The following is a 144,179-nucleotide window of genomic DNA, read 5'->3' on the forward strand; positions in this document are numbered from 1 at the left end:
GTCACGTGGTTTCTGTTATGGAGCTGGGTGGACTTAACAGGTCCTCATAATGTCTTCTTCTGAAATTTACAGCTATTGACTTACAGCAGTGCTAGTGATTTACTTGAGAGATCGTAGAGCTTCAGAATGAATCCACCTATTAACTTTTCCCTGGGCAGGAATACTCTGAGGAAGCTACCTAAATTAACACAAGACTGAAACTTCTATGGAGTTTACATTTACATTTATTCATTTGGCAGATGCTTTTATTCAAAGTGACTTATAAGTGAAGCAGAGTACAACACAAGCAAATAGCCATAAGGAGTCAACAATATTAGAAGTGCTGCATAACCAGGCTTCAATGGTTGGCCAGACAAGGTGCAAGATAGCTGGTAGAGATAACAAGTGTGTTAAACCATTAGATAACATTTCTTTTTTTTTAATTTAGTAGGAAACGGTATCACCTTTAGGTGGTAGTGTTTCAGGCGCTCAGGTGAGAGCCTAAGAGCAGATGTTTCTTGAAGACAGAGAGGGACTCGGCAGAAAGGATGAAGTGTGGAAGTTCATTCCACCATCGGGGAACAATGGTGGAGAAAGTTGTGGATATGATTTGATGATTTTGCACTGCAATCTGATGGGACCACCAGACGCCAGAATGTAGCAGTCAGGAGGGAACATAGGTTTGCAGTAGTGAGTTCAAGTGGGTAAGTGCAGTTTTGTTGGTCATCCTGTACACAAGCATCCAGGCCTTGAACATGATGCAGGCAGCTACATTGACTTGTTCCATTCTTTTTATGCTCAGTAGTAGTTTACGTTGATGTTTTGTAACTACCATACTCACCCTCTTTCAGCTTGTATAAAATTAACACTTACAGACACCATTTTACAGTAGACAAGAAATATCATTTGAATGCCATGATTTAAAAGATTGTATCTATCTTAAAATTTACATTTATAATAATAATTGAAATGTCTCCCTTATATACTGAAAGAGTGAAACTGGTCTGGTTTCATAAGGAAATAAATAATGTTTGAGTTTTCATAATCTTGTGTTTATTTTTAATTCCATCCCAAAACATTCCAATACTAGGAAATATGAAGTGTATGAAAGATTAAAAATTATGTTTTTCTGATTGTGCGAAGAGGAAGGGTGGATGGGAATTCTTGCAGTGTTCAGTTAAAATCCTCAAACAGGTACAGAACAAATGCATCTAATTTGTTTTTTTAAATCAGGCAGTAAGAAAATAATACTTTGAATGATACATCGAATAATACTTTATGAAGTTAATTATACCAATAGAGAGTCTTCTGAGTGTCATTCAATCAATAATCAATACTGGCTGCAAAACTGCTTCATACACAGTCAGTTGTGAAACATTTGGTCTGTTATCTTGGGAGTGTACTGTTAGCTTTTCTGACTGAAAGAGACACATTTCCTCCATGTTGTACAGTGCTTAGCAGCACAAAGTCTTTTTCTTCTCACCACAGAGTTGATGTACATAAGAACCACAAAAACTGTGACCCTGCATGCCTTGATAGACAGATTTTTTACACAAAGTGAAAAAGAGGGTTGAGTTAGCTGACCCTGGATCAGTACTTGAGAATGAAGCGGGGGGGGGGGGGGGGGGGGGGTTCATGAACACTTGAACAAGGCCTTGTGCAACTACTAATTCATCATCATTCATTCATTCATTCAGAGGCTACAAGTAATCTGGAAGATGCAATGACTTTCTAAGGTAGGGACAAAATTGACAAAATGGCTCTGTCTTTCTAGATATTTCTGTAACAGTGCTGCTTCACTTGGCTCAAGATCACTGGAGCACTCTCACTCAGTACTCTTTAACAAGTCTGGTCATGGAAGGACTCACTTTCCTGGGGCCTCTGGGGGGAGGGGGGTCTTTCTCATAGAAATGAGAAGGTTTACTTTGATGAGCCATTTGATGTAATACCATAATACATGATAATGATGACAATAATAACTATATGGCAACTTCAATGAAGGCATCTCACTAATCCATTTTGATTCAAGACGTCACATAAAACAATGGTACCAGTCTTATGATAATCTTTGTTCCTCCTTTTTGCATTCTCTAATCCACAAATCTATGATTGAGGTTAGCTTGGTGTTAAAAAGGATTTGTACTCTGATCAATCAAATACTGATTCACTGTGTTCTCAGTTTATGTTGTGGTACTATTTCACAAAGTCCTTTGATGAACTTACCTGGACATTTCTGGATGGCCCTGTTGTTGTGTGGTAACAGAAGAATACACCCTTACTCCTGATTTTGTCAAAAGAGGTGAAGGTCTGAGAAGAAGGTGGTTATGCAAACCTTCTGTCTGGGAAAATTAAAAGGTTTTTAATCCCAGGAAGGTATTGACAGACACCTTATTAGGTATTAGAAATTTTGACATCTTTGGTGAATCTATTTTTTCCTGTTAGCTGTGTGATGGAGGTTTGTGAGGTTGTGATAACATTCCTGCAAATGAAGAAAGAGGTAGATAAGCACCAGCCTCTGGTGGAACAGATGTCTGTGTTGACCCACCCTCCTCACTCACTCTTTAATGGATATCAATACAGTAGATTATCCTGACACCACTGTCCATCAAAGCTGCATCTTAGTGCTAAGGGCTTTGATAAGAAGCAGTGCTCCCCATGACTCCCAACCTTTTCCTCTGTTACTGATTGCACATGCTGCAATATTTTTGTAAAACCAAAAGGTGACCAAAATCTTGATTATCCTCAATGAATGATAGTTCATGTGGCAATAGGGTATACTTCATGAAAATAAAATGGTTACAGTTAAACAGAAAATTAAAGAAAGCTGCCCCTGACAGACATTGAATTACCCTAAGAACACAACACATTCCTATTTGGTACTAAGACAGTCAGATTTTTTAAAATGCAATAAAAATGTTTGTGGGTTTCATTTTATGGTGATTACCCCCCCCCTTTATGTCAATGAGCAATATTCATTTTCTTTCAAAAAGATTTATTAAATATTTTTAATGGTCATTTTTCAGAGGGCAATGGAGACTGAGGGAGGACGAGAGTGAGATTTCTGTTTTCTTTTAAAGAACAATTATACTTTTGATCTGTTCCCAACAGATCAAAGCTTGTAAGTAGTTACCAGTTTAAAGTTGTTTATAAGGTTAAAACATACACACTTGGTTATTGACAAGTCATAGAATCACATCTCAAGAAAACATTGTTAATAGCTAGAATATATCTTTAGTTATTTGAAATGATAGAATGAAATAATGAATTTGCTTTTGATGAGAGTTTGTTTTATTTAACACATGCTATGGAATCATAGTTAATTTCCAATCAGGTGAAACATGCCTGCACTACCCTGGCAATACAAGCAATATTCTATTTTAAATAAGTAAATGTCATTTTGTGTAAATAAATGCTAATGGACTGACATAGATGGTTAGAAAAAGGTAGAGGAGAAGGTCTTATGATCATTAAATTAAGTTCAAAGAAAAGTGTGGTTTGAAGCATCTCCTGGTATTAGCTCTCCCAACCTACCTCACAGAATCTCACTTTAAAATAGTAAACACAAATTTTCTTCAGGTAGGGAGTCATGCAAGGAGGCCTGGTCTGAGGTATAGGCAGCCTGAGCCAATTAGAGAATGAACCGCATGTAAAAAGATTCACCCCTTGATTAAATTACTCCATTGGAGAATCATTAATCATACATTTAATTACAGTCTATTCTGTAACAAATCTGCATCTGCACCATCTGCACACTGAACAATGCCATTATTCAACTCAAGTCATTATTTTTTCTTGGTTAGCAAGGTATAGTATTTACATTGGCAGGACCTGACAACCTGGGAGGGAAAGATTAAAACCAAAGTGACTTTCTTCCATAATTTGGTCCTTTTTTTGTGTGGCACCATCCATTTTGGAGAATGTATTTGCATATGAGCTGTCTTTGGGTGTATGACTACATAGGGCAGCTGCATAGGGTGGGAAAAATATAGACCTTAGCTACACTATTCTTCACATGCATGCCTTCCATCAAAATGCAGCCAAATGCAAATATAAGAAATTCTGAAATAAATATCCTTTGGAGGAATCCATTTAGAATAAAAGAGGATATTCATGCTCTGTCTGAGCAATTGTAAATTGACTAAAGTAAATCACTGAAAAAGTGTTGAATAGTCTCAGTTGATATGTGGACCACAACCATAGCATATGACTTTATATTTTACATTGTACTGCACATTTTAAAACTAGGAGTAGGCATTATCAGTGAGATGTAATAAAGGAACTCGGATTCTGTACCTAATATTCAAAGTAGTGTAAGTCTGTTGCTCCATCTATGCTCCAATACTTTCTGATTCTTAAGGGGAAAATGAGTGCCACTCAATAAATTAATGATTTTCAATTGTCAATAAATACCTCATTCTAACATGCTAATTGTTGTCTATGACAGAGGACACTTGGAAAATAAAATTAAGAATTAAGAAGTTTTATTTTGCCTTAATCACTTCATGTCTTCCAAATGTTCCTCATGGATATAATTTATGCTACCCATATATTAATATATAAGAATACTCGGGGGTTGAGGGCTTACCAAACACAACGTATGTCCTGCACACAATATTTATCTCGGTGTATGGATTCATGAAGCATTCAGCCCGCAAACGTCATGATGCTAATAAACTGTTACGTATCTCTTTACAAAAACAAGCATTTTCAACATTACATACAATGGAGATATGTAAAAATCGGTTTCATGAAAAATTTGACACGTAATGCTTTACGCCGGAATGTTAAAACATGTATGTCCAAATCTGAATTGCGGCCGTCCACATTCATTCAATCACACTCAGTGCTCCCATTTGCACCATGAGCAAGGGGAGGGCAAGACGCATAAACAGTCACTCAAGCGTCAGCTTGCTTTTTGAGTCCCCCGAAAGTCCTCTTTAATCTTTTGACCACCAGCCTTTAAAAAGACATTGTAACTTTGGAAATGTCACAACGAACAGTCCAAGACACGATGAAGTTAGACACACCCCCCGGGGGACTGGAAACATGTTAAGTGTTGTCTACAAAAAACAAAACAAAAACATTGTGACGTTTCCTTATGATTAAGCATATTCTACATCGTTTTAAACGTATTGCGCTGCGAACACGAGACGTCGCTACCACCGGTTATTTCGAACCACGTTTGTAATACAAATCAGTGTCCCCTTTGAAGTATTTGGTACAGTCCAGTGCTTCTTTTGATCGCTCCAGCTTTGAAAAGAAAGGCATAACATGTTGGAGGCGGTTGTAGCTTCGGTGGAGTCGGGGATACCGGTGGTTCGGCGAAACTTCACAACCAACCTATATCGTAACTGAAGGAACGGGAAGAGCCCAGAGAGCTAGTCAAGCCATGTTATGAAAATAGTTATGAGACATATCTCTTCTATTTTAAAGGACCTTCTTTGAAAGCAGATAAGAGCATTTGCAAAATTAAAACTTGAAGAGGCGAGCTCCAAAATGCAGCTTGTTGCCGTGTTTTGTGGCACCCTCATAACTTTGTTATTTCGCTGTCAAGGTAAGTGCAACTTCTTAGAGATTGTGGTTATACGTACAGCTGTTTTATTCTTGTAACATTACCGCAAATTTTAATGCGGTCATCCTTGAAAGGTTCGGCGATAAATATGATTTGTGTACGCGCAGATTGGTTCAATTTAACAATATTTAACGATGCTTGTTGCCGAAGATCCATGATTCCCAGTTAACGTGCAAAATATCTAATAGTTTCTATTTTATGTTTGTGTATGATACTGAGAAGTCTTTTATTTTTAGCATCGTCAGTGCTATAAGGTGCAGACGGTTGAACCTTTAATTTGGCATAAATATTTTATGACTAGTAGTCATGTAGTTTTACGATGAGATTTTAAAAACACGGTTGTCATCCAGTTTAGTCTCTGTAGAAAGTTTTACGGATAGCACTCCAAAACATGCAGAGGAAGAATTGCAATCAAACTAAAGGTCAGGTCTTCCAGGTTTAAACTCTATAATTGGAGTTCATCACCACTTAAACACTTATAGGTAGACTCAACTCCTGAGTTTGCTTGTGTCACACAAAGTGTGTATCTTTTATGATCACCGTGGTTATTTTCATTGATAAAAGTAACAGCTATTTTATAACCTTGGATACATTTTGTGAAACCATCAGCTACGTGCAAATTTAACTGATGGACCGATTTTTCATTATCGAAACATTTACACCAGTTCGCATCTCACAGATCTCTAGTAATACATTTTAAGTCTACAGGTCTTTGTAACACCTTGTATTTACAACATGTTAGAACAACAATCCCGCGGACGCTGGAATGCCGGAACATTAGTGAAGCGCTGCGTACAACCTTTTAAAGAAACAGGGCATGTCAACTACATCTGGTTACATCCGACAAACATAAACATAAAATTTCGTCTATACAAAGGTTTGTAAAATAAACGTCTGAGAGAATCACTGTTTTCAATATATGTTGTGCGTAATTTGTACAGGTCTTAGATTAATAACATGAAACTCGGCAGTATTTGTCACTTGATTCAGATGTCACCAAACGGAGTTTAAATGCCAGTCAGATTTGCCTGACATCATACTTAAAACTGACAAAACTGATGTTGAATAATCAGTTTTGTACTCCTTGAAATCAATAAAATGTGTTGCATTGAAACGTTTGTTTTTAGGGCACTAACTTTCGGTTAGTTGTTGGCGATGTTGATTTATTGGAGTTGTCCTGTAATCGATAACTCTATAAAATTTCATCTGCGCCGTCTAAACTCTAGCTTGTGTGCTGACTGTTATACTGTGCTACCTCCTCTGCGGCAATGCTGTCCTGACATAGCGTGTATGCTCTTTCCACTTAAGACAGGAGCGTACTAAAAAGGACACTTTATGTTTGCATCAGCATATAGGCATACAGGCTACATAAAGTGTCTTTTTTAGTAAAAGAAAATAACATAACCCAACCCATTTAAAACGAGGATGATTATTAAATCAGTTAAAAAATTCATTATGTTTCCTGCGTAGTATGGTATTATTTAGCATGACAGCATGTAAGGAACAGCATTACTTATTTATGTTATTTCAAAACAAGTCAGTCATTCAGCTGGTTTCTGTACAGCTAATTCTGTAACCCATTTCAATGACAGCTTGAACAAATATAGTATTGATTTATGTGTACCTCTAGAGGCATAACATCAAATTTAAATGTTTATGCTTTGCTTACTTTAATCAAAGTAAGCAAAGCATAAAGGGGGGGGGGGCATTCACTTTGCCATATTGATGGTTTGTTTGAAAGACATGTGCAAGGCATGAAGGCCAGTAACAAGTGTGTGAATTTCTCATTGTAGAAGAGGTGAATGGCTGAAAACATGACTGTCAGTCACAAATTCGTTCTTCTCAAGGTTTATACTGTGTGTTTTTATGTGGATCTGTTTCAACTACAGTTCTGTGTCTTATATTTTTTAAGTGATTTCCCTCAATGTGTTGTAAATGTAATTCAGGTCTTTTTTCTGAAATACATTTTCAACATTATTGTTTTGTATATAGACTTTGATTTCTACATTTTCAAATAAACTTAAATAAGTTATTGCTGTGGGTATTTTTGTCCAGTAATAATATACATTTTGTATTTAAAGAGAAAAAAATCAGTTTAGAAAAAGCATGATTAATCTTGAAAGTTTGTCACAGCATCATCTTGGCAAATACTTCCTAGATGTGCAAAGAGAGATTGAGTGCTTTTGTTGATAATTACCCATCATAGTTCCATCACAGTTTAGATCATTTTGTTATTGATGTGTGAATAATGTGTTCAAGGTGTGCTCTGCTTCAATTTGTTCTTCATGCACTTTAGTCCAATTCACAAGGGAACTGTGAAGAAATGCGCTTGAATTATTCATCCCTTTTTAAGGATTTGTCAGTCACATCAGTCTGTTTCCCTGTTTGTCTGTTTGATTCACACTTGAGCTATTTGTTCATGATGTTTTATGTTTCTAATTATATTGTCTTGTTGAATGTATAGTGGTGTAATAGTGAGCTGATGACAAAATTTGTCTCATTTGCAGCTTTTGAAGGTTGCAATTCCCTTTTGTATTCCTTTTCTTGGTTTTATGTTTAATAGCACTAATCACTTAATGGAAAGAACATAATCCTATTGGCATGGTTATTAACTGTTATAAAATATATAAAGTGATTGTTAAGTGTGAGCAGCCATGGTGAGGAATTTTTACCTCATGAAAAACAGTACTGTTCCCTGAAAAAACTATTTACTGCCTGTTGATTCCTAGCTAACGCATGTATGTATTGAAATTTCTCTGTGAATGAAACAGTTTTTTGTGCTGTGAGTACCATGTACCCACTTTCTAACCACAAATCTACACGTTGAGCTGGTTGGTCTGGTAAACAGATATATAGTGAAAAATGAGATTTGTCTTTGCCTCGGGTATGGGATTTCTCCTCTAGGTAGCAAACCTTTGGGTGATGTGAATTTTTTGTGTGAAGAAATTCTTACTTTGGGTTGTGTATTATTGAATGAATGACCCTGAGTTATAGTAGATGTCCGTTTAGTAGATGTCCCCTTTATTCTCTATGGCCACCATTCTCCTGGAACCCAATACTCAGCTCCCTGCACATTTGGCGGTCCTGGATAGGTTATCATTTCAGAACACAGGATTACCTCTTCAGGGTGTATTTTGACCTGCATGCAGGCCTACAGGTTTCATTGTATACGTCACCTTTTTGACACTTAACCAAACTGACACCAGCAGCTATCGCTCTTTGTGATTTCTGCAAGGAGGGTGGGGGGGGGGGGACTGTAGGTTTGCTCAGTGAAGGAAGCTATTCCGGGCATCTGCCACAGTTGTTAATTGTTTGGGTGGTCTCCTGAAATAGGACTTACCATTTGCACAACTGTGCACCCCTCTGCCTGTGTGATGCCCCCCCCCCCCATGTTTTTGGAGGTTACAGTAATGAGGGCTGACAGCTGAGCAAGAGCCGTGTTTTGAAGACTGCATTTCAGATATAACTTTTATAGATTAGGCACAGACCACCTTGCTCTGCTTTGTGTTTGTGACATGGAGTCCTGTCTCTCTTTGGTAAGAGCAATAGTCAAGCATCTCCTGTACAGAAAATGCAAGAAGCATAGAATAAGAGTGGCACAGGGAATGATCTTTATGGGCAAGACTGAATTCTCTTCGCTCAGGTGTGAGGTCAGGGAGCATGAGGGCTGAGAGAGGATCATCGTGAAGAGAAGCATTTTTTCCTCCAAAGTATTTCTTCTTACTACCCATTCTATCCTGTGTCTCTAATTTATACTTATGGAATGAAGTTTGAGATGGATGATGCACATCTTAGTTTTTAAAAAAGATTTTTCTTTGTCTTGGCTGAATGGCAAAGAAAATTGAATTATGATGTATCCACTTTTTCTCTGTTTAGGGAGGGGTTATAATGAAGATATCAGTTAAAAATGTATGGACATTAGTGTATTGTTACAGTAGGTGTCTGAATCTCAATGGTGTGTACAGATGTATTGACATTAACCTAGTTACGCCTTTATATTGTCACAGCGAGCAGCATACAGATCACGGGACCTCTAATAAAGCCAGCCCCTGAGCAGTGTTTGATGCCAGCAGCTTTCTCTCAGAAGCTGGGAAAAAAAAATGTGAAATGGTGCGGCAGTGTGTCTAATGAAGCCAGTTAGCTGGTAGAGTAAGGCTTCACACACACTGCAAGACACGCATGCCAGTAAGATTGGCTCCGTGAAAGGGAAACAAAAACATTGGGGGCGTTTGTCAGCGGCAGACCCCGGGTGTCACCCAGAGGGCTCTGGAAGCGAGGGGCCCAGGGGCTGAATCCCACCGCTTGCCCCCACAGCACACACATTACAGTTTAGATCAGCTAAAAAAAGGCCGGCGTAAAAATAACTCTGGAGACAGCAGTGGCCCCTGCACTGGCTGGGGGAGGGGTTCTCTTAGTGTCTGCCTAAAAACATCTCTTCCATTATGGACCGCACCATGAAGACTATCAAGATTTTTCCCTCATAATTGGTGTTGGACCGGATGTGCTGTGTTCAGAACTCCCTTTGCCCCCAATGCACTTTTTCTGGTGAACCACTGTCTTGTGGCTAGTGCCGTTTATCCTGTGACTCTCGTAACTTGTGATTCAACCTTGACCATTTGTCCCAGTTTCATTCAGCCCTGATATGACCTGCTGCCTTGACACATCATTGTACTTTCAAGATGCTGTACGTGGGTCTTAACATTTTGTGTGTTCCCAGTGCCCTCCTTTTGAGTCAGGTACATAATGTTGGCATGTCCACAATATGAATGGTGGTGTGTGAATGAAGAAGACAAAAGACAACAAATTTCCTGCTAGGCTTGTCCACCAGGCACAGCCAGATGGATGGATAAAATTATTTCATGAGTCAGGCTTAAGAGGGTTAACTCAATGAAACACAGAGTCATAGTGCTGTGTACCCAGTGCCGTCCTGAGACTCGAGGGTTGCTTGTCATTCATGTTTGATACAGTAACATTTTTTTTGACAATGGATGTCCCTTTTTATGAAGGTAAATACAGTATGTTGCAAAATGCGAGAGCTTGTAGACTTGATTTTGAGAACTTGTAGAATATGATGTGAGAACTTGTAGAACAAAACTCTGAACTCGTATGTTTAAATTTTCACTTGCCCACCAAATTTCTCTTGGACATCTCTTGTCATAAACACTTCCACCTGTCAAAAAAATCAAAACCAAAATCCTATGAGTATGGACATTATCTTACATTAAGTGTTTTTCTCCCCATTGATGCCCATTATAAGGAAAAGGCTTAACATGGCTTAATGTTCAAAAATAGCATCCAGTGATCACCAGTAGTAGTAGCAAATACACCATTACTCTGTCAGATATACAACATCTGGCTTGATTTTTAATTTAGAGGGGCTCACTTACTAGATGCTAATTCTCAGGGTTGCACACTTACATTGCCATCAAATACTGGGCCCCTTGTCTTAGCCTGGAAATCAGCTCCAAAGCACAGCCATGTCACGTTTCTCTTCCGCCTCCATCCTCATTCATAGCCCTTTCTCTGTGGGTGCTTATCAATGAAGGGGCCTAAGCAACAAGCTCTATTAAACAAACAATATCAGAGCCCAAATAGGCCTTTCAGGCATGGGGCTTGAGTTGCAAAGCAGCTGAAAGAGCTGCCTCCTAATGAAGTCTGCTAACTCAAGTGCTCCATTGGCATGGGGCCTTTCACAGACGCCTCCATGGACAAAGTGTCAAAACAACCCAACCTCTGACTGTTCCTATGTGTGTAAATTGTAGTTTTTGACTTCACGCAGCAAGAGTTGAGAGGGGACATAGACCTACTGAATTATTTGTTCTCAGATGGAGTGATGTTTCATCTCTGTCACTTCCGCCTTATTAAATTTCATTAAAAGTTCTGTCAGAACTATTTTGTCCTTTATCTTGTTTTCTACTTGACAGAGACAGAAAAAATGGTCAGAGTTTATCCATAATATTTCACACCTTTGAAAGTGTTCAAAGGAGGTTGACATCTGGTCCTTTTAAAACCAAATTTTTGAACCAGTAGCCGGATGTGCCATAGTGTGTTGCACCTATGTTGCTCTACTCTACTACTTTTCACTCTTTGTGCACTCTTCCCTCCCTCTTTTCCATAATTCTTTCTTTTCTTTGTGACTCCATCTACACGTCTGTGCTCTAGTGGCCACAGATTTGGAGGTGGGAATGCTGGCTCCCAACCCTCAATTATTTCTATAGCACAGATTTAAGGAAAGACAAATATTTCCATGAACTATGTACATTTGAATGAAAGCACTAGATGATAAAAGCGCTCCCTGTTTTATGTTGAATACTCTGTCAATAAACATTTTGTTTTTTGGATTTCATAATCCATCCATAATGCCTGCAGTGGAGCATGTACCATGAAGCACTGCTTTGTAGGGTATAATTAGTTTGGTTGGTTTATTTAAACGTGTTTACCTCAATATCACATTCGTAATACACATGTTTTGTACTACTGGAAAACGTTCAGAAACTAACTTTGGATTTGGTGTTGAGGAAAGCATGTGCTTTGTTGTTCAGCTGTCTTATTGTTTGTGTTTCTGTCAACCTTGCTGTCTTGTTGAAATGGAAAGCTTGTTTGACTGGATGAGAGGTTGTCATGAGGTGAAGTGACTGACTTGTGCCTCCTGCAGATGTAGCCCATGGTCTCTACTCGACTCAGCACACACTGCAAGAAATGCCAAATGTGTTTCCTCTTGTGTCTAACACTGAACCACTTCACATCCCCAACAAATGCCCCTAATTCAAGACGTCAGCTCTGTTTAGTTGTTCTTAATAGCAACAAGTCCAAATTAGACAGTCCTGACCTACATCTTTAAACAGTTCTCAGAGCTGAATTCACAAGGCAAAGGAGCCTAGTCCTCACTGCTCTTGAAAACAGTACATGAAAACTTGTCAGGCATTGTTGACCCAAGCTGCCTAATGCCAGCATTACTCAAACAATACTTAACTCTAATCTTTTTCACCATAGTAAACTTTCAAACTGTCAATGAGTGTATCGTTCTGCTTAATGTGGAGTATGATTTCTGAGCAACAGAGTGTCACTCATCACAGTTTAAAAAAAGCTTATACTCAAAGGGCATCTAGGGTTATTTTATAGAAAATAAATAAATAAACCCAGGCAAATAGCTTGGGTGACATGAAGCTTTGCTTGTTGTCTATGTGTCTAGCAAAATATTTTCTGTTGAGTTCTTTGCCCATTTGTTTTTATTTTCATTCACAAATGTATGTGCAGGGCATACTAATTGCAAGCTTTCAGTGATACATATGCTAATAGCATTCACTCATGATAAATTTTCAGAAATATCAAACTCAGAAATATTGTGCACTATTATAAACTGGTGAATAATTTGAGTAATATTGTGCATATGTTTCTGTTCTGTTAATGCAACAAAATGCTTGGATATGGATCCAGCATAGAAATTTTTATTTTCTTTTTTTTCCCCACATGCAGTGGTGTATGTTGGTAATGCTGTGGTATCCTTGGGAAGTTTCCAGAGAGGGCCAAAATGAGTTCACCTGAATATAATGTATTCCAGTTTAAATAATTCCAATCATTTTCTGCAGGTTTTAGTACTGAGCTGGTGGATGGGCCTCCTGGTGCCTACTACAGTAAATGCTTCCCATGTAGAGATGAGCAAAAGAACTGGAGAAACGCAACAGCAGCTTTGCTTGAGGCGACTTGTAATGGCTTGTCTCTAGGGGGAAATGAGTGGCATGTAATTGATTTTGCCTGGGGTGGAGAGGAGGGGAGCAATCAGCCTGTTCTACCTCTAATGGTTGAAAGCACATCTTAAGTAAAATGAAGAGGACAATGGCACGAGCAAAAATGTAAATGTCCTGGTTTCAAATCTGGTTGTAATCGTATGGTTAGTTTCATTTTACGTGGAATCCTGGCTAATTTCTCTCATGTCTCACGGAGGTTTACTGTGTTGCACCCGCCCTCCCTCCCCACCACCTTGTCCTCCCCACCACCTTGTCCTCCCCGGCAGTGACGCCTGACTCTCCCTACTGGTGCTCCACCTGAGATTTCATCCTGCCCAATCACACACAGGTGCATGGCCCAGGGGATGGACATCACTGAAAAAATGATACCTGCACATTGTTAAGGACAACAAAACAAAACCATTATTTTGACAGTGTAATAAAAAAGGTACCTTGCTCTTTGCGGTGCACTAGTTGTCTCCTCTGTCATGCAGACTGAAGGGCTTTTCTGGGATTGTTTTACTTTTTGAAAAATGTCAGAGGGCTCCAAGCAAATAACTGGCACACCTGCACGTATCACATCACCTTCAGTGATGTGCCTGGTCACTAGGTTCTCCCATTTATAATGGATGTTTGTCCTATAAGTGAACCTTTAGATACACAAAGGGTCTCAGTGAATGGGGGTTCAGGTTGAGCTCTCTTCCGTTGCTTAAATATTTATTCCTTTTACTATGGAACATGAAGGCAGCAGCACTGATTGCCCACACCGTAATGTGCAGTGTGGCCACCATATGTTCATGTGTAGGTAATTGTTACTTTAAAGCCGGCAAAAGTGGAGGATACCCCTCTTTCAGCTGTGGTGTTAGTATTCTTAGCTCTTTCATATGTGACATATTTTATGCTGTGTAATGTATGTGTTATGTTACATGGTTCCTTATGTTTTCATTACTCTTATTAAGCTTCTCATAGTTTTCGCCACCGCATTTGCTATACTTTGTAACATTAAATCACTGTTTCCTCAAAGCTAACGTTAGCTAGATTTTTTTCAATCTAGTGTTCTAGTCACACCGGTGTGCCCGTACGCTCGAAAGAGTTAATAGGAGACTGGAGTTCTTTGAGGATTCTCTCTGGGAGATTTTGTCAGATGATTAACTAAGTCTCAACTCCAAAGCATTCAGGAAGGGGCCCAATTAACTTATTCCCGAACACATCTAGGGTCAGTGTCCTCCCTGAGAACTCACCCTCCCTCTGTAAGGTCCCAGTGGGCCCCTAACCAGGCCAGCCGGAGGTGCTCCAATGCCACTCCCCCCATTCCTCGAACACGGGTGGGTTGGGTCAATACTCTGCTGAAGATCAGTGACACATCAAGGACTTGAGGAAGGAATTGTCTCATTTGGGACTGACATTTAGAATGGTAATTCATAATGCCATTCTTTGTTTGGGGCTTATCTGGGAAAAGTCAGTTTGAAGAAGTTTAGTGTCTGCCTTGATGCTTTATCACCTTTGCCACATATCTGCTGTCTTTTTCGTGGTTCATGCAGAGAGCGAACTGTGCATTAGGTAATTATACAATTTTGCAGCCATTGAGTCCAAGATGCCGTCATTTGTGACAACTTTTTTTTTTTTTTTTTGGGGGGGGGGGGGGGGGGGGGGTTGGGGGGTTGGGGGGTTGATCTGGAAAAAACTTTACCAGTGTCCCCTCTTTCTACGTGGAAGTTTTGTCATCTTTTTGACCAGGGAAGGGGTTTTAAATAGACATCAATAAAGTTTTACATTTGTAAATCACCTCTCATGGGATAGTATGTGGACCAGTGTCTGAGCACAGAGCTCAAGATAATGGCTTATTTAGAATTTTTCATCCTAAAATTCAGTCCAGCAGTACATGGTATCCTTAATTAAATGTTGCCATGCTTTTAGATATAATCCAGCAGAGGCCTGCTCCTTATGAATTGGTGGTGTTTCATGGGTCACCTTGTGTGAAATGGGTCCTTTGCTGTGGTGCTCATTCTGCACACAGTAATTGTATTCATCTTCACATTTCACTCAAAATCCTAGAATACTATCAGCCCTCATTTATGAAGCTAAGAAGTTAATGCATGCAGAAGAATAGGACAAAGCTATTTCAAGAATTAATGCTCATAAAATGTAGTACTGGGAAAATATTTGTTCCTATGGCTCACTTGCAGTTTTTTTGCTTTGCTTGAGGCAGACTTTTTTAGGTACTGTTTGATGGCAAGATCAGCATCATAACTTGAGCTGTGACCCTTTCTGTCACCTTTGGTAGAGTAGACAAGGGATGTGCTCCACTCACAAGTGCTGACTGCCTCCAGGTTATTAACATGATGCCTGCGATTAGGAGACAAAGTTGAGGATTTGAGGAGAGCGCCTGCCCCCCTGCCTCATCAGCCAGCAGCAAGGCTCTGACTGATGCTGACGCTGGCTCTGACCAGTTGCTGGGTGGATGGGAATAAAAAACGGGCTTCCCTGCTGCTGATGGCATCCATTCATGTTTCATTACAATTCAATGCGAGCTAACATTTGTATTTTCTTTGTGCTGTTTTTCAGACCTGCAACTTGCAAAGTACTTAGTAGTGAGGAGCCATCTTAGCTTAATAACATAATATGATCACATTAGTAATAGCTTTCATTTTTTTGGTAGTCTGTAAATGCAACCCTTCCTTTGTTAGCCCTGCAGCTTTGGGTACGGTATCACCAGAATGTTTGTTCCCCTGTGGTGGATTATTTCTGATATAGGCCAGTATTTGTATTTCATCTATCTGTGCAGGTAAATTAAAGCCAGCATATGCTCCCTTTCCCTGACAGCAAAGATTAAAGGCTTTTTAATGCATCTTCTCTAACACATTGTTATTCATGTTTGGGGGGCTTAAATGTTCTTCTCAGGCTGGGGCTGAGTGAGGCAGAAAGATGGATAGCCTCACAGCAGCGGCATGTTTATGCACAGCAGCAATCAGGCGTGATAAAATCTCTTTGACAAACACTGATACACAGAATCTATGCAAAGTGTTGCAGTTTCATCTGCCAGGCTTTCCGAGGATGCAGGCATCCCATCCCTCCGTCAGAGCTGCAACCCGAGACGGATCCGGTTCTCCACTCAGAGGTTTTTGTGTCACTCTGTCTTCCTGTGGGTTAGGTAACAGCTATTCTTGGCACCCCATTCCACACTTTCTGTGCACTCTGCCACCCCTGCAAGAGGGGTGACCTTTATTCTGTGTGAGAATGGTGAAGGGGGGGTGGGGGGCTTGCAACATGGCAGCTGGTTAGGTGGGGTATGAGAAAGCCATAGCCAGTAGGTGGAGGGTTTGTCCTGCCCTTGACCTGGCATTGATCGCTGTTCTGAGAATCCAGCAGAGGCCTGATGTATGTTACAGACAGAGGGCAAGTGTGTGTGTACAGGCCTTGTGGTGTTTGCTCAGTGGGTGACAGACAGCTCAGTGTGGAAACTCTGAAAATGGGCCATAATGGTAGCTGTATGTGTGTATGTCGGGGGGAGTACTCTGACTTCCAATGCTATCTTCCTCATATTGTCTGATTCCACCAGTTAATCTACAGTAGGTACCCTTTTTAAAATTGATGTTTTGGAACTTTTTTTGAGCCTGTTCAATTCGAGAGATCTGTCAATACCTAGTCAGCATATTTTTCATTAACTTTGGTGTCAAAAGCTGAAATGATGTTAAAATACATTTTCACCCACTTTTTAAAACCTTAATAGTAGGGATGTAACGATACCAAAAACTCACGGTATGATAATACCACATTAGCCATGTTGACCTTGAATGTGACAAGATCGCTGGCTACCCCGGGGATCCCTACACCAGGTTCCGTATGACGAAAGGACATTAGTGCAAGCCCACCTGGAACCCATACAGATTGCATTGCAGTGCCTGCAGTTCAAAAAAATTGCCTTAACATGAGAGTCAATCAGAGCGATCTGGGCGATTTTCAACCAGACTGAAATCGCCCCAAAGGGGTGGTACTCCATGGAACATGACGTGACGCTGATTGGACTATGATATTCAGAGACAGGACAAACTGTCTAGAACAGTCACAGCTAGCGTAACACTATGGTAGAATGTGATAGAAAAATTCCCTCCCTTTCCCCCTTTGGTGGCGCGTCGCCCGACCGCCCTAAGGAACAAACCGCCCCTGGTACAATTGCAGAACAAAAACAATACAATTTTCGGCAAGGAGAGATAGTAGAACGCAGCTATACTAGCGAATTAACTATGTAATATCCTGGTAGATTTCATCACAGTCCCGCAACGGTATTGAGACTTTTTTATCGCAATATCACAAAATTTGATATGTCCTTAAATCCCTACTTAACAGGTATCTGAATAGCTGCAATGATGCAGTCACAGCTGCAGTGCTTCAGTAGAATTTTACTATGCCAGTCTGTAGAGTCACACAAAAAGAATGGGTCCAAGGGCTGAAAGATCCAAAGAATCGGACCACTGTTGAATAAACAAGAGGGTAATCACCGTCTGTATGACACCACTGCAACAGATGTAACCTTTCAGTTGCCCTCAAGAGGAAGTCTGTACACTCTGTCAATTCAGCCAGTGGAACATTTCCCTCACTGTAATCTGTTCACATAATTGTTGCACAATGTCTATTTGAGAAACATTTAGCTAGAGAGTCATCACGTCAGTACAAGGTTTTAAATCCTCTTCTTTTCAACAGCTGTGAATAAAGCCACAGCTTTGAACCCTTTGTCTCTGAAACAAGGCAAGCCACTTCTGTAGCATTGTAACTTGTGTCCTTGAGAAGTAAAGCTAGGATGCTATGAGTAGTGTGTAATTCACAGATCACCAGAACATATTTTCTTTTTTTGTCATATAAAGTATTGGCCTTTAATCCAGTTATCAGTAACAAATATGGGGCGGCAGTGTAGCATAGTGGTTAAGGAGCAGGACTTGTAACCGAAAGGTTGCCGGTTCGATCCCCTCTGGGGCACTGCTGCTGTACCCTTGGGCAAGGTACTTAACCCACAGTTGCCTCAGTAAATATCCAGCTGTATAAATGGATAACATTGTAAAGAACTGTAACCTATGTAAGTCGCTTTGGATAAAAGCGTCTGCTAAATGATTAAATGTAAATATATAGCACCTGCAGGGAAGGTATACAATGTCCAAATGAGAAATGTTGATTACCGTAATATAGACTTACACACTAGAAGTGTTCTATTTTGAAATACTGCCCTGGAATACTACTACCTTGTCAGCGGTACATTTAAGCATACCCTGGAAAGAATTTCATGTCTGTATTCAGCCCAGTGGTTTGGCAGGGTAGCAGTCTGGCATGTCCAATTCCCCATGGCCCTCCAAGTCTCCATATACTGAACTCCGTATCTCCCGCAGTAAGTCACTGAACACAAAACAGCAGTTTGCAAATGTTTTGTGTCTCTTGTCACATGTTGCTAAAGGAGGAGACAAATCAAAGTATCTCCCCTCTCTCTTTTATGAGCTTGAGCAATTTAAAAGCAGAGAGAATGTCCCTAGTGTGCAAAAATAGATGCTAGAACAGCAGCAGATTTTCTGTGTTCTGTGTTCTCTGTGTTCAACAGCATAATTGAATCTGGACGCTCCAGCCAAATTCAAATTAGAGACAAAGGCAAACTTGTGTTTGTTTCGGTGTTTAAATGCTGGGATTTGATCAGTTGAGCAGATCAGCAGGGAACAGCATCACCAGTGAGACGAACATTAAAGGAGTCAAACAGGAGTGGGGGACATATCTACCAGATCTCTGGTCTAAACACTCTATAAGGCATATCATCATAGATGACTCCCTTTATCACTGAAAAATTTAGCTGTCTTACTGTTGGGGGGGGGGGGAGACAATGCAATGTGTATCAATGATGCTGATGACATACATTTTCTTTGGCTGCTTATCCCACCTCTCAGTTCCCTAGAATAGAGTATTCCTCATAATAATAATAATGGCAAAAATAAAGTTGGATTATATTCATAGTTGTAGTGATGATGACAATAATGATTATGGTGATGACAATAATGATTATGGTGATAACAATAACTGTCATCATTAAACCCTATGGAAGTGGTCTGGTGTATACTGTGCTTGTGCCTGTAACAGTTCTAAGAAGGGAAATAATGAAGTAACCAAGGAGATACTGGAGCAGCAGCAAAAAAAAGATAAAGCATTAGTTACTATGAAACATAATAGTTTCATAGTTACTCTGGGTTAATTTTCTGTATTTAACCCTTTTCTGCAAGAATCTCTCTGAGGATTTTATAAAAACAATTTTCAGTTTCAGCACACATTCAAAATTTCTGCTCTGGTGCAGGAAGAGAGCACAGCTAGTGAACTGTGAATACTGTTTACAGTGGAATCAATCATGCAACAAACTCACCAAGCCTTTCTTTTATTACTCTGATAATCAAGTCTGTGTGTGGGTCAAAATGATCAACATATAAAATTTAAAGAAACATCACTTGAAAAATCTCAAAAAGTCTGTGGTAAAGTAGAAGAATCGGGGGGGGGTGGGGTGGGGGGGACTGTGCTATTTCTATATGACAGAATCCTCAAGCTGTTTCTGTGGTTTTTTATCATTGTGAAATCAACATGAGTTGGCTATTCAACCTTCATCTTGTCATGTACATCCAATCCTCAGAACACTTTCCCCATGGAAAGTATGTCATACACCTCTGTTTCAATCATAAACGACAGAAAGGATTATGAAGAGACTGAAGTTAGCTGTATCGAGGCAGATGCAAATGCATTGCAGAGGGTCGGCCTGTCGGATTTGCAATTTTGAGCATTTCCCATTGTCATTACTATCAGAAAAGCTCAGACGTTCTTCCGCAGTGAGCACATTGCGAAAGCAGTGAAGCACTGTCCTAACCACCATTTCAAAGCACCAGTAGTTGCCCTATATGTACAGATTGGGCTGTAATTGCCTTCATTGTATGGCGCTGCTGCCTCGTTAAAGTGTTATCTGTGCAGTGGGAGCACCAGCTTCTTGGACTTGAGAAGCAGGGCAGTGCTGATATTGAATGAATGAATATTATCTGTGTGTTGGTCTTTATATGGCTGGTGTGGGTTTTGCCACTGAATATTCTGCTCTGGAGGACTGCCAGTGCTATTCTGATTGTATTCAATGCAGTGTGTTGACCTTGATTTGATTGGAGCGGGGCCTTCATACACAGCCCAATGCCTGTGTTGTGTAATAAAGTGCAACCCTGCAAGGATTATACTTTCTAGTTATCAGGTTTTACTGATCTCATGGGCCTGTGGAGGAAGGAAGGGGGGGGGGGGGGAGAGAAATAATGGGGCCACTGAGAAGGAGAGAGTCCCTCATCAGGCTTTCACCCAAATTACTACTGAGGTTACAAATGGCCCATTCCTTTTCTGCTTCCATGGAACTGGTGAGTTGAGGAGCTTGCCTAGAGGGATACTATGGTTTTCACTAAGAAGATCTAAGTGCTCTTAGTAGCATTCTGTTGGATAGCTTTGTCTTGGATATGAAGTGTCCTGCCATCCACTCTGTCTGTTCAAAGCACGGACTGCTTGTCAACATAAGTTAGCTGTATGGAGTTTATTGATCCTGACCTCTGCTGATTTTAGACAGTCAGGATAATTGAACAGGAATAATGATCATGATTTTTCTCCCCAGTTCTGGTAAATGTTTTATAGAGAGTTGGGAAAGGTGTGCTATGAATGGAAATTGCTTCCAGGTCAATAAAGAATAGAATCATAGGTCACCCCAAGGTTAGCCCAGCCATAAACTGGACAGCTTCATGTTTTTGTTCTCCTAATGGACTCAAACCTTCCACTTATTAGTCCTCCCTTCCCTCTGTTTTTGCATGAGTATAGTGCTTTTCTGACTTTTCTGTCTCATAGTTGACTTTCTGACTTTGAACAGCAGCCCCCATTACAGAATCCATTGTCTGATTCAAAGCTGGAATTTTAGCCTTTTTCTCTGAGTAACTGTGACAAACATTCATCTGCCACCAGGCCAGACTGTGTTACGTTGGATGTTAAGAACCCACAGCTGACTTTGGTAGCAAATTTCCCCAATGGCCCAAACTCTGTCCCCATCTGTAGAGGTGCCAGGAGGGAAGTGTTCCCCAGTATTGATCTGTGGCTCTCTGGAGGGCTCAGCCTTCCCCTCCTGCCTTGAAGGTGCTGTATAATTCTCTGATTAAGCACCTTTCCCCCAGCCAGCTTTGAAAGGCGAGGCTGGGGCAGCACACTTTGACTGAGCGCAGTGACAGCTGTGAGGACCCCATCCGTGGAGAGCCCTTTTGAATTTTTAGAGCCCGGACACATTGTCTGCAACTCAAAGCCCTACTTCCCTTGGGATGGGCTAGGGAAGTTGCCCGATTTTCTTCCTTTTTTTAAGGCTGACCTGTCAGCCCTCTCGAGTGCATTGAGGCAGACCCTGACAAAGCCCCTCCAGACCAGCCTTCTGTTTGAGTGGGGCCTGCAGAAGACCCCCACGCGATCCTTTGTTCCACTGTAAATAAGAACAGAATTTTATTCCCTCTTCTCTTGTGTCCGGAGACAAGCCAGGCCTGTCAATTGGGAATTAATGGTGTTGGCAGGCCTATCGATCATGGGCCCCGCTTCCAGCCCCGTCAGTGGTGGATTGGTTGCACTCCAGTGGTGACCCCTCACTCTCTCTTGGCTGGACCCGGGCCTTTATGTAAAGCCTCAGCCTCTAGGCAGGAAGCATAGGCTCTTTGTTGTTTTATGGCCCTGTACACAAAGAGGGAACCCTGCCGTGAAGGACAACAATGCAAAGCCCAGCCACAGAACAGCCAGTGACTCCTCCATTATTTTTTCCCCAAGTTTGTGTATTCATATCATCTACCAAGCATGTGATGTGATTGTGCAAAAGAAATCGTGATTTTGGTTTTGTTTAAACTGAAATGATGGTAACGATTTTTATTATAATTGCACCACAAAGGTGAAGTAGATGATTTGGGTAAAGAAAACACAAAGGTCCTCTGTAGTATTACCTATCTGAGAGGCTTATCAAATTGTAAGCTCTTCTTGTAATTCAGCTGATGGGGCTGATTGCTTGCTGTATTGTTTGTGCACTTACAGCAGACAGTATTGGACACATGCAATTAATATGGGCTGCATGTGTTCAGTCTTCTTTGTTCTTTTTATTTATGCCATTGAAGTACAGTTTCAGTAGAAAGTGGTAATATTTAAAGGTTTTTCTTGCTAAAAGTCAGTTTTTACTGACATCTGCCCTTTGACTTGATGTCATTTGTATCAAGGTTGTTTCATAATGCAGATGGAAATGAAATTGGAAATGGAAAATCACCCACCTTAATAATCAATCATTCCTTTGTAAATATGAATCATGGAGGCCATTGACCAAAATATCCGTTTATCTGTGTGTAGTTCTTCATGACTGTTTAGTTTTTACATCCACTATGATCAATCCTTTTGTAATCAAAGTTCTTCAAATTATTTTCATGTGATGCCCTGGTAGACACACTTGTGGCAAGTGCTGTAAGATCCATTGTGCCACAGACGAAACTATAAAACCAAGTTTTCATTTTTAAGCCATAGGCTTCCCCCTCAAATGCTTCATTTGTTAGTGTTTGTGAAGGTTTGTCAGTTCTCATAGGGAATTAAAAGAAAAATGGGAATAGTCTCCAACAGAAATGCAGTGAGCGTCCAATGCACTGTGACTTTGAGCACAAAGAACACAAGGATGGAAACTACATGCCAAAAGAAGTTAATTTAGAGTTTGCTGTGTAGCTTTGAAAAAGGACCCAGCTCTGCTATAACGATCTAATGGCCTGTAACCTGAAGACCAAATAAAGGAGAATGGTGAATGTTAAAGTCTTTAAGATGAGACCAGACAGTAAGCAGTGGAGCCATAGCACGTCTAGACCAGTTAAAAGAAAAACATGTTCAATCTTATAAACCTGTGTTCTTTAGGAGGTTAGAGGGTTGATGGAAGAGGTTATCTTATGAAGCTATTATAAAAGGATTTAGAATGGAAAGTGTGTGGGTTTTAACTGCAGACATGATGATTTGTCTTTCTTACTCACTTTAGCTCCCTAAAGCAAGTGCTAATTTCTTAATCTGACATGACTGGAGGTCTAATGTGGGAATTTGATATTGTTTACACTAAATACAGTATACAGGTAGGCTTTGTAAAATTGCAGTCTGGTAACCTTATCATATAGATACATACCAATTTATAAAATTATTCCTGGCTAATTAGACTTTGAACAGCCTTTCCTGTATGGGGGAAGTGGAGAACAAATGCTTAACTCACAATAAGCTTTTTGCTGAATCAAGACATCCTCTTTTTGGATGTTGAAATTGAACAAAACCATTTACTTAAGCTCTCAGAGATAAATCACTTTTTGTGCCCTGCTTTGTTTCTTCAGGGAAGATGACTTCATTCCAAGGTTTCTCAGCCTTATCTTTCAAGAGCTTAGTCCAACTCCTTTTCAGCTCTAATGTGCCCTTGTGTTATAGCAGGGAAGGCATCAGATGTGAGGGAATTTTGATTAATGTGAGAAACACATTGACTGGAAGTTTTTTTTAAGGTTTTTCAGCCTCTAGACATAGTTGACTTACATTAAGTCCAATTAAAGGAGTACATGTGCGTGCAATCAAATTTGTTTTTCCTGTGCAGATATTTATAAGGTACCTAGGACATGTGTGTCCCACATCTTCATAGTGGGGCAACTCAAAGCCAGAAAGGAAACTGCAGACGAGGAGCACCGGTCCCTGTGTTTTCATGCAGTACCATGCTGGTTACATGTGGTGCCATTTCCCCAAAACTGTACAGCAGTATCAGGTTCTCCTCTTTGACTTCAGGATATTAGCACATGTAGACCCTTAATTTCTCCTCTGAGAGTCATGGTCAGTTCAGGTTGCCCCACCAGTTGGAAAGGACTAACATACATTCCATTGCAAATGCCTGTATATGAGTCACAGCCTATTGGGTGTCAGAGGGGGAAGATGTCAGAGCAATAAATAATCCACCAATCAGAACAATTACATGCAACCCTTTTGAGATGAAGCATGTTAGGGATCCTTTGTTCATCTGTCAGACTTCCTCAGACATCCAAATGGTGTGGTGGTCCATTGCCTTGATAGACATCTTTGAAGGTATCTAGGTATTTGGATTTTGCCTGCATGCAGCGATATTCTGAATACTGATCCAGTCAAATTATTGCAAATAGTGCTGAAAGAAGAATCCAAAATTCTGAAATACCTCAAACTTGCATTCATATCCATTGGAGAAGGCATAAGGTGTTACCTCAGCTGACAGAACCTCCTTCCTGTGAGGACATCTGAGACTTTTTTGAGCCTGCTCTCACAACATGGTGTAAGAGGCTCTTAGTGTGCTTTCTGAAAAAAGAATGGACTGTCCCTCTGCTTTGATGTCTAGCTGAGAAGGTAGAAATGGCTGAGAACCCCTTTTTCCCTCCTGCCTTGAATCAATCATGCTGTTTCTGTTTCCTGGGCTCAATTTTCTTTTCTGCCGGATAGGTCTTTTTAGGGGGTGGAAAAAAAGCTCTTCAACTTTACACATTTAACAGCAGCGCAGTTTCGTAAATGCCTTTTGTTCACCCACTCCCCTGCTGGGCATTGTGGGAGAATCTCTCCGCTGCAGGGGATTGTGGGAAAGGCTGTAGACCCACTCATCACTGCTGACAAATCAATGGGGGCCTTCAGAACGCAGACCCCAGGGATCTGCTTGGCCAAGGCGCACCAGCAGTGGGAAACAGCCTCCAGGGCACGAGAAACATTCTGTGGATGTTGCTGGCTTCCCTAGTTAATACCAAGAAATAAATTCAGTCTGTTTATCCTTTTATTTTGTATTTGTACTGACTCATCTCAGTCATTGAGTGAAACTCCTAATTTGCTAATCTCAACCCAAAAAAATTCAAGTGACTGTGAAAAAAAATATATATGTGGACAGATTCACTATATATGGGTTTATATATAAACATGTATAAGTACCTTTAAGTATATATTATACTTAAAATACCCATTTAGATTATTATATATGATATTTATATATTATGTAAAATAATTTAAAATAAAGTTTTAATGTTTTGGATGTTCAAATTAAGTAGAGAGTGAAAGATAAATGAATCTTTTCAAGATGTGCAGCTGTGCAGTTATTCATATATGAGGTGAACACAGAGTGCTTGCACTTAAGAAGGAAACTTCATTAGGTGGGACATTTGTTCAGAGGGCATTCAAGTGGCCCATTTACAGTATTGATCCTCTTTAGCTAAAACATGCACTTGAGAAGACAGTCCCTTCAGACATATATATTGGGGTTGTCTGTCAATGTAGTCCTACTGTGTCAAGTTGCACAGTCATAAGAATCAGAATATATGAAATCTCAGGGGTTCTATGAAAAATATTTGAATGCTATTGCCTTTGATCCAAGTGCGGTCTGATATCTCTGATTTTTACAGGTCTGATTTGGGAAAGGACTATTTTCATAAAAAATGGAAAAAAATAAATAGGAAATAGGAATAAAAAAAATAGGAAAAAAGGTCCAGCTTGTTTCACTTTCTATGATTTTAAGTGTCTTAGTATCTAAGAGGTGAAGTCTTGGAGACATCACTTAAGCATATCAATTATAACATTCTTTTGTGTATGCAGTCTGCTTCAAATGTGATTCTGCAGTTTATTTTCAGTTTGTTTGCTTAGAAGTCCCATTATATTTTGGCTCGATGCTGATTGCTTGTAATTCAAAGGATCATCCTCTCAAAATTGAAAACTACAGACTAATGGGAAAGGCCAAACAACAAAAAATCCAACTATGTTTGAAAATTATTATCTTTTTTGTAACATAATAAGTGATTTTCTGCTGCTTCGTTGTTTTGATGTAGTGCCAGGCTGAGGTAGGAAGACCTTTTGGAGAGTGGTATGCAGAGAGGACTCAGGTGGTGTCCCCACAGCTTGTTTATGCTCAAGTTCATTGTCATATGGCTCTGTTGGAGGAGGGAAGGCCATTAAAGAATTGAACGTCTGTTTCAGGCTCAGCTTGCTGTTATATGCATTTCACCACCCCCTGCCCCTGTCTCATAAGTACCCTGGAACAAACAAATTGGACCATTCAGGCTTCAAGCTGGGATGGGGCAAATGTAATGGGATAGAAATGAGCACCATTTGTACCACAATAAAGCGATGACTAGTTCATTAATCAAACCAGTAGCAGTATGTACAGGACAGGATAAGCTGACTGTAGGCAAAGGCTTCCTTTTTAATTTTTTGGAAATTGTTTTCTGAAAATTAAAAGGATAGTTCAAAAGGGACAGCAAGGAGCACTGTTCATATCTGCCTGAAGGCTGGACCCCAGTGTAGTGTTAATGCTTTGTGGGCTATGCTATTCTCTTTATAGATTGGGTAGATGTTGGCAACAGCCTTTGAAAGTTTTAGAATTATAAAATGCTTCATCTCCATATTTACTTTGTATAACTTGTATTCCCTGAACCCAGAAAGCATTGTGTGTCATTTTTGAATTTGATCCATTATTTATTTCTAAAGATTTTTTATGCTTTCATTTTCATTTCAAAGTTAACTTATCTGAACTTTGCTCTGTAATTACAGTAGTTTAATGTGGGTATATTTCATCATTACTACAGAATGTCTACATTAGTCTTTTAATTTATTATGTTTGAATCTTTTGAATGTCCTACTGTAGTATTAACTTTAAGCAGTGTATAAAGATAAATAATTCAAGTTTAGGAGACACGTTTGCCTCGGACTCGTAGCAGGTTTGAAAAGAAGACAAAAGGCCTCTGCTGAGAAGTAAATTAGTGACTTCAAGGTTTAATCCTACTTCAATCCTACTACCATGGTCCGTGGAAGATGCAGAAATTGGCAGGAAAATAAGTGGAATGTGTGTACACACACTGTTCAGGTACATGTCTGTGTGCATGCACAAATGAGTATTAGCATGCATGAACGTATTTTGTGTACGTGTGTCTCTAAATGTGTTTGTAAGGAGGATGATCACTGGATGTTCTCCCAACAGAGACCTGCTGATTTCAGTGCTAATGTGCATGGGTCCCAGAGGACTGACAGTGTGAGGTGTTTACATCACGAACTGTGACCAACTCCATGCTGTCACAGGTGGACCACACTGGAGAAAAATGAGGTAGAGGTCCTGTAATCCACACCCGGGGAGATCTGGTAGTCGTCCTGTCTAAGGTGGCATGTACTCTTTGTTTTAGGGAAACACTAATCCAGTTATGGAATTCCTTAGAAAGGCCATTTGGGAATATATTTCAGCAGCAGTAGACAGTGTCCAACAGGATCATAATCTCATAGACCTGTTGCAGAAGACGTCCCTGACCTCTTGCTGTTACACATACTGTAATGCTCATGCTTAGATGTGTGGATTCCAATTGTGTGAGTATGTGTATGTTTGTCTGATATTTATGCATTTGAATCTGCATGCATATTTTTATGGATTTTGACCCAGTTTTGGAAATCTTTGATCGTGGTTGGTATTTTTAGACAATTCACTTTATCCATTTTTTTTATTTTACACATAAAATAAAAATGTGTGGAGCAGTTGTCTGTGTGAAGCAGGACATTCACCATGGAAGAAGCACACCCACTTGTTAAGATTGATTCTTATTAACACATTATTATTGAGTATATTACACATTGTTCTCACTACACATAATTTGATAATGCAGCATTTGTATTGTTTTGACTTTTTTGGAAAATATGAAGTCTTAATTGTATATAAATGTGTTTCAGGGTTGCAACTCTACTGTAGTCACTTCTCACCTCTCATATGTCCAGTCATTTTTTGGGTAATTAGTTGTCCCAGTTGGCCACGACTGTAGTTAGGAAAGCAGCTGATTGTAAGTAAATGCAGAGAGGGGATATGTGGCAGTGGGTGAGTCACTAAACCTTTATGCCACACACAAGTCTGGGCCTGCTTCTCCATTCAAGCACAGCCTTATCAGCTGCTTTCTGAAGCAGATTATTTACAGTAAGGGACAGTTCTTGCTCTATGAGTTATACATTACCCTACGGGGAAAAAACTTATTTTTGCAGTTAATTTATTACCAATACATTCACTTTAGTTGGAATTATTTATTTAGAATTACTCCCTCCTTGTGCAGTGAGACTCATTTGTTTATAGCTGACGCCCAAAATTCTCCCTGTTTGGTTGAATGAGTATCAAAGACCATTAAGTATCACTTGGGTGAAGGAAGACATTTTTACCCAGAGTTCTCTTGGCATATCTCTCAGCAAAGTTACATTTATACCAGTGTTTAAAAAAATGCTACAGGGAGAGCCTGTAGAGCTATGTCATTAGGTAAATCCCTTTAACCCCTTGCAAGCACAGAGCTAACATTGCCAGTCATTTTCAGACAATAATGTCAAAGCACAACACATATCACCAAAAAAGGAGTGATAATGCACTTTTGTGGTAACAAAAGAAAAAAGCTGCATCCTACTTTCAAATGTCTTTTGTAGCCTAAAATCCCTGTGTGCTATTTATCTGTATTTTATAGCCAGCCTATTTCAAAATTGGTGCAGTGGCAGTTTTTATAATTGAATAAATAACAATCAACAATAACTATGCAGATATATTAGCATGCTATAAAGGAGTTATTTGAAGCCAAATTGTCTTCTACAGCTTAAGTTTCCAATTCATCATGCTGTGTATTTTTTCCCTGACATTATTTATATCAATTATTTATATCAATATCTTTTTTTGTGATCAGCAGATGCGTGCTGTAAGGAGTTTGCCACTAGCAATATGAGGGCCTTTTGAAGCTGGTGATGCACAGCAAAGCAGCTTCTGGATAAAGTTTGACTTGGGGAAGCTGGCATCCAACCAAGCAGAAGTAAATAAACCTTTTTACTAAATGAACTACAGCCACATTTGATTTCATTGGCTATTGCACTCAACCTTTAGAGTTAAACCTCTTTCTCCACTTAAGCTTGTAGAATAACATTTGCTGAACACGAAGCAGTGTGACTCAGCTTGCTTTATGGTTATAGAGTTAAAAGCATTTAACATGAAGGATTAGCTTCATGAGATAACGTTATTTTTATGTTGCATGTACACTGCAAGCTATAGCAACATTTAACCAGTATAATTAAGTTGTATTTTGAGAGATCTTTTTCTTTATTTCTTGTGATTTATAGTGGTCATATGGTATGCTGCAGGTGAGAAAGCTCTTGGTTGCTACAGTAATTTAATTTGAATCTCTAAGTCATTATTATTTGTGTAAAATTATTTAAAAAAACAAGCATTGTGCAGTGATCAGTGATCAGTTTTGATGGGTTTGATGACTTCATTATAATATGAGTAATCATGAAGCATTAATCATTTAGCTATTTTGGAAAATGTTTGAATTTACCAGTTAAAATGAAGTTGAATTAATTACTTTGAAGGTAATTAATGTGTCATTTTATTGTCAGCACAGTTTCTCTTGCAGATACCTACTGTAATGTGTGCCTAAGTCAAACCCTTCAACTGTGATGCTAGAAAAGACACATCAGTCTTAGTGTCACAGATTTCTCTAAACGTAGTGTCATGAAAATGGTTCCCTTTCATCTATAAAGGATTTATCCTCCCCCTCCTTCTGTTTGGTGCTCTGAGGGGAGTGTTCATTTCTGATCCCACTTTAATCAAAGCATGGAATATTCCATCAGTGGTGCTCTACATCTTGCCTGTGAGGCCCAGGAGCGAAAGGAGTGACAGGCTCTTGTTGTTTCATGTGGGTCGTTGCTAGTCTCTAGCAGGCCTTGTACTTTACTTTCTAAGCAAAAGGGTTTTGTTTGGTTTTTCAGCAGCAAGATCCATTTTCCCTTGAAAGCTGAATTCTTAAGATTGTGTTGAACAGAACTTTGTGATTCATGATGCATCAATCACAGCAGCAGAAGCAAAAGATTGATTCATTTGTGACTGCAGGAAATCCGTTATGTGTTGTTCAAATACAGTAATGATTTAAAAAATAGAACTCTTTCATTGTCATAAAATTATGAATGATTCTTAGGTATGGTAAAAGAACTGGAAATATTGAACTTTGAGACTGGATATAGATTTATTTTATTTTACCTATAGTTCTAATTCTAAATTATGAATGCATGGCATTGCAATGCCAGTATAGTTGTTGACTTCATTTGAAGGTTTCTTCACTGTATCACAACTGTGTCTCTACTGGGAAACTGGAGAGAATATATATATATATATATATATATATATATATATATATATATATATATATATATATATATATATATATATATATATATAAATAATAAAAAAATAATAAATTAAATTAGAAATAATAATAAAATAATAAAAATAAATTAGATCAAAATAAATAAGATCAACTATGTTGTAAAGTGCACTTCCACAACCTACTGAAAACTACTAAACATATATTCAGTATATAAAAATAATAAATACAAATAAATTAGATCAAATATATTGTAGTGCACTGCTACAACCTACTGAAAACTCCTAAACATATATTCAACATTTTGATTAACTATATTCAACATATTCCAGTCATTAATTCAGTTCAAGGAAAAGTAAAGGCTGGTCCACCGTCATGGTCCAGAAGTACGAAGAAGAACGGAAAATAAATGTTCAACTACAACTTAAGACTAAATAAAAATGATTTAGGCCAACATGGCAAATGCTGGTAGGGCTGCTCGATTTTGGTAATGTAATCTCTTAAAGGTTTTTAGCCAGAAACACCAGCCTGTTCACATGGTCTGGTTTCAGAGATGAGCGCAGGCAGGTGACAATATTTCTACCTGTGCTGAAGATCCTCTCTGAAGAGGAACTTGTGGCTGGGATGCACAGATACTTCCTTGCCAGGTTGGAGGGCCGTGAGTAGAGTTTCCGGGATTCCCTCCTCCACTCCAGTGGGTCCTCCTCTCCAGAGGGGGTGAGATGTCTGATCTTTCGGTCATTTGAAAGGACCTGGGCAATGGCCTTCTGCTGCTCGAGGACCCTGTCGATCATGGCCGTCTGGTTGGACATTCTGTCTTTAGCAAGTGTTCAGGCAGATTCAGCTTCTTCTGTGCTTCTGCGAGCTCCCTCTTTTTTTCTCCAACTGTGGGAGAAGCTGCTGACCATCTTCCTGCAGAGCCCCATTTCACGGTTGATCCTGGGATCCTTCATTGCTTTCTCTAAGATGACAACAAATATGTAAATATTTAGTATCATGATTATCATCATAACCTTCATCAAAGCATAATTTAGCATTTGGTGTGTGTGTGTGTGTGTGTGTGTGTGAGAGAGAGAGAGAGAGATCACAGAGTAGCTCACATGACATGTTAATTACGTATTATTCTTATTATTGTTGTTGCTGTTGTTGTTAAAATCACATATTACACACAATCAGGAGGAAGGAATCCTACTCAACTAAGTAGAGTCTATGCCCAAAGCACTGTGGCCTCATCCATCCATTGACGTCAGCCGCCAGCTTTATGTTTGAGGCTTTGTCCATAGTGATGTAGATGAGCTTGCAGAGCTTGCAGCCCCATGCAGCCATCACTTCCCTCAGTCCATGGGCGATGTTTTGCCCCGTGTGGTCTTCAGGAAAAACCGCCGTTTGGAGACACTACATCTTCAAGTTGAAATTGGCATTGATGTAATGAATTGTAAGACTGATGTAAGACTCCATGGTGCAGCTGGACCATATGTTTGTTGAGGTGGCAAAATATTTGGCTGTAGACACATAATTTGTAACTTCCTCACGGCATTTATTATAAAGGGCAGGCAGTGTAACTCTGGTGAAATGATGACGCGATGGCATTGCGTAACGCTTGTCTAAAGTGTTTACCAGTTTCTTGAATTCCTGGTTGCTAACAGTGCTAATTGGGCACATGTCTTTTGCTAGGAAGAATGTGATGGCATGTGTTATTTCTTTGTCTTTGGGATCTGGATGGGTAGGTGGAGTGTCCTTAATTGATGACTGTGTTGTGGTGGAAGAAGTTGAAGGGGTTTTACTTTCTTTGTTTTTTTGCTCCTTTATTGTTTGGTCATAGACCACTTTGTGATTGAATTTCAGATGTTTAAACAAATTGGTCATATTGCCTTGTGGTGCAGACACCACCGTGTAACAAATCTTGCACAGTATTTGTTGTTGTTCCTTGTCAGACTCCTTGAAACCAAAGTGTTTCCAAACAGCTGAATTGCTTTTACCTTTCTTGTTGACCAAAGGCTCTCTTTCCGTCATATTGGCTCGAGCTGAGCTAAACATGTCACAGCCTGGCTGAGAGTGAGTTTGGGCTTTTAGGGAGGGGTTAAAGCGCACCGCTGTAAAGGAAAGGGGTGTGCTGGATTTATAACACAAGACAAAACGGGAGCATCATTGCGAAATGGAATGCGGCACAATAAATGTTTTATCTCGATTATCTTGTTTTCATAATTGCTGGAAGCCAAAATCGTAATTGAAAATAAAATTCGACTAATCGCCCAGCCCTAGTATGAATTGACATGACTACACTGAAAGAAGGGTTTACTTCTCCTTGACCTGATTCTGAAAGATATTTCACACATTCAAGCAAGCCAGATGTTCAAGTTGTTGAGCTGAATCATTTAAACCTGCATTCTCAGCACAACCTCTATCATCATTCGACACTTAGCTGAGGGCTGCAACAGGAAAACAGAGACTCATATCTGTTTTCTCATGGGTCGATCAGGGCTTTCACAACATCATACAAATGGACATATGTAAATGTAAACCTGACCTTTGTAGGAGTACTACCCTGGTAGCACACAAAAATAAAGAGTAAGTAAGTAAAGTAAGAGATTTCCAATTTGCCTGGTTATTAGAGTGGGATATCAAGGAGCATGAAATAGAACAAAATCCCTTTTCATAAACAGTTTGAAATATGACACCTTGCAATGGCATTCAATTTGTTGGATGCAGAGTGTAGATATTCATCGTCATTGTTGAAATATTCCAGAGTGAATGATGTAACTATAATAAGATGCTTAAATCAGCGATGTGTTAATGATGCACTGTCAATGATAATATGTTGAAAAATGATTTTAATTTAGTCCTCTCAAAGCATAATCCTTTCCTGAGCTCTTGTAAATTATGAAATTGAGCCTTGTGGTAGCTGAAAATTGAGTTAGGAGAGGCTGATTATGTACCTCTTTTGCAATTTGTTTTGACAACCCTTGTCTTGTGGCTCTTGTAACAGTGTGAACTTTTTAAAAACTCATCTAAGACTGTCCTTGACATTGGCAGTCTCCTCTTGTGAGTGTAATGAATACTGGATGGGTTCAGCCTCTATGCTGAGCTGTATACCTCCTCTGAAATGAGGCTGGCTTGATTGATGATATCATTTTGAAAGTTATATCCAGCCAAATTAACTGTGTAAAGTTCCATTTTTTATCTGTTGATAGATGAGAGGTCTGGTTGTTATGGAAGTGCAAAATCAGTAAAACTTAACAAAAAACCCACCACTGTTTTGACACAGAAGTGCTAATAACATAGGATTTGATAGCATTTGCTAATTACAAGGAGGGAGATTTCAGGGAAATGGTGAAGCTGATAACCGTTTCAGTTCTGTTCCTCTGTATAGGCCAATATCCATCTCAGATTGCAGTTTAGTTCCCACAAACATTTGCAATTGATTATAAATTAGAATAAGTTAACTGAAGTTAACATGAGAAATGTTCATTCCAAAATGTCAATATAAAGAACCAAACTCAGCCCAAAATAACCATCATAAAACTGTTTTTCCGATAGGGAATAAGGGCATCAGGATCAGTTATCTATAAATTTGTCTTCTCCTTGTTAATAAATGTAGGATTGTACTGAATATAACACTGTTCTGTTTTTACACCTAATATCACCAATAAGTATCTTGGCAGCATGTGAAGCATGAATTTAAACTGAATTGCTTAAATGTATTAGTTTGATATAAGCTTTGAAATAGGATACCTGCATTTATTATGTACTTGAGCCTGCAGTTATGATAGTCTGTAATTAGTTTCAGTAAGGCCACACCACTCTTTCTCTTAATGAGTATCCTCTGAGAGCATAAATTCTTTGCTAATGTGAGTGTTGTTCATATCTGTACAGAGCAGCCAAATCCTGCAGGAAGCAATAAAATGTTGAAGCATCAAGTGTGGAAAAAGGCTTGGGGGAAATACAGTACTATACATAGTTACAAAATGATATTAATACTTTTACTCTGGAAAGTACTGAAGTTATCCAATAGGACCCACTTGGGGTGGTATCTCAGTCAGGGAATTGCCAAGACCAAATAATTACACTACAGGACCTCTGTCTGTATCCATCTACCTTTATCTGTGTATCTGTATAGTGGTTGTTCAGCACAGGGCGAGCTAGTGGCAGCATAATTATGGTGTTTTCAAACAAAAATGGTTTTCATACTAAAGTGCAATCATTTTGTTTCTTGTGATATGTACACAGCTTGCTTTCTGTGTTCTTGTTTGTTGTTATTGATTGCACAGTACATCTGAGAAGATTCGGCATGCCAAGAGTTCCATGTATCCTGCACCTTCCCTTCACAGAGATGCTGTAAAAGCCATGTCTGATTAAATAGAAATATACATTAAACTGTTGGCTTCAGAAGTTATATTGTTCTTTAGGAAATATTTTACTGTAAATGACTGTGTGCCTTCAATATCAATCTCACATTAAATTATTATTAGCAATTTTACAAATGATCTCAAATGCACTGTTTTATATCTGTGAATCTGTGCTCATGGTTACACAGTTAGTCTCTTCTCCCCCACGAGAACCGGTCTGTTCCACAAAACTCTGAATGTGTTCCTCATGGCATATTTAAGAATTGTTTGCTTGCTCAGGGTTCCCTATGTGGACTGAAATGAAAAAAAAAAAGATATACTGTGTCCTTATAAAGAGGGTAACAATGTCTCTATTGGTCCTGGCCTAGCAGGAGGTAAACCCAGTCAGCACCACTGAAGTTGGAGATTTTTTTGTAAGTGTTTGACAGGTGAAATACTGTGGGAACTGTGGGGAGTGTTTTTCTATGCTTTTTGTTGCGCCTGCTTCAGTGTGGAGGTGCGTTTAGAATGCTCAATGCCCCTGTAGGAAACAGCTGTCAAAGGGAGAACAGTTCCCTTTAAAGCATTGAGAGTAATGAATTCTGAAGGTTTTTAATCATTTATGTACAAAATCTACTAAAGAGCAATACTTCTGACATGTACTTCTGACAGTAATTCATACCCACAGTGATGATATGAAGTAGATACTTGGCTTCTGAGTAACGGTGGTTTGTAGTTTTTCGTAGCCTGTGTGTTATTATGATGGTTCGGCTGTGCTTGGAAGGCCACTGATTAGCTACACATTCAGCATTCCATCAGAATGGTTTATGTCCTGCATTTGAAGTGATCCATTGTAACTAACTGGCAAGCATGTTACAGCCACACTTAACACTAGTTACTTCACTGCAAGAATAATCATTTTGGAACAGCACATGATCATGAATGAAATATGATATCGTATGTCAGAGATTTTGCAGTCTTTTCTGAGCATCAGTTGCTTTCAGGTCTGTTCTCATCAACACTCCAGGTTGGTGGAGCTACAGCATGCAATTCAGAATGGGGAGAAAGAAAACCAGGGGATTCAATCACCTTTTGATGATTTGGGCAATGGGGAGGTCAGGCAGGGCCTGAGAACCTTCAAAAATGTGTGGCATTTCTTTTTCTGTTGTTTCCTTCACTTCATTTTATTTTGTTTGTTGTGTTGCTTTTGCCAAAGTGAGAGTGAGAGAGCAGGGATGTTGTGGTGCTGGTGGTGGTGGTGGTGGTGGTTGGGGGGAAAAAGAAAGTATGTGTATGGAACGATGAATTGTTTCGGGTACCCGCCTGGCAGGGACTATTGTTCATCTTTTCCATTGAGCTGGAGGAGACAGAAGTGTTCACACGCCATTTTCAGGCATCCTGCTGAGCAGCCAAGGAAGAGGGTCTTGCAGCTGGTCAATAAGATTCGGCCATACACATAAACTGGAGTGAATGGAGGGTCCTGTCTTTTAAAAAAAAAACTACAACTGAACGACAGTTTAACCATTGAGTTTTAAATGATTGCCTTGAGCTGTCAATTAACAGTGCTCAACTTTGTCACTTTCTTGCCCTGTGAGCTTGCTTTCATTCCCCTATTGATTTTGTTAATAGAAAGCCCCCATAATACATCTCCCAAAAGCATACTTAAAAGTCAAGTATTGGCTTTATGTCACTTTCAAGTGCTGAAAAGCTGTATATGTTGTCCTAAAGGTGTTTTCTTCAGCGTAATCACAGAAACCCCACAGAGTTTGGCAGATACTTCTCTGACATGCAAGCGTGAGATGTTAGTGGGTTTGAATAGAATGATATTAAAGAAACACTTTTTTTCTTTACCTGATCACCAGCGCAAGCTCATTTGGACCACTTAAGAGCTTTCGAGGGCAAATAAGACCTGTCAAAATGGGTCATGATTTTTCAATGTGCCAGCCTGCTACTGCTTCTCCCCCCAGTATCTTAGGCTTTCACTTCCTGAATGGTGCCTTCCTACTCACCAGCACAAGGAAAGAGAAGTTCAATAATAACAAACGTGTCTTTGTCAGGCTGACCACGTGGAAGGCGATTCCACTGACCTCTCTTCAACAAGACAAGCCTTTCAGACTGGGAGGCGGGAACAGAGGACTCCCTGTCAAGTCCTGTAATAAAGTGACTTATTAGTTCAGCAGTTTAAAAGACTGATAATTGATAGATATGCTGCATGCTTGTCAATTAGTAGATTAGACACAAGAATGGGAGATGTAAACCCTGTTTCACAACACCCCAGAGGTTTGGATTTTTTTCAGAAGACATCAGCCAATCTTCCAAGCATTAGTTTATGGTTGCTGCATGATTTTCAGATCATCATTGTTGCTGGTCCAACTGATTCCTTTCCCTGTCTCTACACACAGGGGATGCAAGGCATTGCAGGACTGTGTTGTTTCTCTTGGCTTCCCGCTAGCACTAACCCCACATCTAGAAGTAACTCAGCTTAACATCTTTGAGCTCTGCCTTAAAGCCTGCTCCATACAAATTATGGACCAGCAAAGATGATGACATCTAGCTCGGATTAAGTAATCCCTCCATTGTGATCCATGTAAACTCATGTTGCCTGTCATGGGTCAACTCTGCTGGTGTGTGCCCTGCTTAGGAGTTGGCATCATGTCTGCTGTATCAATAAACCTGTCCAGCACCATTTTTCTGTGTCATTGCGCTATTATAACTATGAAAATCTCCTGGGGCTGTCATGCCAACGATGCCAACAGACTATTAAACACAGATGAGTTGCAATTTATATTTGCAAAGTAATTTGACGGAAACGAACTTTTCCAAAATATATGTGAAAGTGGCCTAGCAGTGAGGCCTACAGATTTCTCTTTGGATGCTTAGTATAAGGAAGGTTAGTTTTCCTCTTACTATCTTTTTAAAAGAGCAATTTTTCTACTGTAATAGAGCCTGGAGATGGCATTTGAGTTTGTTAATTATTATTAAATATGCATTCATTCTCTCATACATGATCTGCTCCAAATGGTGTAAATGAAATCTGGGGATAAATGCACTGGGCTGCAAATGATCCTCATCTTGGCAATACCATTTTATTAGGTTCAGTGGACTTTATCAGACACTAAGCAGATGATGTGTTACTATTTTGTTGAGGAAGATGTTTAATGGGTGTGAACAGTTGAATACAGGGTGATTGCTATAATGTTAGATGTGACACCTTTAATGATAAATGAGCTTGTTTTTGTTTATCACAATGTATGTAGTTCAACACAATCTTAGTCACTCACTGTATGATAACTTCAGAGGAGTTACTGATTATATTTTTCTGTACTTTTTGCAGCCACCAGGATATGCCCTCTACTTGGTCACTTGGTGATGCTTCTGGTTAGCTCAGTCTCTGTTGGTATAACAGGTTATGGGTCACAGTGAACTTAATGTCCAGACAGAAAGTCTTGATAACAGAGATGTGATTCTACCATTCTTCATGAACCAGAAAGCTGCCAGGGCTGAAGGTTTCAGTGGAGTCTATTTAGTGCTGAAGAGGAAGAATACATTACTTTCATATTGATCCCTTGATGAATGTATCTTTCATTAGAATGCATCTGTCTCAGTTTTTACATCTGACGTTTGATGGGAAAACTGCAGTGTCAAGATTCCTAGCTCATCTACCAGCGAAAATTTTAAAAACTTGCACAGAAAACATTTGGCCTTTTTATACTTGTTATGTTTAAATGTTATTTTTTAAATGTGTTGGTCATTCATCCAACAAGCACGTTATGTCAAAAGGCAAAAATATCAGGTTGAGCATTATGTTCTGGGCTGACTTAGAATTGTTTCAGATGGAATGTTTTCAGATTTTTGATAGGAAAGTACTTTTCAAATGTATATTTTAAAGGGCAGTTTAGAAGATCCTTGAAAAGAAGAGCACATACAGTATCTTTATTTACTCCCTGTGCACAAGGCAGGTCATTAATTTTGCATGCTCCCATCATGCATTTTGTTGCTGGCTTAATAAAGGACTATGCTTGTTGAAGTACAACAGCTAAGGTTATTCTAGGCCACCGCTGTGTCAGAATGTTACGGCAGATTAATGGATATTGCTAGAGGAGTACTGCACTTTGTGCCTAAGCCCGTTAGTGGAAACTGCATGCCTACTTTCTGTTTGGCAGAAGGGCCAGCTATGTGTCTGTGTGTTGGCTTGTCTGTAGTAGAGGAATAGGGAGCCTTGCACTCTGGGCAGGGTGTCTGTTGGTGGTGTATGGAGTGCTGCTTTAATGTCCCTAACACATTTGGATTTCCAGCTCTGCATGCAAGCCAGCTACTGCATTCACTACAGCCACTCTTACACAGAAACCCAGCTTTAACCCAAGATTTGAATCCCTGTTTGTTCTGCACTATGGTCCATTTTCCTGGGTTCCCCCCATTTACAGAGGATCACCCCAATCCTGGGTTTGCATGTCAAAATTTGCAAAATGATCAGAAAAGATGCTGCTGATCAGCTGCATGCATCTCTTAAATGACAGTTTGCTAAAGGATAAACAATGTCTGAAGACATTTGAGGTAATGTTACCACACAGTTCCTGTAAGTCATTTTAGGGAGGACACATATATGCAGTTTTTCCCTTTTTGGGGCACAGTTGAAGGTCCCATCTGTTGATCCAACTCCCTTTTCCTCATCATACCTTTTCTTTCCTTGTTTAATGTTATGCATTTTAACAAATTATTCTCACACTTGCCAGCAAGCTTGCTTTTCTAGAATGATGGTTAGCTAGGTTGTATTAAATTCTTGTTCTCTCATGGCTTATCGAACACTTTTATTAGACAACTGCCTTCAAAATAAAATGCTGGAGTGACATACAAGACTCTGAAATGGGGACAGTTGATGTTGATATTTTTATTGCATAATTACACATCATAAAATGTTCACTTGTATGACTAAGAAAAACACTGTAGCCTGAATATTTTTCAAAACACCCTGTTCAGACATGTTTTTTATCTTATTTTCTGTGTCTCCGGTTTGAGAAGTCTTAGTTTAGACTACATGATTATTAGAGATCAAGAGAGATTCCGAGACTGGAATTTGTTGGGGAAGTAGGAGGGAATGCTTACACAGGGTAGCTTTTCTGATGTCCCTCATGACAGGAATTGTTAGTGCATTTACACCCAGCAAGGAGTGTGTTGTACATAAATAATGAATCTTGAGATCCCCATTTACACTGAAAAAGACTTGGAAATTCTTGGTTTCCAGGCCGGTGTAAAAGGTGTCTATATAATTCTGTCCTGGTAGTCCTTGTGAAACACAACACAGAAAGTTGAGGAATTACAAGAGCACCATAACCATTAACATAGCCTGGAACTTGGCCTGGTTTCAAGGTGCAGCAGGAGAAGATAGATGAAGTAAATAACTTTGAGACACTGCTGGAGTCTTCAGTTCCAATATTTAATGTCTGCTATAGATTGCAGGATTGATTGTGGCAAGATGTGATGCATGTAGCCACCGTTCCCATGTCAATTGATTACAATGGTCATGTGTGATAAGAAGGCATGAGCACTGCGTGTTGCTACCCTCCATGCTTCCCCCAGCCTAAGGCAATGCATGATGGGTGCCAGCATACTCTGGACTTAGATGGGGAAGTTACATGTAGTAGCAGTTAGCATGTTACCCCTGGTCACACTTTTCACTGGAAGGACATTTGTCTTGGTCTTCACAGGAGTACTTTTCCAGGCAGAGAATGCCCTTGTCTGCTGTGTATGTTGTTGCCTCCAAGGCACTCTTCCCAAGGTTTTTTGCAATGAAATAAATGCTTTTCTACCTGGATGTTTGGAGGAAATATGGAAATCTGTTCCAAGTTGGACTTCATTTGGTTGATGAACACATCCCCTCAAAATCTCCATTTTCAACCATGTTAATGAGTTTTTAATGTAGATCAGTTCAGGTACTGGGTGACTAACTGAAATGCCTCACTACAGAGATGGTGGGCCTTGACCATGTTTCAGGTAGTAGTTGGAGTAGGGTCTGCTGTCAGATGAGGTGGGGCCAGCACCACATTCCGCCTCTGAGCAGGTCACAAGTTCACCGGCTCCTGAACCTGACCCTTTCACACCGAATTGCGCTCTGCCGCACTGTTTCCCATACACGTGCTTCCTGTTTCACAGCCACTTAGATATTGGTGGAACTCCACATGTGCGTAGAGCTGAAGCATATGAAATCTTCACTTGAGGCATTTGTATCCTCTTGGTGTTTCATAGTGTTTATTTATGCACTGGACTATCAGGCTTCAAAAAAACTGTTCACCATGGTTCAATATGTGGTTAGTATAAAGCTTCATTTCAGCAGTGTGGTCAGAACAATAATCGTTCCTTGTATTCTGCTATACAGTAGTACAAAAGCCGTGGGAAAAAAAGTGGAAAAAGCCAAACATGTTGACTCCACAAATGACATTTTTACACCAACCAGCAGTGCTGTTGATTTTGATAATGAATGATTATGACAGGATTGTGTTTATATTTGGACTGTCAGTATAAATCTGGTGGGCAGTGATTTTTTTTCTGTGTGTGGAGGGTAGGGCTGGTCAGTATATCCGTCGCAATTTATCGAAAGCTATTTTTAGTGCAATAACAGCTATCCCCGGTATGTGGCGTTTTTTGCCATATTTTTTTCTCGTTAGTCATACCTGATGCATGAGCACACCTCCAAAGTTCAGTGAAATGCTTCCGGGGCAGAAACATATCACATGTATCTATATGTTGGTTAACTTAGATATTAGCTTTGAAAAACACATAGAAAAAATAACACGTCAAAAAAATTAACGCAGATTAACCACACTCTGTGATGCCCCTTGACCCCATACTTCAAATATTGACATATGCGATTAATTTAGATCAATTAATCACAAAGCATGTAATTAATTAGATTAATTTTTTAAATCACTTGTCAGCCCTAGTTTTCACTTTTTATCTTTGTAGCCATGTATTTCTATCCACCACATGGAAGCAGCATAGTGCTGCTGCTGTGATGTCAACATTGAATAGATACAAGTGGCGTTTTTTCCCCGGAAATATTTCACATGGCCTCGGAAAACTGGAGGTGTACTTCTGCATCAGGTATGACTAATGGGAAAAATACGGGAAAAACCTAAAGCCACATACTGGGGACAGCTGTTATTGAGCTAAAAATAGCTATTCAATATATTGCGATGGCTATATCACCCAGCCCTAGTGGAGGGGGTCAATTGCGGGGTTCCTTGGTTTAAGGGCGAACCCTCTATGGCAGGCTGGGTCATATTGTAGAGAGCTTCCTCATCTCGACATGTTTTCTTTAATTGCTTCATTAACACTGACTGAGCTCTTCTCTCTGTCTCCTCCCTCCTTGTCTTCCTGTACACAAGAACTTGGCAACCTCACTCTCAAAGAAATGAATGAGATTCACTTCATCCTGACCCACAACCAGTCACAATGTAAGCTTTGATATTAATGTTGAAAGCAGTCAGATGCTTTTTTGGAATGGAACATTTTTATGCTGAGCTCCCATTTCAACTGGGTTCAAGTGCAGTCCAGAAAAATCTTAAACAAAGACCCCAGTACAATCTCATCTGACCATTAGGGTCAGAACTCCACTTATTTTTTCTCTCTGCGACCACCAGTTTCCCCTCCCCCTCTTCCAAAATGACTTCAAAACCACAAAAGTACAGAGTAAAAGAGCCAATGTCATTTAAAATGGCTGACATTCATGGAAAATGTATTATGAATGACAGACATGGCCCCCCTCTCCCACACCACCACCCCCCTTTCCACATACATTGGCAATTAAACTTAGCTGCATGTCTTTCACTTTATGATTGTCATATTATCTGAAGGAGAGAGGGCACACAGGCCCTGCAGCTCTGATCTTGTGTGTGATTGTACCCACTCAGCTGCTGCCCATCTTTTGCCAGCCTGTCAATGATGTCAGAATGTGGTGAGGAGTTGCTTTGGCAGGGCTTGGCCTGGGCAGCATGTGTGTGGCTACACATTGCATAGATATACATCTTGATTGAGGTTTCTCAATCCAGCCCTTCAGGACAGAGCCCACATGTTATCTTTGAATGAGATTCAGGAGGGTACTGTATATTAATTACACAGTTGGGATTTCTGAAGTAAACTTATGAAGTAATGTCCTTTCACCTCATTGCCAATCAACCACCCCACCCCCCCATCCCCCAACGGTGAATGGCTGCAGTTATTGCAATTAAATTCTGAGTCTAATGTAATAAAGAACGGCAGTTGTACGTTTTTGCAGGTTTTTGTGTGTTGGATTCCCCCAAGAGACTGTCAGCTAATAAAGGCACCTTCAGACCTGGTCTGATCTAAACTCCTAATGGCAAGGTTGGCTAGCCTCCAAGGTGCGGTCAGAATTGTTGACAAGAATTACGTCTTGGATTTTCGTAACCTCTGTCCATAGCAGCACCGTTTAATTGCTGTGGCTAAATGAGTCAGCATGATGGATAGCTAGCCTTGCACTGATAAGGCTGTAATTCTGTGTGTGTCAGTCCACCATGACAACACTGTGCCATACCTGCTCTACTCACCTGTCACCCTCAGTTCTTAAGACCATGATTGAATGTGCTCCGCAATCAGATTACCTACTTTAATAAAGTCTGGAGATGAGGAGGTGAGAACAGCGGTACCATCAGAACTGTCATTACACCAAGCCCCAACTTGTCTGCTGACAGTACCTAGCAGGACTCATCAGGGGGTAAGAGGGGAACCATTGAGGCCCTAGGTTCTGTGTTACTTGAGATGACTGAGACCATCAGGAAAGAGAATGTGTTTATACTTTGTGACAAATGGCCATGACCACCAGGAACATGTGCATTGTAAATATGTGCTCATAAGTACACTATATGAAAATTTCCTTTGAAAAATAATTAAATGACAATAGAAGTTTGAAGCGCATGTCTACCTGCAGATTGTTGTGCAGGACCAGACTCGTAAAGAGATTCCACACCAACAGGTAATTTTCATCGGTTTAGAAGAAAAAACTTGTGTTACGTAAGAATCAGTTATGTTTTTTCCACACCATGCCTATTGTTGCTATATGACTTTCTCCCTCCCGGACAGTGCCCCAGTTTAGTTTGTCGTCTGTCACTTTGTTTGCTGATTTATTCCCTACTACCAAGTAATGACTTTGTGAATCCTTTTGCATCCTGACAGAGAAGTTCACGAAGATGAGTATTGGAGTTTGAAATATGTTCACTGAAATGATGGTGTAAATCGGCACTCTTATTGCAAAGGTCTTTCTAGGGCAGAATTGTGTGGAACAATGGAATTTTGTTAAAATGACTTTACATGGACCTCAAGCGGCACACTATTCCACATATTCTAACATTAGGAATGTGGGATATCAATGGATGTCCATGCATGTGTTTCTCTGATTCTGCTGCAGGACTTTCTATTTTTTCTTTTCAGTACTTGTATTTATATGACAGTGGACAAAGCAGTTAATATTACCTACCATTGCACCATTCATTTTAAAAAATATACACTATATAGACAAAAGTATTCTGACACCTGACCATTACATTCTAATGACATTGTATTCAAATACATATACTTTAATATGGAGTTGGTCCCCCATTTGCAGCTATAACAGCTTCCACTCTTCTTGGAAGGCTTTTCACAAGATTTTGGAGTGTTTCTGTGGGAATTTGTGCCCATTCATTCTGTAGAGCATTTATGAGGTCAGCCACTGATGTTGGACGAGAAGGCCTGGCTCGCAATCTCCGTTCCAGTTCATCCCAAAGGTGCTCGATGGGGTTGAGGTCAGGGCTCTGTGTGGGCCAGTCAAGTTCTTCCACACCAAACTCATCAAACCATGTCTTTATAGTCCTTGCCGTGTGCACTGGGGCACAGTCATGTTGGAATAGAAAAGGGCCTTCCCCAAACTGTTGCCACAAAGTTGGAAGCATACTATTGTCCAAAATGTCTTGGTATGCTGAAGCATTAAGATTGCCTTTCACTGGAGATAAGGGGCTTAGCCCAAATCCTGAAAAACAGGTGTGGCCAAATACTTTTGTCCATATAGTGTATATCAGTGCATACTGAAAAGGGCCCTTTTAAGAGACTCCCTCTCAGCTGTGCACAACATGTGCTCTATGGGTCAGAAGAGCTCCAGTCAGATCTTGGACAAACATGACTGGAAAACACAAATTGGTAATTAATAGGGGGAACAAGACTGTGAAGCCTGAAAATGATGAAGTATTGGCATTTTCATCAGAAACTGCTGTTGCCCATTCAGTTGAGGGGAGCAACTGAAACCACAGTGATCATGCTTCCCAAGTAGGTGGGGCTGACTAGTTCCATATGCTAGTGCTAGTGGTTTGTGGAGAATGAGGGTGCAGTGCTGGGAAATGTGTTGATGTTTCACTGGACGCAAAGCAGAGCAGGATTAAAGAAGCAACCCTAACACCAAGGCACTCGTCTGCTGTTTTCTGTTCTTTAAATCAATAACCATTATTCGGTTTTGAATGATTCCAAATGAACCTTTATTTAGATTTTGCGATCCACTCTGTCTGGTTTGAGCTCTTGATAAATTAGTGTTCTTATTGCTTCTGGAAGACAACAAGATGCGTGCCTTGCCAAAGAATCAGTGGATGATGTACACCAAATTATAGCATCAGAAATGACCCATAATTGTAATAGCTGTTGATATTATGTATTATTACTCTGTTCAAAGTTGTTCAGGTTTCTGGATTTTTTTAATACGGCAGACCAGTTATTTGGTTGTTTTCTATTTGAAACAACAGAATAATATCTAGATATATAAGCCTTCTCAGCTTACTAAATATGATTATTTAAACATATGCACCAAGCCTTGTTAATCAGCCCATTTACAGCCAGTGAACTGATTTGACTAACTTCTGTTGGGCTTCTTTGGAATGTAAGGCATTGAAATGGTAACGACTAGACATTTTTAGGATGCATAAGATTTGCTGGAATCTCATTAGTTCAGAAGGCAACAAAAATGAAATCAAGTTTTCCCTTCCAGCATGGAGAGATGATACAGAAATACAATGCTAGGCAGAGCCCATTGGGGGGCTGTTGTGTTTTGTTTCTGTACAGCGTTCCTAAATGTAGCATGTTTTTCTGAAAACAAAGTCAACAAAACAAAATTTTAATTCCTACCAGAAGTCTTTTGTTTATTAAGACAATGTTTACATGCCCAGTCAGAGCTGTCTAGCAATTAAAGAACACATTTATGGGGGAGATGGGGGGGGGGCATTCTTTTTATCAAACATCCTTTGCATCGCTCCTGAATGCTGTGCTCACAGCCTGAGCTGAGCAGTCATTGACATGAAGCCATTTTCCTTTGGCTCTCTGAAAGTGGTTTCCTCTACCATTCTAAACTCAGACAAGGTTTTGTTTTCTTAGTGAGTCAAAAAAGCACACAAGCACTAGACCTTCCAGGTTGTCTCTTGGGAGGTCTGCTCAAATCAATGGTCTGCCTTCCAGCGTTCCAAACATAGGTGCAGCCACGAGTCAGCAGGGAAGCACAGAGAAGCTGCGTGAATTAGGTCCTGGAGGTCCTCACAGCATACATAGCTGGAACCTTTAGTGTCATACAGGCTTTGTGCAGCACCGGCAGGCCCACCTCACCTCTCACATGATATAGGACTCTGTCTTGGTCATGGTTTCTTTCTTGGTTTACATTGATTTTTATACAAAAAAATTACTCACAAGCCATTTTGCTTCTTCCTCAAGGTTTTTTTTATGTGTAAATAATGTCTGTTTTTGAAATGTGACTACTGATTTCTCTTTTTTAGATGTAAGTGGCAGTGGTTCATCAGATGCTTTCATTAGTCATCTTTCAGACAAGAGGACCGCACTGTACCTCCGTTGGCTAATGGAGCCTTTTATAGCCACAGCTTCCCGAGCCCTGACCGTGGCAATGGGGGTGGTCTCTACCTTCCAAAAGTCCCAGTATGCATCTTTCCAAAAGGCAACACACTGGGCAGACATCCTGGCAGTTCACTCCAACATCATTACTGGGACTGGGTTTACTAGCTGTGCCATTTTCTTGGCTCATGGAGGTCTTTTTTTTAATTTGGGTGACCACTAAACAATGTGTGTAGCACTAATAAAATTCCCCCTACACATATATTGTACTGGAACAAAAGCAAACCAGTATTGTGTTTGGAGCATATCGATGGAGATTGATTTTAATCTTATTTTCAGGTTACTCAACCTAGGAAGTAAATTTAAAAGGTATTAACTCTGGTGCTGAAAACAAACTTTTGATTCCATGCTAGCCATTATTGATATCTCTTACATGTCCTTGCATGAACCAATCCTGTCAATTTGCTTAATCCCAAAATCCCACTAATCCCCTAGAAAATTCTTTCACCTCTGCCACAGGAGATGTTGCTGAATTCAGTTGTCTTTGTCTCATCAAATTGAGTTTGGCTCCCCAAGAGTCCCCTCCTCCAGCTTCTGAAATAAATCTGATTTGCTGTGTTTTGATATTCTCATGGGCTCTCTGCAGTTGTCTTGGCAATGAACAGGTGAGCGCTGGTGTCCCTGTTACTTTGCTGCCCATGTCTTCTCACTGGACCATTCAGCCCATCTTACTATTTAAAGACCACAGCTTCACCAACCATACACACAGCACCTGCAGTCTCAAGAGTGCTTGCTAGTGTTAGAGGAAGCTAATAAGACAGTGCTCCCATGGTGGTTATTTTCTTTTGTGATGTTTTGTTGTGTGAATATTTGTCAATGAAATGCCCGTGGAAAGTAGGAATTAAAGGTAGATGTGCATACCGAAGTCTACTGAAGTCTAAAGCTAAGATGAAATATTAGATAAGAAGCAAGAGAGAGAGGTTGTGCCTAATGGTATTGTAATAAGTAGGCATGGTGGTATCCGGGACAGGGTTATGTGGACCCAGGTGAGAAGTTATCTCTACTGGGCTGTCACTCAGGGTCCTTGTCATGGTGGATAGCTCTGAATAAGTGGCACTGCCACGCTTTGGTGACAAGGCATTGGGGGAAAGAGAATGTGGGTTCTGAAACTTAATCAGGATACCAGATGCCAACTTGTCCAATTTTCAGTTGTGCAATAGTATGAACTCTGCCTTGAAAGTGTTCCATTTTCACATTAAGACATGGATCATGTTGTCTCTCAGAGTTCAAAAGAAAAATCTAAAGTACTTCTTACTTTTATTTTGCAATTTGATATCATGAAGTGCAGTTTTGGGTGTGTCTTTAGTGTGTGTCATTATGAATTGACTTTCCTTTTCCATTTATCAACTCTACTCTTTAATGCCTGTATGACAAATACAGGACACTTTTATGTGGCTCAATATGACATAACTGCATGGTAATCTATGAAAAGGGCTCTAATTTTGTGTTGCAGAAACCCGCACATAGAACAGTTGTTTCAGCCAAACCTCGTATACTTAAAAAAGAAAGGCTGGCCCATAGTTTGATAGAGCGCTTCTGGCAACAGTTTTTAATGCATGCCCTTGGTTTCAAGAAGGAAACCAAATCTGGTCAGGTTTCTCAGTCCAGAGCAAGCAACAGATTCAGAAATACATGTAATAGAGTCTAGCTCTTTGAGTCAGGGCTTTCCCCCCTAAAAAAGTATTTTATTTATATTCCCACTACCTCCTAATCCGCAATGGACACCGCCAGGCAGGGCCATAGAGGGGATAAAATGTCCAGAAAGCCACCCTGAGGGAAAGGGATCGTGCTATGAAAGGAACTGGCCCAGTTCCTAAGAAGAACCAAGACATTTCTGGGTCCAGTCATAGAGAAGACCACAGCAGGGAGAGAGGAGAGAATGCTTTAGAGTAGAACATATCCTTTGTCATATTTGACGCAATTGGTAAGGGAGAAAAGTGGGGTGGTGGGGATGGGGGGTGCGCACAAATGAAGAAAAGTGCGAATGGGTGGAAAAAAGGGGCCATTAATTTTGTGAAGCTGGAGTGTTTTGGAGGTTTTCCTTTTTGAAGCCAGGCCCTCCTGGGTTGAGTGATGCCTTTGTGTGGAGTCCAGAAATCCAGGCCTTTTCACCACAGGCAGCCTCTACCCTGCGTGGATCTCTTCAGCTGCTCCCTCAAACCGAGCCACTGATTAATTGGCAAAAATTGGCCACTTTTTCACTTGCAGTAAAAGACACTATGTCCTCCACTAAATATCAAGATGTGGTCATTTTGTGTTGGTCCTAGTTGCAACTTACTCACACCCTTGTAGAATTGTGAATAATCATGAACACTCACTCACTCACGCGTACACACACAAACACATGCACACACAAATACACACACACTTACACTCATTCTGTCTTTCTCTGTCTCCTTCCTTTTTACACACACACATACACACACATGAACACACACACACTTTCTCCAATATAATCAAGAAATAACAGTGCTTGGCTTGATGGGGAAAAAAGAAGTAAAGGTATTGTGAAGTTGTGAAGACTAATGAGGAGCCATTCCTCTTAATGCCGGCAGGGCCGATCAGCATATGAAATGGGAGGACTAGGTAAATAAAGCACACAAAAGCCCCTCTTAAAACAGGCGTCACAAGGGCTCTTAATTAGCCATAACCTTTCAGAGCTATATATTTAGTTTGCAGTTATTTTAGTGGGTCTATAACTGTGTGCCAGCTCCATAATGTGATGAGAACAGTTCCTATATATGTGCAGAAACTTCCCTGCTATGGACATTCTCCATTATTGCTTACCATACCAAGACAAGCTGAGCTGTAAACAAGACTCTTAATGTTTTCAAATGGGATTGGGGGAGTAATGCACTGCTTTTTGTCTCAGGCTTAGCAGTGGTTATTTTTCAAGAACATGTTCCTTACGGTCCCAGAAATGACTAAGATCAGAATCTGTGAAGCTGTGAAGCTGTGGTTTCCATCTAACCTTGTACTCTGGTTTCCTGCAATTGGACTGATGGATTTTAAGTGCTTTTAATACAACAGGAGCTTTGATTCATTCAATCATGTGGCAGCTTGAGAAACGTTCCATCTTTCTCCCTTCTTATCCAGTGTTCTTTCATATGAGAAAAATGTTATTGGACAGTGTAATGTATTCATCTCATGCAAATAATGGGGACCAGAATTGGGTGAATGAAAAAAATGTATCACTTGCACTGTGTCACTGGCATATATGACTGTTGGCATGTTAAGGAGGACAGTAATTCTTGAAGCAGACTACAAAAAAATAAATGTAGAAATGACTGCTGCAATTGTCTCCTGTGCACCACTCTATCTGCTCTTAACTCTGCCTGTCATGGCCTATTCTTCCATTGGGAGTGGAGGGGCAAGGAGCCTCTAGCTGGGGAATTTTGAGTGTGCTGTTGCTGAACCCCATTTTTCACTTGAGCGGCCAATGCCCGACTGCTGTCATTGCCCCGGGGGGTCATCTGTAAATTAGAAAGCGGATCTTTAATAATCTTACCCCCTCCCGCATTCCCTGGATATGCAAGGACTTGTTTGTCTCTCCCCTGTAATTGTTTGATCCGACCCCTCCCTATTCAGCCCCTGCCAGGGATGCACCCCCCATGCCTGATAGTCTCTTATGACAGTCCTGGCACTGACTTCTCACTGCCAGCACAAGTAGCGACATAGTGGAGGGAAAGGAATGCACCACCTTTGAAAGGGGGTTGCCACGGGACACAGATTTTATTGCTGGTGAATGGGGGGGGGGTGCACTTGCATGCACCTTTCAGAAAAACAACATAAATCTTGGTACACGTGGGAACAGAGTGATGCCTATTTGAGCAGGGGTGGAGAGTAGGGGCATACTGCTCTGGCCCTCTTCCACTCGATGTGGGTAACGGTTTGTTCTTCTTCAGCAGGTGTAACAGGCAGCACAGAGTGTTCATGCGGGAGGAATCACTTCACGTGTGCGGTTAGCGCCTTTGGAGAGTGCACCTGCATCCCAGCGCAGTGGCAGTGTGATGGGGACAATGACTGCGGGGACCACAGTGATGAGGATGGCTGCAGTAAGTACAGAACCCCTTTAATGTGCTCTCCCTCCATCCCACCAATCCGGGATGGGCCTTGTTCTTCTAGTAGCCAGGAGTGTTTTCATGAGAGCTGGAAAACCCACTCGGCTGTTCTTATATGTGATCACAGCTGGGAACCTGTGCTAAAGCACTCCATAGTGTTGGCAATTTGTGTTTGTTTATAAGGTTTATAAATTTGTTTTCTCTAGAATTGTCCTGCAATACACGTATTTGAAATTTTCAGGTTTCAGGTGACTGTTTTAATGCAAGTAACTGTAGCAAAATCACAGCATTGCAAGAGTTACAGAACCTTAAACTGTGAAGTTGTAGAATCTGAATTTTGCAGATTGAATCATGAGTAGATTCACATGACCCTCACAAGGCGCTATCCTTTATCTCTTGAGTACTAAAGTAGCTATCCACCCTGAAAATAAATGGGTTTATATATGCTTAGGAAAGCATCACAAAAATACCTTTTGTGGTAGTTTCTGCAGGTTCCATGCTATGTGATAACTGAGATTTAAGTGTGATGGCATAGTCACAGAATGTTTCACAGAAGCCATTGTAGCAGTAACTGGAGCGCTTTGTCTGTGTGTCCCAGGTGTAGCTCAAGCTCAGACTCCATATAACGTTTACCCTTTGGCTACACTGTCTGCCTTCTACACCAGCTACGAATAGATTACACACAATTCTGGGCAAGACTGTCCAGCATTATTTGGGAGTATGTCAGCTGAAGTGGAAAACAGTCAATCTTAAAGAAGCAGCGTGCCTAGAAGTGGGTCCAAATACCAGATTGTATACTTCAGAAAAGATCTTACTTTTTATCTGTGGATTGGAAAAATGATGTGTAATAGTAAGTCTGAGAGGTAAAAGAGCAGGATCTCTTCAAACACCTAGAATCAGATCAAGGTCAGCACATTTTTCTGGTTTCTTTCTAATAGTGTAATTATGTCAAGATGGATTTGACATAATGAAGGCAGATTTCCTAAAGTAAATCTATAAAGCTGTAATCTAATCAATTTACATTGGATCTATTTGGCATTCTGAGAGGCCATTAGAGATGGGAATCCCTAACTCTGTCAAATAATTAAATCAGTTATTGTCAGTAACATAATTGAAGCTCATGTTCTTCATTAGTAATTCCTCAATGTCAAGTGAAAAAATTGAAAAGAAAAAAACTCCACTATCCACATTACTATGAAATAGTAGCCTTGATAATCTAGATGTTCCAGGTCAGTACACTGACTGTAGACACTCTTCCACCAATGCCATTTTTTGTGAAAAGGCAAAAAAAAAAGGTTTTAATGGTATGCTCAACACACAAGACCAGATCCTCATGGCAAAAATGAGAGAGCGGTTGTCCCGAATGTCTCTTTCATTAACCAAGATTCAATTTGATGTGTTGTCAAAGTGGTTGTAAATGCAGATATTAAGATCAAGGAAGAGGCAATGTCAGGGTTTTAATGTATTCACTAAATAATGTATGGATGGCCTTTCAGACTTGGTAAATGAGATGAACCTTCAATTGAAGTGCATGCTGCATCCTAACTGCTCTCCTGTCAGCCTGAAATTAAACTGTAGGTGCAGTGTAAATGGGCAGAAAACTGTGAAGTGCCCAGAAAATTATGGGATTTATTTTGATGTTGTTTGAATTTGAATGTCAATCCTATTTTCCCAGTAAAATCAGGACTGGTCACATTCATTGTGACAAATTGGTAATCATGAAGCTAGATTGTCATTTCATGGTGAACCATACATCATTTCAGGAAGTTGTAAAAACTACTTCCCCTTCATCTGTTATTTTCAAGTAACGTTTCCTTGTTTTGGAACACCATTTAAATGCAGATTATCAGTTTCCATTTCATGTAGCATTTCCATTTCAATAGCATTTCTGCATTGTCAATCTGGGTTTTTTATGAGTAGATTGTACCATTGGTTTACCTTTGATGCCATACTTTAATGAGCAGTGTTGTTTACTGCATGAGTATTTTCACCAGACCTGAGACATTAAGAGCCACTAAGTGTAATTTATACTCAGAAGTCACTGAACTTCTGTCAAGTTACTACAGCTGTTAAAGAAAACATGGTGCTCAGTGGTCAGCGTTGATGGGTGCTTTCAGAAAATTAGTTGTACATCCCTTAGGGTAACCCTCAGTTCTACCCTTCCCTTGTGACTTCTGTGTCGAAATGGCTTTTTGAAGGTGATCCAGTGACCTTCTACTGATGTCGAGACATTAACCGTTAAAATAACTGTCATTGGTTTTTATTCCTCTGCTGTTTCAGTGTTTTATGATATCTGTTATATATTTGAATTTGCATTTTGCATATTGTTTTTTGTCACTAAGCATCTACACTCATTCAGATCACATCCATATGTGCACAGTAGGGAGTGGCCCCTTGTTATAGGTAGCTGATATTAGCAAACTACAAGTGAGACACTGACATTCCCATGTGAAATAGAGAGCAATTTATATCAATTTCCCAATTTAAACAGAAAGCAATATTCTTTCTGCTAAGTACCATGCATGCCAGGAATGAAAGACAGAAACAAGTGTGGTTTGTGGCATTTATTTTTGAAGTAAACCCCTGATTTAATTAGGATTTGGAATCCCGTGAAAACAAAGCAGTCTACTGAGTGTGTTGTGACAGGATGGGGATCTAATTTCATTGGGAGAGAAGAGAGATGCTGTGCTTCCAGCCCTGATGCAAAGTGGGATAGTTTGCTCTCTTGAGAGTAGATCACCATTCTGGAACTGTAGAAGTTGCAGGAATCCAGATATTTTGTAAAAGAAGTCTTCTGGAGGGGACAAAGGGTGCAGGATACATGTTGTAAATGGAAGGACTAGACTCCTACTGCCTCTCTTCTTTGTCTACCCATGTAACTGTGTCCTGATAGTGCTCCCCTGCTTCCCAGTACTGTATTCAAGGAGAAAACATTCAGCAGGCTATTCACAAACTGTGTTTCTTATGATTTTGCATGCAGCACACCTCTTTCAGTTGCCATCATTATGAATAATTTGACAACAGGAAGGCCTTTGTGAGGCTCTTTCTCTCTGACAGTAGGCAAAGTTGATGTCTGTAATTTAGGAAAGCAACTCATCCAAACTGACTGCGCAGAATGAAATCACAGAGATTTGTGCTTAGTCTTGAGTCTTGTTTTGAGTAGCGCTTGAGATTCCATTAAGGCTTAAACTAAATCCTATTTTTTGTATAAAAATGGACACAGTCATTTTATTTTCAAGGATAGTCCCATAATCAATGGAAATAAAATGTAATAAAGTTATAAATCAAAGCCTCGTAAACATTAACAACCTTTTTTAATTAATTAACTCTCTACAGCTTTCTAATGTGTTTGTAAAGCTTGGTTAGCATCAGCTCATATTTGGGATGGTTTGGATCTCTGACTTACAGCAGCTTGCAAATTCATTTTGGATTTAATGAGACTTTTAACCTGTAAGACTTGTGTTGCAATACTGAAACTCAAATATTGTGCATTTAGGTTAAACCCAGTAAACTACTGCCTATAAGAAAGATGAATTTTCCAAGGCCTACCAATGTACTTGTTATTTTGATATCATTGAAACAATTTTAGTTTGCAGATGTACAGGTTTACATTTTGATTTAGTGTTTAGTTTGTTTACTCTTTCTATCCATCGTATGTAACCTTAAATACTGACTGCACTAAAGATATCCTTGTAATTTTTGTATACTGTTTGGACACATTTAAAGCAAGTATGTGTTGCTGAAATGTTTGTCTTGAATTTTTTGTTAAAACCTCTATCTTATTTTATTAATGTCTGCCTGCAGTCCCCAGAATGCACTGTGGATGTGGCTGTGTTCCTTCTGTGTTTTGGCATGAGTTTAGTGCCAAAATGATTACAGTCAAATTCCAAAAAATAATGCACAGACCACTGTAGTGTTCAGAGTAGCCTGTATCTATATTGTAGTCTACCATTTGTGTATTGCAGTATTTATGATTAAGAACAGTGATTTAACAATAAGTAGTAAAAACAGTTTAGTTTTCTAATGTTTTACAAGCCACTGAGAGGAGGAGCAGTGTATTGTGGGATTTGTGCAGTGGCTACATCGCCTGAAATGTCTTTGGCAACCTTACAAGTATTTAAAATGTGGCATAATTAGCTGTTCGGTATAGATACCTGCTGTGGTAAAAGTAAGGAATAATTTTAATATACTCTGAAGTTACCAAACCCCAAAACTGAGCAAACCCTGATGCAATAGGCAGGTAGATTTCTCTGTAGCAAAAGTCTTCTGGTTTTGACTCAAAACTGGGAATGTCCTGCAGATGCATGGGCTGTAGAAATAGATGTTGCAGAATTATAATGAAAGACCTGTCACCACATGGGATGCGGAGAAGGGTTTAAGTGAAATCTCCCCCATTTTCTTCGCTTCTTGTCCCTTCCTTTCCCCCCATCTCATCGTTGCACTCAGATTCCTCAGCAGAGGAGCCAGGATTGAGGCCATCGCCGTGGTGCCATTATCCAGCATGCAGCCCACATGCTGAGTTGAAAGGCTCCGACACTGCAACTGCTCCGCAGAGGGGGTAGGTTTGGGGGGTGGAGGAGGGTGGATTTGAAGATGAGATGAGCTAGATCCTTCAACTTGAAAGCGGGGGCGCCGCAAAGAGAGCCAATCTTCTGCTGTCTTCAAATGAAGCAGGGAGGTGCGCCATAGCCACAATCTCTGCTGGGCGGGGGATCCCGCTGCTTTTGGCTAGTGAAAAAAAGAGAATGCAGCACCCCATAATCCTCCAGTGTTGCTCTCTCCAGCCAATCATAGAGTACTCCTTCCCAGGGGGATGCCTGGTACCAGCGTGAGCCCAGACTGTCTCTTAAAAAGAAGATTATGAACAATATTTTTCTGTTTCACCTCAGGGGAGACCCATTTTCTGATAGTACCATTATCTAGGTAGTGAGAGGAAACCAACAGTGAGCAAATTCAGAATTTCTTTTTTTTTTGTCCTGGAGTTTAATTCTTATTTGCACTCAGAAATTTGCATAATCCCTCCACTGCTGCAAACTTTTTTTGGCAAAAGTCCACAGTAAACTTTGGATTTCGGCAATGAAATCCAAAAAACGCCTACCCCTTTCTAAATATTTACTTCAGTATCTGTGAGTGACTAGAGGAACACATGCACAAGAAGAAAGGCACCATTATCAAGTGAATAAAGATTGAGACAGATTAATTCATTTGGAGCTGGCCTGGCCTAGCTAACCCAGATCTTTTGCCTTAATAACATGCATGTCAGTTTGGATTGCTTTTTAATCTTTTACAAAATGGTTGTTTCATTCTCATGTAAATGTAATGTAGAATCATGTATTGAGTGTCTTAATCTCAGGCTGATGGTTTAATTTGAGGGCACGTTTGTCACTGCAGCTTGCATCTTGAAGGAATCTGTGTTCCTTCTAATTGTATCTTTCACATTCCATCCACATTATTAGTTCAATATTAAACTGAATAGTTCCTTTTGCTGTAAATATTTATATAGGCTTCATGTTAATAGCACTCTCTAAGTAAACTGTTAAATCAGTAACTACATATTTTATATCATTAGTTAAAATAGTTAATGATTTAAACTCAGTATTACCTAAAATTTATATATATGAGAAGTGCATTTTTAGACAAATATTTTTTTTTTCTTAAAAATCAAGCTGTTAAACTCACAATTCATCTGTAATTTACTACAATTTGGCTATAGCTATGTCAGTTACTTAATCAAAATCAATCGTACTTCATTCAATTGCAGAGTGTACTGCATTTTGCAACTGTTAGCCGGTAACTGTACAAACAGGCCATAAAAATAAAGTTTGAGTTAATATTTTACATATTTACAAATCCAATTTAAGGCACACAGCAGTGAATCTGGACATAAAATCCACCATGTTTTATGTTTTCAGGACGAGGGGGAGTTTAAGTTGTATGAGATTTGAAGGAAAACTAGTAAAAACTAATAAAGCAGTAGCCATGTGATGAATAGAAAGTTGTGTGGTAACTTGTTGTAGTAGTAGTAGTAGTAGTGCAATCAGGGGTATTGCATGGTTAGACACAGAAATCAAATTGAGTGCAGTGATCTGAGGGGCGGTCAGGAAGACGGAGGATTTAACAAGCCCATTTATTCTGTGCTTGTTTTGAATGATGTTCCTGGGTTGGACTTTCATGAGGGGAAAGATTCGAGATTTTTTGATTTTATGAAGAGTTTCATTTGATGGGAGCTGAGATATCATATTTCCCCTTGGCCATTTGCAGGTTGAATCAGAGCACCAATTTCTTATGCACAGAGCTAATATTACATTAAATCAACACAGGTAATGCTATATTCAGTGTGATAATTCATCTGAAAGGGTATGCCAGTCATTGTATTTACTCAGCATCTTTAGGAGGAACAAGCTGTTGCAATTGGTGCATTGTTACCTTTTGTTAACCTTAAGCCATTTTCTTCAAGCGGGCAGCCTTGTTTACTTGCTAGGGTTAGGTGACTGTGAACAGTCATTAACATTGAGCACCTTATCCAGACCCCTTTCTTCTCCCTCCATTAACTGTGTGGAGTGTCTTTGACAGCGGTCTGACAGGAAGCAGGCCTCTGCTGAAGCCTCATTACTGTGTCAGATGGACAGACGGACATGTTTTTTGGAGCTATCCCATGCATTGAAAAGTACTGGGAAGCCCCTGGATGCTGAGCAACCATGCCGTTGTAGAAATGGAAATAGCACTTCCGAAGCATAGCAATTTGACCCATTCAGGGTCTTAAAAGAGCAGGTTAGTGTACTAAGTAGAAGCCACCTGTTTACCGTTGTCACGTCATGGTACTGATTTTGAAATTCCTGTAGAAGGTCATGTTGCTTTGAAGACAGAGACATAAATGGTTGCAGTGCTTGTTTGTGCTGGAGATGGAGATAAGCAGGTTTTGCAGTGTAACTGGTTCTTTTGAATTGTCTTGTATGTGTAAAATGCAGGATTTGCATCACTGGTGTTTTGCACAAAGGGAAATATTTGCAACAGTCTATTGGGCAGATATGGGGCTCTGGCTCCATATCTGCCCAGATCATCCCTGGTAAAATGTTGAGCTCAAAGTGAGTTTGAGTGGCTCAACCTTGGCATTCATGTCTTGAGCACTTGGATAATTTGTCACAACACAACTGAAAACTCTTGCCTTTTTTAGAATTTGTCACAGACACGCAAACCTATAAATTTTTTTAAAGTACAGAATTTTCAGTTGCATCATGATTAAACACCCTTTTAAAATGGAAAGCCTGCTTTCTATATTATCATCCATTGTATCAAATACTGAACAGTGACTTTTGAATTATTTGCAAAAATATCAGCATTTCTTCTGAGAAATGTATAAGGAAAAATAAGAAATGGACTGGAAAAAATAGGTCTTGCCACATATTTTGAAAATTTTTTTAAAATCAGCGTATTGGTGGAATTCCCTCCTCTGCGCTTATTGTCTGTGGCTGATTCTAAGATGTCGTCTCGATTGATTAAGTCTGTCTTAGTCTTGCAGCCCTTCATTCTTCCAAACCTCCTCTAAGGCATCTCGCCATGTGGACCCTAAACAGCATGTTTACTTTAGAGACCAAGGTGGACAAAAAGCAAACCTGACAGGCAAATGCACTGACAGTAAGATAGTAAGAAATACGTTTTCAGATGTAGCCCTGCCAAAGATTGCCTCAGTCAGGATAAATAATGAAAAGAAAACGTAAAAGTAAGTCATCATTCAAAACGCATAACAATGGTTGCATGCTGTCCAAGTCAGTGTAGAAACATGCTGAAATCTCAGGTGAAGCAAGTGACAAGGGAAACAAAATACACAGGGTTGCAGTTAAACCTTGCAGAAAAGAATGTGTGGTCCTCTGATGACACAGGAGGCAGCATCTTGCTAGATCAGTGAAAAAATGTGGTAACATAACTGCAACATCAAAAGCATTAATCTGATTGGCATTTGGCTCCGAAGATCCTAGATTGGGACTTCAAACAGCACAGAAATCTTGAAACTATACTGATGGGCATGGCACACTCAAAACTTAGTCAGGTACAGTGAACCCACCCACTTTGCTGTTGTGTTCAGTTAGAACACTAAATGGCTGGGTTGTATAAAGTTTGTGCATCTGTGTTTATCTCCATTGAAACATATTTCTGTCTTTATTCCATCCTAGAATAGTTTGTATGCGTGAGTGGTGCTGTGAAAGAGAGATCACCTGGTGATCACATGGCTTGAGGAGTGGGATTTAAAGCCAGTAGATAGGGTGCATCATTAGACTCACAACATTACAGTTCTCTTCTGATTGCTGCAGAAGGTCTCTGGAGTACACATCTGTTTTCTGAGTTCTCCTTCAACACCATCATAATGTACTTTTTGTTACTGGGACAAAAATGTTGTTTTTGTACGGAATTGTACAATTGTACAATTGAATTTGTACTGAATTCCTTCAGAAGGCAGAACCCACTTAAGTGGGGTCCTGAACAGCACTATTAATAATATATTACTATGAAATAGATGCTAATGCTTCAAGGAATGGGTGATGTGAAGAAGAAGTGATCACGTCTTTTACAGGTGACTTGTGGTTCAGTGGCTCCTCCCTATTTTTCATGTGCATAGGTATAGCTATATCAACTTTGTCTGACTAGATGCACATCAGTGCAAAGCTCCAGATTGCAGTGGTTCTGGTCATGTACCTTGGTTGAAGTTTGGGACCCAAAGTTCTCAATGAGATTTAAGGACTCTGGGATGTAAGTGACTGCGATGGTTTACTCACCTCAGTCCCCTCTTTTAAACAGAAAATGCGACCAAGGCATGTAATGAATGAGGAGCCAGCATCAAGAACTGTAGATTCATTTCAGATACAAGTGATATCTCCGTGTGGGTGCTTGTTTGTATATTGTATGTTTGTGCAGGTGTGTAGCAGGGATGACACTAGAATTCTTTTTATTTTTATTATTTTCAATGTAACTCCCAAAATCATATGTATCAAACTGTATAATCTACAGTTCTTGAATGTGTATACACAATTGTGCATGTATTAAATCAGATTTTTGAAATGACAAGAAAGTATGACTGTCTTGTTTGGCAGTCATAGCAGAATGGAACAAATGATGCTTATAGTGTATGTAGCCATTATTGATTACTCAGTATGCTAGCACTACTGTGACTGTACTCAGACCTGAACCCAGCACTATGAGGTTCCCAACCATAGACTGCAGCATCCTCACTATTGAATTATGAAGTAAGTGTAAAAAGGAATATAGGTCAGTGGGCCTTTTTTCCTGCACCAGTGACTTCACCCCCATGGCTGATTTATTCGTTCATACTGCAAGCTGTCATGCTGTTTTTGCAGTCTGTCACAACTGCATTGAAATTAATAAGTGCCACTTTTTTATTACATTCATTGGAAGTGGACAGTATATCAATGTGATGTGGGCATATCAGTCACACCAAAGGCAGCGAGGCCTGCACAAATGTGAAATATCCTCCTCTCACAATTTTAATACTCCTAGCCTCATCCAGAGATTCCTTAATAATGGGGGCAGAAACAGATGGTTGCAGAGCAAGGAATGCAAGGATGCTAATATAACTGGAGCAGTAATTGTCCGATTGCAGCAGGACCCAGGAAGAGGTTGACTCCTCTTCCCCATGCTTGTTTCAACAATTACCTTAATAATGGGGACCTCATAACACAGAGGTGCAGCCATGTCCTGAGTGGAAAGGAAGCCATATCTTCCTCTTAATTATTAGAATAATTAAAACATCTTAATTATTTGTCATCCCCCTGTCCCTCTGGAGACCTGCCACTGGGGTTGCCATAGAAACATCATGGTCTGTGGCCTATAAGACCCAAAATTTGTGATGTCCTGTACCCCCACAGCCCTTCTGTATGTGTGTGTGTATGTATATATATAATTTATTCTTCACTGTCCTATAGGCCTGTCCCTTATCAGCATGCTTTGGCTGACTGCATTCTGACAGGGTGCCAAGGTAATTTATGTTTAGGATTTCTCCTAAAGGATGAGTCAAGCCATTAATAACATTGCATTAGCTCCCCAGACAAGACCATACATTAAAAAACATAAAATAATCCAAAGGCTCCATGTGGATTCAGGGAAAGCAGAGTTCATTGTCAGCCCAGATACTCCCTTGTCTGAGGCTGGCATTGGGCTTGTTTTTGATCTTTATACATTTTAGTGAGGCCTGTTCTTAACTGTGTGTGTGGATTCTGCTTTGCAGTGCTACCAACCTGTTCCCCCCTGGATTTTCACTGCGACAACGGCAAGTGCATCCGCCGCTCTTGGGTCTGTGATGGAGACAATGACTGTGAGGATGACTCCGACGAACAGGAGTGTCGTAAGTGATCATGTGACCACCTTTTATTTTCCTGAAGCCTCTGCCTTAAAAGGGTATGGATTTTACTGAGAAAATAACCCTGCTGTATGGGCTGTTCTATACAATGCTAAAGTTTTATTTAATATGCAGGCAGTGAAAAAGGTGATATTTTTAGTAGCCGTAAGTCAGCAAATTTTGTGAGAAGCTATGTTGTAGCTCTCATCAGATGATGCCACAATATTAAGGAGAAAAGAGTTTTACTTCAAATGTTGCTTGTTTTGAATGAAGCCTGTTGGCTTTTTAATCACCAGGCCTCCATTTGCAACAGTGATGCAAGAGGTCATGGCCGGAGTTGTAAAATCACCTGACTTCTGGGAATTTGGGGGTTTACCTTTGACCACCTGTTTACGGACTTCCACCACTGCCTGGAGAAATGCTCAACAAGTGTTTGTTACTAAAATAGGCCCAGCTGGCAAGGAGGCCTTGAGAAAGACTGCAGAAGTAACAGGAGATGTATAGGGTTGCATTTTCGGCTGAGCTTCTTCTCACCCCCCAGGCTTTTCAGCAAAGGCAGTCATGTGGCCTTGCACAGAATTAACTTGATGCTCTGGCCAAAGAAGTGTGACGCCTTTTTGCTTTTATCTCCAAATTCCACCCTGCCGCAGACTTTGTTTATTCATAGCGTCTCAAAGTGGGTGTTTTTCAAACTGGTTGCGCTTGTAAATAAGGACTTCACTGTCCTGAAAAGCTACATCCACCATACTGACTCTTCTGCTGCTGTCCAGCGCATTGCATGTGGAGACAGCTGCAAGCCTGAGACTGCTTCAGGAGGCCCTACATTTGTTGGAGGTATTTTGCATATTAAAATAGACGCCTTGCAGGCGCCTAGCCCTTATGTGAATAAATCCACCACATATTCCAAACATGAGAGACGTGGATGATTGTGCACATGAGCTGTACATGGTGCTATAAGGTGTTAGTCACCTCCCTCTTTATTCAAAACTGTGCATTTGTGCATTACCAATACGAAAGATTTATAGACATTAAAGATATGATTTTATATCTTTGGGTAAGATATTTGATCTCAATGACTTGATTTTATATTTTATGTAGAGCCATTCTACTTGTTTGCTGTCAGTTTCTGAATCATCTCTGTGTACAGAACAGCTGAGTTTCATGCTTCTTTGTATTATATATCCACTTGGCATCTCTTTCCATCTCAATGTGCTTTATTGTCTTTAATTCTGGTCCCCCTTTTAGCCAGTCCTTGTGTTGAAAATTGTGTTGGGGGCTGAGTTAAGGTAGTGTGTCTGACCCATATTTTAAAGCCCAGACACAGAAATATAACATTACAGGGGGTCTGTCTGGTGTGAGGCAGTGATAAATTTTTAATTTGCATGCGCCGTAAATTTTCCCTCTCTTGTTTTTCTCTCCCCTGGTTATTATTTTATATTTTTTTCTTTCCTCCATGTTTTTATTTAATGGGCAGTATGAGAATCGTTTATGTGTCTTCGGTGAAGCTCAGCAGGTTGTCGGTTTCAAACAACAGACAAGGAGAGCCCAGCCTCAAATATTTTTTGTGCAAACTGGCATCATTCAATCCACACAAACTAGGTTACGCCTGGATGTAAAATATACATGAGAGCCTCTGTGTTGCATTTGTGTACTCCATTCTGTTTGCAGATATTTGAAAGAAGGAGATTCATCAAGGCCATGCCATAAGCTTCCTTGACTTAAGTCACATAATTTGGGGAAATTACAGCATCTTAAGGCATAAAGACCCAGAACATTATTAGATCAAAGTGACTCTTGACCTGCCTGGTCTCTCTTGAAAAATGTTCTGTTTGAGGGTGCATTGACATTTGACCTCTTCTCCAGAAATGAAAAATTAAAGTTGGGGAAACATATCAAGCATTGTATAAAAATGTTTTTGCCATGGGATGCAGAGGGTCAATTGATGCTAAAGCTAACAATGTCTCATAGAGCTTCCTCATTAGACTACAGCTGTACTGGAAGTACATTGTTTTTCTAAACAGAAAACATCATTTTAAGTAAGGATTTTTATGAAGTTATGATTATTAAAGATGAGAGCCCATAGTTCCCTCCATTGTATTTCTTTGATTGTTGGTTCCTGATTTTGAACACATCTTGCCACCCTTTTGTCCCACACCTTGAGAGACAAAATTGTGGAGAACATTTGGAGAAACATGGCCCCCTTTCATGTTTACTGAAGGCCTCTGTAGGACCAGGGGTGAAGATGAGCTTTTTCTATTTTCCTTTCAAGATTGCTTCAGATGCATGGCGGTGATTTTCAAATCCGTCACACTGTTCATTTGTAATTCCTTGTCATCTGTGGTGTGTAAATTTCTATTTTAAATGCAAGTATATCTATTGAAAATGCAAGTAAGGAAGGAAGATATTATTACATATTGATCTCATGAGCGGGCCCCATCATTTTCTCTCTCTTTCTCTTGTAGCAGCATTAGGCCTAGAGCCCCTTGATTTCTGTCTAGAAATGGGGCAGCTGTCAGGATTCTAATGGAGGCAGTTAAAAGCCAGTGTCTTCTGATATAAGAATACAGTCATTACTGACAGGGGGAATGGGGTGGGATGAACCTCCCTTGGACACCAACAAACAGATGCCCAGCAAATATCCCCTTGTCATTACAACTCCGGAGCCATCCATTCCAATAAAGTGGCCTCCTGCTTTTATGAACACTGACATCAGGGAGCAAGGTCAGTAGATTGCCACCCACCACTTGATGTGTCAAGAGCACTCTCTCCAGGAGCCATATTTACTGTCCAGTCTGTCCCCTTTTCCAGCCTATCTCAGATTTCAGGGGGGAGAGCCCTCTCCAACAGTAAATAAGCCTCTGACAGCAATCAATGTGCCGGGAATTTGTGGTTGTGATGACTTATACCCCTCCCCCTTTCTCCCCAGCTCCAAGGGAGTGTGAAGAAGATGAGTTCCACTGTCAGAATGGATACTGCATCCGCAGCCTGTGGCACTGTGATGGGGACAATGACTGCGGGGACAACAGCGATGAGCAGTGTGGTGAGTCCCACACTCCGAGCCTCCCAGCATCCACCTTCATGGGTGGATTTTCCCTCTCCACTGAGCACCAAAACATCTGTGCTCAAGTCTACCATTAACATAGACATTTATGAATCCCTGAAGAATGTGATCCTAGTATTCCCAGAGGTTTTGTGGAAAGGACAGTACCCACATAGTGTTCCCCAGTTCAGTCCAGGCTCACTTCAGTCCAGGCTGAAGTGAGGTTAATAGGTTAAATGTTTTTTCCCCCTGTGGATGTCCTCCAAACACTGGAATATTGTCCCTCCAAGACATCTGTTTTTAGTTTTTTTCACCAACTTTCCAGAGGCCTGCTTCTTTTTTTTCTTCTCCAGTTGAGATGTGTGAAAGGCTAGCTTTGCAGATATACAAATGGAGGGCAGTCAGGGTTTTCTCTTTCAGGGTATTAATGAATACCTCTCTCTTCACCCCTCCCTCTTATTTTGTTTTCATCCCCAGCTCCTACCAGGTCTCCAGGGCAGTGTCTTGTTGTTAACTCACTAATTACTTTACTGCTGCTACATAGGCCACTTTTATCAATTCCTCTTCGATTTGTCTCCTGCTCTCCCTGATGGCTTACCCTGAGTAATTGCTTCCATCATGGATGCATGATGGGTAATCATGCTTGTGTGTACCATGCACAGTGTTTTGATCACCAGCTAACATGACATTGTATCAGTGTCACTCCATGATTCTTTGTGCACAGTCCCTTGTTTGCTTTGTCCCCATTTTTTATTTGCATGGTGGCCCACACATAATTTCTCCAGATCTTTATGGTGTCCATATAGAGCAGACAGGTGAAGTGTTCCAGGTTTCTCCATTAGAACAGAGGCTCTCTGTTGTAACATTCTTTGGAATATTTCATGTGCCTTCCTCTGAAGCCCAGTTTTATGGTTCCCCTCTCAGATGAAGGTGTCCAAGGTCTTTGGGCCATAGCCACATTATTCCCGAGATTATGTTCTTTAGTTTTTGTTTGCTATTTGGTTCTTAAAAATAAATTTTAAATAAAAAAAAAAAGTTGATGTGTAGCCATGTAGTGAAGTGTTCTAAATACAGGGAAGGCCACATTTAATTGCAATACTCAATCTACAAGAGACTAAATATTTTCTTCAATTCTGGCAGGGATCCAGAAGTCCCCATTTGTTTCCCATAAAACCCATTATGAATTTCACTAGAAAAATTAACAGGTGCTCACACTAAATCCCAAACCCCACCTCCCCTGAGTGTTTGAGTGCTTTCATTGGAAACCAAGACGTTTTCCTAGATCTTTTCCATTGGAAAGAGTCACCCACTTGCATGTGAAAATCCTATGACTAGACAGGTAAACATCTTGGCCTTCCACATATTGCCAGTGAAAACCACCACAAACAGCTTGTACAAAGTGTGTCCTGTTCATGTACTGTGCCAGGAGACAGAGGGAAATGTCAGCACAGTTCCAATGTACTTTAAAATTAGTTCCAATCTTGCTTCAAAGAGCAAGCTAATCACAGAGCTTTTATAGAAGGTAGCCACTGGGACGCTGTAAGATACTGACCTCCCTGGGCATCTGTTTTTATCCCTCTTTTTCCAGACATGAGGAAGTGCTCAGACAAAGAGTTCCGTTGTACAGACGGGAGCTGCATCGCTGAGCACTGGTACTGTGATGGTGACACAGACTGCAAGGACGGCTCTGACGAGGACAACTGCCGTGAGTCACAATGCTTTGCTTCATCTGTAGCCAAGGCCCACTGGTACACGCCACAGTCATGACTCTCAATGATCCTCTGAACATTGCCATGGCGGGAAGTCGGTTGGTTGGGGGTTAGGGGTTTGAGAAGGACACACGATGGTAAATCTGTGGCTGACATTTTTAAAGGACTTTAAAAAGACACTGGAGCCCTTGCTGCTCTTTCCTCGGGCAGTTTTTGCAAGAACTCCCTCTGAAAGGGGCAGCCGAATGGCCAGCATGCATATGTTAGTGGGGAATCCCTCTGAGGCTCACTGGTCCTGCTGTCGTGCTAGGAAGGCAGCAGCTGTGAAGTGTACGCTCAGCAGTGGGCCTGTCATTACAATATCATAGCCTACACACTGTCTCCTTTTGTCTCCACTCTGAGAGCTGTTGCTAATATTGCAGTGGGACAGGAAGTCAATGTACCATGCAAAAATTAGAGTAAATCCTTAGGTAATGGATCCCTCGAAAATGGGGTAACACTTGACAAGTCGAGAGCCGTTTGACTCCTTTTGAGCCGTTTGACTCCAGGTATTGTACAGATTTCATGCATGATCTTTTTAAACTGTACTCACTCTTCTTCCTCCCTTACCCAGTAAGCAAATGTCTTTTATTTGCTTTAAATAGCCTGGCTGGAGATGCTGGCTGTAATTAACAATGTAACTTTTGTTGTGCTCCAATACATCTGAGGTTGATTTGACTGCTGGCAACAAGCTCTCTTTCACTTTGGGGTGAGTGTAATTTCGTGGAAGGTTTGGAAGGTTTTCTGTAGTAATAATCAGGGACATTCTTTGGAAACCCTTTTATGGTTGCTTGCTCAATAGTCATGATCCTACATGTGGCACATGCTAGATCATGCTAGATTTCTTTTAAATATCCCACCCAACTCACTGAGCATATGACCCCATGTCACAGTCTTCAAAGGGTGACAGAGATAGGATTTCCTACAGTTAAGCAAGCAGAGGTTTCATTGACTTTTTCCTCCCAGATGCATCTCATTGTAATCTCTTCCAAATGGAACTGAACAAACCAGGAAGGAGCCTTTTAGAAATGCACTGTTGGCCCACAGGCCTGTTTTGTGAATTTCAGCCCTACCCTGTTCTGATGTTGTAACCTCGCCTTGCTTCCTACATTTCTAACCATTAGATGGCTCAATGTAAATGACTGCTTTTTTCCTAAAGACCATATGTTTTTAATGAATGTGTCAAGCCTTGATAAAGATTGTTTAGAGTATGGTTGATATTCACAATAGACTGAAGTTATGTTTGCAGAAAATTTGCAGAAGTTTCCAAATAGCTTTGAAATAAAGATGTATGGTTGTTTTGAACCTTGAAAGACCTCTTTAGTTCCACAATATAATATGTCATAAAAATGGGCATCCGCATTTAAAGGATGATATGACTGATCTAGGTACTGCAGGAGTCCCCCTTACTAAGTAATCACGCTCAATTATTAATGATTGGACCAGGAGGATTTGAAGGGTAATGCAGAACGCCCAAAGGAGAATCCTGTGGTCTTGAACAAAAAAGCATGGAAGCAAAGCTGAAGGAATATCCCATGCTTATATAGGTATAGAAGCAATATATAAATAGAGGATCAGTCAGGCTTTGGGTAGGCCATTTTGGAGGGAAGAATGAAAGCAATGATTGGTTCCCTCCATTGCTGGACACTCATCTACAAAAAGACCCTCTCTGGAGGACTTCAAAGGGCAGTTCCATGCTGTCATCTGGCAAAGGGCAGGGCTTACATCTGTGCAGATAAAGGCCTTGGCTGCAAATAATGAGATCTGGCAGGGAGATATGGCATTGAAAGTTTGGTGCTTCTTATTGGGAGAAATTACTCCAGTTCACCCACACCTCCTCTCTTCATCACAGAATGAAGCTCCAATGTGGCTATTTCCAGCGATGGAAAGGATGCCAGTGGGTGGCAGTTGGAGGGTGGTTGGAGTTGATGAAAGATTTGCACTAGTTTAGATCCACATCTGTGTTTATATGGTGGTTATATAGAGGTGTCACACTGTAGAGATGCATGAGAGGTAGTAGATATGTAGAGGTGACCACTGGTTGTTCACCACTAAATTTGGAGTGACCTGAGGAGGGTTTGTTTCATGTTTTAGTGTTTAATCTTTATTCTAGCAATTTTATGTTTAGCAGATTATGTCTAGGTTTTTGAGTTTAAGGTGTGGCACAAGAATTGTTTTGAAGACCACCACCTAACCTCTACATTTGTTTGGATGTGACACTTATATTCATTGGTAACCAGGGCTGGTGTCTGGAAAATGTCATCCTGTATTTAAAGATGAAACACTGTGAAAGTGTTTAGTAGGATATGTAACACATACACCTTGTGGCCCTTACAAGGTTGATTTACAAACACTTCGTGAATCCAGCCAAACACTTTCCTGAGATTTTATCATCTCATAGGAAAAGAATGAGATTTATGGGTGACTCTTGGGTAAAAAAAGTGTTTCTTGATTCAGTTAAATAAGTGCTTCCTGATTTAATTAAATAAGTTTTTTTTTACGTCAAACATGGGACATGGTCTCAAAGTTTCTACCATATTCTGCCTTGGAGTATTTTGACTTTTTTTGTTTACTCAGTTATTTTGTTTGCTGGCATAAAAAAATCAAATGAAATTTATTTATTTATTATTTTATTTATCATGATTTATTCTCGAAGGCCAAAGCACTGTCAGAGTCATAAGGTTTATTTGCTTTGTATATATTCAAACATTTACACATTTTTTCCTGTGCTACATTTGTAGCATCAGAGTGCTTGACTTATTGATCAATTGAAGGCTCAGTCTGCATTACTGCTGTTGCAGTACTGTTGTGTGACAAGCCATTTTTTCTTCTGTCTCAAGCCTGTTTCTTCTTTACTGTCTTATCATTCTGTAGAAAGTTACCCCACAGTACCCTAAGGACACCCAGGGTTGTGTCACCATCAAGATATTATCTTTCTTGTGTTGCCACTTGAAGATGAGAGATTGTCTCTGTGTTACCTTTAAAAACAGATTGAATTGTCTCTGTTTACCTGCTGAATGTCTGTTGTCTCAAATAAAAAGGGTTTTTCTGTTTTTGTTTGGTGTGTAAGACTTTGGAACCATGTCTCAGGCCTGTCCTCATGTCTGTTCTTTCTGCAGCCTCAGATGTGATGACAGCCACCTGCAGCGTGGAGGAGTTCCAGTGTGCTTACGGCCGGTGCATCCTGGACATATACCACTGCGATGGGGATGATGACTGTGGGGACTGGTCCGACGAGTCTGACTGCTGTAAGGGCTGCCTCAGTGGGCTCTGACTCATGGATTCTGACACAGAACATTCTTTCAGCGCTGCTGCTGGGGCACCACAGCATGGTGATGTCACAGAAAAGCTGTGAGAATGTTACTATAAGCTGGGGATAAATCATGCCATGGGCCGTGGGATCAAAGAGGAATATTTTGTCTTTATTCCCTGGCTGTGGTTGGCAGCTACTGGTTTAGGTTGCAGCATATCATGTACAGTGATATTGTGGCAAACTAGGTGGCTGTTTTCTGAAGAAAAATTAGACCTAAAATACACTTGACTTCTCTTTTTTGTAAAAATGTTTACTTTCTGTCATATCCTGTCACCTGTGGTGATGCTGAGCAGTCTGATTATCAGAAAGGAGGGCTCACGTATGGTCATGCACCACGTGTATATTAACAGCAGTGTAGTCTCAAGTCTGAGTGAAGAATTCTAAGAATGTTAACTGTTGTGCAGAACATTGCGGGTATGTCATCGTTCTTTATGAAAGACGCATGTGATCTGAGCCAAGATCTGGAACAGGACGTCTGGACAGTGTCCAGGTACGCAGGAAGCCAGATTGTTGGTTCCCCTCCCCCGCCACAACATCCCCTTGTGTCCTGTTCCCATACGCACCCCCTGCACTCTCAGGTCAAATTCCAACCCCTGTTGAATGCGCAGCTGCACACAGTAATGAGAGTACAGTATGGGCCCAGTGAGTCTCAACTGGATGGACATTAACTGACAGAAAACATTTCAGTGTTTATTTATAAGCACCAGTCACTTTCTCACTGAGAGAGCACAAATGACATTAATAGCCACCACACTTTATTGTGTTCTCGATTCTCTGGTCTGTTTTCAGAAGCCTGGGGTAGCAGGGGTAAGAGGTAGCCACAAAGAGAACATTGAATGTGGCACACTCTTGGGGGGCTGGATGTGTCTCTTTCTAGTGCACACAGTCACAGAGATAAAGACATCCTCAAAGTCGATAATCATTAACACCTGTGCAAACCAGTACGTTGCCACTCAGGAGTGGATGGATGGGTGTTTTGAGGTTGTTTCCACAAATACCTCAAATTCTTCAGTGCACATATTTATGGAGTAGCACCCTCATAACTCAACATTGGCAGAGGCAGGCCAAGTGTACCCACAATGCTGTGACTTAATTCTCAGGTGGAATGCAAACAAACATCTGTTTTGCACAGAAAGGGTTTTTGCAGTTGTTGGTCATATGAACTTGTGTTTGTTTAGTTTGCTGTCTGAAGGTCATTAGGTGCCAGTACACTGATGTCTGGCTGTCAGAGACGTGGGGTGAGCTGTCTCCTTGGTTAAATCACTTTGTCATGCTGGGTGTCCTTACAGTTTAAGTTGGACACAAAGACAAATTCTTGAGATACCCTTCCAGCAGCTGCTTCTACTGCATTTTTCATCATCAGAGCTGTATAGTTTCATCTTTTCATGAAGAAACATTTATTCTGTTATTCTGTATGTATACGTCTGCATCATTGCCACAATGGACCATATGAATTTTGCTTCATAAATGTGTTCCTTTTCATTGAACAATTGGGAAGATTTAGGCTTTAATTTCTTTATTATATTAACAGAACTCCCCTTGTGTGCAAACTTTTCGTACAAATTTTTCAGTTACCTTAACATGCAGTAATGCGTTAAGCAGTTTTTCACTGAATTTACAAACCTCAAAGTGAATTTAAATAAATAAACCTGAACAATGTGTAAAACATAAATTCCATTGATGACCTGTCCTCAGATGGAATGCCTGGGGTATGCCCCTGTTTTGAAGACACCATGAAGGCCACCGTGTTTCATACAAAGACCTATACCTGTCTAAGGTGTAAACAAAATGATATGTAAGCCTATGCAAGCTCCTCGGATATAAAATGTTTAATACAGACCTGCTTGTGTCTCAGTTTTGTACAAGATGAAGAATCTTAATCTGTGTGAGTTTGGTATCATGGTATCACACTTTTTTTTTACCCTCAAAGCAGCTCTGTATTTCTGATTTCTGTTCTCGCCTGTTTCTCTTAACTGGATTCTCAATGTTTGTGAGAACATCAGCAAAATTGACTCTGTCTTACTCTTGCTCTTTCTCCAACTCAGCCTTCCTCTATTTATCTGTCTGGCCTTTCCTTTCCAGACCCTACATTAGTACTTGAATATACTTTATTGTTGTGATGGCTGTCTATAGGTCATTTATTGTCAAAGTCCAGCAGTACGTGCAGTACGTTGACCATTAACAGTGGTGATGACATGTGAATGAATCTCTGTCCCTACAGCCTCTCACCAGCCCTGTCGGTCAGTGGAATTCATGTGCAGCAGCGGTATGTGTATCAACGCAGGCTGGAGGTGTGATGGCGAATTTGACTGTGATGATCAATCAGACGAGAAGAACTGTAGTGAGTGCTTTTATTTAGTCATTCCATTTTAGCACCAAAGAAGACTGGTGAAGGCCACCCACTCCCACCTGCTACTCACTCTTATTGCTTTGTCTGTGTTTTTTTTTTGTGTGTGTGTGTTTGGTCTCCCCTAGCCACCTCCATGTGCACTGCTGATCAGTTCCGCTGCGCATCTGGCCGCTGCGTAAGGTTGTCATGGCGATGCGATGGTGAGGATGACTGCTCGGATGGCAGTGACGAAGACAGCTGTGAAAAAACAGGTAATGACAGCCTCAATGTACTTAACACCACTCATCTGTAAGTGGTAGACAGACATCAAATAGAAAATCTGTATGTTGAGGTAAAGATGTCACAAAAGTCACTGTGCATGGCTACAAATCATCAGATGCAGGCTTTGTACCTGCCCTAATCATGAATGTACCAAATGCAGTCCTTGAAAGGGAACCGGTCTTTTAGTAAAGAATGGGTGCTACCCCTCTGTATTTAACACTCCCTCTCTCCTCACGCTAGATAGCCCACCATGTGCCCCTGATCAGTTTCTGTGCGGAAATGGGCGCTGCATTGGCCAGAGGAAGGTGTGCAATGAAGTCAGCGACTGTGGGGATGGCACAGACGAGCTGCCTCACCAGGACTGCCGTGAGTAACGAGGCGCTCTCTGAGCACAGGGTCCGACGAGAATGCATACAACCTACATTTATACACTTATATTTTTTGTGTGATTCCAGGATCAGGACTATCAAAATTTTGTTCACCATACTGCAGCAAGGCTATATTTGTAGAACTACAGCAGGCATAGCATCACCTTTATGTCAATAAGTTGTCTTTAATCAGGTAATGTAAATCCAGATGGGTATTTGTCACAATGTAGCCTTAAGGCAGCACGGCTATTCAGCTCTATGCCTGTAAGACTGAAGTACAGCTGGTTTGTTGTACTCTCTTGAAAATATTAACATTGGGCAGAGAAATTAGCATACATGGTGCAGTCATGGTGATGGCTTGTTCAGTGAAAGTGTTTAAGAACTCTCTGACGGGGAAGAAAGGGATGTGGACATCCCACACCAGGGCTAAATCTCCCCAATGCTATTGCACCCTTCTGTTGATCCTGTGTGTGTGTGTGTGTATGTCTTTGTGTGTCTGCGTTTGTTTTTGTGTGTGTGTTTCTCTGAATGTGTTTGTGTGTCTGTCTGTGGGTAACCTTGTTTCTCCTGTTTGCCTTTTCCTCTCTCAGGTCCAAGGTCAAGTGAGGGCAACTGCAATGTGAACAATGGTGGCTGTACTCAGAAGTGCCACATGGCTCGTGGCTTGGTGCAGTGCACCTGTCATACTGGCTACAGACTGAGAGATGATGGGAGATCATGTCAAGGTGATTTGATGCAGCGGCTGCGGGTTACACACTGGCAGCTACTGCAAACTGATATACATGAATGATGTTACCAGACCTGTTTTTCTGCAAAAGTATAACCTGAAAAGTTGCCCAGTATTACAGCAATAACCTAGTCATGGCAGTGCTCAGCAGTATTAGTCCTGCTATCAGATGTGTATAAGTGTGTGAATAAGAGGTTTGTAACTTCTTTTTGGTGATCACATGATGTTTACACAGAATGACCCAGATATATGATAAACAAAAAATTTCTCATTTGCATTCTGTGCGAAATTCATCTCCCTCTGTAACATGTTCACCAGGTCACTCATGCATGGTAGTTCTTGACTAAATAAGCAAAGTCATTTTGGTGTGTCTGTCCAAGCATCAGGTCTTGAGGTGTATGAATGACTGGCAAGCCAGACTTTCTGTAGTCCCTTCCAGGTTCTTTTCATCTTGGTTCATTCCATTCAAGGCAGAAGTATCTGCGAGTGAAACTGATCACTGTGCCTCATTTTTGTTAGTTTACCTTCAGCTCAGTTAGCATGTTCCTGCAGGAAGGTGAGCTGTTCAGCAGTTTGTTCCAGGAATGCTCCTGGTGTGACTATAAAGGAATTCTTATTTTGTTTTGTTTCCATCTTTCTCTGCCTATGGCTGGAAGGGTACTCTGTTAATGACTGTGTCTCTGTATTTTTAATATCCTTGTTCAGACATGAAAAGATCATTTAAGGTTGTTTGAAGTCCTATTGTTTTTCATGTCTTGTATCCTGAAGAGACTGAAGACTGGAATACAAATCATTTTGTGTGCTAGTCAGTTGGAACAGATAAAGTTATACAAAAGTAACATCTAATAGCTATTGCTATGTGCAGTTAGGCCATCAGGATTGTCCCTTTACAAAGGAATACGAATACAATACGAATACTTCTGATCACTCCTTTCTCCCTCTGTTACACCGTGGACTCTTCCCCAGATGTGGACGAGTGTGCAGAAGAGGGTTATTGCAGCCAGGGCTGCACTAACACAGAGGGGGGGTTCCAGTGCTGGTGCGTGCAGGGTTATGAGCTAAGGCCTGACAAACGCAGCTGCAAGGCATTGGGTGAGTCTTGAGCCACACACTTAGTTGTTGGGCAAAATACACCCAAGTGGACCTTTGACAGACTACACACAATGATACTGATGTATGCAAGGACTCAGTAACTGTAACCATACTCTACATGAAGTGGGACTGGGGTTAAGGTCAGGGTATATTTAAGGGTCAAGATGGCAAGGATATGTTTTAGATTAAGACAGGTAGAATAACAGAAGAAATGCATAAATTATGTCATAAGCAAAAAAGAAAAGAAGTGTTTTTTATTTTTTTAATTTGTGGTCTTAAGTCTGTTCTTTCCATTTGGTTTATTGCTTTCAGTTGTGCTGCATCAATATTTTCTTCAAAGTGCAGTAATTGGATTTTGGAACTGAAGAAGTCCCAGTTGCTTTGTGTAAGAAATCTGTCTCTGTGTCCTGGCACAGGGCCAGAACCGGTGCTGCTGTTTGCCAACCGGATTGACATCCGCCAAGTGCTACCACACCGCTCAGAGTACACACTGCTGCTGAACAACCTGGAGAATGCTATCGCTCTGGACTTCCACCACAGCCAGGAGTTGGTGTTCTGGTCTGATGTTACACTGGACCGCATCATGAAAGCCAACCTCAATGGCAGCAATGTTGAGGAGGTGGTGTCTACCGGCCTGGAAAGTCCAGGTAACACCTGAGGGGAAGTGTAACATTCTCTCAGCCTTGCTGTGGGGCCATATCAATGCAGAAGGTTTTTCGCAACTTTTTCTGAATGCCATGGGAATGCTACTTACTACTGCCCTCGTTATGACTTTCCACTCGTTAAGACTGGAACTGAATCAAAACTCTGCCCCGCTTTGATATGTGCAGTGAGGTGCTGAAATTGGAGAATGGAAGAAGTCAGAATTTACAATGTGGGAGCCAAATAAAAATAGATCTGGCCTGCCTCTGCACTCTGCATTTTTATGAGATGAACTGAATTTAGAAGAGTGCTGCTTAAACCCCAGCAATGCACTCAAACGAATACAATATTTTCAAGTAGGATTTGCAAGTTGAAAGTAAAATGACTGTGTGTATTGTATCTTAGACCTGATAGTAGTGCTTTGTGTGTAACATCTAGGGACATGGGAACGAGACTGGTAATCACTCTGCTAATCACGTACCATGTAAATTATTTCACATAAAGTAATGTTAATATTTTTCCACTTAAAAAATGTAAAAAAATGTTTAGAATGTATTAATAGCGTTGCTCAACCTGCATGCCACTCTTGCTGTCTGCTGAAGGAAATGTACACCTCTAACCATCAGCAAATGTCATTATTCCATTGCATTATTACATTGTCAACAGTATTACAATGTCAACATACAAAGATGAGCACTGCAAAGTGTGTTTTTCTGTCAAACAACAAATAAGCCTACCATGACACTGGCTTACAGTGAAACAGAAAGAACATGAATGGTTTGGCCATTTCGAACAAAATCCACATGCCAGTCCTCAACAGAAAGAAAAACAATTACTCCACAGCAGGGAGTGACATGGAGCATTGTGCCCTACACTCCCACAACAGGGATTGGCTGACACTCTCAAACACAGGCTGCTCCCAGTCACCTAAACCCTCAGAAGGGGACTTGCATTTAATTGAGGAAGTTATTAGTGCACTGTTCTGAAGAGCTTAACACTGTACCCATGTAGGTGGCCTAGCCGTCGACTGGATCCACGACAAGTTGTACTGGACAGATTCTGGGACATCACGCATTGAGGTGGCCAACTTGAATGGGACACACAGGAAGGTGCTACTGTGGCAGAGCATGGAGAAGCCCCGTGCCATTGCCCTGCACCCCATTGAGGGGTATGAGAGAGCATGCTTTGCCTCTACATAGCACATCTCGTTGCATGGTTCAGAACCAGGGAATGACAAGGCCAGGGCTCTAAATCTAAAACAGGAAAAGGTGGCTACTTTGATGTCTAGTGGTAGAAGTCAGCTTGGAGCTATTCTGTGTAGTGTATTCAGGTTAATGTTCATGTTCATAGCCAGAAGCAAGTAATGATTTGGAACAGCATTGGATTTAATGAATGCAGATGATTTATTTTGCATTTTTTCATAACCTAGTTTTAAATTTCTTTGTTCTCTTGAGTTCATCCTGCACAATATGTCTTACTGTTTATATAAAATCTTCACCGTATTTAAAATTGTATGTTTCTGTGTGTGGCATAAAAGGTTCAATATTTGCTGTAGCTGTAAAAAATATTTACAAAAAGATTTATAGTCAGGGTGAACCAAATGGCCTAATGCAGTAATTTGGAATTATCATAGTATATGTAAAGAAAGCAGCAGATGTATGTTCCACTTGATGTTTTGTGTAACCCAGTTTTTAACTTCTACAGGAAGATCTATTGGACGGACTGGGGCAACACCCCTCGCATTGAGTATGCCAATATGGATGGTTCCAATCGCAGGATCATTGCTGACACCCACCTCTTCTGGCCAAATGGGCTTACCATTGACTACGCTGGTCACCGAATGTATTGGGTGGATGCCAAGCACCATGTGATTGAACGTGCTGATCTGGATGGTCGGAACAGAAAGGCAGTCATTAGTCAAGGTAGGACCATTGTTCAGAATATTCAGGATGTGGTGTGTCAAAGGGGAAGTGAGGACAGTTTTGAAGAGGCCTGTCAAACCTAGCATGGCCTCAGCATTCCAGGGGGAGCTGTATAACTAATCAATAGAGCTCAATGTTATCGCTGCAGGGTAGCACAAATTGGCATGTAAAACGTTTCATTTTCATAAAACACAAAGCAAATTGTTGCTATAATGACATAAAGTGGTACATGCAATGGCCCCAATGACCCTACAAATTTTGATATTGATATCAAAGTTAGAAAGGAGTCCACAGGAATTGAATTCTTGCATGTCTACCCTGCTATTTAGCAATTGATAATAAATATACACCAAGTTGACCAATTTAGGATGAAAGACTGAAACCTAATTCACACTTGATGTGCATTATATGTGTTGTTTATGGGGAGCATAAGTCATGCATTACCAGAGTGGATTCCAGCTCAGCAAAGTGAATTCCTGAGCTGCAGGCATAAATCAAACATCTGAGGAAGAAACAGTGGAAAACAGTAGGATAGCTGGTATTTATTTCTCTTGGACTCTGCTTGCTGAAATGTGGATCCAAGGGAATAGCTAACATTGCTCTATTGTTGTATTGTGTTACATTGTAAATTGTTATTTTGCCAAACATTTTCTCAAGGAGCGGTGCAGCTACCAAGCTGACCCACAGTTTGCATTGTACATTATAGTTTACATTGTACATTACAGGGCAATTTGGTTTTCAGTGAAGGTTGAGGGGGGAAATGCTAAATGCTACCAGCTCTTCAAGCAGAGCCGTAATGGTGTGTATTGTGAGGACCTGTAACAACAATGATGTGCTGCTCAAAGAAGCAGTTCTCACCCTGGTCTGCTGTTTGCTCAAACAACAGGCAGTACAAATGAGATGTGTGTGCTGGGTGTTTGCCCATGACAGATAATGGACACCTGCCAGCACTCACGTTTTTGATGTGGTGTGGGTAGCAGGGGATGGGGTGGAACACCCTACTCACAGGCATGGACTTGTGCACCTGTGCAGTGGGGTGGGTTGGGGGGTAGGGCTGGGACCCCCATGGAAAAGTCTGCCCTGCCCGCAGCTGTCATCCCAGCTGTCTGAGGGCTCAGGGGAGAGAAGGGTGCTAACATTGCACATAGACTCTTTCACATGGAAGACGACAGCGGCACAAAGAGGAGAGAAAGAGATGACAATAGTGAGGAGAGGAAAAACAGAGTGAAACTAATAGATAAATTAACAGGAAGAGACACAGGGAGAGAGACAGACAGACATACAGACAGACAGTGATAAGCTCACCTGTGAAGAATGAAATTGTTGTCTCACACCATATTGCATGAAAGGGAACATCAAACTCTGTATTTGACTTTTCTTGCCATTTAGTATTAGTATTCCCCTAGCAGCAAAGCTGTGTAAAAGCATTTACTGCCAAATCTCTGCCAGAACTGAATTCCAGCATTGCAAACTTAGCACTGTCTTTATAGGCTGTTGTAGTACAGCATTCCTGTGACAGAAAAATGGTTATTATTATTCACTTCTCATGCACAGTTCAGTGAGACTACTCAATAAATACAGAAATAATGGTGAAGTAGAAATCTGGAAGTTTTCCATACACCTCTCATCTGAAACTATTTTGCAGTAAATCCACTGTATCTTGGATACCCAGCAAAAGAAAAATAATATAAGCAAACTGTTTCAAAGCAGCTGTAATTAAGAGAAAAATGGCTGATAATTCAGCATTTGACTAAATTCATTGTCAATGAAGTGGTTTCAGACATAAGTCCTATTGACCAGAATGGCTTTTGAATGGCGAACGTTATGAATAGTTTCCCTGTTTGGATAGCTGAAAGCTATTCTGCAGGGGAGTCCCAGGTGTGTTGGAACAATATTATGACCAATTTTGGTCATTTTCTCTCATTTATAAACTATTGTTTATATAATTACTGTTTGTTGTTTGATGCAGGCCTACCCCACCCATTTGCCATCACAGTGTTTGAGGACAGTTTGTACTGGACAGACTGGCACACTAAGAGTATCAATAGTGCTAACAAGTTCACTGGCAAGAACCAGGAGATCATTCGCAACAAGCTGCACTTCCCCATGGACATCCACACCCTGCACCCGCAGAGGCAGCCCGCAGGTCAGTAGGGGGTGTTAGTGAGGTGAGAATTAGAGAGATGTTACATCAGAATTATGTGGAAACAAAAATGTGGTTCATTATTTCGTCAACTTTTGCCGTTTCTCCAGGGGGGAGGAACCGATGTGGGAACAACAACGGAGGCTGCAGTCACCTGTGCCTACCCAGCAACAAGACCTACACCTGTGCCTGTCCTACCGGCTTCAAGAAGGTGGACACCTACAACTGTGCTGAGAGTGGGTTGAAAAGCTCTGTGTTCTCATTGGAAAAGGACACACTGTGTAACACTGTCCTCATTGCAGACAAAGTGTATTCAAAAACAGTCTGAATTCTTTTACTATTATAAGCTGTGTAACACAACACAGAAGATATATTAAGATGAATGGTTTAGTGAAGTAGTTTCATAATGTTTAATGATTTTTCATGTTTAGCCCATGCAGGTATATACAGATTTCTGCTTACTTGTTATTATTTGAAGTGATTATAACTGCAAACATGAATACATTTTAAATTATTTTAATGGTCTTAAAAACAGTAATGAAAACCAATGAGAATGAAACAGAATGGAATGAAAGAGTGAACAGTTGATTTATAATCACCCATACTACATGCCATTGTGATTCTTAGATGTCTGATCCATGTCTACTTGAATTGAGAAAAGGCAGTATTGTGTGTGTTTGTGATCACTTCTTGTTAAACCTAGAAGACTGACAAGAGACCTTTGGTCTTTGATCAGGTCTTGACAAGTTCCTGCTTTTTGCCCGAAGGACGGACATCCGTCGGATCAGCTTTGACACGGAGGACAAGTCAAATGATGTCATACCACTGGCAGATGTGCGCAATGCGGTGGCACTTGACTGGGATGCTCAGGAGGAATACATCTACTGGACTGATGTCACCACCGACTCTGTGAACCGGGCCAAATGGGATGGGTCTAAACAGGAGGTTGGTACCAACAGAACAGGAAAGGTTGAGCTTGACCTTGGCGGGATTTTTCATTGACATGACAGACTGTGTACATTCATTTCAGTTGTCTTGTATTCATCACAGGTTGTTGTTGATACCAGTCTGGAAAGCCCCGCTGGCCTTGCTATTGACTGGGTTACCAAAAAGCTGTACTGGACTGATGCAGGTAACAGTTTCAATGATTAATCATTCTGATGTGAATTGACTTATTTCCCATGTAAATTATCAAGACATTTTACAAAGACAGGCTATCTTTCTTGTTCCATTGCAATGTGTTTCTGTTTTTATATATATATATATGATATCTGGCTTTTCAGATCACCCTTACAGCCATTCCTCCTTGCCCACCTGTATGTTTGTCTGTCTGTCCATCTGGCTGTCTCTCCTCAGGTACAGACAGAATAGAGGTGTCAAATGCTGATGGGAGCATGCGTACTGTGCTGATCTGGGAGAACCTGGACCGGCCGCGGGACATTGTGGTGGATCCTATCGGAGGGTGCGTGTTCTGATTTAGGAGGAGTCCCATGTGAACTGATGGAAGGGAAAGATCAGTTTCTGTGGACTTCAGAAAAATGTGGATTGCAAGTAGTTGAACAGATATTTTTTGTGAACGACAGTGTCGTTCACAAAAAATAGTTCATATTTAAGCTAAGACACACTAATTGTGCCATGTTTGTGCTGTATATCAGATACATGTATTGGACAGACTGGGGTGCCAGCCCTAAGATTGAAAGAGCCGGAATGGATGCCTCAAACCGCATCGTAATCATCTCATCCAACCTGACCTGGCCCAACGGCCTTGCTATTGACTACCAGACGGAGAGGTTGTACTGGGCTGATGCTGGGATGAAGACCATCGAATACGGCACCTTTGATGGCTCGGAGAGAAAGGTAGATCTGAGTTTCTGTTCACCTGATCATTTTATGCTCTATTGTTTTCAGAGCATATCTTGGAGTTAGGGTGAAGGCACTAAACACGCGTAGGAGCAAGAAAGACATGAGTTCATGCCATGTGCGTTGTAAATTGTCCCCGGAGTTACTTAGAAGTTCAGCTGCTTAAATTGTGTTAACTCATAACTAATAGTTAACTAATTACCTCTGGGGTAATTTACTCTGTAGGTATTGATTGGCAGCCAGCTGCCCCACCCATTTGGTCTGACACTCCATGAGGACAAGATCTACTGGACAGACTGGCAGTCCAAGAGCATCCAGAGTGCTGACAAACACACAGGCCTAGGCCGGATTACATTGGCAGACAACCTGGAGAACCTGATGGACATCCACATGTTCCACCGACACCGCACAGCTGGTGAGTTCTCGACTTCACTGCTGTTCTTTTACAGTGCTGCTGCTCTCTGTTGTACCACCATCCCACTGTACCTCTACCACTCTCTAACACCATGGTGCTGTGTCCATTCTCTTGATATGCAGCAGAGATTCCACTTTATATTCTTCCCCACATACCATACTTATTTTATACTGTCTGCAAGAATGATCTCACTACAGTACAATATCCATTCTCTCACAGTGTGTCCACCACACATCACTGCACTGTTGTCTGTCTGTCAGACTGATGCTCTGTCTCAATTCTCTGTGTGTAACGTGATCATTTTCCTGCTCCAGCAATACAAGGTGGGGCCATCCTTAAACTGTGTGATGTGTGGGTAGTCCGCTGAGACCACTGCCCTGGAATGTGTTTAATAGGCATCTCTCAATTCAGCCTTAGGATCAACAGGGCTCCTCTCAGGTTCACTTGGAGCTCAGCAAAATGGCTGTCTCCGCCAGGGCAACACTCAAACCATGTCCCTCACAGAATCAAAACTAAAGGATAGATAACATGTAACATTCTTATCACATTGCTGTGACATTATAGCCATTCTCAGACTACTGGACAACACTGTGGCATGGGGACATAGGCCCTGTTCACACCTGGCATTAACATGTCTCTTGGGTGATCTGATCACAAGTGGACAGCTCTAAGTACGTCAGTTCACACCTGGCATTAGGATGCGTCTCCACATGTGTCTCGAGTGACCACTTGTGATTGGATCTGACTTCCCCACTCTATATGCAAATAAACACATACATCATTTCCATTTGCAAATGTAAGTTTATGCATCATTTAAAGGTCTGCTTGAATCTTGTTATGACTGTCACTATGAAATAATGCATGTTGTATCTGTAAACGAAACTTTGAACTTCACCATATTTGTCTGGCACCTTGTCAGTATGGTTGAATTAAATAGGCTAAGCAAGATATTATGTTTCCAAAGTTTCTTACGTTATTCACTGCAATGAAAATGTTTCATAATGTAGTTTAATATCAAAGGGTGTTTGCTGGTGTGCTAGTATTGTGAATTTATGAATTACTTTTCTAAAACTGAAGTGTACTTGTCATGGAAGATGGGACATTCTAAAACACTTAATGTGACGAGGCTTAACATGGCTCAATGTCCCAAAACAGCAATCAGCGATCACCAAATATCTCTTGTCATAAACACATAATGGGCATCAATGGAGAGGAAAACGCTTAACGTGAGATGACCATACCCGTTTTGATTTTTTGACAGGAGGAAGTGTTTCTGACAAGAGATGTCTGAGAGAAATTTGGTGGTCATTGATCGCAGTTTTGGAACATTAAGCCACGTTAAGCGTTTTAGAATGTTGGCTGATATTCATGATATCGTGATCTTGTTATGACTTCCACAATAGTCTAACATTTATTTGTAGAACTACAACACTTCACGTATTATTCTACCATTTTTGCATGTAATATATTGCATTACACCTTTGGGGCTTGGAAGCATTTGAGGTAGCTTGCAAACTCTAGTTGTTGTTGCCTGTTGTCACACTTTAAAACCCTTTCACATGTAACTTATTATTCATGCTATGTAGCATGCATGTTACGTTACATGTTTTGTTATGTTTTCATTAGCGCAATTAAGCATCTCATAGTTTTCGGTTCACATTTGCTATATTTTTTAACATTAAATTGCTGTTTCCTCAAAGCTAAAATTAGCTAAAATTTTTCCAATGTCATGTTCTAATTGCACCGGTTTTATCATACATGATAAATAGCTAATCACACCGGTGTGACCATATGCACGAAAGGGTTAATATGACGCCGTTGGCACGCGAATGAGTACGTACTTCTACTTATGCAGAGGATGTCAGTTAAGTAGGCGGTCCTTCAATGTGACCCAGGGCACATTCGTGTACACACTGCTAAACAAATGTGGCCATATGCGGTCCAGACCACCTCCAAATGTGGTCTGAGCGATCGGATCTCAATGCGTCCTCAATGCGTCTTGGGTGCATTCACACCTGTACTTAGCGCTGTCCACTTATGATCAGATCACCCAAGACACATGTTAATGTCAGGTGTGAACAGGGCCATAGTCTAAGCAAGTAAAAGCTTCCATACATATACCAAATCCACCCCTAATCTCTCTCCTCCCCCTCTCCTCCCCCACAGTCCGGACCCCATGTGCAGTGAACAATGGGGGTTGCAGTCACCTCTGCCTCTTGGCCCCCCTCCCCAAGGGTTCCAGCTGTGCCTGTCCCACTGGGATTAACCTTCAAGTAGATGGCAAGACCTGTGCCCATGGTGAGGATTGCAGCAACCCCCCACCCCCCCCCAAAAAAAGGTTCCATGCCCCACAGGCCCCCCAGTCTCTAATATCTGTGTCCTGAATCCCCTTTGAAATTGGAAACCCCTTCAATTCTTTCCACTCACTTGGGATTCTTTTGAAATACTGTACCTGTCAATCAGAGGAGAGGGCCAAAGGTACAATCTACTCCCATGTCTCTGAAGCAGATAAAGCTAACTGAGATAAAGTTAGGTATGCTACAGACTGTGTATACTACAGGAGTGTCACTTCTAGATTTTTCTCAACAGTATTTTATGTACCAGGTGCAGGTATTGGATTAAAGTTGTAATGCTCATGCTTTTTTCACTGAAGGAATGAACAGCTTCCTGATTTTTGCTCGGAGAACGGATATCCGCATGGTCTCCCTGGACATCCCCTATTTTGCGGATGTTGTTCTGGCTGTGAATGGATCCATGAAAAACACCATTGCTGTCGGAGTGGACCCTAAAGAAGGTAAGTGGTGATAAAATGAACTGCTTCCATTAGTGTGCTTGGGAAAACGCTGACTAATGTGCTTGATCTTCCTGCAGGTAAAGTGTACTGGTCTGACAGCACACTGAATAAAGTCAGCAGGGCGAATATAAATGGCACAGATTATGAAGATATAATCTCCACCGGTAAGAGGACACATCTTTAACTGATAACTAAATGTGTTTTGGCTTCAGAACACCTGGACCATGTGCAGCATTGTTGCATAGCTCTTTCAGATGTTTCCAAATATATAACTCATATATTATGCATTTAGGGTTTCCACATTTGGTGGAAAATAAACATAATTTTGTAAATCCATCCATTTTGAATGTTTGTGAGGTCCAAACCTTCTGTCTCTCCTAGGGTTAATGACCACAGATGGCCTAGCAGTGGACTCTGTGGGCCGAAAGATTTACTGGACTGACACGGGCACCAATCGCATTGAAGTGGCCAATCTGAATGGCTCCATGAGGAAAGTTTTGATCTGGCAGAACCTGGATAGCCCGCGGGCCATTGCATTATATCATGAAATGGGGCAAGTGCATTTAGTGATACCATAAATCTGTGGCTATAAATCCTGTGGATGACTTGCAGTCTTTAAAATATATACTATGGTTGTTGTTTTTCAACAAGTGCCTGCTCTCTTCTAACCCAGGTATATGTACTGGACTGACTGGGGGGAGCATGCCAAGCTGGAACGTTCCAGTATGGATGGATCAGAGAGGGTTGTTCTCATCAGCAGCAATCTGGGCTGGCCCAATGGGCTGGCCATTGACAAAGCTGGGTCCCAGCTGCTGTGGGCTGATGCTCACACAGAGGTCAGTGTACTGACCCAGTCTATTGTTTCATCCATATCACACAGAAAACATATGTATTTTGGGCTTGGATTCTCTCCAAGGAAGGCTTCAACATTGGTTCTACAATGGACTGATTGTTGGTTTATCCATTTGCTGGGTTACAGAGTGAATGAACTTGTCAGTACACACAAAAGAATGCTTTGCATTGTATCATCCATGTTAAGCTCTGACATCTACCATTATACAAGTACCTAGTGCTTTGTATAAAGTCATACATTATGCCAGTAAATCATTATGTGAATGAATCTATGAACTTTCTGCAGCGCATTGAGGCATCAGACCTGAATGGAGCCAATCGGCGAACACTGGTGTCTCCAGTCCAGCACCCCTATGGACTGACCCTACTGGGGGCATACATCTACTGGACGGACTGGCAGAGCCGCAGCATCCAGAGGGCTGACAAGACCACCGGGGCCAATGCAATCACAGTGAGGGGCAACCTACCGGGCTTGATGGACATTCAGGCTGTGGACAGAGAGAAGCCCCTTGGTGAGTAAAGTGGGAGCTACATATCAATATGACATGATCATGCGCTACCCAGCCAGACAATTGTGCTTTTAAATGGTCTCTTGTTGCCGCCTTTACCCTGACACTCATTGCGCCGTTTGAAGTTGTTGAAGTTTGCTGTTTGAAAGTGTATCGCATTAGTTGCCCTATATGCTGTAATTGTACAAATCTAATAGTACTGTGTCCTCAAACAGATGTTGCTCTCAGCTGAGAACTGTGTCATTGTGGAACTGTACACATCCTGTTCCCGTACTGTCGCTATACTTGCTGTATGCACTTTTGTAAGCCGCTTTGGATAAAAGCGTCTGCTAAATAAATAAATGTAAATGTAAATGTAAATAACACCCTCTAGTGGCCATGCTGACATGCTCGCATTTTCAACCTGCTCTTTTTGGCTACTGTACCCCTACTTTTACTTTGTTACATCTCAAGTACCATCTTAGCAGGCCTGACAAATGAGAGTTACAGAATAAAATGTTTCTATAGATTTTCTCCCATAATCCATGAAAATGAACATTAAACCTGTCAACATTTTTGGTAGAGCCAACATAAATACAGGCTGGTATTAGTGGACTACTTATGCTGCCATTCAAAGAAATAATTGCACTCACAGCTCAAAGTCAATATTCATTTTACTTGACCTTAGGGTTGGGTGGCTGGAGTTCCAACTGCAGATGTCAAACTTTTCTCCGTGCTGAGTTTGTTCCTGTGTTTTGTCTTAGGTAGATTGTGCCAAAAGTTAGTAGTTGAACCAAGGCATGTTTTCATAAATCAGGATACTCCTCCTGAGCTACACCCCTAAATTGGGAGTGTTGAGCACATATTCATCAGTAGGCCACCTCCAAATGTGTTGAAGGGTTGCAATAGCCATTCACTGTTGTCTACCATTGTCACAAAGGGGATTTGTTCTTTGATGGAAAAAGTGAGCACTTCCACTCACAGCTCATATAATCTTTGTATATTAGCTCACTTGCAATACCCAGTGCAGCACTATGTGGAGCAGTTGCTGCTGATGTACAGACCCTGTGTTTTCACACAATTTGTGGAATGGTTATACATTAAGCAACCTTGACTTCATGAAGTAGATGCCTTTGGCAGCATCATTAAACACTGCCTGTAAATCAGTACTAATGTTCTTACAGTCCACTACACAGTGGGATTTTCTTTCCGGATGTGAGCTATGAGTCCCTTTGCGTGCCCTGTTATTGGAATGACTGCATCTGTGCAGACATGGGTTCAGGATTTCCGGGTAAAGCAGTGTTCAGAGGAAAAAGGTCATCCATGTTAATCTCCTCCTTCAGTTATTTTCCTAAACTTTGTCAAAACAGTCAGTAGGCCATTTCACAAGTCACAACTTGACTGATGCTGTTGATTGATCTGTCATTGATCTTTCTGGACAAAGGTACATCAGCTTTTTGCCCAGCAGGTAGCAGCAACAGGCCATATTATCTCCTTTGTTATGGTAAATAGTCTAAAACAAGCTTTTTAGAGTTAGCCACAAGCAGTGGGACTACATATGAAGCCTCAAGCACTCCCGTTGATATTTTTGAATCTTTTTTGAACCATTATCTGACAGGAGCTGAATCAGACAGCTTTCTCCTAAAAAATTCAGCTGGCATACATTACATACATTACATCATTGTCATTTAGTGGATGCGCTTATCTAGAGTAACTTACATAGGTTACAATTTTGTCCATTGACTGAACAGAAAGACTAATTTTCAACCTTTTGGTTGTGAGCCATGCTCCTTACCACTGTACCACACTACAAAAGAATCATAACAGATAAGGAGCATCAGCAGTGATGCAAGTAAGTACAATAAGCACGTGTTCCTGGTGATATACATAGAATTCTGCTTACTCATTCCTTGCCTTTGTAAGGCTTAGAGGCAGTGTCGTTATTGATACTATTGGAACTACATTCAAGTCAGTTGTCCATTTTGACAGTGGCCGGCTAGACTTTTAGCTACTCAGTGAATTGTAAGCACCAAAGAGCACTTTGCATGTGTGATGACAGCAGTTTTCTACACATTGGTTGCCCTTTGAATCCACATTATTTGCACTCAAGGGAAGGGTTTTTTCCTTTTAATGTAAACATACAGTACAACTTTTGGTTTTGTAACAGTTACTTTGTTTATCTGAATATATTAATTTGTTGATTCAGACGTTTACTGTGACTTTCGTGAGTGTTTTTTATTATTTCACAATTTAGTGATATGATCACCCCACATCAACCCCCTGGGATGCTACTACATACCACCAAGGGTATGCATAAACTCAAATGAGAAACACTGCCCTAGAGAAGCCTAGCCTTTTTGTCTGTGTCCTACTTTGACACACTACACACTTGTGACACTAATTAAGTCTTATCATTGACCCACTATCCAGTACATTTGGTTAGAAGAAACCTTGAATATCCAATAGATTATCTGGAAAAAAACTCAGGATGCCTGTCCTGTATTTGACAGTAATACACATATGGCAAACAAGGAGACAACCACCCCCTCTAGTGGCTGTGCAGCATATGCACAAGGGAAAGCATCCCAAAGAAATATCTTTCACAAGATAGGCCTCATTGAATAAAGGGGAAATTACAAGATTAGATGAAACTGTCACTGGGCAAGCAATTAACTAAATTCATTTGGCTGTTTGAGCTCAAAGACTTGAAAGAGTGTTCTCAGCTTTCCCTGTGTGGATGAGTTCCAGCTCTCCCTACTTTCAAAGCAGCCGTCAGAGCAACCATTTGAGCTGATCACCAAGAAATGTTTGTCCTAATTTCATGTACTGCGGAGAACTAGTAAATTATTTTCATGCTCTTATTAAAACCATTGCCTTGAAACAGCTGGCTTGCTCTCTTTTCAGACTTTTTGTTACGCTCACTCATCCTTTTCATTCATTCCATCAACCACTGACTGGCTTATATAGCATGTGGTTTGCCTCAGAAAAAATTGGAGATAATGAGAGTCAAGGGGAACAGATTGGTTCCTTTTGGGTGCGGTGTTCATAAAATTCCAATGACGTGCTGCGTCAGTGGTTTGTCACATGACAAGTTGGAGAGAGTCATTCTCAAGCTCTGCCTCTATAGGTGACCACTATTTAGACTTGGTCACTCATCCAAGCAGAAATTCTGTCTAATCGGAAGCATAAAGACAATGTACCAGAACAATCCATTCATTGTTATTGAGTGCCCCCACCAAAGCAGAATTTTATCATTGCATCTCCCTTCTCTTTCCATTAAAGCTAATTCCCAACAGATGCCCCTGGGCATGGCATGCTGGGTTAACTTGCTTGATATCACATGGTTTCTCTTATACTGGGAACTGTTATGACCCTGAGTACAACTTTTTATATTATGATCAATAGCCAGATGTTTTCTGTTTGCACAGTTGTTCTCGTGCTGCAAGTTTTGCCAAAACACATATGTATTTGGAGATGACCCATATTGAATATGCTGTAACAGGGCTCAAAAGCCAAAAAAATGTTTGGGGTATTATTGCAATTGCCTGTTGTTTTGGTACCAGAACAAAGAGAGGTATTTGTTAATCAGTAATAATAAATAATCAATAAAACATTGGTCCTGGCCCCTTGCTCTGTGCCTGTGAGGCACTGCCCCAGAGCCATGAACTTGGCTGTAAAGAGATGAGATGTCCTCTAGCTGGCTCTCCATGTGGCCCTGTTTGGAAAATATTGTACCAGCTTCCTGCACATATGTGCACAGCTGAAGCACAGCTGTCTCAGCTTATGGCATCTGTCAGTTTATTTTGAAGGTAGAATCATGCCTTAAATACAAAGAAGCGCAAAGGATGATTTGCGCTTGTAAACGGCATACTGTAAAATTGAAACACTAATTGTAATCCATAACTTGCAAAACTGCATCTTGGAGTTTGCAACTGTAACTTCCGATCTGCAAAACTGCAAGAAACAAATTGCAATCGTAACTTCATACTCACAAAACTATACCACAGGATTGGCATTTTGTAACTTCCGGGCTGAGCACTCAGGAGTGTAATCTTATCACATGATTTTTTGCCGCTTTCTCTTGCAAGTCTGTGTGCCAAATATGAAAGAAGCGCAACTCACGATTTGCAACTTACAACTTGCTTTCAAGAAACTGTAAGCTGTGGCTGTTCTAACACAAGCATGAAAATGAGACATTTCAAAGTTGGAACTACAATGTAGAACAGAAAAAGTATCTAGTGTCATTAGCCAATTTATACTTAGTGTCATGAAGTTATTTACTCAGTTCTCACAAAAAGAGTTTCCTCTTAAGTTTTCTTGGAGTCTTCTTGTTGTTCAAAATGAATGATGAAGTGAAAGGAAAACCAGAACCAATGCTTATAAAGCTTAATGTTAAAGCTATAAAGACAGCTTTAACATAAACTTGTATGGAATACAAAGTCTAATTGCCATATAAGGTAATGTTTATGTACAAAATTATATATGGGAAATACAGATCACTGAAGGTGGTTCAGTTATTTTGAAAAAATAACACAGCCAAAACAACAAAGCAAAATCTACTTTGTGTCGGATTGGCTGATTTTTCTTTATTTGGGGAATCAAGGCCAGTTCCCCCTGTGTGTTTAGGCCAGTGCAATCCTGGACTGCCCATTATAAAATTTGGGAACAGTAGGTCATTTCAGTTGTGCAATTATACATGCCCTTTTACCTTTTAGTGATCATTGCATAGCATTCCAATAATATAATGTAGCAATTGCCTTTCAGAGTACTCTGTAACCAGCATTCTGAGAAACACTGCAAATAGATTTGCATTTAAATGTTGTGGGTATATGACGCTTGCAAGGTTCCTGGCCAATCAATCGCGTACACTGCCACCCACTGGATGCTTGTGTTAGAACAGCCACAGCTGTTTCTTGAAAGCAAGTTGTAAGTTGCAAATCGTGAGTTGCGCTTCTTTCATATTTGGCACACAGACTTGCCACAGAGAAAGCGGCCAAAAATCATGTGATAAGATTACGCTCCTGAGCGCTCAGACTGGAAATGATCAAGAATAAAGAGCAGCCTGTTGGGCCATATGCATTCTTAGCTCTTCTTTTTGCCAGCTGAGACTGGTAAGAAACCTGTCCCTGGTAAACAGGTGACACCACTCTCTGCCTCCACAGGATTCAACAAGTGTGGCCGAAGGAACGGAGGCTGCAGCCACTTGTGCCTGCCCAATCCCAATGGGACGTCATGTGCGTGTCCCACTGGCATTCTCCTAAAGGGTGACGGACGCTCCTGCGATGACAGCCCAGAGACGTACTTGCTTTTTTCCAACCGTGTCAGCATTCGACGCATCTCCCTAGACACGGATGACTACACAGATGTTCACGTGCCCGTGCCTGAACTTCACAATGTCATCTCCCTGGACTATGATAGTGTGGAGGGCAAAGTGTACTACACTGATGTGTCCTTAGACGTCATCCGGTATGCCTGCTGATATAAATCTCTGATCTGAAACTCAGACATATAAGGTGTAAGGGCCTTTTGCACTCCTGGTGTCTTTTGACCAATTAGCTGAAGACCTTTTGCCTTCATAAAATGTTTATCTGTCTGTCAATTAGCAACTTGATCTAAAATACCACGAAAGAAATCATTTGAGTCATTGTGCAGGATAGTTCCAGTGGCAAACAAATACCAGACCTTTCTGGATTTGAAATAAAGGGTTTTTTATATTTTTGGCTCATTTTGTAAAATTTGACACAATTATGCAGTACAGACAGAAGTACAGTTGTGGTTAAATGGTCCGAATGCCCCAACCAGGAAAGTATCTAGCAAATGTGTAAATGTGTACTGAAGATGTATTAGGCTGTTTTCACATTACATCTTGTTTTGATGAAAAACGCTGGCCAGAGCATTTTTTCAAGTAAAAAAAAACGCCAGCAGTGTTTTTTCCAAAAAGCAGTTGAGAGCGTCTTTTGTTGCCATAACAACAGTAGCATGTACAGTAGCATGTTGTTAGCGATCTAGCTGGTTGTCATGTTGTGCAGTTCACTGTGCTCAGAAACTAGCACAGTTAGCTTCTCCACCGCTACCTTCTCTATCTCTGCCTGTGATTGGTCAGCTGTCAAAAAAGCGCTTGACGTAGGGCATTTTTTTATGAGAAGTTGAACTTTTTTCAACTGAAAAAAAAAACGCCCTGAGCTGCAGAAAAAGACGCCGGCGACTGTGTTAAAAAAAACTCTCAGGAAGTTTTTGAAAACACAGTCTACTCCATAGGATTATTATGTAAAACAGATGCTGACAGCTTCAAAAAAGACGCTACATGTGAACACAGCCTTACATCACTGCAACATATTTTTGGAATATATGAAAATTCATCTGGTGATACTGGTAATGTACAGAATCCTTGCTCTAGATATTTAACTGTACACAAATATACTCTCAATTTATTAGCATATGTAAACACCTACACATGTAGTTTCAGAAGTGCGTGCAGTACAACACTTTATACCTCAAACATTTATACTCACCATTTAAACATAATCATTTTAATGTCGCAGAAATATATATATTTTTTGTTTTCTGGATGTAATGTCTTGATTTAGCAAGAATCAGTAAGTCATGTCTTGCAGTTTTCATAAATTTCTCATCTTTTCATTCACAGTGTGTCATTGCAACAACATTTCATGGAATGCTGCCTTTCATCAAGCTTAGGTTGAGGCTTGTGAGATTAAGGTTAAAAGGTTGTGAGGCTTGACTTTGTGTGACCTTCTGACTCCCAGACGGGTCAATCTGGATGGCAGTGACATGGAAACAGTCATTGGTGAGGGCCTGACAACTACAGACGGGCTGGCGGTAGACTGGGTCGCTCGGAACATGTATTGGACTGACACTGGCCGCAACACCATTGAAGTAGCCCGCCTGGATGGGTCTTCTCGCAAAGTGCTGATCAACGACAGCCTGGATGAGCCTAGGGCCATCGCTGTGTTCCCCAGCAAAGGGTGAGGACACGGACAGTGAAGGGCACCCACAACAGCAGTCATCTAACACTGGAATTAGATACCAAATACCAAATACCAAATTAGATACCAAATACCAGATACCAGATACCAACCTGAGCCATTAAATGTACAGCAGAGTAAATGCAAGTTGTAACTGATTGTCCATTGGCCCAAAAGAGATTTTAGACAGGATGCATGTGAACTCTGCCAGTTTAAATTTCAGATGAATAGATGTATCCCAAATGATTCTGTCAGTAATGGCTGTGGAGTGCATTGCACAATATCTCTTACATTATCGTGACAAACTATACGAGGAGGAAAGTTAATTTCATTCAATTGTAATGAACCTTACACAATTTCTTAACTCTTTAGGTATTTGTTTTGGACGGATTGGGGTAACATTGCCAAGATCGAGAGGGCACATCTAGATGGATCTGATCGCAAGGTTCTGATCAACACCGACCTGGGCTGGCCCAATGGACTGACCTTGGACTATGACACTCGCAGGTGAGAAAGGAGAAATAGTAAAACAACGTGCAACGGAGAAAGGAGAAATGGTAAAACAACATACAACATGTTTCATGCTTCCACATAGCTGAGAGTGAAACAGGCCAGCTATAGGACATGTACTGACTCAACACTTGGTAAGAAAAAGAGAAAAAATGTAATTTATATTTATGGCTAAGGTGCACCAGATATATTCAGATATATTCAGCAGTTAACAATATTGGTGTTATTTAACATATCAGGAGGTGCTTGAAATAGTCTGTTTCCCAAAATGAAAGAAAGCCAAAGTGGTATGGATGCACAAAGCACTTAACTGTTGTTTCCCTTTGTTTGAGGGTAATTTGTAAATGCTAATCCATCAGATACTTTTCCCAGGGTTAGTGCTACCAGAAATTAACCCTATGTGCTTTTTAAACAGCATGGTCAGAGGATGTAGATCACAGGCTAAGAGTGTGGATTAAAATTGCAGCCAAAAGTATGACTTTTCCAGTGATAATATTTATGTTTTGAATGGATCCCACCATAGGATATTCTGGGTGGATGCCCACCTGGACCGGATTGAGAGTTCGGACTTGAATGGAAAGCTCCGCCAGATCTTAGTCAGCCCAGTCTCACACCCTTTCGCCCTCACCCAGGTAACTGTCAATCAGTCAATCAGTCACTATCCCCTTCTCACTCCCTCACTCACTCACTTTCCATTCATGCATTCTGATTCATACTATTAACATACCCTTCCTCCCATGTCCTTCCATTTCTGACCCTCATATTTCTTTTCTCCTCTCTTCTTTTTTCTCCTTCCTCCCCCTCCCCCTCTTCTTCTCTTCTCTTTTTCCCGCATCCCCAGTTGAAGCCGGTGTCCTCCACACTAACCCCTCTCTCCCACCTCTCACAGCAAGACCGCTGGATATACTGGACGGACTGGCAAACCAAGTCCATTCAGCGCGTAGATAAGCACACAGGCCGCAGCAAGGAGACGGTGCTGGCCAATGTAGAGGGCTTAATGGACATCATTGTTGTGTCACCGCAGCGACAGAGCGGTAAGAGTGATTTCTACTGGGCTGGCTCCTGTGTGGAGCTAGTATGTCCCACCTTTCAGAGATCTCAAGGTATTCGAGAATGTTTTACATTTCTGAAAATACTCTTTGAAGCAGATTTTTAGTTTATGGGACACCATTTGTGAATCAGAAGGTTGTTGCTGTAATATTCACACAGGGATGTGTGAATACATCTTGACCTTGAAAAGCACCTCAGGGGTTTCTGTCAGAAAGTGAAACCTAGGACAAGTACAAATGATTAATGAACTGGTTTTGTGACTTTGACTTGGTGTCAGGGTACTGTACTGTCCAATTTTTTTCTGGGATTCTTTTTCAAAGGATATGTATTATATTGACTTCAAGGTCCAATTCCATATACATTAAAATGGTAATTAAATTTTAAATTACTTCGAACTTGTTAACAGGTGAGCCATGACATCTTCATGCCTCTCTTTGCAGGCACCAACTACTGCAGTGTGAACAATGGAGGCTGCACCCACCTTTGCTTCGCTAAGACCAATAGCTTTGTCTGCGCTTGCCCGGATAAGCCAGACAGCAGACCCTGTTCCACTGGTGAGTGACATGCTCAGTAAAGTGCAGTCACCTAAGGTTTTGAAATACCAAAATCTAAAAAAGAAACTGAATTCTGACCTAAGGCTCTATCTATCCATCTGTGGTCCAGTTTCAGGTTATGTACCTACGCCTGCTAACAGTGGTACCACCACTACTCCATCATCAAACAAGATCCCCAAAGCAGCCACAGAGAGACCCCATTTAGGACCACCGGTAATCAAGTAAGCAAATTAAAGGGTTTTATGTCTTTGGTGTGTTTTTCAAGAGATCTGTTTTTCTTTGTTTTTATATTTTGTTAAAAGATTCATGTATATTGTTTTTGGAATACATTTTCAGGCATGACTGTTGTTGTGGGATATTCTCTATAGCTGAAAAAACATACATATTAATGGTCTCAAAAGCCCATGTATTAACTGACTCTATCCTTTTGAAATATGTTTTACAATGCTGGAGGCAAACATTTAAACTAAAGTTGAGAGTCTAGTTCAAATTTGTGTCAATAATGTAATAATTGGAAAACTTCTACTTTTGAATTAATTATTTAGGTTGTTATGTTGTTTTTCAACTTCACCTTCTTGTTTGTCATGTTATTGTTGTATGTGTTCATTTGATCAGCTGCACAGACAAGAACTTGAAGCTAGAAGGCTGCATACAGAACAATGTGGTAACAGCCCCAAATGGTAAGAGAACACTCTACTCGCTCTTTCATTCACTGATTGAAAATTTCTTTCCATATTAATTGTTGTGTTAGAAACATTCATGATGTTTACACAGGGCCTTTTAATTTTGTAAACTGTCTTGTCTCCCTAAAAATATAAAACACATTGTTTGTGTACTGCATTGCTTTGTTATGTAATCATTTTATATAATGATGAAAATTAATGTCTTTGAAAACAAACTGAGGACATTACATAATGAACAATTGCAGCTATTAATTCAAACACAAACTTGAAATATTTCATAACATCTTGGCCTAACTGAAACAGAATGCATGTCACTTGTCCACTCTGGAGTCAATTCATTGTATTATGATCTCTGAGGCCGAGAATGAGTTAGTGATTTTGTTTTTTCATGTTCTTAAAGGAGAAGGCCTTCATATTAGCTATGTCATTGGAGGAGCTCTAACAATCCTTGCCATCCTGATTCTCATAGCTGCATTCATCATATACAGGTATATCTATCCATAATGAAGTCATAGAGGGGAATGTGGGTCTTGGTGCTTGTTTATTCTGCAAGACTATGTTTCTGACTGCAGTTTTCCTTTTCCTCCAGACACAAAAAATCTAAGTTTGCAGACCCAGGAGTGGGTAACCTGACCTATAGCAATCCCTCATACAGAACATCTACTCAAGAGGTGAAAATAGAAACCGTGCAAAAGCCACCTATATACAACCAACTACGGTATAAGAAAGAGGTAAAGTATTACTTATCACTGTGAGTTGTGGTCATATTTTGGCCATCATAGGTGAGCAGACATACCTGGACATCTATGACCAAACTGTACAATAATCTTTATTACAGTACTAATACAAAAATTAAAAATATGAATATGTGGATGCATTAAAATAGACGGACAAATGGACAGACTGACTGTGGCGCTGGTTAACAGAACAGCTTGGTGTTGACAGTTACTACTGTAAAGGCGTGGCTAATAGCTAATTGGTATAATAAATTTCAGGGTAATCCTGTGTGCCAGTTATTAAAAACAGATTTTGTGTTCAATCATGATTATTTACTCAAAAATCCTGAAATAAGGAACAAAGCCTTTGCCTTGTTTGGGAATGAATACATTTAGTCTGAATCAATTGGTTTGTAATATTTGTTATTATTCATTTTCAGTTATGAACAAAGTATTAAAGTCCTATTCTAACTCATATTCAGTTCATCAGTGATACGGAAAGTAAACCGATGTAAGAAACAGTCTCTGTCCTGTACATCATAAAATCTCACTTCTTTTTTGTCCTTCACTACAGCTCTCTCATCCTTACAACTCACTTTCACCTTTTATCTTTTGACCTGTTTTCTGCAAAAGAAATGAAGGTAGTCAAATGGCACGAGGAAGTTAAGCCTGATAACAAATGTCTTCTGAGCCCCTTTTAAACTTACTGTTTGAAACAAAGACATGGTTTTCTCTTTGCATGCTACATGTGCTTTGATGTATTTGGTACCCAAGTATTGCAGTGAGGACAGAACTAATCCATTAAACTTTTCGAGATGCTGTACTTGTTGTTTCATGTCTAATGCACTGCACTGTACAATTATGTAAAATTACCTTTGTCAGATGAAGTTTCATGAGAAAATTTAAATGTAATATTTTATCCCAGAAACACAACTTAGCCAAGTGTTGTTCTGGGTATTTACCTCACAGTATGACAACCTTAATGTATCCCACAACAATTTCTTCTGTAGCCATAGAGGATTTGAATTGCTGTGCAAAGCGGAACACTTCTTAATTTAAAAAAAATGTATCAACAAGAACAGTAATGCAGGTAATAGCTTCATTCCAGCCTTATTACATATGCAGAAATGTTGAGTATTTAACAGAATAAAAGATATTAATCCTGCTGAAACAGATGGTTCAAAAATGCCTGTCTTGAGAGGTGTTAAAAATAGTGTGTGTGTGTGTGTGTGTGTGTGTCGCATGCATGTGCGCACATGTGTGTGTGTGCATGCATTGGCTGCTGTACAGTTCTACTATGGTGACATTAAGCATGTAGTGTATTATTGCTCCTGATGAGTCTTCCCTGTCTCACAAACAGATGGGAAGTGACAGCAGCTACACTAAGGAGAAGATAAAAATTGTGGAGGGGATTTGTCTGCTGTCCAGCGAAGAGCTGTACTGGGAGGACCTGAAGCAGATTAAACCATCGCGTGGCGGGCTCCACGTTTGCATGAAGACAGACACAGTGTCTCTGCAGGCCAGCAGCGGCTCCCTGGATGACACTGAGACAGAGCAGCTGCTGCAGGAGGAACAATCGGAGTGCTCCAGCATCAACACGGCCCCTGCTACTACACCTGAGCGGCATGCAGCCCTGCCTGATACTGGCTGGGTGCAACCCCGAAAGCCCTCCACTGAGAGCGAGGTCTGAACCCTCGCCTGCCCCACATCTCCACCAGACCTCCGTGTTCTTCAGCACCACCACCTCCTCCACATACAGCTCTCCACTATAGACTGACTCACTGCTGCCCCCCTCAGACAAAAGACTGAGAGACAATAATGAGCATGCTGGAGTACAACAGCAAAAAGATGAACATGAACACTTTGAGGCAGAGAGAAATGTAATGGACATATCTGATCCAGTTTTAAATATATCTTATTTGACTGTTTTTTGTGTCTAATATCACTATGTTTTTTAATAAAATGTTTTAAATGTTCTGGGACTGAGTAACAAATTACTCTCTAATGCCACTCATGTTATGTTATCATGAAATCTATTTATTCACTTTTTTATATTTTTGAGTGGTTTGTTGATATAAGTAGTGAAAAATAATGGTACATTAAACAATTCAGTTGTTCTAAAAAACTTATCTGTATTTATATGAGTGCCAAAGTGTGGGGCTGTTTGTTCTTCTGAGTTTTTTTTATTTCCTCTCTGGGAGTTCAGAAATTCTATTATGATTCACTGTATGGACAGACTACTCTACTGAGAGATAAAGGCAACATTTCAATATTTTTCTCCTCTCAGAATATGGTATATCCAGAATTTTAAATTGCAATCATCGGTTACCATTTGTGTTCAATGAATGCAGACATAAAGCAAAAAAAAAAAAAAAAAAAAAAAGAACAATGTGTTAAAAATTGCAGCTGTTTTATCACATGGAAAAGCAGATTTGATGAAGTATAGATGCAAAGCAGTCATTGGTTTTATTTATATTTGTCAATGGTTGTTAAATATTTGGCATTTTTTGACATTTTGTGCAAACTAAATCTAACTCTGTTGCATCTGTAAAGCACTGTGCACTTACAGTATGTCTCTCTAGCACAGAAACATCTAGTTTTTAAAATATAGATTCTGCTATTTTATCTAGGAATAGGATTTCCACAAGAAAGTGTAGAATCCCTAGAATTACATCAGCTTCATTCCAAAAGCGACAAAATAGACATGTTGAATTCTCCTGAATAAACCAGGGTTTCATAACAGAGGGATAAATACTACAAATATGTGGTCATTTTGCTGGGTGGATAGATCTATAAAAATACACCCCTAAACATTTATAGTGACATTAATTACTAAGAAAAAAAATACTTTAACTTGGATTCGCTGTTGATTTATTTTGTATTTTGTTTGTGTGTCACACGCTTAGAGGTTGGTCATGAATGATTTACAAGTTCTCTGTACCATTTATTTTGAAGTTACTTCAACAAGATCAGCGATGTGCTGATTTGCTGCTAAAAAATAGCACTGAGGCCCACTGCTGAAGGTCTTGGCAGCTACTTAACCTAAGGTCTACGTGAGTTGGCTCACAAACACACACAAGAGTAGTCTAAAGCTTCAGTCGATTAATATTAACAAAACCATTGCTTTTTATTTTCAGATTAAGGTTACTAACAGTAATGTACATAATTCATTACATTAAAAATGTCATTGTTGAAAATATCTTTTGCTGATTTTTTTATTGTAAAAAGTGTCTTTTGTACAAATGGATTTCATGATTGTTTGACTTTATTAATTGTACTCACTGGAAAAGAACATTTTGCTGGATTTATTTAACCACTATGTTTGTTTTGAATCATGTAAATGAAAGGATTGATGCCAGTTATTTAATAGAGTGCTCTTTTAACTTACAAAATATCGGTCACATTTAACCATTGTAAAGTTAACTGAAATGGTATTTATAATCTCAGCCTTGGTTGTCATTTAATGTGTAAATATGAATACATTGAATATGTAACTCTCCTTTGTAATACTAACAAGCTGTGTTGTCTGATTTAGTGAGTGCCCATTTGCTATCGTGTCATATAAAACTGTATTTGCATTGAAATTGAATTTGGGTGCTTTTTTTTACTTCGGAAATTGAATGGGGCTGTTTTCATCAGAATCCTTCCAAGGGAGATGCAATATTCTCTGTCCCACATTTCTGCTGATACAGGCATAGTGGTAATCATGGTTGCTTTTCACAAATTTTCTGCTCAGCTTCATCATCTAAAATGGTTTTTGGACATTTTCTGCCTGATATAAAATATACATCAAGATAAACTGTTTAACAAAAAACTACACTGACATTTGGAATGCTCTTGGTTTAATGGGATTACATCATTACACCAACAGCTGGAGTTCACTAGAGGATTTATTATACAGCCACCTAAGGGTGTAATAAGTAAAATTTCCCAATTCCAAGAGATGATTGTTTTTCTTATTTAAAATGCTCTTGCTCCTTTTCAAGTGTATTTATTTTTGGTTTAGTTTGGTTATTTTATTCATTTGTTTAATCTCATTCATTTCTTTGGTTGTCAACCAATTGATAAACCACTAAACTTTCGGTATTGCTAGCTTCAGACTTAGCTGATATTAATTGGCAAAGGAAAGGGCCACACAGGGAGTGTTTTTGAGTATGTCTCTGTGTTTCAACAGGTAGGGGGTTCCTTGTGGATCTGATGTATATCACAATATGACCCTTGCACAATATGTACAATTGTAAATATTACCCGTTTATCTATAAAAATGGACTAGGGCTCCTATGAAGAGGAGGGTGGTGGCAGGCCAGTAAAAAATAAGAACACATTCATTACAGTAATGGCAATGACCTGTTACATTTGTTACATTTTTCAGTCCACTGAACTAAAATGTCACTTCACAAACTAGCTCAATGTACATTTACATTTTGTCATTTAGCAGGCATGCTTATCCACAGTGACTTACAAAATTTAGAATGCTGAGATTTTCCTCACAAGTGCTGCTAGTAAAAACAAAAACATTTTTTCATTGACAAAATTGGTCAAAAATAAGTAAATTTAATACAAATTTACAGGGCAAATATATGGATTGATGAATTTAATACGACTCACTACTAACCATTTTTGTTTGGTACAAAGATGGTGTCTTTAAGATGTCCTGGACAGGTGCTAAGAAAAAGAAACAGAACAGCAAAAATACAAACTCCTCAGAACTGATCAATTTTCATCTATTGGATTTATTGGCTACCTTAGTTGTGCATCAACCTAAAATATTTTGGGAATAACACCTTTTTCAAATGGTCAGACAGTGACTATCAACTGAAAGTAAATTGTAAAGGCTTGGAATCAGAATTAATGTTTAGGGCTATACGCTAGGTTTCAGCCAAAAGACATATTATCTCTATGGAGGAATATGTTGACTTTAACTGTTGTTAACTAGAGACAGATCATCTTCGGTGGTCTATGACAGACATCAAATTCTCTACATGTATTAGTTCCTAAATAATTAGCTTCTTGCTTTGAAAAATACCAGTATGCTGCCTCGTATTTTTGCATCCCCAGTTCATCAGTCCCTACCCCATTCAGTTAACGTGAAAGCTGCTTGAAGGAAGCTGCAGCCAGCCAGTGAAAATAAGAGTAGCAATGGCAGTTTACAGATAGGCATAAACTGTAGCTCTGAAAACAGGATATATTAATAGACAGCTGTAAACTGTAGCTTTGAAAACAGAGCAGAGTACTTTTACAGACAGCTGCAAACTGCAGTGATGTGTGGCTCTAGAATGAACAAGTGTTTTTTGAGTGAATCTTTTCAATATACTGTATGTACTGACTTACTGTTCTGAAATATTTGTTCATTCAAGTCAGCCCTAGATGCTTCAAGCGACTGCTTTTTCAACCTCTAGAGAACTACAAAACCAAAAATGACAAGGCAGCGGGGGAAAGCTTTACAGTGAGGTTGGCTTTGAATCATGAAACACAAGTACACTGAACAGATTGAATTCTAGTAAAGAGTAGACTGTGCATCTGAAAGAATGGGACACATAGCAGCAATTTCGTAATACAGTGTTTCCCAATCCTGGTCCTGGGGACCCATTGTCTCTGCTGGTTTTCATTACAGCTGAGCTCTCACTTCTTTAGGGAGTCCCCAGGACCAGGACTGGAAAAACATGGTTAAATGTGCTACCTAGCCCTCTGGTAGGTTTACATCTATCCAGGCCCATCTGTGAGGGTGAATCATAAAAGTCCCAGGGATAGGGGTTAGGCTCTAGGATTTGTTCAGTTTTTACAGTTTACTGTTCATTTCATCCAGTTGTTTCAGACAGTATGTGACAGTTTGAACGTAATAAATAAGTCAGTACCAGGCTTGGGGAGTAACACAGTACACTGCAAATTATGCCTTACAGCTGTGAAAATCCTGTCATCATCCAAGGACTCGACACATAATTTTAAGAAACAAATAGGCCTATCGGTAAGACCAACACCAGACGCTAATGTTAACTACACAGAAATCCAGTTAGCTAAAGTTAATGTGGTGGAAAATTTTTGATAAAGTGTATACCCCATATGTAAATTATGAGTATTTCCACTTTCACCCCCCACAGAAAAGCGAAGCTTGACGTGGTACGATTAAGCTTGTTACATGGTGGAAATAAGTTATTACCAGCAAACATCATAAGCATTGCCAACAGATGATAGCTTTTGATTTTAACCACAGTTATTGACATATTAACTGAAGTTATTGACATATTACATTAGCTATTTACTTTATCTTTACTGTACATGTGGAGGTCTGGAAGTATATAAGGAAACCAGACAATCTAATATGTTAGCCTTAAATAATACATATTATATTATACTTTGTATAGTAGAAAATATTGTATGCATTAAGCACTACTACTGAAAAGTAGTATGATGTGATTCTATGCCTAAATAATGCTGGGGGTTACCCTCGGTCATAAACTTTGCATGTAGGCCATTGTAAGACACTGCTAGGGGGGTAATCTTGGGGGCTATTACAGGACAGTGGGTGACCTTGGAGAAGGAACACTGCCTTCAGCATTGGCCCTCCCTGGAAGTCACCCCAGAACCTTCGTGCACTATGTTGCTGTTCCATAGTCATGCCACCTTCTCCTATTGGTTCATGGTCTACGCTTATTGTATCTTCTCTCCCTTCACTTCTCCTATTGGTTCATAATCTACGCTTATTGTATCTTCTCTCCCTTCACTTCTCCTATTGGTTTACGGTCACACTTATTGTATCTTCTTCCTCTGACTCATATTCATGCCACCTTCGCTTATTGTATCTTCTCCCCCTGACATGCCCCTACAGCGTGTCAGCATGTTTTTGCCTCCTTTTAACATATGCATCCCATTTTAGTTTTATATTTTCTTTTCGAGTCATACAGCTAGAAAATAAGAGCTGATTGCCTGCTTTGGCCTAGCTGACATCTACTGGCAAATGCTTGCGAACTGTATGTGGATTTACTGCAATTTGTCATAGTTGGCCATCATAGTAGTGCTGAGCCAACGGCCCCCCTTCACGGGGTTGAATTCTTCTTTGTCTTGCTCTCGCGGCCCATCTCCTGGGCCGTGTCCAGACGGGGCCTAGTTCTTACATTAACCCTTTGTTTTAAGGCCTAACCTTGTAGCTGGCTAACTGAGTTATTTAACCTTTTTTATTATTCAAACGTGGGCCTGGAAATAATGGTAATATTCCAGGCATATATGCTTAAAAATAAAACGAACTCTGTATTATTTAATTATGTTTAAAAATCATACAGGTGTGGAGTGTAAATAATGGGAAATTTCAGAAGTGTTATGTTTAAAAATAATTTACAATTAATGACTATGGAGTTTATGGGACTTTCCAGGGGGGGTAAATGTAACAGCTTAAAAATTAAATAATGGTGTATTAAATGGAAAATGGGATGATCTTGATGGAGGAGCCTGGGAGGAGTTGGAAATTGTGGTCTGGGATAGGAAGAGTGAAAAAAGGCATAAAGGATGGATGCAGGCTGAGGGGAGGGCAGAGTGATAAGGGGGGTGTTTGAGAATGTATACACACCGCATATACACCTGTTGTCTAGCGGACCAATCCGGTTTACTGTATGTGATTGATCACAATATGCAATAAACCAAACAACCATGATTACATCAGACTCTGTGAGGACTTATTATTTTCCAGAAGGCATCAAAATGTGGAGGAAGAACCTCGGTCCATCTGGCCCAGACCAGGGGGATATCCACCACATTAACGTTAACGTTTGATAGTTAGTAAAGTGCTTGAAAGCTAAATTAGCTAGCTAGCTACTTGCACATTCAACTGAAAAGTACAAATACCACCTTACAAAGATAAATCTAGCTAGCTAGCTACAATACAAACAAAACAATAAACGTGACTAGCTAGCTACTATCACATTCCGCTGACAAATAAAAATATCACCTTGTAAACAAACACATAGCTAGCTTAGCTAGCTACAATAAAAAAAAAAAAAAAAAAAAACGACGTAGAAAGCTAGATAGCTTGCTGGCTAATTTGGCTTTCACGCACTTTCCTCAACTGGCTAGCTATCAAACTAATACAGCCTCATCATGTCTCTTCTGACCAAATAGTTAATTTTACCACAAACACTGCAAGCAACCTGTTCTGACAACTTTAGTACTGTTAGCTAGCTAGCTAGCTACCAAATTAACATTATTTAGTAAATTCGCATAGTTACCGCCAGTGTGCGAAATACCCGGTGGCAATCGGGGGGTCCCGTACCCATACCTACATTTAGGTTTCACAATACGGGAGGGTTTTTTTCGGCGGGGGGCGTTGGATAGTAAATAATTATAGCCTATGTAGTAGGAGTAGATTGTGTTTCATAGACGATCTGGCAACTTCTGGTACCGTCAGACAAACATAAAAAACTTATGGATCCGTGTATGACGATTAATCGTAATAAAGTTTGCCATGGAAATTACGGGAGTTTCCCGGGAGAAACAACAGAGCGGGAGGGCGCTGGGAGATGGCTTTTGACTCATTGCAATGAAAAGCAAATACATTATTTTGTGTTTACATCCCACTTCGTACGAAAAATAATATCAGGCCTATGGTGGAGACAATGCAGAAATTTGCTGTTATTTAAAAACTGGATTACTCGACAACGCTTCGTCACACAGAGAAATAGGTAAGGGTAAGTTCTGCTGTTTATTTTGATGTGCGGCACGTTGTGAAGCGATAGGGACTTAGTGACTTATTCAACCGAGAAGCAGGAGTGTGAAAATGGGTGAAGAAATTAGTAAAGATATTACTTTTCAGAAGTTTTATCTGTCTTCATAACGTGATTACTTAGGTATGTACAAATATGTGACTAGCATCATTACAAAGCTCTGGTTCCATCCTTTCTTGTGATAGCCTATGTGTTCCATATGTATTCAGTGACGAGTTCATGAGTAATTCAAACAAGAGTAATGGGTATGGAGATGGACGCAGAACTGTATACAGATTGTAACTATGATTAAAGTTTAATATAAATTCAAAATTATTTTTCTCGCCAACACTTCGTTAGCAACTAGCATCGTTAGCGATGAAAACTTCGTGAGCAATTCAACCGAGAAGAAGGGATGTGAATTTGGACTCAGGCTACGTCTGTCGGGCTTTAAGGGTTAAAAGACATTTTTGTGACAATTGCAAGTGACAAATAATTTTTAAAGATTTTTCCAGAGTCCCCCCCCCCCCCCCAATTTTTGCTGTTGAGGCTTTCAGGGGGTCTTAAGTGTCTTAAGGGGAGTCCTTGAGACCCCTCGTATTTCGCACCCTGGTTACCGCTATTAATCTAAACGCGCATTCGCGAATAACAAAGGAAGGAATACCTGGACAAACAATTAATAATCCTAACAAGGAACATAAAACATTATATTAGTCTAAACAATTTCACCAGCACATCCAATCCAATCCAAAAGTAACGGGAAGTAATCAAGTTACGTTACTTTAATATTGTGATACTAGGATTAGGCTACTGATTACATTTTTAACAGGTAATTAGTAGCCTAATTGTATCGGAATACATTTTTAAAGTAACCTTCCCAACTCTGGTCAGTACACTTTGCATTGAACTAAAATAAATGATTCTGATCAAGGAAAAGATCTGAGGTGTCCATCGATATTCAAGAGTGATAGTGCTCAAAAACAAGAGCGTCAAACCGGTTCCGAAAAGTAATGTAGGCCTACTTGCCTCACTGGCTCAGCATTTCAGACTAAGCAAAGAAACTTGACATTTCATATAAAACCTTAGATTGTCCCTCTTTGATTGAATCAACATTTAAAGAAAAAAAAAAAACATGTACTACATCTATCACAAACATATTCAGTGTAACAATATAATACTTCATGACAACATCTTTTCCTTTCCACCAGCTTTCTGGCAAGTCCTGCCACTCCTCATCTCTAACCAGGGTATAAAATTAACTTTTTGACCTACCTGCCAATGGCAGGTAAGGTGAGAAATTTTACCGGCCAAAATATGTTTTTACCGGCCACTGAACTGCTCACAAAACAAGGGCAATAAAAACAGTATAAAAAATAATTGTTAATTGCCCATTGATTGATTTTTAGTAGAGGCTATATTAATGAAAGTTTCAGACGCTGTTAAAAGAATTGTAACTTATTTTAAAAGGTTAACTGATATCTCAGGTCATACGCGCCCCATTAAAATGTTAATTGATCTCACCTCCTATATACAATCTTCAAACAATATGTGAATTAAACTGCAAATTTATTCTTATGTCACTCTGCCACAAGGCAGATCCAGCAATCAGGGTCACTCCTTTGAAAATGTTGCCCTTAGTTGCCCTCATCATCGGTCCCTCTCTAATTAAATAAATCTTACATCAGTACAGTACCCTTCACAACCACTTTTCTCATCTGTAAGTAAAGCATTTAATGGACATTTCTATAAAATTAATAATACCTTGTTTAGTAATTCATCAAAACAGCTTGGGTGGAGCACAGGCAACTGTGAGCCTCGGCAATGGCAATGCTGGATCTCTGGAGTGACTCTGACAGGCTACTCAAATGAGAGATGATGTCGCATAGGAATCCACAAAACCTCAGAACCACAGAGTCCTTTGCCATCTGGGCGAACTTCTTGGCCTTGCACTGCTGTACAGAAGGCACTCCAGCCTTATCATTGGATCTCAACTAGAATAAGACAAGATTGCATTGGCAAATCACTAAAACCATTAACATTGATATATTTTGATACAGTTTTAATATTAGTGTTAATATTTATATAATTTTGAGCTAAAATGGGATTTTAAATTGCAATTCAATGACAAGAGCAAACAGCATTAAAGGCAGCATTAAAATAGCAAATTAATTATGAGTGATTTTGTAATAGGAAATTTTCAAATGAGGAGCCAACCTGCTCTAGATGTTCAACAATGGCTTGATATCCTCGCAGAAAATGATCAACTGCTCTTGAGAGGTGGTGTAGCAAAGGGCAAGAGCAATCACCCCACCTGGCCTTGAACCCGGGTCTATGGGGTACCAAACATGCGACTTTGACCACGACGCCAAAGAGCCAGGCTCATTGGTATGGTAGTCAGAGCACATACTCAACCGTAGTGACAGCACTCTGTCACACTGCCCTCACCTTCGGGAAGTGCACCCATGCGCTTCACGCACCATGGCATCCCTCACGCATTCCCCTGCCATACTTCTCCCATCCCAGGGTGCCCCACTCACTAGTGCTTCACCCATCTCTGGGGTCCCTCACACCAGGGTCAACCTAACTTGGGGGTCCCCTGTACGGCTCACACACTGGGCACACCTCTGATGGCCTCGCGGCAAGCCATCCCACCAGCCTGACACCATTTGTAGCGAAGGGCAACAGCAATCAGCCCACCTGGCTTCAAACCCAGGTCTACAGGGTATCAAACATGCAACTTTGACCACGACGCCAAAGAGCCAGACTCGTTGGTATGGCAGTCAGAGCGCATACTCAACCGTAGTGACACCACTCTGTCACAGGTGGGCTAGCCATCTGGTGCCTCCGACTCTTGTTGGCATGAGAGGAGTCATTCCTAAAGCTTTGAAGCTGTTGATGAGGTTTGAGCAGTTCAGAGGACTGACATGATAGAAAGTGTATAGCCCTGAGGGCAGTTCCTCAACTTGTTGAAAAAGAATGATGCTCTTGATTGCATCTTTAAAACTGAGCTCAAGTCTGTGTGCCATACAGTGGACACCAACTATATAGGGTTTTTTTTCCTTAAGGTGTGAGACAACGCCACTCCTGGCTCCAACCATCACTGCTGTGCCATCTGTGCAGTGACAGCGACCACCTTGTCCTCCCAGTCACTGCACACCGACTCCATTATCCCCTTGATTGCAGCGGTGATGTTCTCTGCATCAGCCTTCTCTACCACGGTAATGCCTACAAATGCTGTTTCCACCGTACCTGCCACACATGTTCTGACGTACACCATCTCCTCCTCTTTAACAGAGTTGTCGGTCGATCCATCTGTCATGATGCCGATGTGGTTAGCCGCTTTGAGCTTTTCTTTTATCTTCTCTCTCTCAATTTGAGTCTGGTTTTTCCGAATCGACAGGATTCCTATACGATCCCCCCCACTTGAACACCCTTTTCTTCATCCAATCTAAAATCAAATTTGTCAGCCCGATGAACAAATAAAGCGAATGTATCCAGCAGGATACGTTGTTAATGTAGCCTAACTATGTTGACCACTACCGCTGCGTTAACATTAGCTGCTATATCATGTTATGTGGCTCAACTGAGATAAGCCTAGACATTGCTGCTAAGATAAGAATGGAACAGAATTAATAGAATGCCTTTATTGTCATTGCACATTGTTGTACAACGAAATTTGCTGTACAGCCCCTGAGACGGTACATCAACATTCTACACATGTACATGCACACAAACACACAATAGAAAAAAAAAATATGTATAGATACAAAAGAAATATATAAAAATATAATAAAAAAATATATATATGATAAAAATAAATAAATAGAATAAAAAAGAAGTGGCATATCAAAAGCACCATGAGGAAATATTATTGCACTGTGGCAAAAAGTACAACTGTACCAGTATTATTGCACTTATAAACATTACTGCACGTTATATGCAGATTGTATGGGAATACTATTCCAGTTGTGGGGGGGGGGGGGGGGGGGGGGGGGGGGGGTGGGGGGGGGGGGTGGTAGTGGGGTGTTATCAGTGTTTTATGGAGTTCAGTTCAGTAATGGCTCTGGGGTAAAAGCTGTTTTTGAGCCTAGAAGTACAGGACTTTAAGGCCCTGTAGCGCCTACCAGATGGCAGCAGAGAGAAGAGGTGATGGCAGGGGTGAGTTGCATCCCTCAGAATGCTGCTGGCTCTGTGGAGGCAGCGTGATCTGAAGGTGTCTTCCAGTGAGGGCAGGGGGAGTCCAATTATTTTCTGGGCTGTGTTTATGACTCTCTCGAGAACTCTCCTGTCTGCTGATGTGCAGTTGGCATACCATGCTGTAATACAGTATGTCAATACACTCTTAACGGAGCAGTGGTAGAAGGATACAAGCAGCTCCGTGGACAAGTTGGTCTTCCCGAGTGTCCTTAAAAAGTATAGCCACTGTTGAGCCTTTATGACCAGAGCAGTGGAGTTGACTGTCCATGTGAGGTCCTCTGTGATGTGGGTTCCTAGAAACTTGAAGCTAGAGACCCTCTCCACCACTTCTCCTTTGATGTTTAGAGGAGAGAGGTCCTTGTGGTGTCTCCTGAAATCTATGATGAGTTCTTTAGTTTTTTTGATGTTCAGTGATAAGTTATTCTCTGTGCACCATCCTGCCAGTCCACAGACTTCATATCTGTAGGCTGTCTCATCCCCGTCTGAGATCAATCCCACCACTGTTGTGTTGTCTGCAAATTTAATGATTGTGTTTGAGGGATATTTGGGGACGCAGTCATATGTGTAAAGAGAATAGAGGAAGGGACTCAGCACGCAGCCTTGTGGTGCGCCAGTGCTGTGGGTCAGGCTTGGGGAGAAGTGGGGGCCGAGTCTGACTGTCTGTGGGCAGTTGGACAGGAAGTCCTTGATCCACATGCACAGTGGTTTACAGAGACCCAGCTCAAGGAGTTTGGTGACCAACCTGCTGGGGACAATAGTGTTGAATGCGGAACTGTAGTCTATAAAAAGCATCCTCACATATGTCCCCTTCTGCTGTGTGGAGAGCCGTGGCGATGGCATCCTCTGTAGATCTGTTTGCTCTGTAGGCATACTGGTGCTGGTCCAGGGCAGGGGGGAGGGTTGATTTGATGTGCTTCAAAACCCGTCTTTGAAAGCACTTTGCTGTGATGGGTGTGAGTGCCACTGGTCTATAGTCATTCAGACTGCTGATGTTAGTCTGTTTGGGCACTGGTATGATTGTGGCTGATTTCAGACAGGCAGACAGTATCATGGGAGACGGACAGGTTGAAGATGTCAGTAAACACCTCCGCAAGCTGATGGGCACAGTCTCTGAGCACTCTTCCTGGAATCTCATCAGGCCCGTGGCCTTCTTAACATTCACAGGGCCATGTTAACAAAGATTGTCTAATGCGTACATGAGTAAATGAAAGCACTTACTGACACATCCACACAAAGTCTGAGAGGTTTGGATCGCTTAGCTAGGGCATGGACTGTCCGAAAAAGGTTCATCACGATAAGTCCCTGCACAGTTGGTGTTGAAGCTATAGATCCCGCTGCTGCCGTGGAAATCTTTACTGCCGTCAGGTGGGTATTTGATTTTTCATGGTCTTTGATTGACTCTACCTCCATCGTTGTTGTTCCGACAACGAATGAGCACATACGATTGGACAAATACTTCCGACAGGTGCTACAGGTCATGCTATTGGTACTGCTGTTATATACAAGCCAATCCCTCCTCACTCCGGTATCAGTGAAGCACCACTTTTCATTAAACTTTCTCTTGGGTGTATTTCCACCGCTTTCATTGTTTCTTCGTTTTCATTGCTGCACACCTGCAATATGTCGCCACATGTTTGAAAATGCTGCTTTCTGACTTACTAGATAAATTGATACATTTTCGAATGCTGATGCTACGCAGCGCAGCCAGGGATACCTTCGAAATTCACAACGCTATCAGCAGATCTGTAGCTGTAGGCTATGTGTGTCAGGCAGCACAGGCTAGGACTCAGTCGCAGACCCAAAAACGCGAGGGTAGAGATAACAGGAATAACGCACGGCAGAATCAAAAACCAGAACACAGGCAGGGTCAAAACCAGAGAGGCAGTCCGAGGGCAAATCCAGAAACGAGAAAGTCAGAACGGGCAGGGTCGGAAAACGGGAGGGCACGATCAGGCGAACAAAGCAAAACGGCAGGCAAAAAACTGAATCAAAAACAGGCAGGTCGAATCTCAAAACACAGCGAACAATGGAAACGGCGGGGACGAAACAGGTAGAAAACTACTGCTACGAACTAGCAAAGACTGCAAAGCCAGTAGGGCATATAAAGGGACAGACCGACGAGGGGATGAGATGCAGGTGCGCAGGTAATCAGGCGGAGACAGGGCGGAGAGAAGGGCAGGGCAGAAACACAAGGGAAAAAAAAGGAAAAAAAAACCAAAAGCGCAGGGCTAGGAGGCGGGAGCACTGACAATGTGTGTTTTATCGTCTATGCCATTGGCATTACTGATGAAAGTTATGTAGTGAAGCAGGCATATTTCAGCAGCTTGCCAATGGCGAGTGAACTAATTATTTTATTCGCCAAAACATATTTTTACTCGCATTTGGCGAGTGGCGGCTGCCAATTTTAAACCCTGTCTCTAGCCATGGCTGACTGTAGTTAAGAAGTGCAGTGATTGGATGATGGTTGAATTAACTTGTTCTTGCTGATTTTGTGGTGTGAAATCAAAACACCAGCTGACTGAATGGCTGGATTTAGGGATGGTTGAGGTGCTGTTGACACAAACATGTATAGGGGAACACCACTCAGAGAACACAAGATACACTTAATTTCAAGTAATTGTGTATATTTTTGGTATGCTACCAAGCATAATGTAGTCTACAGCTAACATATGCCATTAAGATAGAGATGTTTATAAATCAGTTAAGTCTTCTGTCACAACTAGAGGAGTTGAAATTATCCATCAATGAAAGGTTAGATATTGTTAGACTTTGTTTTCTTAGCTGGTTTTCAGTTACCCTGCCATTACCTTACTGGATTACAGGCAGGCAAATTACTGACATGATATAATTAGATACACTTAACATCCACAATAGTAATGTCCTCAGGGAAGGCAGCGCAAATTTAAAGACCAGTGTTACCAAACTGAGACGTTCCACTGTGGCAGTACTCTCTGCAGTGCAGACAAGTACAGTGAATTGAACATGAGTTTACATCAGCAACATCTGAGAGATTAACATATTTAGAGCTATGTATTTTAATTATGACTTGGCTACCTGTGTCAGGGCTCCCGCCCCCTAGGTGTTGTGTTTTTGTTTTTTCCCTGTCCATGTGCTTTTGTTTTCCTTGTGATCTAGCCCTGCCCCGCTCTCCGCCTTGTCTCCGCCCACCTGATTGTTTCCACCTGCCTGCCTGCTCACCTGCCTCCCATCACCTATCAGCCCAGCCCTATATCTACCCTGCTTGTCTCTGTGTTGTTTGCCAGATTGTTTCAGTGTTTCTGCCTGTCTCGTTTCCCGCCTGTTTTCCTGTTTGGATTTTGCTGGTTTTTGCCTTGCCTGTTCCTTGACATCGTTTTTGCCTGCCCTTCTGTCCTGATTGCCTGATCTGCCTGCCTTCAAGGTTTGACCCTGCCTGTTTCTGTTTTTGATCCCTGTTTTGCCCTTGGACTGCCTACCTGGTATTTTGACCCTGCCTGTTTTTGGACTGCCTGCTTGTTTGACCATTCTGTTAATAAATGCCTGGAATTGGAGCACTTATGGTCCGTGCCTGAGTCCTGACAACCTGTCCCTTGGATACAGAGGTAGGCTAAGCTTACAGATTGTTAATTGTTGTGCAATGATAGCTGACAGTGATAACACATCCTCTCTTTTCCTCATATAGAACTGTTTGCCAACTGGCCACCGCTCCCATATCTGCAGATATGCCCCAGTAAGGCGATTCAACAATCACATCGACTTTGAGACCACACTTTGCATTTCCACGAAAACAGTTGATGATGTCAAAGACTGACTTGAAGACATGCCTTAAAGCCATTTAAGCCGCTGGTTTAAATCCATTTTATTTAGCCTTATCACCAACAATACACTCGAGGATGTGTGAGAATGATTTACTTTCTACAAGGAGTGCATATGTATAATAAACAGATGTCAGGTAAAAAGCCCCATTTCAAATTATTAGTCTATCACTGAATTTTTCGTCAAGCAAAGGTTTCATCGGAGAAGGTGCAAAGGCATTCAGTTAGGCCTGTAAGCTACAAGCACACCATTTTTTTTTCATTCGAAATGAAATCATTCCAATTGATTCCGAACGTACTGTTTACATGAAAGCATTCGGATAGTTTGTGCGCTTTTACATGTCACAAGCATACAATCGGAATAGATGCTCTAGCCAGCTAACTAACTTTAGTTCTAGAGTGGACTGGTGGCCACACTATACCTACTACTTTGGGTTGCTTTATAGGATATTTAATAGAAACCGCAACCTCCGACTTTAACCTGAAAAGTAGCCAACAAATTGAACACAAAAATCTAGTCTACAACCATAACCAAAATGTACGCCTACTGTGTGTGAGGTGAGGAGTGGTGACTGTTTTCCTCTGAGACACAACTCTCCGGTGTCTTAGGTGAGCTGAGCCCCACATCAACACCGTGTTGGGATGTGGTAGCCAGCGGCCGTTGTCCCATAATTTCCTCCATTATGCCAAAAAATGGACAGCTGGTAGGGGCTGCACCACTTTTGTTTTGGTCAGATTTTGCCTTATAATACCCACTCTTCAGCCCCTTCCAGCAGTTCTTCATTTGGTCAGTAGACCTGTTTACCCCTGCTTCATTAAGCTCCTCCCAAACTTGCGTAAACAGCTCATTGTTGTGGGATTTGCACCATCTAGTCGCTCGACTATTCTTAATTCTTTGAGAATGTTTAACATAAGCGTGGTCCCTGTCATCGACCAATTTTTCACACTGGCCGCCATGTGTTTTTAACTCTTTCATGCATACTCAAAAATGATTCTTGGCCCTAATAAACATGAAACAATATTTTTAAGTAAAATATAACTGAAATATATGAAATCAAGTTTATTTATTCAAATAATTAAACATAATGTAAATATGCTTAGCATAAACTGAATGTAAACAAATCGAGTAAACTAAGTAGAGCCCAAAAGGAGGCTATGCAGTAGAGGGCAGCAATATGCCACTGTAGCATTTAATCTGCCTAATCCAAAGAAGGCGGCTATGCACATGTGTGAGAGTAAACGTCAACCATAGGAAAAGTCATTTCACGTTAACGTGAAACCTAAGCCCTGGCCGTGGACTTGGCATTCTGACTGAGCGGGACAAATATGGCATGAAAGTTATGAGGTAAGTCCAATCGCTTGCCATATGTTGATACGGTGTAGCAATATGTTATTTTAAAAGTATATTAATTTAAAATTTGTTTTGTTTTACAAAGACGAATATCATCGCTGTCGAAACCTTGTGTGTCCAAAACCGTTACTTTTCAGGAAATGAAAAAAAAAAAACCCTGTGTTTTTAAAACGATTGAACACTGCGTCGTCAAAGTTGGTGTTATGTCTTTATATATGGTCAGATACTTGCATGTGTCATATTGATATTTTACCAAAATCAAGCTCAAATGGAGTTACAAGGTTTTTGACCACGAATGTCAAGATACACATTTTGTCCATTATTGATTACAACGGCCGCATTTGAGGCAGTGAGTGCATTGCATCACGTTATCATCAACTTACTGGTTACAAAGTTTATTGAAGCTATGTGTGCGCTCAGTTTTTCCTGTCGTTGAATACATATGGCCAAAATCTTATAAAAGATTAAGTACTACAAACAGGCAGTTGAAGACAGTGTTGGCTATGACTACATGGCAAATGCTAGACTAAACTGCAGTCCAACCTACCGTGGTTTGCCTGCACTCTTCTCCGCTCCCACGTGTCTCAGGCCTCAAATACCTAAACCATTAGCCTTTATAGACTTACTGTTTCTTGAGTTTAGAAAACGCTGTACTTATTCAAACAACCAGTTCTTTATTTAGCCTTGCATTGCAGCTCTTGCATTGCAAACAACCAGAGGCTGTCTCCAGACAACTGCCTACTACTGCGTATTCTTCGACAGTATAGCTAGCTGCTATACTTCATTTATCATCGCTGTGTCAATAATGGACAGAGTTTTAACTGAGTTTTCTAAGTATTACTTTCTATGAAGTAGGGATTGAGCAAGCTAGCGAGAGAAAGGCTATGAATAATCTGATCATTTCTTCAAAGCCATCTGAGTTATTTACCTTTTCATGTCAGTTGTATACGTGTCATGAGCTTTCAAATGAATGAGATTACAAACAAACATTTACAGAGACGTGAAACTGTAGCATGCATGTTTAAAGGTAGTGTGTTTAACATTTACAATACATTTCATACCCATAAAAAATAATCCCCATACTTTAAATGATTTTAAAGCTGAGGTTGTCACTAGTTGCTGGGTTACAAGAATCAGACAGTTCTGTTGTTGATGTTACTACTTGTGCTGCAGATATAAATGTAGAATCTGAAACTGATTTAGATGCACATAGTTATTCCAGTATTGGAGATCTTCTCAAGCATATTGAGCAGAACATCACCTCAGTTATACTGAAGTTGGAACATATATTGTTTGTGCCGGCCACAACTATTGATGAATTACACTATTTGTTAAGCTCCTCATTTGTTCAGATCACCTTTAACAGCTTGTCTAACATTCTTAAAAACCATAGTGTTCAAGTTGTTGAGTCAATTGTCAAAGAGCTTGTTGAAGTAGTGTGCAAGTCCAGTCCATTGGCCAAAGCCTTTGCAAAAGATGGCCCCTTGGCTACAGCTTACAAAAGTAAACCGTATTATAAAGATCATTTCAATGTGGTGAACCCAGTTACATCCTTGATCCTAAGACCAATAGGACATTTCAGGAAAATACCTTGGGTGTAGTGCAGTACAAATCGATAGATGGAATTTACTTTTATAGTTTTTTCACTTGGAAGGATTTCAAATTATCAGTATTGCTATACGTTGATGACTTTGAGGTTTGTAACCCCTTAGACATGTCTAGAAAAACTCATAAACTTTGTGTTGTGTACTGGATTTTGAATAATTTACCACCTGAATCTCATTCAGCTCTTTCTTCCATCTACTTGGCTGTATTATGCAAGACTACTGATGTGAAGGTATATGGGTATGAACAAATTTTAGAGCCCTTTTTACAGGATTTGGTTATTTTAGAGAAGGATAGTGCAACCCCTATAACTGCATTGAACTTCCAAATGGTGTGGCGTTTGCTTATTTGTGATGGGATATATTTTTTGGTTGAATCTTTGATGTAATGATATACACTCAGTGACCACTTTTCACCTGTACACTCTAATGCAGTCCAGTACAACTATTGTTCTGTAGTCTACTTTTATGATGCCTCTGTAATGTTCAGTTTTTGTTGACATTGTCATAGGCAGAGGAGAGGGCACAGGCCTGCTTGTATCTACATCTTGGAGATATTGTCTCATACCCCTCCAGAGCCTCTCTATCACCTCTTTCCAATTGCATGCAATAACTGTCTCTCACCCCCTTAAACTCACCATTGTTGTTCTATATCGCCTCCCAGGCCCACTCAGTCTCTTCATCGACACACTGCTGAGCTCCCTCCCCGACACCCCGCTGACTCTACTGGGCGACTTCAACATCCAATCTGAGAGCTCCTCAAAGGCTAGCGTGCTCTCACTCCTGCACTCCTTCTACCTCACCCTCTCCCCATCTCCTGCAACCCACAAAGCCAGCAATCAGCTCGACCTTGTGTTCACAAAGAACTGCGCCACGTCACACTTCATGGTGACTAACCTCCATGTATCCGATCACTACTTTGTATCTTTCTCTCTCTCTCTCTCTCTCTCCCTGCCACCCTTAACTCCTCTGATATCCCCATTACCACCTTCAGGAGGAACCTCCACTCCCTTTCACACTCCACATTCACTTCCACTGTTCTCTCCACCTTCCCTCTCCTTGGCTCCTTCTCAAATATGCCTGCTAATGCTGCTACAACTGTTTTTAACACTGTCTAAATCTCTAGATGCTCTCTGTCCCCTTATCTCCAGGACATCACAGCCGTCGCCCTCCTCCCCATGGTTGACCAACATGTTTGGTGGAGGAAATCTAGATCCTCTGACAATCTAGCATCCTACCACTCCCTCCTGACAGCATTTACAGCTGCAACAACAGCAGCTAAGTTCTCATTTTTTCCAAAACAAAATCAATGCTAACATCACTAACCCCCGCAATCTCTTCTCTACCATTTACACTCTTCTCTCCCCTCCCCTTCTCTTCTTTCTGCTGAGGACTTTAAGGTTCACTTTGAGAAGAAGGTGTCCTTCACTCCTCCAGCTACACCCTCAGAAGTTCTTCAAATCATCAAACCCACCAAGCTACAACCTGCTCTCTCGACCCCATTCCTTCCACCCTTCTCCAGTCTGTATCCGGTGAGATTGCCCCATATCTCTCCTCCATCAACTCATCTCTAACTACTGGCCTTGTTCCCACAGATCTTAAAAATGCTCTGGTTACCCCCCTGCTAAAAAACCTACCTCTGGCCCACCTGACATCAACAATTGCCGTCCAGTATCCCTCCTGTCATTTGTATCTAAATCCCTTGAACACGCTGTACTTAACCAACTGTCTCCCTTTCTCCACAAGTACAACCTCCTGCAGTGTTTCCCACAGGTCTGAAATATACTTGTGGTGGTAGCCGGCGGAAAGGGCTGGCATTACCGGCCGGCACAAAAATGGTCTACTACATGTGACAAACAACAAATATCTGTGACCTTTAACACAATATTTTGATTTAATGAATATTTTTATTAATTTCACATATTTCACAGATCCAACCCCCCCAAACCTCCCCTCCATCTACCCACATGTAAGAGTAAAGCAAAGTAAAAAAAATTAATAAAACACTCTTTAGTGTTTAGTACAAAGATGGCACTGTTTGTCAAGAGCACTTAATGTTTCTTATAATTAGGCAGGACAACTTTGCTGCATGTTGCGCAATGGTCAAATTACGTCTGCTGAATACACTCTTGTGTCTTGTAGCTACCAACGCAGCATAGTTGCCACTTTCTTTCATAGAATTCGAAGCTACTACCAAAATCAGAGTACAATTAAGCTATCTTAATTGTACTCTGATTTAGTTTTAGTTTATTAAGCTAGCATGACTACAGTTGGGGTGTCAATGCAACGTTCAGCATAGGCTTGATGTGCCGCTCAGTACTCCACATGACAAGCGTCCTAGATATGTAATCAGCGCTATTTTAAAAAGTAAGGAGCGGGAGAAATGAGGCAAAGACAGAACCTCAAGTACTCACTATCTCAACAACTTTGCTGAACATGTATTTCAGCAAACAGAAAAAAGCTCTGACAATTGCTTTGACAGTTCGCTGAAGGAGGAAAAGAGCCTGTAGAATGTGGGTTCACGAAACGTTGCTGTCTCGGGATCTTCAATGTTTAAAATGTTTTGGATGTTTTACTTTTAACCGTAATTTGTTGTTAAACCATAGACATACAAATTTGATGACTGAGAGACGTCTTCCAGATGAACAAACGCTCTTTTAAATACATCTTCCAGATCTATCTGCATACATCGCATAGACGTCTCGGAGATGTATGGGTGCTCACAGGGATACTAATACACTACATTTACATTTATACATTTAGGAGATGCTTTTATCCAAAGCGACATACAGAAGTGCATATAGTGGGCAAACAACAACACTAGCTAGCTATCGAGTTTTTTGTAGCTCTGTAACATTAATACTATAAACTCACGTTTGGATTTGGCACTTTGAATAAGAATAACTAAGCTAGCAGCTAGCTAGCTAGCTAATAACCACGGACGTAGCAAGCTTCTGAGTATGCCGGGTATATTGCTAATAACTATAAATTATTACAGCCGAATCTACAGACCTGGTAGCCCCATCTCGATGCTAACTTTGCGCCATGCATCGTTTTTTGATTTTTTTTTTTTTTTTTTTTTTTTTTTTAAGCAAGGTCGTGGTACCACGTCGAAGAGGTGTCATACAACTCTGAAAAGCCTGACACACACAGTATAAGCTTCTCCAGTTTGTCCTCCATTTTGACTTTGATTGATTGGTTCTTTAAATTCAATGTTTATATTTCGTGCCTGTGTCGCGCCGCCCATGTCCCAGTACGTCACACTGTAAAATCATTGTTTACACTCGGAAAGGTCAGCGCAGACCGCTAGAAAATAATCGATCGCAGATGGCGTCATCTCTCAGATGGATATACCTGGGCGGCCCACCCAAGTAAAGTCTATGTGTGGGAAACACTGTCCTGGATCTCCACCAGTCTGGGTTCAGACCCGGGCACTTAACTGAAACTCCTGGCGGTGACAGAGGCCCTCCACACTGCTAGAGCCTTCAACCTGTCCTCTGTCCTAATCCTCTTCGACCTCTCCGTTGCATTTGACATCGTCAATCACCAGCTGCTCATCACCAAGCTCTGAGATTGGCATCCCTGGGACCAGCCTTTCTTGGTTCAGGTCCTACCTGACCGGTAGATCTTCTTAGGTCTACTGGAAAGGCTCCACCTCCACACCCACTCTCCTCACTACAGGCATCCCCCAGGGCTCTGTATTGGGACCCCTCCTCTTCTCAACCTACATCAACTCGCTTGGTTCAGTTAACTCACATGGTTTCTCCTATCACTGCTATGCCAATGACACACAACAAATCTCTTTTCCTCCCTCCACCCCCCAGGTCAACAAAAGGTTTTCCTCCCACCAACAGAACGAAAGGCCCATGCTCCTCTCAACGTCGCTTTTTCATCATCGCCCCCCCAGTGGTGGAATGAACTCCCCACCCCCCTGAGAGCTCCCTCACGCCAATCTTTCAGACGTGGGCTGAAGACACACCTCTGCAGACTCTACCTGGACTGACACCCTTGCCATTTGACCTTGTAAATCTAAGATTGTTGGCTTGTACCTGTAGCACTATCTCTTACATTGTATTTGTAGCACATTTTTGCCTAGGTAGTATAGCAGCATTTTATTGTCCCAGTGACTGTATTTGATATGTGTAACCTTAGGTCAGATTAGTTCTGTCTCGCTACCAGTGTTGTGCCTGAACGCCTTCAATGAACGAAAGTTCATGAACTCGTTCATATTTTGGTGAACTAAGAACTGAACCGTTCGTATTTCCGATTGAGGAACTTTATTGCGAACGCGTTCATTCTGACGTCTGTGAACGGCGTTCATACACGTTCTATTTTCGTTCAAAACGATGCCAGATTTCTAGTGAACCCCCCCAAATAAAACACACCGTGAACTGTGCTTAATGGCGCTGCGGAAAGCCATCCGATGTGGCAACGGATTTGCACCGCGACACCGCTCGTCGCCCTGTCGCACAAACAAAACGTCATCACAACAAAGCATGGGCTATGGAGGAGGAAAGCAACAGTCCGGAGCTCTCAGACTCCACAGATTATGAACATTTAAAAGAGTTTTTCGGCAAAGACAGTACTGCCGCAGACGGTAGAAATGTGACTTTTGTCTGTAAACTTTGCCCGCCCGGTTTGAAAAAGAAAGTCCGCACATCGACGACGTCAACAGCAAACTTAAAACGGCACATTGAACTGAAGCACCCAGCTAGCCTGGCAAGGTATGTGAGAGCGAAAAAAAAAGGACACAACGCAGAGCCAAAACATAGCCTCGGCCACCCAAATCCCATTAACATCGTACAAAGACGGACCCTTTGTCACTGTCTCCCAGCCGCAAGTGGACAGCCTGGTGTTGCAGTACATAGTGGGAGACCTGCAGCCGTTGAGTAAAGTGGAAAGACCAGCGTTCATTAAGCTAGTTAAGGGGTTGCAGCCATCCAAAACAGTGCCATCAAGAAAGAAGGTACAGACTCTGATGGACAAGAACTTTACAGAAAACATATGTGCACTTAAGACTGAACTCTCCGAGGTGGATTCTGTGTGCACAACAGCGGATTGTTGGTCAGCTGTCAATAAGTCATTTATGGGCATCACTGTCCACTGGCTAGACAAAAATGATGTTTCTGAAAGACACTCTGCAGTACTGGCATGCCGGCGGATTAAAGGATCACATACACATGATGTATTGGCACAAGTATTGTCAGATGTTAACAAAGAATTCAAAATCCACAACAAGGTTGTATGTACAGTAACAGACAACGCTTCAAATTTTATCAAGGCATTCAACTGTTTTGGGATGGATATTGATATTGTTAACGTTGATGAAAATGAAGATGACAGTGAACCAGAGTCAGCTGTTGCTACCGCCAATGAGAGCTCAGATGAAGATGACGAGATGGAGCCTGAGCCTCTTGCAGATCTGGATGATCCCACTCTCCCACCTCACAGAAGGTGCATGGCTCACACCCTGAATCTAGTGGCCAAAGATACTGACAAGGTAACTGATAAACACTACAAAGTAATGTCGAGGGCTGTATTTGCAAAAGCATCTGCTCTGTGGAACAAGGTTAAGCGGAGTCCAAAGGCCTCTGATACTGTGGAGGAAAAGCTTGGCATTAGCTTTGTTATGCCAAATGACACAAGATGGAACTCTGTTTTCCTTGCCATGGAGCGACTGTCTCGTATGGCAAAACTAACTACCAAAGAAGAAAAGAATGAGGCTGAGGTCACCTCTGCAAATGATGCCACTCCCAGTCCCCTGCATGACGAGCTGATCATACACACTGTGAGTGATGAGTTTAGCTTCCGTCGATTCTCACCAGATGAAGTCAACTTCATACACAACTTTGTGGATGTCATGAGGCCTCTAGCACTTGCACTAAACATCCTCCAAGCAGAGAAGAAGATCTTTCTTGGGTACCTGGCTCCAACCATTGTGCAGCTGGATTGTGATATGAAAGACCTGTTGGATGAGAGCTTAAAACCCACGGCTGCAGAGGGTCTCGTTATATGTCGTCCCCTCATAAAGAACATCTTGCAGTCACTAAGCACAAGGCTGGAAGGTCTTCTGGAGAAAAAGGAGCACATACTGTCCGCTATGCTGGTGCCGAGATTCAAGCTAGACTGGGTCCAAGAAGGGGAGAAACGTATAGAGTACAGATTGATGCTGAAAAAAGAATTTCAGACCAACTGTGATGACTCAGAAGCAAGAGACTCGGGTCCAATGCAGTCCAGTGGAGGTGACAAGACAGATCCTGCAGCTTCATTCTTTAGATTCAACAGAAACCCCTCTCAAAAATCTGAAGTGGACACTTATTTGGATGCCCCAACTACAGATGGGTTTGAAGAATACAAGCAGTTTCCAAGACTCAGAAGGCTCTTCATAAAACACAACACTGCACTCCCCTCAAGCACTCCGGTAGAGAGGCTCTTCAGCATCGGTGGTCAAATATTCAGGTAGGAATGAACTGTTATTTGTTATTATTCCATAATTACTATTCACTATAAGTGCAGTAAATATCCAGCCTTAAAATATAGTTCTGTCTTATTCTATAGTATTGTCATTTTAAATAAAATAATGTCAGTGATTACTGTTTCCATTTTTGCTTCTCTTCTTTCTCCTTCTTTCATATCGTTCAGGCCCAGGACAAACCGGCTAGGTGATGCCAATTTCGAGAAGCAGCTGATATTGAATGCCAACACAAAGATTTGAAGGTATATTATTGTTGTGGCCTGTTTTAGGCTTAGAAATGCAATGCATTGTCAATAGAGATGAGTATATTGTGTGCATGTGCAGGTGAGCTGCATAAAAATAACAGAGTATATTATGTTTTTACAGGAAGAAAGAAACAGAAGATCCACCAGGGAGAGACCACTGTGACTGACTGACCAGTGTGACAGAGAAAACTTTTGACATTTCCCCCCAACAAATTGTTATTGTTTTAGTTAATTTATTTAGTTATATTTATGTTAACTGTAACCAGTGGTGACATACAGTATCGTATCGTATACAGTATAGTTATTGTTAAAGAGAAGTGGGTTTTGATTTGGGCTGAATATTGCACTTTATAGTTTGTATAGACTATTTTATTTGGCCAAAAAGGTCTAGGAAAAAACAATGTGACTGACACAGTTAATGTTAATGTAAATTGAGTAGACTGTTTCACTTTGAGGTGCAACCTCAGTTTACTACCTCAGCCTGGTTTCTACCTCAAATTGTTATAATGCTGAGTAGTGTTCCTCTGTATTTGTATGCCTGGGCTGCCTGGACTGTATTTTTGCAGTCTTTTTTCTTTAGGTTCCTTTTTTGGAATTTGATGTGAATTGTTTCAAGTTTGTAAAAATACTGAAATAGAGAGCATAAAAAAACATTTGCACCTTAAGGACTACAGTTCTGATTGTCTTTATAATAAAGACCATTCAAGCAGCACGTTTGTCCTCATATTTTTATTGCAGCTGTTACTGGTGTAGACTGAATGGGTGGCAACAACACATTAGGCAAATACCAGTATCCTGAAGGCTGTCCACTCGATGCTAACTTAAATTCTCATTCAAAAGGTGTAGAATTGCTGTCTGTGGTGCTATAGTGGGCAGTGACAGTAATTTTGACAAATAGCTCACAGCAATGTATTGGAGGTAAAAAATGTAAAAAGAACTAAAAATGAACTATTTAGTTCATATTTGAAATCATGAACGAACGAGTTCATTTTAAAGATTTTGAACTATGAACTGAACTAGTTCATTTTAAAGCTTATGAACTATGAACTGAACTAGTTCGTGTAGAAAAAGAACTTTCCCAACACTGCTCACTACACTGACCTTGTGCTCAACTTCAGCACTGTCTACATTGTATGACCTGTACACATCTTGTCCTTGTGCCTATTTGCCCACTGTATGCACTTTTGTACGTCACTTGTATGCTAAATGAATAAATGTAAATGTCATAGAGGTGTTAATTAAATATGTTTAACAATGAGGTTATGTGATAGTTCCTAATTTTTTTGTCCTTCCCATTTACATTCATGAGGGGGGCAGAATATTAGAAACACTTCTCAATATAATGTAGTACAGTACACCACCTTTAATTGTGACCTCAGTTATCATCACATTTGAATTTACACATATCTGGCAATGTCACCCAAAACAACATTTTAAACTACATAAATGTAGAATTTACAGCAGAGCTGTTGTATTGACTTGCAATATATTGTACAGGTGAAACTAATAAAGTGGCCACTCTGTGTCTTGTGCCTTCATTTTCATCTGTGGTATTAACACCCTGCCTTGTGCCTTTATTCCAGATTGGTATAATGTACTGGAAAGCCTTTTGAATTTTTCCTAATTGTAAAATGTCAAATGTAATTTATGTTCCTAGAAGTTGTAAGGTGTGAGGCATAATTATTTTTTGAGCGTAGTAAAACGTCAATACGTCATTACTTGGCGTAATGAACATGCACAGAAAGTTAGTTCCAAGTGCAGAAGGCAATCCGATTGAGTGTCTACATGGCTAATATTTTCCTATCGAGCGGAAAATCGTCAGAAATCTACACCACCTCTTTAAATCCGACTGAGTTCTCGATTGGATTGAGGTATTTCATTCCGATAAAGGTGTTTACACGAGGCATTTTCATTCTGATTGAGCTTCAATCCGATATTACGCTCCATGCAAACGCACCTAATATGTCTTTTCAACGGTATGCCAACGGAGGTAGCAAAGAGAACGTAAAACAATCGCTTCATAGCCGGTGACATTTAAAACTACAGTTATAACATTAGAAAATAAATCACCGAAAGACCGAAATGAATGGAGAGCTATCCGATATCCAGCTACTACGACTGAAGACCGAAGATTAGTCACTAAAATGCGGTTTTATACCCGGCCACTAAAAAGGACCAGCATTTATATAGATTCGGCGGTTAGTTGAAGTTTTACAGTAACAAAGACGCCCTGCGTCTTCTCTCCACAAGTTTTTTTTTTCAAACAGTCCAATCATATTGCTGTGTTCACAGGGCCACCAATCAACCAATAACTTCTGCGCATACTCGCACGCAAATATATTTAAATGGCAAGGACAGTGGTGTTGGCGTTTATCGAAAGTTACATGCTCATAGTAGTCAGGTAAGTTTTTATTCGTATTGGTCGTGAAACAAATAGATAGTATTATTTCCACGTCATGGTGCGGCAAAAAGAAAGTTGTGAACCTGTTAAGTGACTGCCTTGTTGCCAGAGTTGCAGACGTTCTCGCTGAACGTTCTTCTTGCTTCATCAATTTACTAGTTGAACGATTGAGATTAAAATCTGGTTGCCAACGAAGTCTAGCGAGTTGTCTGGCAGGTTCTTGCTGGTAAAAGCCTTAATGTGATTAAAGTTATGGTAGCTAGCTAAAGTCAGCTGTCTTACCAATGTAGCTACATAGCAGCACCACATTACTGTTTCTCGGTGGAATCAAAACATGTAGGCCCTATGCTTAAAGCATTCTTTCTCTTAGGTAGCACTAAGTTATTTAAAATGAATCTAGCTAGCGTTGACATTGTCATATCGGAACACAAGATCTTAACAGCTAACTTGGTCAGACTAGCCATTTTAGATAATCAATTCATCACATTATCGTAACATTAACCGATCAGTTGAGGCCTACATCAAACCTGGACCGTGGGATCCAGCTTGTAACTTGTGATGGTTTTATTGCTGCTTAGTTAAAGTTAGCTTTCATCGTTAGCTAATTAGTTAGCAATAGTTACTCTGTTGTGTCACATGGTGACCTTTCCTTAAAATGCTCCGGCATCTGTTACACAATCAACAGATGCCGGAACAATATAACAATATGTGTTCGGCTGTCGATTGTGCTTGGGCTTGCCGGCAAAGCAGGGCATTGGCTTTAAAGCTGCTGTCTCCTTCAAACGGATGCTTGACTGTCCCAGCTAACGACAACAGATGTATTACCAAACGCAAGGTTTACCTGCATGCTAGTAGAACACGCCACTGTAAGCGCAACTTGATTTAGTGCTGTTTTGTGACACTGTATCGGAGACACAGTCGGGGCACGTTGTAGGTAAACATCCTCACGCAATGAACCCTAAGAAACCTAGCAAGATGTAGCCTACCGTACAACTGATTACTTGAGTCACAAAAACTTTGAAGGTTGTAGTATTGTGCATTTTAGCATTGTGTTATCGCATTTGCTTTACATTATACAAGAGAGACTGAATTATTAGCATACAGACCGTTATCATTGTACTGCCATTCTAGATGGAAATGAGTCCCAAAACGGAGTGCTTTTTTGTTTGGCATAAATAAGTACCGTTGTAGATGATGTCATTCAGTATGTGGATGCATATCAAAGTTTAGAGGCCATTATGAAATTGAGCCTAAAATAACTATTCAATAGAAGACTTGATATTTTCTAAAGGTTAAGCATTATTTAAACAGTATTCTATTTCTTGGCAGTACCCGTAGTTAAAAAAACGGAAGTGTGGCTTTAAAGCTTTGTATACTCTGTGTGAATTACTTGAGGTTTAATGAGAAATCTGAAAGTAGAGACTTGCATAAAATGGTATTTAGATCACATATTTCCATTATAAGGTAGTTCAGAGTATATTTGATTCTTTTCCCTTATGATTATTCTGTTTACAATGTTTGTAAAAGTTCATGTAGATTGTGAAGGTGAATTTGATGAAAAACAATATTGTTCCTAATGTGACTTAATTTGATATATATGTATATGTGTGTGTGTGTGTGTGTATATATATATGTATGTATGTATGTATGTATGTATGTATGTATATGTGTGTATATGTATGATAATTATGCAATACAAAATGCACTCCTGTTACCTGTTTATTAAAGTGTTGAATCCAAAAACCAAGATGAGGGATGAACAGTTTCAGTCCTTGAGAGCTGGAGTCCTTCAGGTTTATGGCTGCAGACAATGTTCCTACATCAGTACTCATTAGGGCATGAGTTTCAATGACAACTGAAATGCTGTACCCTTTATTAGTTGCAGGACACATTTTGGAAGGGATTATATTTAATCATTTATTCTGCTCTGGAAATGTATATTAGGGTAAGTGAAGGACATGTCTTGATATGCATTTTATTAGAGTACCTTTTGTTAGCAGAAATAAATTATACCTTTCTATTAACACTTGCTCTGTTATGTTGTATGTTATGTTTGCCATTGTAAGTGGATTCTGGTTTTGATGTCAACTGAATCGGATTTGATTTTTTTGTCATTCTCGAATGTGGCTGGGTTAAAATAATGGACAATGCTCCCTGTTTGGTGTGGAATGCCTGTCTATCTTACTGGTAGGTCTGAGTGCTGGCAGGTCTGACAATGTCATTTATTCCAATGTCTGAACGGATAAGGGTCTGCTGAACAAGTGCCACTAGTTGGTGGAAAGGGGGACAAAATGTGGTATCATCAGATGTGAAACCTAAGCAGAAGCCCATTGAGTTCCAAAGAAAGCTGTTGCTGCTAAGGCGAGGACCAGTAACTGCAACCTGTGATGAATGTGTGAGTTGATCATATGTCTAGCATTCAGTGACTGTGCTGTGCTGCTTTGGTCTATTGAGTTGCTGGCCAAGAAACCTTGCTGGCTGCAGTTGAATATCCAGCTTTGACGTGGTTATCTCTTTGGATCTTATTCAGTATGGGATAGTGTTGTCACGATACTAGAATTTCAAACTCCGATACTCAGGAAAATACTCTACCATTTTCAATACCGCGGGGAAAAAAATCTTTTTTTTTTTTAAATGAAGAACAGAACAATATAAACAATGTCAGTGATAACACTATTCAAATTTCTCTTTGTAGTGTAACAAAAATACAAGAACATTATGTACATTAAAAATACTTTAAGGTTTTGTTATGCACTGGAAAATGAAGGTTGTTTGAGGTAGCATATGTAAAAACTGTAAAATTAATTTAGTTAACAGTAAACAAACTATTAAACATCAACATCTTTGTAAAACGGTTTCAAGTAGTTGGCTTCAAAAAGCCTGAGGCTGAAAAGTGCAAAGAATATTAAAACACACAAATGTTCAGAATACAATGTGCTCCAGTCTACACTCTACACAACGGAGGTGTCACCGTTTAGGTGGCACCCTCATTGGCCTGAATTTGCTTTGCAATTTGCAGATTTTTTTCAACAAACACAAGCATGTCAATGTGCTCCTCTAAGTCTTGCCCCTCTAGGGTTGCGTATGAGCCCTGATGTTCTAAACACGCTCTGAGGCACAGCTGGAGGCAGCTATACACAGGTATTTCTTAGCAAAAAAGGCAAGGTGAGGGAAGGTGTTCTCATTTGTTTTCCACCATATTAGAGGGTCCTGTTCAGCACTCAGCTCAGGCATGGTTTCATACATATGTCAACTCGTTCTTGATCTTGTGCTCTGGATCCTCACCTGTAGCCGTTGCTGGTACATCATGGTGTTTCTTTCTCTCCCCCTGGATGCTTGACAGCAGTCCCTTCAGATCTGTTTTTTTGCTGGCTGGTTTGCACATGGAGATGTTTGCAGACTTGGGACGCTTGCCACATTATCCAGAAGATGTTGCTTCACTTCATTTTTTTAGTGTTGTAAAACTGTCCATGAAGTGGGGGTCAAGAAAGGTTGCTGTATTCAATATCGGCTGCAGGTGTCCATCCTTATATCTGTCTTGAAGATTTTTTGCAGTTAACTCTTTCATCTGTCTCTCTAGGTTGGTGTCACTGTCCTCAGCTGTTAAAGTTGAATAAATCTTCCAGATTAGTGGTAAGACAGAGGAAAGAGTCGTATGTTTTTCTCCACTAAGAGCATCAGTGAATGAGCTTATTGGGCTCAGTACATCTTTTACAGTCTCAAGAACTGTAATGTCAGAATCTTTTGGCATGAGGTGCCACTTCTTTCTGTCATCTGCTAAAACAGCACAGACAGCTTGTTGTTGTTCAAGGTTCAAGTCCCAGCGTGTTGGCTCATCATGAATTAGTCTGTGTTCTGCCAGCTGTATTTCTTTGTTTTTTTCTTTAGTTGTTCTTTAGGCCTTTTCTAATGGCCAATGCAGGTTGTGACCAAAGCAGGGGACCCATGTGAAATCCTGCTCAAATGCTTTCCTATTATTTGCAGCATTGTCTGTGGTGATGCCTGCCATATTGTTTATGTCCAGCTTCCATGTGTCCTGTATAATCTCCTCCAAAGCCTCCCTCATGCCGTCACCTGTATGCTCTGAGTGGAGCCCAACACAGCCCAGACACCAGCTCTGCATGTCCCAGGACTCAGCTATAAATTGCAGGGTTACTGCCATGAATGATGCTGTGGCTCTACTGGTCCAAAGGTCAGTGGTGCATGAGAAGTAAGGTTTGCCCTCAAGCTGCTTCATGATTATTTGTTTTGTTGTGTTGTATAGCTCAGGGTTTTCGGTGTAGATAAAATGATTCTGTGAAGGAAGATCATACTGTTGGATTTTCTTCTAATTTTAAAAGTAAACGAACCGGACCAAAAGCGCGCTCGGAGAAAAAGCTTTATTTGGTGATGGAATCCGGCAGCATGCGTCTGCCTGCGAAGCTTTAACTCAGAGAACTGTTACCGTGATCGGCCTTTTATACTATGAAACAAATGGCAACAAACAATAGGTTTACACTGTTGCAACATCAACCTATGTTCCCAAATGCAAAGCGGGATCCTTTGATGCTGAATGCCCCTTTGTGGTGATGGTTGCCAATTGCCCACTCCTGGTAGTATGCTAGACTTGATGGCTGCTGCCTGCCTTAATCAATTGCTCTTGGCTCCAACTGTAACTTGGCGCCAAGAGGTGTGGAGCTTCCTTTGTAACTATGATAATAAGGCCATCAGGTTAACAGTTCTCTGATTCTGAACCACGTCTGGTCAGAAGTTAGAAGTACTATAATCTTACAATACCTTGGATTCAGCTGGTGAATAAGTTGTTGAAAGCTAGTGTGTTGATGTGAACAACAGTGGGAACCACAAAGCAGCAAAGGTGAACTTGGGATTTGTGGCTGAACGAATGCTCAAAGACCTAAGAGCCAAGAAAAAGGTGTCAGAGAAGCAGGTATTCACCCTTTGCTCAAACACAAAGTCATTCATTTAAGCTGCAGTTGCAAAATTACTTGAAGTCTCCACTCAGGTATGCTCTGGTTCGGGGTGGCTGGACCCTAAACAAGTTGTTCAGAATCCTGATCAGTGCAAATGAAAATTAAAGATATGTCTCGAGCAACTTGTAAGTGCCAGACAACTGAAAGAGGGAAACTGATGAAATCCTCAAGCAGTTCAATTACGTCTCTACATACTGTAGAGCCGATGAGGAGTTCTTGGCTTATGATTTTCAGTTGAGACTGGACAGAAGAGAGGCCCTCTTGAAAGAGGTTGATGAACTAAAGAAAATAAAAAAACAGATTGAGAAGAACATCAGTGGGCTCTTATCCTCTGCTGATGACTTGGCTTCCAAAGCGGAGCAGCGTGGTCAAATGCCATGAGGAAGGCTGCCAAAGAGAAGGAACGAGAGCTGAGTGATGTCCAGAAAAACCTGGATTTGAAGTTAAATGAAATTAAAATTAGATGAGCCAAGATGAGTCTGCCATTTGCAGTTTATATTTTTGTTCTGACAATGTGCTCTTGGTGAAATGTATGCACTTTTGTGAATGTCATTGGATACAACTTGTTTAAATGTTTTTGTGAGTTAAAATAAGATAAAGATAAGTTAAATATGTTAAGGATGGGAAGAGAGAATTCTATATTCATTCATTCATTCATACTTGTTCTGACTGTGCTCTTGGTGAAACTTGTTTGTGTAAAATTAATGCACTTTTTGATTTTCATACGTTCTAAAAACATTTTTGCTAGTAAAACATGATTTACTGTGAATTCTGCATTCATTCAGTCATTCATACTTTGATTAAAATTGACTTTTCTACTAAATCCAAAAGCTACAATCTCAACAAAAAAAGTACGCACGGAAGCATTGTCGAGGTAAAAAAAAATAATGATCAGTTTTGAAAGTCTGGAAAACATCTGGGTGTTTTATTTGGGAAAAGGGCAAGCACCCTGCATGAAGGTGTGGCTGTAAGTGGCCTCCCTCATCCCGTACTTCACTGTCAATGTGAGTTGCATTTCCTCATTGCATGAATTGCCACTTATTCATCCAGCTGTGTCCAAACACCTAACGGTATAGTGCAGCCTTGTATGCCATCATGATATTGGCTATCCTTGGGACCTTTGAATTCAAAGGGAGAATATTTGGCTGTGTTTATTTAGCAATGATTTTAGGTTGATGCCAGTCGTCTTCCTGAGCTGTAAGTCTTTCTTTCATGAATAAACTAATCAAATGGAAATCAAAGTGGTGAGGCACTTGAGAGTGATGAGTTGCACCATCTGTTGGGACACCAGTGCAGTGGCACAGGAATCCCAGTCTGATCTCCTGAGGACACGCCCATGTGCACAGGGGCCATCTGACTCACTTGCCCACCATAGCCATGCCTGTGATGTTGCTCTGGGGATTCCATTGACCATTTCCTTACCTACAGGTTGGGGAGTTGAAGGATGTTGTCCAGAGACATGCCTGCCATTTTTGCCTTGCTGAAATGGTCTACCCTGCCAGGAAAGTGCTCACATTCCTAATCAAGGGAGCTAAGTCCAAGAATTTCCAGCAGCAAGCAGGTCAGTTCATGGTCATCCTACTTAAGCAGTCATCAGAAGTGGCCTTGTCCATATGTATTGAGTTCTGCACTACCCTCACCTGTGTTCAGCAGTGTAAGTGTAACTGCTGTAACTAAATAAGTGTAACTGTGTTTAGGGATAGTAGGCATGGTTTTATTGAATAATAAATAAAATCGATTTATAAAAATTAATGCTCAAGTGAAGGCAACATTGCACATGGGTTTTGAAGTGCGCAATTAGTTTGAGATTTTCCAGATGATAAGGGATTGATACTGTACCAGTAGTTTAGTTTCCCAAGCTGTGTAGTGGTTTGTATGCATTTTTACAAGTTAATTTCAAACATTTGTAACACTGTCTCTTCTCTAAAGTCATTTGCAGGTTCAGGATACTCATGTCACGCACCACCCTTGGACAAGATCTTGACATTCATCGTTGTACCGTTGCATGGGGCATCAGGATCACAACCATCTTCTCCTATACGACTTGTACAATGACAATGCTGATGCACTTGTTGCCATCTAGAACATGATGCATGAAGACCAGGACTGCACTCGCTCAATTTTTTGTAAATAGTTTCCAATACTAAGGGCTCCTTATTTGCATCGTATTGCAGAATTTGTCCATTACCAATGCATTTTTTTGTATTTTAAATTGAAATGTATAATCAATAGTGAAGCTGCAGGAAAGTTTTTATTAAACTGAGATGCTGAAATGTATTTGTGGAAATGAAGTTGCTGTTACTGGTTATGAAGGTGTGCACACGTCTTCCCACTTTTGGAAATCGGTGTTTAAATGCGGCACATCAACATTTTTTGGAATGTTATGTAAGGACCACCTTTGACTGAAGTACATTAACAATTGTGTATATAGAACACAAATAACAATTATGGTAGTTTTTAAGTGGAGCATGCAACATTTTGTATTGAAAGACATTTGAAAATACCTTTGGACATGGAATCCAGGAGTGTGGTTCATAGCAAAAGTGAAGCAGTTTTAATTGAAAGGGGAATCCATCTTGTGTTTTCATAGAACAATTCACTTGATTTTGTTTCATTTGTTCATTGAGTTATAGTTAACTTTTCCCTGTTGAGCTGTGTATATACTGTGTTTTCCATGTGGAATAATATTTGTTCAATGAATCACAATGATACACAAACATCATTAAGCTTTGACCCAAGTAAAATAATTTAAACTTAGGTTCATGTGCAACCATTACACCTTAATTTTAACAGAAAAATGAAAGAGGGATCATTCTGCTTAATGTAATGACGAGTAATAAATAATGTAACAAGTTTTTGCCGACATCATTGCTAATACATTGTCCAGATTACCTACAGATCTGTGAATATGTAATATCTCTGATTAGTTTCAAAACAGAGCCCAATATAGGAGATATAAGCGCAGGTGAGAGTATATTGTAATAGTGCACCAGTTTTTGTAGGTAGTGTTGATCTGTCTTGGTCCAGGTTGGATGTATTTTCTGCAACAAGCACAAATATACAAATATTCCAGTCATATGGATACCTTTATTCTATCTTTAAATTTACCCATCTTTTTAATTTGGAAATGGAGAATGCAATGGACACCTTAAAAAGCAAATGATTTCACACAGCAGTTTTTCCGCAATTTGTCCAGAAGATGGTGCCAGAAGTATCACTCACAGTACCTGCGAATATCTCCCTGCTGTGGAGGAAAAGTTATCACACTTCAGTCCTCTGTTTCATAGTGTTTTTGTTATTTCAGTATTTTTACACGTGCAGGATCACAGAGCATATATTTCTAATCTGACTCAAATCTCATTTTATGTTTCCATGAACAAATAACACTGAAGACTTCATTTCAAATGTTGTTCAAGGGTCACATACTGTCATTAAATGAAACAATGACTCACAACATTGCAGATTATGTGGCACTTCAAAAAATCTTAAGTACAACTTAATGCACAGGCAATCGAGTCAGAGTGAGCAGGAAACGCTGTGCTCATGGACTGCTATTGTAATGGTATGAATATGGCAATGTTGCTCCTGCAACTTTACTGAAGCTTTTGAACAATTCAAGGATTTATCTTCAAGGGGGGTAACACAAGGACATCCCTCAGTCCAAGCCATCATGTCATGCTTCAAGTACAATGTTCAAAGACTCCTTTGCCCTTTTAAGTTTAGCATGGTGACATGATGGGCCAAATTGTGCCTTAATTTGCCACACAAGATCAGTAGTGCATTACTTCAAACAAGGCTTTTACACATTTGGACTGAAATATGTTGCCCCTCAGAAATGTGTTCCTCCTACAACAGCTTTCCATCTAAACAGGATGTAAGGTTTATTATTAAGGCCTTATTACAAATAGAAAGTTGAGTGCTAAATGAATCACAAAAAGGAGAACAAAAAAGGGACTGATGAAAACATCAATGAATTATGTGGGTGTGTGTGTGTGTGTATAAACAAACATGTTTTTAAGTTCCAAAAAGATTTTAATTATGAAAAATTAAGCATTAGGTTAGTTTATATTTTATATTTTACAGAGTTCAAGCAATTACATGTTTCCAACATCTGTTCTTTATTCTTTAATTCGGTTAAAATCTTAATTGTATAGAGTGTAATGTTTAGTAAGTTTTGAGAATTGTGAATTTTCCTTGCAAGCAGGGCCAGCCCAATGCATAAGCGAACTAAGTGCCTGCTTAGGGCCTCCATGGCCACCAGAGGGCCCCCAAGAGTGCTTGAAATGTCCCACAAGAGCGTGAATGTTTTTTTTTGTGTGTGATATACTATGTCAGTGGTAATCATACAAAAATGCAATATTATGTTAATGAGCTGACTAGCTAATACTATTGGTTTAATCAATTCCCTGTAAATTAATCAATTCCCTGTAAAAATGTAAATTCCCGCTGCCTCTGTCAGAGCTGGTGTCACGTTCATGTGCATGCGCACTGTAGTGGACGTTAACTGCATTTTGAGGCAAGCACAGTCAGCCAGACTAAAGTTAGGTTACAGTCCTCTCCTCTGCGTCGATGGAAGAAGCATTGATTTTAATTGTAGTTGATTGTTGTTCTGCACTTTTGCATGTTACAAAATTTTTAAACCATAAGCAATTAAAGTGGTTAACTTGTTTACAGTAAATGCATTGTCTGCTGGTTCATTTTGTTAATTTTCAGTACACCACGTTCAGTATGCCACTTAGTACTGTATCACTTTGAATATTAAAGTGCAAATTAACACCAGACCACTGTTGCGAGTTTGCTACCTTTTAAGATTAAAAGCCATAGAAGGGTAAAAACATGCCAGGCTGACATTGGTATGATGTAAGCAACACTGCTACAACTAATAAAATTGATAATGGGTGTGTTAGATTTACAGTAGGTGTGCGAATGATCAAGCATTGACAATAGTCAATAGTATTGGCATCGCCAAGGTGGTGGGGGGGCCCCAAATCAAATTCTGCTTAGGGCCCCATAAAGGCTTGGGCTGGCCCTGCTTGCAAGACAGACAAATCTGAATTTTTGTGAAAGCAATTCCTGGGAACACAAAACATGCTTGTTTTATTCCCATGTGGCCTCTGTTGGGCTGGAAATGGGGCTCCTTAACTGTTTAATGTAGTAACAAAAAGGACAAAATGAATGGATCATGCGTAAGTGTATTGAAGCAGGGCTTCGAACCCAAATTTTTTTCAAAATGTTCCGTTCATAGTGGAAAAACTATTTTAACGTTTCCATTATTGCGTTTCTCCCGAAATATAACGTTCCTGAACCAGTTTGAACCAAATAAAAACCGGTTAATGTTATTTATACATAAATGTGTGCAGTGTACTCATCATAATTTAAGTGACCTATTGAGGACATACTCATGGATTGTTCTGTTATACTTACAGATGGATGCTACCATAAATGTCGATAAAATGTCGATATTACTATTACTGTTATTGATGTTATGATTATGGAAATAGTTAAATCTACATTATGATATTGCCATCTGTTGCCCAGTCCAACATTGTTTTCACGCGCAGTGACACGTAATGAGAATTGACAGTTCACTCGGCTGGTTGAAAAATCCCCTGCTACGAACTACTCTAAAAGCTCGTAGCAATGCCTGCAAGTGTTCATGATTGCAAAATGTTAATGACAATATGTTTGTAATATATGTATGACATATTCGGACATTGATTTGATATTTAATATTCAAATAACTTAGCCTTGTTACAGCTAGCTTAGGCTAACCTATTTGCTAGTCAAACTGTTTACGGTTGCTAAGTAACCAGTTCGCCTCTGAGATGACTGCTTAGTTCACATCAATCGGTTAGTACCGTAATGTTTAACAGTGATTAGAGTAGTTTTTAGATTAGAATCTGTTAACTATGGTAACTACATTTGACATGTGAGCAATTTCTGTTATTTGTTTCTTTTCAATTTACAATAAACTGGAGCATCGCTACATCCTGGCTATTTATGGGAATGGAGTTTAAGATAGGAAACCCCTAAATGGATGGATCATAAGTAGAATACTGCCGCATTGGATTTTCCTTATGGCGTCCCATCTACAACAGAAAACCCAAAATAAATTACAATCTCAGAATAACTTGGGGTAGGCTACTGGTTGCAGGTAACATAGCTAGCTAGTTATCTGTAAATTTTCCAGGCTATGCAAGGTTAGCTGATTTCAGCCATTGAATAGCCTACTGCTGTGTAGGCTGTGACTAGCTAGCTAATGTAGCTTAGCTTTATTTATTATGGTTCGTTAGCTATCTTAACAATGATAGCTGATGAAGGTGATTAAGTTTAGCTGCCTAACAGTATCCATCTGTAATCTTATGATTAACTGTGGTCTGACACTTGGAAAACTGTTATAATTCAGCTCAATTTACCTTAGCTCATCAGTGATGGCTTCGTACAGTGCACTACAGACATGGAGGGAAAATCACAGTGAGACATGCTGCAGAGGAGGCATGCATTTCCTATTTGGAGAGACCGAGAACGCGCATTGAATGAAGTGCACTCTAAAATACAAAAATGTTTCGCTGATACATTTGACAAATGTTTTACAGGCCTTTATTACAAGGTACAAAAAAATAACATTATTAACTGGTAATAGAGATCTCAAAATAACGTTTCTGTTCTGGAACAATAAATATAATAGTGGTTTTGTTTCCGTTTCTGTCCATCATAAAATAATGTTTGTTTTCAGCTTTCGCTTTCCTCACACCGGTTCAAAGCCCTGATTGTAAGTGTATTGGGACATCAAATTACATTATGAAAGAAGAAAAACAAATGAACACCAATTCAGTTTGAGATTTTTTATTTTCTATGTTCATTAAAAATGGCAGGTTGGAGATAAGCAGTATTATCCAACTGTGTACAATAAATGCCTTTTATCTCCAACCTGCTGTTTTTGACTGTAGGAGGCCGCTGGAATAAGAAAACATGGTCTTCAGACAATGGTACACTTCTAGGCAAAGAAAGCATCACTAATAACAATCAACAGCAGCAAAATAGCATGCAGGGTATATGAGTTCACACCACACAGTGAAGAAACTAGAGAAAGCCTCCCTGTATAGATCATACCAATTCAAAAAGACTAATTCCATCCCAAAGAGACTAATTCACTACGCCACCCCCCCCCCCCCCCCATGGGAAGTATTAGAAAGTGGTTCACAATCCAGGAGATCGATTAACTGCAGCTGTGAAAGCCCACTGTAGGCAGAGCCAGCTTGTGGGGGGACCAAATAACTACTACACGTACACTTGTGTGACTGAATTTAAAAACACAAATCTAATAACAAGGTAGCAGCTGACAATGTACACACGCTCATTAATGCAGACGTGCAAATATCTAAAATGAGAAACATGGTATTTTTTGTCTCTTCATTAATATTCCAAACATACCAAATTACAATATAATAAAGCAAACATAAAATATGAGCTGAGAAAACAAAAAATAAAGAAATATAATTTAAAACAAAAGAGCACCTTACCACTCACGTGGTCGCATAATCTTTTTCCATGTCATTCTTGTCTGTTTGCTTTCACTGCAACTCCCGCACAATCAAAGTATGATGGCAAATTACATTCTAAGTTGAAGCCATTGCTAGGGATATGAGGTACAGCATTCCCCTGCTAAAATGATACATAGGGTAATGTCCTACTATGGCTGACATAAGTAAATGAATGTAATGGCGACTGTGCTGGGAGTGATGTTACTGGTGTGCAGGTAGAAGCATGTGTGCTTTATTCAGCATTTCCTTATACTCAGTCGTCTCATCCGATTCACCTAAATGGCAGTATGTTATTATGCTACTTCAAGGCACCAATAGCCTAGAGACGCCAGATGATACATTTTAGCGTGGACACCACAGAAAGCAAGGTTTTTGATTATCTAAACCACCATCTAAGTGATCATAAATTATGAGGGTAGAAAAATGGGGACTCTCAAGTGGCTTGAATGTGCTTTTCAAGTATAGGTTGAGCCCTGTGCTCTGTGCTCAATCCTAGTCGTGTCATCAGCTAATGATGACCAGGAGCCAATTGCAGCATAACAAATTAGCTTCATTCTTCCAGGGATTGAGGAGTGAGTAGGTCAGCCAGTTGTCTGTGCATCCCCTGACTGTGCGGTGGTCTGCCTATATAAAACACACAAAGTGTATTCCTCTCATGTATGTCAGCACAAACTTGGCTTGGGGACTGTGGTGTACAGAGAATTGGTGATTGGAATCACGTGTTTTTGAGTGCATGTGGGAAAAAAGGGGGGAAAAGGCACTGGACATTCCACATCTTAAAAAATAAGGGCAATAAAATACTGGAGAAGTTGGTGTACTGCTCTTTTGAGCTCACAAGATGTCTCCTCTGCACAGATCCCACAAGGGCCCACACAAGTATCTTATGAGATGGAACAGACCAGAGGACAGCACCAGGTCAGCACCTACCTACAGTGGGTAGAATGATTTTCAACATGTGCTACAGGAATTTTATAGCTCCAGTGATCTGATGTATTCCTTGTTTAAGGAGGTGGGGATGGTGGCCTTCAGGTACAGCTGGGTTCTCTTCATCTTGTCAGTGTTCATTTCTTCATATTCTAAAATCCCTATGTATGCAGGTAGAAGATTCAAAGTATTGAAGAAAAGTTAAAACAGACCAAATATGCTCATGCTGCTGTAACAGTAAAACACACACACACACACACACACACACACACACACACACACACACACACACACACAAAATAGGGGCTTAAAATGTCTCACTGACATTGACCTCTGGGGCACAGGGTTTGGTTTGTTTTAGGTCACATTGTGGAAGTTTTATGATTCACACAAGCAGGTTTAGAGCTAAATTGTGAACCGAAAACCTAGAAACTGCATTGATTTGCCCAAGAATTCATTGGAATACATTTGGGTAATGGCTAATCTATGGAGAAAACTGAACTTTGTAAAAGTGTTTACAAACTGTGTGTTTGTGTGCATGTGCGTATGATTGTGTACACGTGATTTGGGTGACAGTTTTCAGTGTCTTTACTATAAATCACTATCACTATATATACTATAAAACTATAAAACATAACGACATGAAATCTAACTAATGAAACTGCAGCTGTGTTGAGTTTATAAGGGTGAAGCGTTTTAATCTGGGATAGCCCAGTAGACCCTGGCAATATAGAAGTTAGTTAATAATATAATTAGTAAACCAGAATATACCAATCCACAAGGCTATCACAACTGTGTTGGATAGAAATTGTATAATATACAGTTAGGTCCATAAATATTTGGACAGTGACACAATTTTCATGATTTTGGCTCTGTCCGCCACCACAATGGATTTGAAATGAAGCAATGAAGATGTGATTGAAGTGCAGACTTTCAGATTTAATTGAAGGGGTTTAACAAAAATTTCATACAAACTGTTAAGAACCGTTTATACACAGTACCCCCATTTTCAGGGGCTCAAAAGTAATTGGACAAACTTGCATAATCATAAATAAAATGATCATTCTTAATACTAGGTTGAAAATCCTTTGCACTGAATGACTGCCTAAAGTTTTGAATCTATGGACATCACCAAATTCTGGGTTTCCTCCCTAGTGATGCTGTGCTAAGCCTTTACAGCAGCTGTCTTAAGTTGCTGCTTGTTTGTCGGTCTTTCTGCCTTCAGTTTTGTCTTCAGCGAGTGAAATGCATGGTCAATTGGGGTGAAGAATATTCCACTTTTTGCCTTGAAAATCTCTTTAGTTGGTTTTGCAGTATGTTTTGTATGTATCATCCATCTGTACTGTGAAGTGCCATCAGTTTTGTAGCATTTGGCTGAATCCGAGCAGATTACAGCCCTATATACTTCAGAATTTATCCTGCTGCTTCTGTCAGCAGTCATATCATCAATAAACACTAGTGACCCAGTTCCATTGGCAGCCATACAATGCCCATGTCATAACATTGCCTCCACGATGTTTCACAGATGATGTGGTATGCTTTGGATCATGAGCCATTCCTTCCCTTCACCATATTCTTCTCTTCCCATCATTCTGGTACAGGGTGACAGTTTCATCTGTCCAAAGAATATTGTTCCAGAACTGGGCAGGCTTTTTTATGTTTAAGTCTCATCTGGCTTTCCTATTCTTGAGGCTTACCAGTGGTTTGCACCTTGTGGTAAACCCTCTGTATTTACTTTCTTGAAGTCTTCTCTTGATTGTAGACTTTGACAATGATACGCCTACCTCCTGGAGAGTGTTCTTGACTTCACTAGATGTTGTGAAGGAGTTTTTCTTATATGATATTGCGATCATCCACCACAGTTGTCTTCTGTGGTCGTCCAGGCCTTTTGGTGTTGCTGAGCTCATCAGTGCGTTCCTTCTTTTTAAGAATGTACCAGATTGTTGATTTGGCCACTCCTAATGTGTCTGCTCTCTCTCTCTGATGGGTTTGTTTTGTTTTTTTTTTCAGCCTAATGATGGCCTGCTTTACTTGCATTGACAGCTCTTTAGACCTCATATTGAGAGTTCATAGCAACAGCTTCCAAATGCAAATTCCACATTTGGAATCAACTCCAGACCTTTTAACTGCTTAATTGTTAATGAAATAGTGATGCTGTTAATGAAATAATGAATGCTGTAATTCTTAATAGTTTATATGAAATTTTTGTTAAACCCCTTCAATTAAAGCTGAAAGTCTGCACTTCAATCACATCTTGATTGCTTCATTTCAAATCCATTGTGGTGGCGTACTGAGCAAAAATCATGAAAATTGTGTCACTGTTCAAATATTTATGGACCTAACTGTAAATTGAATATAATCTGTCAGTGTGAAGAGTAGCGAAAAATGACTGAGTTGTCAGATCAACATATTGTTAATACTAAAGTGTACAGTAAAAACCCATATATGAAGTTTGCCACAAACCCATGTCTATAGTTTGCCACAATAGTCACCTTGAAAAAAAGAATAAATATTTGAAAAATAATGAATGCATGAGAAATTTAGCGCTCCAACAATTATTTGAGTCATTCTCATTCAAAATATCTGGATTCTGAATATGAATTTTACTCACCTGAACCAGAATTTCAAGATGATGCCAAGATGATGGCAAAAGTTCTCCCTGCTGCCTCAGAGGGAAATACAGAAATATTTTATAGTTTAGGGTGATGACAAAATTAAATAAAAGTATATTGTATTTTTTGTAAAATAAATCCTGGTATAGTAACTGAACATTTTTTTTATTAAAATACTGCTTATGATTAATTGATTAAAATTTTTAATGGCAGATGAAGTGACTATGTCTTTGTTTTTGTAAATCTGAACTGAGCACAGTTCATTAGATAGCAAGAACTTGAATCTGGAAATACATGGTTCATTGACCAAGACTGTGAAATACACATAAATATTGCCTAATGACATCAAGTCAGCAGCCTTGCCTTGTTTCTGTGTGACCCAATGAAATCTGAAGGTGGTGGAAATGCTTAACTCCTTTGGGGTCACTTGCAGATGGACAAAAGTAAATTCTAAATTTAATTTAATTCTAATGGCATACTACTTTTACCTTGCAGGTTAATTCCAATTGCAAAAACTATATCCAATATATGGAATAACGCTCTGCTATGAGTGAAATGGTATACAGGCTCCATCATTAGCTGCTTAGTGGCCCAGGATTAAGGAGGGTAATCTAAATTGCTTAATTAAGGTGGAATCCCTACGGGAAATAAGGTTTTATTTTCTCTTTCGTTTTCTTTTAATTGCATTGCATTTAGCAATACAATTTAAAGAAAACAGCAGTGCAATTAAAAGAAAACAGAATCAGCAATGTTTACTATAATTGCAGTGGTCATGTAGTGCATTTGTAGTGCCTTATAGGCCCCCTAGGCCTTATACCTGGTACTACAAGGAACATCCTGGGTTCTTTCATTAGCCCAATAAATTTATTTAAATCTCACTGTTTGTTGTCTGTATTGTGTCCTATGTCTTTCTATATGTACTTAACAGAAACTACACTATAGCAGTCGTAATGTGTAAATATGTAAATATCTATTGCTTTAAATAGATGAAATATTAGTAATAAATGGCAACCTTTTAACACAAACTCTTTCTCCACACTTATGTCTTAATAATAATTTCAGAAACACAATAATTAAATTTAAATGATTAACTTATTTAAGATTGTATGGGTTAAACCAACCGAAAAGTATCAAATATCAGAAAAAAATCCAAATTTTGTATTACAGAAATATTAAGCAAAATCCCTTCAGTATGAAATAAAATATTTGTCAATACCCTACCAACAAAATATAAGTGAATTCACATATCTTAATTCACCTCTAATAATACATCACATAAAGCACTCCACAGGGGTACCATTAACACATTAGCATTAACAATGGTGGTATCTGTGACACAACTGTGGGTCCACACACATTCACACAACCTAGACCTAAGCAGGCAAATGAAAAAAACTAAATGTTGCAGGCCTGAAGAGGTGCTAGAGTTCGGAATGGCCCAAACCAAATGGCCGCTTCACTCACTGAAGAGCAAAGCACACAATACTTTAATCCAGTAAGGTCATGGGTGGTTTACTGCACTGACAAAATGCAGCGATGCCAGGAATCAAATCTCTGTGAAGGTGGAGTTCAGAATCTCAATGCAGCGACAGCAGGTTTCGTAGGCTCAAGGCAGTTTATCTGCAAGTGGCAATAGAAGTCCTCCGTAAAAGCCCCTAGCATGTAAAGGTAACTGCCAAGCCTCTGTCGAATTCAATAACTCTTTTTTTTTATTTCTCCATTTTCTCCCCAATTTTGAATGGCCAATTCCCTGAATTCTGGAATGTCCAATTTGCCATCATCGATGTTCGGTCCCATTGCACCCCACTGTCAATCCGGGAGAGTGTGGACAAGCACGTGCCCTACTCCGAGACACGTGATGTTAGCCGCTGCTTCTTTTTGCACTGTGGTCCACAAGCTAAGCTAGCACAGAGATGAGTCGAAGCTTTGGCACGTGGACCACAGGCGCCCGACTGACCAAGCATGGGTCGCTGTTGCAAATGGGACTGAAGCCCCTGCCGACATACCCACTCCTATTCCCGGCAGAACGAAGCCAATGTGTTCCGCCTGTGAGCTCCCGGTCACCGTTAGCTAGTGACACAGTCAGGATCGAACCCGGGCCGTAGCGTTCAGTCTACACTCAGAACGAGTGCTTTTACTGACTGAACCACTCAGGAGCCCTGAATTCAATAACTCTTACACAAAAACTGCACTTTACTACTATCCAGTTCAATTGTAGATATTCTACAAACTAAGTAGGCAATCTCTGACATATATGTTTTTTCACATTACATTATATCTCCCTGCAGCTGCTCTCTTCCTCTCTCCCCCACTACCCCTGACCTTTCACCTCACCATGTATTAAACTATACAAATAAATTTATATTTAAAATAGCAGAAGTACTAGGTTTTACACATTCACATGACATATGAAATCATTACTTCAGAATTAATATGTCAGAACACAGGCACGGACTCAAACACAGACCAAGTGTACTCAGGTTCCAAGTGGTTTATTGAAATTGTAGGGCAAGTTCGTAGTGGCAGAACAGGCAGGGTCAAAAACCAGGGAGGCAGTCCGAGGCAGAATAAAGAAAGAGCAGGGATCAAAAAACAGGAACAGGCTGAGTCAAACCAGGCAGGCAGACAGATCAGGCAACCAAGGCAGGGAAGCAGGCAGGGATGCAGACAGAAATCAGGCAGAAGCCAGTACGGGATCAAGAACAATGAATAATCAGGCAGCAACAAAACAGACAAAACCCAAGACAAACTGACAACAAGACAGAGACAAGCAGGGAATATAAAGGGCTAGGGCTGACGAGGAGATGGGATGCAGGTGGGCAGGCAGGCAGGTGGAGGCGATCAGGAAATCATGTGGGCAGGGCCGGAACACATGGGAACTGTAAACAAAAGCACATGGACAACACTGACAGACAGGGAGAAACACCAAAACAACAGCTAGGGGGCCAAAATACTGACATAATATCTCAATCTGAATTGAAACACATATTATTGTAACCTCCCAGAGTTCCCGTTAATGACCCAAATGAGTATCCCTGCAACACATGTACATTAGCTAAACTTATTTTCTTATTTATTAACAAATTCCCTATGATATAAAGATGAGCTAAATAGTTCCAATAGGTAATTGTGAACTGTATCAAACCTAAATTACTTAACACTACATTTTCTGATATGAATTTTTCTCACTGTGCTACACATTTAAGCAACTGTGCTAGAGTATATTATCACTCTTAGTTGACATAAATGACTTAAATTATAGCTGTTGGTTAGGAGGAGAATAGGGGCAGTTTTTGAAAAAAGCCAGTGTTAGCTTGGCATTAACTACATTCTTTCCATAAAGCATTTTATGTAAGAAATAATAAAACTGAACGTGCTCTGTTAATATTTAATCACAATCATTTTGCTAGCCCAAATGCTAAAATGTGGGGGGTCACTCAAGGACTTGTCTGAGGCTGCCTCCTAAGCCTCACAGTAAAAAAAATCCATCACATCCAAGAAAATTGTTTGATAAGACAATACAACCCAAAGAGTTGTGTGTAGAGTTGTCTTGTTTTTGATTGAAGACATGAGCAAGACCAAAGGCTTCTGGTGCCTTATTTCCTAACCAGTTCACTTCCAAAGCTGTGTGTATGACCATTTTTACAAATTAAATTTACTTTACAGTTAAGAAGTTCCAGCACTTCTCAGCCACAAAAATGCTTCCTTGTGGTTGAATGA

The 144,179-nt window shown here is 40.4% G+C and overlaps 1 protein-coding gene, 2 long non-coding RNA genes and 1 other non-coding gene across 7 annotated transcripts; all 4 read left to right on the top strand.

The window, feature by feature from the left end:
• The first annotated feature begins 5,235 nt into the window (after positions 1–5,235).
• Positions 5,236–97,584, top strand: LOC118781784 (low-density lipoprotein receptor-related protein 4-like). The gene is made up of 38 exons (XM_036534855.1): positions 5,236–5,533; positions 50,638–50,787; positions 61,031–61,147; positions 64,068–64,181; positions 65,770–65,886; positions 69,049–69,177; positions 71,464–71,583; positions 71,718–71,843; positions 72,094–72,219; positions 72,812–72,946; positions 73,915–74,040; positions 74,457–74,687; positions 75,694–75,850; positions 76,387–76,604; positions 78,574–78,750; positions 78,858–78,983; positions 79,484–79,692; positions 79,798–79,879; positions 80,104–80,209; positions 80,403–80,604; positions 80,833–81,022; positions 83,189–83,320; positions 83,676–83,816; positions 83,894–83,980; positions 84,198–84,369; positions 84,490–84,652; positions 84,955–85,180; positions 90,319–90,622; positions 91,921–92,139; positions 92,512–92,646; positions 93,173–93,281; positions 93,539–93,683; positions 94,140–94,253; positions 94,363–94,474; positions 94,869–94,933; positions 95,337–95,424; positions 95,526–95,667; positions 97,013–97,584. Exons 1-38 carry the CDS (start codon positions 5,476–5,478, stop codon positions 97,340–97,342), a joined length of 5,700 nt encoding a protein of 1,899 aa, XP_036390748.1. The 5' UTR covers positions 5,236–5,475; the 3' UTR covers positions 97,343–97,584.
• Positions 97,585–121,461: 23,877 nt separating this feature from the next.
• LOC118781597 lies at positions 121,462–122,209 on the top strand. The gene is made up of 3 exons (XR_005005115.1): positions 121,462–121,747; positions 121,931–122,005; positions 122,130–122,209. It is a non-coding gene; the product is annotated as an uncharacterized LOC118781597 (long non-coding RNA).
• A 2,129-nt stretch (positions 122,210–124,338) lies between these two features.
• LOC118782392 lies at positions 124,339–131,656 on the top strand. 4 transcript variants are annotated; one of them, XR_005005137.1, is made up of 5 exons: positions 124,341–124,409; positions 127,990–128,042; positions 128,434–128,601; positions 130,808–130,940; positions 131,309–131,656. It is a non-coding gene; the product is annotated as an uncharacterized LOC118782392 (long non-coding RNA). The 4 variants fall into 4 exon arrangements; XR_005005136.1 differs by having other exon boundaries at positions 128,466–128,601; XR_005005134.1 differs by having other exon boundaries at positions 127,990–128,601.
• On the top strand, positions 130,632–130,742 carry LOC118782514. The gene has a single exon (XR_005005156.1). It is a non-coding gene; the product is annotated as a small nucleolar RNA SNORD67 (small nucleolar RNA).
• Positions 131,657–144,179: the final 12,523 nt, after the last annotated feature.

This window comes from Megalops cyprinoides, chromosome 8, assembly GCF_013368585.1.
Source record: "Megalops cyprinoides isolate fMegCyp1 chromosome 8, fMegCyp1.pri, whole genome shotgun sequence".
In the NCBI taxonomy this organism is placed as follows: domain Eukaryota; kingdom Metazoa; phylum Chordata; class Actinopteri; order Elopiformes; family Megalopidae; genus Megalops; species Megalops cyprinoides.

Excerpts from the sequence above, each read along its gene's own strand:
- LOC118781784 (XM_036534855.1), top strand. The coding sequence starts at position 5,476 with ATGCAGCTTGTTGCCGTGTTTTGTGGCACCCTCATAACTTTGTTATTT. Across the intron at positions 80,210-80,402 it reads GTGGTGGATCCTATCGGAGG|ATACATGTATTGGACAGACT; the intron begins GTGCGTGTTCTG and ends GCTGTATATCAG. Across the intron at positions 90,623-91,920 it reads GTGTCCTTAGACGTCATCCG|ACGGGTCAATCTGGATGGCA; the intron begins GTATGCCTGCTG and ends TCTGACTCCCAG.